At 42.0% G+C, this 144,179-nt stretch overlaps 3 protein-coding genes and 1 pseudogene across 5 annotated transcripts; 2 read left to right on the top strand and 2 right to left on the bottom strand.

Moving 5' to 3' along the window:
• Window positions 1–42,286: 42,286 nt before the first annotated feature.
• Window positions 42,287–75,419, top strand: LOC139375247 (muscarinic acetylcholine receptor M5-like). The gene is made up of 2 exons (XM_071116857.1): window positions 42,287–42,310; window positions 73,743–75,419. Exon 2 carries the CDS (start codon window positions 73,833–73,835, stop codon window positions 75,417–75,419), a length of 1,587 nt encoding a protein of 528 aa, XP_070972958.1. The 5' UTR covers window positions 42,287–42,310; window positions 73,743–73,832.
• Window positions 75,420–75,558: 139 nt separating this feature from the next.
• Window positions 75,559–78,843, bottom strand: LOC139375248 (fibrinogen-like protein 1-like protein). Its single transcript, XM_071116858.1, has 3 exons — window positions 78,687–78,843; window positions 78,355–78,519; window positions 75,559–77,710 (listed from the first exon to the last, which is right to left on the bottom strand). Exons 2-3 carry the CDS (start codon window positions 78,500–78,502, stop codon window positions 77,016–77,018), a joined length of 843 nt encoding a protein of 280 aa, XP_070972959.1. The 5' UTR covers window positions 78,503–78,519; window positions 78,687–78,843; the 3' UTR covers window positions 75,559–77,015.
• Window positions 78,844–80,253: 1,410 nt separating this feature from the next.
• On the bottom strand, window positions 80,254–81,580 carry LOC139374497 (KATNB1-like protein 1; annotated as a pseudogene).
• Window positions 81,581–82,210: 630 nt separating this feature from the next.
• Window positions 82,211–108,242, top strand: LOC139375246 (acid phosphatase 7, tartrate resistant (putative)). 3 transcript variants are annotated; one of them, XM_071116852.1, is made up of 15 exons: window positions 82,211–82,406; window positions 82,831–82,960; window positions 83,727–83,870; window positions 84,772–84,975; window positions 85,106–85,288; window positions 85,474–85,499; window positions 86,598–86,695; window positions 94,314–94,376; window positions 95,270–95,384; window positions 95,587–95,700; window positions 96,403–96,469; window positions 102,752–102,819; window positions 102,912–102,983; window positions 104,652–104,789; window positions 104,955–108,242. In XM_071116852.1, exons 3-15 carry the CDS (start codon window positions 83,759–83,761, stop codon window positions 105,018–105,020), a joined length of 1,326 nt encoding a protein of 441 aa, XP_070972953.1. In that variant the 5' UTR covers window positions 82,211–82,406; window positions 82,831–82,960; window positions 83,727–83,758; the 3' UTR covers window positions 105,021–108,242. The 3 variants fall into 3 exon arrangements, with proteins under 3 accessions (XP_070972953.1, XP_070972955.1, XP_070972954.1); XM_071116853.1 differs by having other exon boundaries at window positions 82,402–82,682; window positions 104,955–105,689; XM_071116854.1 differs by lacking the exon at window positions 82,831–82,960 and having other exon boundaries at window positions 82,271–82,406; window positions 104,955–105,689.
• The last annotated feature ends 35,937 nt before the right edge of the window (window positions 108,243–144,179 follow it).

Raw genomic sequence — 144,179 nt, 5'->3', positions numbered from 1 at the left:
TCTGTCCTGATATCTAGAAGCTCTTTTCGGTCATAAGAGACGGTGGAAGAAACATTATATACAAAATAAGTTACAAAAAATGTGAAAAAACACACAATAGCACAATTGGTTCAATGAATGAAATCCCTTTCACACACCACAAACAAAGAGCCCAATCTTTAATAGGGATGATGGCCTATCAAGCCATCATTACTGGCACAAAGAAGACTGAATTTAGCTCACTCCTTGGTGGTACGATGTGTCTCTTCCTCTGGCTTTATTGACATCAAGAAATTTATTTTGTCAACCTGCTATTTGTGTTTGGTGGGAATTTCCAGATTTGCGATTATGTTAACTTTTGCTAAAATGGACGGCTAATTAGTAGTTAAATGAAGGTTAAAATGCAAAAAAAAAAAATTGGTAAAGATGAGCTTAATTTAATGTCTTAATTACAGCTCAAAGCACATGGAGCAATGAACGAATGAAGAAGGAATGTTTTGCAATCAAAGCATGAACTCATACAGTAATTGTTTGTAAGAGGAAGGGGCTTTTTGTGAACAGAGATTATTAAAATGGTAGTAAGGATAGGAGATATACTCTACACGGTTTACCCTTGTGAAGGTGAGTGACCTGAAACACAGGGGCTTAATATGGAGAGTGTGTTCTATTTGCAGATTGGCACTGCACTGACATTGTAATAAGAGATTAAGCACATCAATTGTTCATCAACTTGCGACCCATGGGTCATTTTTTGGGGACATGAAAGACAGTAAAAACAACAGCAAATCAGTTCTAAGTGTTTTTAATTTAGGAAATATGTTTTAAAGTATTCCCATGCATAATAAACTCAGAAAAAAAAGAAACATCCACTCACTGTCAACTGTTTTTTTCAGCAAACTTAACATGTGTAAACATTTGTATGAACACAAGATTCAACAACAGACATAAACTGAACAAGTTCCACAGACATGTGACTAACAGAAAATGAATAATGTCTCCCTGAACAAAGGGGGGATCAAAATCAAAAGTAACACGTCAGTATCTGGTGTGGCCACCAGCTGCATTAAGTACTGCAGTGCATCTCCTCCTCATGGACTGTACCAGATTTGCCAGTTCTTGCTGTGAGAAACAGTTCTTGCATGGGAAATTAATGAAGATATGTTAAATTATTTGGATTTTTACGAATTATCTTCGAAAGACAAGGTCCTGAAAAAAGGACATTTTTTTGCTGAATTTAAATCAAATCAAATCAAATTTTTATTTGTCACATACACATGGTTAGCAGATGTTAATGCGAGTGTAGCGAAATGCTTGTGCTTCTAGTTCCGACAATGCAGTAATAACAAGTAATCTAACAATTCCAAAACTACTGTCTTGTACACAGTGTAAGGGGATAAAGAATATGTACATAAGGATATATGAATGAGTGATGGTACAGAGCAGCATAGGCAAGATACAGTAGATGGTATCGAGTACAGTATGTACAAATGAGATGAGTATGTAAACAAAGTGGCATAGTTTAAAGTGGCTAGTGATACATGTATTACATAAGGATACAGTCGATGATATAGAGTACAGTATATACGTATGCATATGAGATTAATAATGTTTAGAAAGATACAGTTGAAGTCGGACGTTTACATACACCTTAGCCAAATACATTTAAACTCAGTTTTTCACAATTCCTGACATTTAATCCTAGTAAAAATTCCCTGTTTTAGGTCAGTTAGGATCACCACTTTATTTTAAGAATGTGAAATGTCAGAATAATAGTAGAGAGAATGATTTATTTCAGCTTTTATTTATTTCATCACATTCCCAGTGGGTCAGAAGTTTACATACACTCAATTAGTATTTGGTAGCATTGCCATTAAATTGTTTAACTTGGGTCAAACGTTTCGAGTATCCTTCCACAAGATCCCCACAATAAGTTGGGTGAATTTAGGCATTTTCCTCCTGACAGAGCTGGTGTAACTGAGTCAGGACTCTAAAGGCCTCATTGCTCGCACACGCTTTTTCTGTTCTGGACACAAATTCTCTATGGGACTGAGGTCAGGGCTTTGTGATGGCCACTCCAATACCTTGACTTTGTTGTCCTTAAGCCATTTTGTCACAACTTTGGAAGTATGCTTGGGGTCATTGTCCATTTGGAAGACACATTTGCGACCAAGCATTAACTTCCTGACTGATGTCTTGAGATGTTGCTTCAATATATCCACATAATTTTCCTCCTCATGATGCCATCTATTTTGTGAAGTGTACCAGTCCCTCGTGCAGCAAAGCACCCCCACAACATGATGCTGCAACCCCCGTGCTTCACGGTTGGGATGGTGTTCTTTGGCTTGCAAACCTTTCCCTTTTTCCTCCAAACATAACGATGGTCATTATGGCCTAACAGTTCTATTTTTGTTTCATCAGACCAGAGGACATTTCTCCAAAAAGTACGATCTTTGTGCCCATGTGCATTTGTGCCCATGTGCATTTGCAAACCGTAGTTTTTGGAGCAGTGGCTTCTTCCTTGCTGAGTGGCCTTTTAGGTTATGTCAATATAGGACTCGTTTTACTGTGGATATAGATACTTTTGTACCCGTTTCCTCCAGCATTTTCACATGGTCCTTTGCTGTTGTTCTGAGATTGATTTTGCACCAAAGTACGTTCAACTCTAGGAGACAGAACGCGTCTCCTTCCTGAGCAGCATGACAGCTGCGTGGTCCCATGGTGTTTATACTTGCGTAATATTGTTTGTACAGATGAACGTGGTACCTTCAGGCGAGGTCTTGGCTGATTTCTTTTGATTTTCCCATGATGTCAAGCAAAGAGACACTGATCTTGAAGGTAGGCCTTGAAATACATCCACAGGTAGACCACCAATTGACTCAAATTATGTCAATTAGCCTATCAGAAGCTTCTACAGCCATGACATAATTTTCTGGAATATTCCAAGCTGTTTAAAGGCACAGTCAACTTAGTGTATGTAAACGTCTGACCCCCTGGAATTGTGATACAGTGAATTATAAGTCAAATAATCTATCTGTAAACAATTGTTGGAAAAATGCCTTGTGTCATGCACAAAGTAGATCCTAACCGACTTGCCAAAACTATAGTTTGTTAACAATAAATGTATGAAGTGGTTGAAAAACGAGTTTTAATGACTCCAACCTAAGTGTATGTAAACTTCCGACTTCAACTGTTTGTGATTGCATACAAATGTAAGCAAGGTTTAAAATAATTATATTTTAGTCCTATATCTGTTTGGGCTTCTTGCGGTCAATTTGCAGTCCACAAATTATTTGTAATTATGTTCTTGCCCCCCGACCATCCGCTCACGAAAATATCAGCCCGTGGATGATTCTAGTTGATGATCCCTAGTATTCAGTATTTTTGTGTCCGGATGCTGGTTAGTGTGCGTACGTGCATGGTGTGTGTTTGTGTGTGGCACTGGGCACTCTCTGAGACGACGGAGTCCCCTCTGTCCATTCGTAAAAATAGAGAGCTACAGTAGAATAGAGATACAGACAGAGAGTTGATGCTGCAGTGTGCAAGACAGAAAGGTGATTGAAGAGATCCCAGGATTACACTGTTTTAAATCCAAATGTACCTTCTCTGATCTCTTCTTTCTTTCAGAGTGCATATTTGCTGTGAATTCTCATATGGTCAGTGCGTTCTAAGATGTGATTTAACAGGATTGCGGGCTCATGGTGAGTTCGATCCCAGCATTGTCTTAGAAATTGAAGTAATTATGTAAGTGCTCTGCGCAACTTGGTAAATCCTCACATCCGCTCGGGTCGTGACACTGCTGCCTCAGGGACTAGGCCTTAAGTTGATGTACTGTACAGTATGCCTTATTACATCTGAGACACAGTTCCACAGTGACACATTAAACAGTCGGAATGGTGTCTTCTCTTTCCTGTAGGATGTCAGATCTTTCTTCCTCATTTACATAGAGGGCAGGGGGCAGTAAAGCTGACTAGTGGAGAATAATTCACCCTAACATCATTCTAAGTAGAAGTTAGTGTTATTATGCTTCAACACAGCTCAATGTATCAATGTTGTTTCAACGTAATTTGTCAATGTATTGTGATGTGGATTCTACAGTATATGGAAAATACACTGGATTTGAAAAAAGGAATCACCTGTTGTTTTGAGAGTGAAATTTCAACCACAGGATTATGTCATCATGATAACCAAATTTCAACAGAGACAATGTATAAAAAAATACATGAATTTGAATATGTACCTTTAAAACAATGTTAGATCTTCAACGTTATATCCACTATCAGAAAAGAAAACTATAGGCTGGGGAGTACCTCCTACCCGAGAATCGATCTATCTACAGCTACCCTTTGGTCTCCCCTCTGGGGTTTTCACCTAGCCCTGCTTAGCTATGATATTTGACCAATTTGCTATTATGAAAATAATTGTTGAGAGATCTCCACTTAAAACCTAAATAGACACACTGTTGCTATTGAAGTCATTCCAAAGGGTAGGTTGAACAGAGAATATTAAATGTGTATATACATTATTATTCATATATCACTAGGAAAGTCAGTTAAGAATAAATTATTATTTATAATGACGGCCTACCATAACCCAGACAACGCTGGGCCAATTGTGCGCCGCCCTATCGATCTTCCAATCACGGCTAGTTGTGATACAGCCTGGAATCAAACTGGGGTCTGTAGTGATGCCTCTAACACTGAGATGCAGTGCCTTAGACCGCTGTGCCACTCGGGAGCCCCATATTGTTTCAATTCAACCCAGAATTAAAAAAAATAGAAAATGCAATGATATTTAGTGATGTTGAATTGTGTTGTTGTCAAGGCAACCAAATATCACATTTGAAGGAGATGCATATTCTGCTTGGATAGTTCCATCTGTGCCAATTACTTAAATGCTGACCAGACCGGACAAGTCACGTGCGCGAGCTTTACAAAATAAATGTAGAAATCCATGTTATTCAATTATTGTACCCACACTGCTCCCGCGCGCCAACTAGTGTCTGCGTTGCCAAGAGCTAAAATAGAACTCCTTTCTATTTCTGACGCAGATCGCGCTGCAAGTCCTGCCTCTCCCATCTCCTCATTGGTTTATAGAAGCAGGTACCCACGTGCCATCTCCTCATTGGTTATACCCACGTGGGTGATTGAAAGACAAACTGTTTTGCCGGTCGTTATGTGTGGTGGAAATTTCCTGTATTTACCAAATCATGAGAGCGAACCACACACAAGTCAGAGTTATCATAAAGTCCATCTTTAATTTTATGAGCTCCATCACAACCCTGTGACTCTCAGATCAATTCAGTGTCTATCAATTAATTATCTGAGAGTCCCTTACACATTGCAACTGAGATCCTTTATAGCAAAGACACACATAGCCAGACAGCATTGGCCATAATTTATCGTTCAGCTTTGTCTCCTAAACTATGTTATTTTCTCAAACTCAGAACCATAAAACAAATCCTCATATCAACAGGCATATATCAAATCCACCCCTCCTTGACAAGATCACAGAGACACATTGACTGGCACACAGACATTGTGGAGCCAAGAGATACACGCTTGACCTCTCCCCTCTCTGCAGCCCAAGTAACTTAGTCCTGACAGAGAACAGATGACTGCAACCCGGCCACAGTATTATACAAAAATAAACATTGTGATGAGAAGTAACTTACAAACATATGATGAATATAAAACATCTTACCTGTGTTAGTCTGGCTTTAATTCTAGTTTGTCTACAAATTAGTAATTGATATGTTAGATTCATGTCTCCATCTCAACCAAAAATCTAAGTTGAAGAATAGGACTAAATCAAGTGCAAACTCTATTTAAAGTCCTATGCCTTAACTTAGATTTTTGGTTAAAATAGAGACAACAATCCAACATATCAACCAAACACAATGCAATATTACTTTGAAATACAGTAAATAGCCTAAAGTTAAGGCTATCTCACAAACTAATAGCATTCAACCTTAAAATTAGTAATTGATATGTTTTATAAATCGTATTCCCGTTTGAACTTTGCTGTGCTTTAAATGATTGAAAGCCCACTGATAGAAATTTGATAGAAAATTGTTTTTGCATTGGAATTTGGTGGTTGAAAGCATAGTAATAACTGATAAAACATTAGAAATGTAACTAACTTTTGGATGTCTTTTTTGAGTGGATGACTATATGTTGGAATCTCATTGATCAACGTCTCAATCAAATATTACCCAATTATCCACGTTGAAATGACATGGTGTGCCCAGTGGGAAGGCAGTAACAGAGGAACTTTATTTTTGTGCTTTCAATGCTGCTCTGCAGCTCCCTGCTGAGAGTTTAAGTGTTTGAGCATCAGGAGACAAAAATAATAATCTGTTCAGCACAGGGGACATCTCCTTAGTGAGAGCAGCTTTCAACATCTCCAGCAAATACTCTCTTAGTGAGTTATTCAATAAGCGACATTCAAACAGACTTCAGAAAAAACACCATCATAAGATTCGATCATGGGTGCGCACTTCAAGTTGAGTGTGTGCTTTAAAAAGAAAACACTAATCAATACAACAACCACGTTTCCATCTAGAGTTTTTATGCGAGTAGGCCTAGAGTCCTGCGGTATAAAAATGAATCAATAACAGCTGGAAATATGATGTTTCGGTAAAATCTGATAAACGCTGGCAGATAATTTGCTCGTTCGACATGGTGGGATCTTTTTGCGTCTGTAAAACTATTTATGCAAGAAATGAACCGCTTTTATGTGCAAATATTGATAATCACCATAATATCGAAGTATGTGGTCCTCCCACTATGACTTGGGAAACCATGCAGTTTATTATGCTACAAATAAATGATATATTTCACCAGGTGGTGAAGTGTCCGGTGATGAGCTTGATGCTGCTTTCCAATAAATATCGAGGGTCTTACTCTGGTGACATGACAATCGATGCTTGACTGCCGTTTGACAAATAACAATATTTTTGCTCTCATCCATAATAATTTAACTGTGTCTGAAAGCTGTTAAGTAGAACGCAGGTGCCAAGACCAGAGTAGGGACATTTGCTATTTATTAATACAACAGTTTTTGTGACGCCAGGGGAGCAACTGTCACTGGGGGACAGGGGTGCTATGCCTGCCGGACTCAACCGCAGTCCGGCAATGTTATTTTAGGCGTATGAGATGCAGCTCACTAGCCAGCCATGGTTCCAGCAAGTTTGTGCCCTATAGGCAATATCAAATGTGCAAAAATGACTTAAGAAATATTTACAATTACCAGATATTCTCACAGTCCTAATGATATGTTGTATTACTGGGCTGTATCAGCCAATATGCTAGATGTAGTTTGAAGAGAGCAGAGTAGGAGAGACTTGCACTTTATCTTGAGCTATTTTTATAGCCTACCTTTTAGGAGTGGGAAGATTTTCAGACAGAGAAATATGGGTGATCAATATCTAGGCCTATTTCTAGGCAATGTAGTAAACTATTTAGGAAGTACATTTCCTTGGAAAGATAACTGACCCATGCATCTCCGGCCATGCATATGCTATAGCCTACTCTATTTAATTGAGACCACAGGCGCACCTGAAGAATGATAGCAAGAATGATTACAGCGACACTTGCTATGTTTGGGACCCAAGCTTAGTAAAATATGCAACTATATGTAAATATTGGTACATTTCATTGCCCTTATGCCTAAAACAAATGCAATATAGACAATAACAAATAACAATGAAATTAAATATTAATATAAATATATATACAGGTTTATTTTCCCCCATTAAAAACACTCTTACATATCTGTCTAGGTTGGAACTGTTGCTGTTAAAATACAATAAATAATTTTCATTCTGAACTGGAATAAACTGATGGATCACATCACACAGATGAGTAACAGAACACACACACAGGCTTTTTGATAGTGCAACCCTAAGTAACAGTACATATGAAAAATTCAGGCCTACTGTACATCTTACTGTACAAATTATTGTTAAAAAAAAATCTAGTTTGGAACTGTTGCTGTTTAAAAAACAATACATATTTTTTATTTATAACTATAATAAACTGATTGATCATATCACACAGATGTAGACCAGAAAACACACACAGTCCTAATGAGAGGTTGAAGTTTTCAACAAGCATGTCTATTCTGGGCTCAGTTTTTGAAAGTGCAACACTGAGGTCATACTCAGCAATGAGACCGTTTCTGTACCTGTTTATTTTTTATTTTTTTAAGTATGTCAGAGTTGAGAACCCTGACTTGCATAGGTATGTGGTGCCAGACTGGATCAGAACATTTACTGCTTTCTCAGTCAGGCAGGAGGCCGCTTCCTGTTGCAGATGAGCAACCCAGAACTGTGTGAGTGTTTGCATCAAAAAGCATCTTGCTTCAATCAGTTTATTCCAGTTCAGAATATTAATTATTACTTGTATTTTAACAGCAACAGTTCCAACCTAGACTAGTTTTCAACAATAATTTCTTCAGTAAGATGTACAGTAGGCCTGATCATTTTTCATCTTCATCTGTACTGCTACTAAGGGTTGCACCATTAGTAACTAGCTAGCTTGCTTTGGCTAATGTTAGCTATTAGCTGTGTAATTTACAAGGCCACGGGATTGTTTGAAAGCGAAACTCACATCTACTACTATGAGAGTTAGTCCTCCCTTATTTCTGCTTATCATCGCCTGTTATAAAATTACAACGCCTTGCTAGTTGACTTACTTTTCCACTGTCGAAGCACTTTTTCCTGAAGCATTATGCCCTGTTCTGAAAAAACTCCCTGGGTTTACCATCATGCTGTATTTTTGGTCAGGACCTGTCGTTGTATTAATGTGTTCGTTTTGAGAGACTCATTACTAACGTTAAGCACTTCCCCGCACAAAACACATTGTGGGCGCTCCTCGTTATTTCTCAAAGTGTGTATGAAAAAGAGAGAAACTCATCCCTGTATTTGCGTTTCATGGCAATTGAGCTCAGTCAGAACTTGTGGCTAGCATGAGTCCATTTGATGATGGCGAGTGGGAATGACAAGTCAGTGGCTGACAGGGCATCATCTGCTGCTGAACTGCAGCGCTGCAGCGTGTTTCGCGGAGTGGTCTTCAAGAAAACGGTAGAAAAAAAGATCCGGTGAACCGCGAAGCACACGGGCATCTCCCGCTCGCGCAGCTGCCAAACTGAGCAGAGACTGCTGCTAAGCAGAGAGCACAGATGCACATGTCCAAATCAATTCCAGTAATAAAATAAATAATTATAAATGTACTCAGATACGTCGTGACCCACCAAACCCTCCCCTAACCCGGACGACGCTGGGCCAATTGTGCGCCGCCCTATGGGACGCCCGATCACTGCCGGTTGTGATACACCACAGGATCTAAACTGGGTATGTTGTGACGCCTCTAGTGGCGCAGCCTTAGACCGCCGCGCCACTATTAAACATGTTTATTTTTTCTTACTTTTTGTTCTAAATAGAGATGGCATATTGGCGTGTGTAAAAATGCAGGAAATGAGGTTGACATTCCCACCCGGTACATGAACATTTAAGCAAAAAATGTAATTCTATTAATTATATTACTGATTGTTTTATGCACAAAAAGTTAATTTGGAAAGGTGTTTCCGCTAACACATTGGTGCGGCTGGTTTCCGGGTTAAACTGGCGGGTGTTAAGAAGAGCGTGAGGTAGGTCATGTCATGACTCGAACTTCAACTCTCCCGAACACGTTGGGGAGTTGAAGCGATGAGACAAATCTTAATTGTATATCATGAAATTGGGGAGAATTAATATGATTTTTTTTAAATGTATGTCAGTTTGGTGGAAGCACACTACTGTTGGAAAAAGTTGCATGTTTTCTTAATGCGGATTTTCCTATATTTGCATGAATGTCTGTCACCATTGGATGCAAACCTAGCTAATGTTTTACATTAGCAGTCCTCACTGTACTGAAGTACTCCTACACTAATAGCATTTTACGCTCATATCTGACATAGTCCACTCAAATGGCATTGGCATATCAACACCAGTTATCAGCATAATCACAAAGTCCTTGCGCATGTCTTTTACTTAAGGAAGTGAAAGGTAATCCTCATCAGGGGGATCAAGTTACAAGGTCAGAGTGAAAGGCCTACCAGCAGAGTGAAAGGATGCTGCAGGGGGGAAACACAGTCGCCTACTGTAGAGGTGTGCTAAGGTGAGCCCTGCTGAGCTGTGCTGAACTGAGCATGGCAGGGCGACCCGTACTCCTCCGGTGTTCTATTGCGCTGATAAGGCAGGAGACGACCTCAAGAGAGCCTAAATTAGACCTTGTCCTAAAGCCAAGCACACTGAGTCAGGAGAGGGACAGTGTACCGTTGGAACCTGGCAACATTTTGGAGGTGACTAAATAATATCTTGACCCTTACTTTGGCCTGTCTGAGAGAGGAGAAATCCTGTGATGAGATTCAGCACCACATATTGTAGCAGCATGAGGCCCTCATCCCTGATACCTGGCAGATAAGATGGATAGAGAGGGCAGAGTTCATTACTCTTTGAAGCCAGTCTCAGCAGAGGCTCAGAAATGTAACTGGGTCGTTCGACGAATAGAGTACATTTTGTGTCCCTTTTGATATTTTAAGTTGAAATTGTGCACCGATATTGCAATTGAAAAGCCTGTTATAATAAATTAAGTCCCCTTTAATATAGACCACATGGGAAATTCAATAAATCTGATTTTTAATATGAATAAAGACTTGCTCAAGATTTGCATTTTGACATTCTCCCTCATCATGTTTTTCAGACTTCTAGGAAGATTTCAACCCACTTAACCCCATTATTTCTCTAAGTTTTCACCAGCCCTAGTTATGTTCCTGCTTTGACAAAGTAATTTCTTAAGATTATTATTTATTTCTTGTGATTTTTTATTTATTTATTTCACCTTTATTTAACCAGGTAGGCAAGTTGAGAACAAGTTCTCATTTACAATTGCGACCTGGCCAAGATAAAGCAAAGCAGTTCGACACGTACAACAACACAGAGTTACACATGGAGTAAAACAAACATACAGTCAATAATACAATAGAAGAATAAGTCTATATACAATGTGAGCAAATGAGGTGAGATAAGGGAGGAAAAGGCATAAAAAGGCCATGGTGGCGAAGTAAATACAATATAGCAAGTAAAACACTGGAATGGTAGATTTGCAGTGGAATAATGTGCAAAATAGAAATAGAAATGCAAAGGAGCAAAATAAATAAATACAGTAGGGGAAGAGGTAGTTGTTTGGGCTAAATTATAGATGGGCTATGTAAAGGTGCAGTAATCTGTGAGCTGCTCTGACAGCTGGTGCTTAAAGCTAGTGAGGGAGATAAGAGTTTCCAGTTTCAGAGATTTTTGTAGTTCGTTCCAGTCATTGGCAGCAGAGAACTGGAAGGAGAGGCGGCCAAAGGAGGAACTGGTTTTGAGGGTGACCAGAGAGATATACCTGCTGGAGCACGTGCTACAGGTGGGTGCTGCTATGGTGACCAGCGAGCTAAGATAAGGGGGACTTTACCTAGCAGGGTCTTGTAGATGACCTGGAGCCAGTGGGTTTGGCGATGAGTATGAAGCAAGGGCCAGCCAACGAGAGCGTACAGGTCGCAGTGGTGGGTAGTATATGGGGCTTTGGTGACAAAACGGATGGCACTGTGATCGACTGCATCCAATGTATTGAGTAGGGTATTGGAGGCTATTTTGTAAATGACATCGCCGAAGTCGAGGATCGGTAGGATGGTCAGTTTTACGAGGGTATGTTTGGCAGCATGAGTGAAGGATGCTTTGTTGCGAAATAGGAAGCCAATTCTAGATTTAACTTTGGATTGGAGATGTTTGATGTGAGTCTGAAAGGAGAGTTTACAGTCTAACCACACACCTAGGTATTTGTAGTTGTCCACATATTCTAAGTCAGAACCGTCCAGAGTAGTGATGCTGGATGGGCGGGCAGGTGCAGGCAGCGATCGGTTGAAAAGCATGCATTTAGTTTTACTTGTATTTAAGAGCAGTTGGAGAGTTGTATGGCATTGAAGCTCGTCTGGAGGGTTGTTAACACAGTGTCCAAAGAAGGGCCAGAAGTATACAGAATGGTGTCGTCTGCGTAGAGGTGGATCAGAGATTCACCAGCAGCAAGAGCGACATCATTGATGTATACAGAGAAGATAGTCGGCCAAAGAATTGAACCCTGTGGCACCCCCATAGAGACTGCCAGAGGCCCGGACAACAGGCCCTCCGATTTGACACACTGAACTCTGAACTCTCTCGAGTCTGCCGATGAGGATGTGGTGATTGACAGAGTCGAAAGCCTTGGCCAGGTCAATGAATACGGCTGCACAGTATTGTTTCTTATCGATGGCGGTTAAGATATCGTTTAGGACCTTGAGCGTGGCTGAGGTGCACCCATGACCAGCTCTGAAACCAGATTGCATAGCGGAGAAGGTGTGGTGGGATTCAAAATGGTTGGTAATCTGTTTGTTGACTTGGCTTTCGAAGACCTTAGAAAGGCAGGGTAGGATAGATATCGGTCTGTAGCAGTTTGACTCTAGAGTGACACCCCCTTTGAAGAGGGGGATGACTGCGGCAGCTTTCCAATCTTTGGCAATCTCAGACGTTACGAAAGAGAAGTTGAACAGGCTAGTAATAGGGGCTTTGGTGGGTTGCTGTGGAGGGTGCCGTGCAGTTGACCAGGGTAGGGGTAGCCAGGTGGAAAGCATGGTCAGCCGTCGAGAAATGCTTATTGAAATTTGGGTCCAGAGTTCCCCCCCCCCTTGAAGAGGGAGATGACCGCAGCTGCTTTCCAATCTTTGGGAATCTCAGACGACACGAAAGAGAGGTTGAAAAGGCTAGTAATAGGGGTTGCAACAATTTCGGCAGATAGTTTTCGAAAGAAAGGGTCCAGATTGTCTAGCCCGGCTGATTTGTAGGGGTCCAGATTTTGCAGCTCTTTCAGAACATCAGCTGACTGGAGATGGGAGAAGGAGAAATGGGGAAGGCTTGGGCGAGTTGCTGTGGGGGCTGCAGTGCTGTTGACCGGGGTAGGGGTTGCCAGGTGGAAACATGGCCAGCCGTAGAGAAATGCTTATTGAAATTCTCAATTATAGTGGATTTATCGGTGGTGACCGAGTTTCCTACAGTGGGGAGAACAAGCATTTGATACACTGCCGATTTCCAGAAAATCACATTGTATGATTAAGTAATTAATTAGCATTTTATTGCATGACATAAGTATTTGATCACCTACCAACCTGTAAGAATTCCGGCTCTCACAGACCTGTTAGTTTTTCTTTAAGAAGCCCTCCATGTTCTCCACTCATTACCTGTATTAACAGCACCTGTCCACACAATCAATCAAACAGACTCCAACCTCTCCACAATGGCCAAGACCAGAGAGCTGTGTAAGGACACCAGGGGTAAAATTGTAGACCTGCACAAGGCTGGGATGGGCTACAGGACAATAGGCAAGCAGCTTGGTGAGAAGGCAACAACTGTTGGCACAATTATAAGAAAATGGAAGAAGTGCAAGATGACAGTCAATCACCCTCGGTCTGGGGCTCCATGCAAGATCTCACCTTGTGGGGCATCAATGATCATGAGGAAGGTGAGGGATCAACCCCAAACTACATGGCAGGACCTGGTCAATGACCTGAAGAGAGCTGGGACCGCAGTCTCAAAGAAAACCATTAGTAACACACTACGCCGTCATGGATTAAAATCCTGCAGCGCACGCAAGGTCCCCCTGCTCAAGCCAGTGCATGTCCAGGCCCGTCTGAAGTTTGCCAATGACCATCTGGATGATCCAGAGGAGGAATGGGAGAAGGTCATGTGGTCATGAGACAAAAATAGAGCTTTTTGGTCTAAACTCCACTTGCCGTGTTTGGAGGAAGAAGAAGGATGAGTACAACCCCAAGAACACCCCAAGAACACCATCCCAACCGTGAAGCATGGAGGTGGAAACATCGTTCTTTGGGGATGCTTTTCTGCAAAGGGGACAGGACGACTGCACCGTATTGAGGGGAGGATAGATGGGGCCATGTATCGCGAGATCTTGGCCAACAACCCCCTTCCCACAGTAAGAGCATTGAAGATGGGTCGTGGCTGGGTCTTCCAGCATGACAACAACCCGAAACACACAGCCAGGGCTAAGGAGTGGCTCCGTAAGAAGCATCTCAAGGTCCTGGAGTGGCCTAGCCAGTCTCCAGACCTGAACCCAATAGAAAATCTTTGGAGGGAGCTGAAAGTCCGTATTGCCCAGCGACAGCCCCGAAACCTGAAGGATCTGGAGAAGGTCTGTATGGAGGAGTGGGCCAAAATCCCTGCTGCAGTGTGTGCAAACATGGTCAAGAACTACAGGAAACGTATGATCTCTGTAATTGCAAACAAAGGTTTCTGTACCAAATATTAGGTTCTGCTTTTCTGATGTATCAAATACTTGTGTCATGCAATAAAATGCAAATTCGTTACTTAAAAAACATACAATGTGATTTTCTGGATTTTGTTTTAGATTTCGTCTCTCATAGTTGAAGTGTACCTATGATAAAAATTACAGACATACTTTGTAAGTAGGAAAACCTGCAAAATCGGCAGTGTATCAAATACTTGTTCTCCCCAATGTATCCTCAGTGCAGTGGGCAGCTGGGAGGAGGTGTTCTTATTCTCCATGGACTTTACAGTGTCCCATAACTTTTTTGAGTTTGTGTTGCAGGAAGCAAATTTCTGCTTGAAAAAGCTAGCCTTGGCTTTTCTAACTGCCTGTGTATATTGGTTTCTAATTTCCCTGAAAAGTTGCATATCACGGGGGCTGTTCGATGCTAATACAGAACGCCATAGGATGTTTTTGTGTTGGTTAAGGGCAGTCAGGTCTGGAGAGAACCAAGGGCTATATCTGTTCCTGGTTCTAAATTTCTTGAATGGGGCATGCTTATTTAAGATGGTGAGGAAGGCATTTATAAAAAAAACAGTTATCCTCTACTGACGGGATGAGGTCAATAGCCTTCCAGGATACCCAGGCCAGGTCGATTAGAAAGGCCTGCTCGTGTGTTTCAGGGCGCGTTTGACAGTGATGAGTGGAGGTCGTTTGACCGCTGACCCATTACGGATGCAGGCAATGAGGCAGTGATCGCTGAAAACAGCAGAGGTGTATTTAGAGGACAAGTTGGTTAGGATGATATCTATGAGGGTGCCCGTGTTTACGGCTTTGGGGTGGTACCTGGTAGGTTCATTGATCATTTGTGTGAGATTGAAGGCATCAAGCTTAGATTGTAGGATGGCTGGGGTGTTAAGCATGTCCCACATGCTGTCTTGTACATCACCAGAGGAACAGAGGAGGAGTAGGATAAGGGTACGGCTAAAAGCTTTGAGAATTGGTCGTCTAGGACTTCTGGAACAGAGAGTAAAAGGAGCAGGTTTCTGGGTACGATAAAATAGCTTCAAGGTATAATGTACAGACAAAGGTATGGTAGGATGTGAATAAGGTGGAGGTAAACCTAGGCATTGAGTGATGAGAGAGATATTGTCTCTAGAAACATCATTGAAACCAGGTGATGTCATCGCATGTGTGGGTGGTGGAACTGAAAGGTTGGATAAGGTATAATGAGCAGGGCTAGAGGCTCTACAGTGAAATAAGCCAATAAACACTTACCAGAACAGCAATGGACCAGGCATATTGACATTAAGGAGAGGCATGCTTAGCCGAGTAATCATAAGGGTCCAGTGAGTAGTGAGGTTGGTTGGGGTCACGGCGATTTAGACAGCTAGCCGGGCCATGGGTAGCAAGCTGGCAGAGGATGGAGGTCTGTTTTTAGCCACCTCGTGCGTTTCCGTCGGTAGATTAGTGGGTTTCCGTGTGGTAGATTCATTTACGTGATTCATTTAGTGATTCATTTACGTCTGTCTCTCATTTTAAGGTCAACCCTGTTATGTGAACTGAACTTTCGTTTTAATATGGTGAAGCTGTTCCTTTTCAAAATATATAAAAAACATTGAACTTAATAACAGCCAAGTGTCATAGTTTGTCATAGTGTGGCAGCAGGTAAACTGGTTGTCCTCCTTTTGACAATTTTCTGGTGTTTTGTGGTGGACAGCTGAGTGCGTCTCGCATAACATGTAAACCCTGTTACCCATATATAGATAGGCTAGAAATGTTAAACAATTAATACTAGACCCTCCCTGTTGCACACAACACACTTTCATTCCCCCTGTCACAATGGCTGATTAAAGATAAAAACCTCAACCCTGATATGGTCAACCCTGTTATTTTAATGGCACTGACTAAAGTCATTTTTTTTCCAACCCCTTGAAATGGGATAACATGTACTTTATGAAGTTGAACATATGCTCTTTATGACAGCATGTTAAAATTAAATGAAATTCATTGTTTATTTTTATTATGTTACATTAACCAAAATGTACTCTATTTGTGGAACGACCCAACCAGCATTTTGAATTTCACTGTATTCATCACATTTTTGCTGGTTCAAACATTTGCCTTTTTGCTTTAGTTTTGCATTGCTAAACCTGCTTACACCTCTGGCTTTATGGGAATCTCTTGGATTGCTTTAATCAGAATAATAGCAAGGGAGGTCAGGGATGAGCATGTAATACAATAATTAAGCCCAATTATTAAAGCAAAATCCAGTCAGATGACTTGTCATGAAAACCTGCTCCATCTTACCAGTAATAAAATAACAAGATAACACACCTTAAGTCCACAATAAATAACTAATGGTTCCACCATACTTTAAGAGACAGGTCCTCTCATAACTTAAAGATGAGTTCTAAAAATAAAATAAAAACGTTATCCATTTTGCATATGTTACGTCCTGCAAAAACGTCCTGCAAAAACAAACAAAAATAAATAAATCATTTTTTCCCCAACAATTCATACGATATGTTACGAATTCCAATTCGTACAATATGTTACGAATTTGCAAGTCCTTAAGATCCCGTTCAATCTCTTTAAGGCCATTTAAAAGCTCATTAGTAAAAGTGCAATAACACTCCATAGATTCAGAAGCAGACATTTGTGTGATTAGATTTCAATAAAGCTTTTGTGCTGCACCCAGCTCTGAATAATTATTCTAGTAATCAACAGAGAATATAGATGGTTTGACACCACAGACGTCTCATTAAAGCAAACAGAAAGGGAGCTACTGTAGATAAATATATGTGAGACAATGGAAGAGCTGCTCCTCCTCTCTTTTACAGGCTTCTATTTCATTATTACATTTTCTGTCCTCCCCTGGACTACGGCCAACAGCCTACTGGCCAGGACATGTCCTGAATGATGGTGCCTGTGGTGTGTATTAAATGGGAGCAATCTATATAGCTGTACCCCAGTGGACCCTGTCATTCAGACTACATGGCTTTGGATAGGAGCACCTGCGATGTGACTACATGTGTGAACATATAGCTATGGTGACAGAGGTCACATTGAGAGTGAAGCAACAGTGAAGATCCCAGAACCTGAAACACACACACACGTATGTACGTCAGAACACCATACAACACACGTGATATAGTTACATTTAATTTGTCCTTTCATGCATTTCTGATTATGCTACATCTGATTTATCCATACGCTATCTCGATTCCGGACTGGATCCTGGTCACGGGGTGCCGTTAAACCATAAGATTCCCATGGCTTTGGGCACCAAGGTTGTTAATCGCTGACTGATGATGTAACAGCTCTGAGCAGAACACTATGCAGTGCAGAGAGATGCAGAAAGGATGAGATCCAACACCAAAACCTTTCAGGAAAATGCAGCATGTTTGATTGCAGGAGACTGCAGCATGATGTGAACTAATAAACAGATTTGATGCACTGTCTTTGTCTCTGTTTCTGTCCCTGTCTCTGTTTCTGTCTTTATCTCTGTCTCTGTTTCTGTTTCTGTCTTTATCTCTGTCACTGTCTCTTTTTCTGTCTCTGTCTCTGTTTCTGTCTTTATCTCTGTCACTGTCTCTGTTTCTGTCCCTGTCTTTGTCTCTGTTTCTGTCACTGTCTCTGTTTCTGTCCCTGTCTCTGTTTCTGTCCCTGTCTCTGTTTCTGTCTTTGTCTCTGTTTCTGTCCCTGTCTCTGTCTTTATCTCTGTCACTGTCTTTGTCTCTGTTTCTGTCTTTATCTCTGTCTCTGTTTCTGTCTTTATCTCTGTCACTGTCTTTGTCTCTGTTTCTGTCCCTGTCTCTGTTTCTCTCTTTGTCTGTCACTGTCTTTGTCTCTGTTTCTGTCCCTGTCTCTGTCTTTATCTCTGTCACTGTCTTTGTCTCTGTTTCTGTCTTTATCTCTGTCTCTGTTTCTGTCTTTATCTCTGTCACTGTCTTTGTCTCTGTTTCTGTCCCTGTCTCTGTTTCTCTCTTTATGTATGTCACTGTCTTTGTCTCTGTTTCTGTCTTTATCTCTGTCTCTGTCTCTGTTCCTGTCTTTGTCTCTGTTTCTGTCTTTATCTCTGTCTCTGTTTCTGTTTCTGTCTTTATCTCTTGTCACTGTTTCTGTTTCTGTCTTTATCTCTGTCTCTGTCTCTGTTCCTGTCTTTGTCTCTGTTTCTGTCTTTATCTCTGTCACTGTCTTTGTCTCTGTTTCTGTCTTTATCTCTGTCTCTGTCTCTGTTCCTGTCTTTGTCTCTGTTTCTGTCTTTATCTCTGTCTCTGTTTCTGTTTCTGTCTTTATCTCTTGTCACTGTTTCTGTCACTGTTTCTGTCTCTGTTTCTGTCTTTGTCTCTGTTTCTGTCTCTGTCTTTGACTCTGTTTCTGTCCCTGTCACTGTTTCTGTCACTGTTTCTGTCTCTGTCTCTGTCTCTGTTTCTGTCTCTGTCTTTGACTCTGTTTCTGTTCCTGTCTTTGTCTCTGTTTCTGTCTTTATCTCTGTATCTGTCTCTGTTCCTGTCTTTGTCTCTGTTTCTGTCTTTATCTCTGTCTCTGTTTCTGTCTTTATCTCTTGTCACTGTTTCTGTCACTGTTTCTGTTTCTGTCTTTGTCTCTGTTTCTGTCTCTGTTTCTGTTTCTGTTCCTGTCTTTGTCTCTGTTTCTGTCCCTGTCACTGTCTCTGTTTCTGTCCCTGTCACTGTCTCTGTTTCTGTCACTGTCTCTGTTTCTGTCCCTGTCACTGTCTCTGTCCCTGTCACTGTCTCTGTTTGTCTTTATCTCTGTCACTATCTTTGTCTCTGTTTCTGTCCCTGTTTCTGTCCCTGTCTCTGTTTCTGTCTTTATCTCTGTCTCTGTTTCTGTTTGTCTTTATCTCTGTCACTGTCTCTGTCTCTGTTTCTGTCTTTATCTCTGTCTCTGTCTCTGTTCCTGTCTTTGTTTCTGTTTTTGACTCTGTTTCTGTTCCTGTCTTTGTCTCTGTTTCTGTCTTTATCTCTGTCTCTGTTTCTGTCTTTATCTCTGTATCTGTCTCTGTTCCTGTCTTTGTCTCTGTTTCTGTCTTTATCTCTGTCTCTGTCTCTGTTTCTGTCTTTATCTCTTGTCACTGTTTCTGTCACTGTTTCTGTTTCTGTCTTTGTCTCTGTTTCTGTCTCTGTTTCTGTCCCTGTCACTGTCTCTGTTTCTGTCCCTGTCACTGTTTCTGTCACTGTTTCTGTCTCTGTTTCTGTCCCTGTCACTGTTTCTGTCCCTGTCACTGTCTCTGTTTGTCTTTATCTCTGTCACTATCTTTGTCTCTGTTTCTGTCCCTGTTTCTGTCCCTGTCTCTGTTTCTGTCTTTATCTCTGTCTCTGTTTCTGTTTGTCTTTATCTCTGTCACTGTCTCTGTCTCTGTTTCTGTTTCTGTTTTTATCTCTGTCACGGTTTCTGTTTCTGTCTTTCTCTGTCACTGTCTCTGTTTCTGTTTCTGTCTTTATCTCTGTCACTGTCTCTGTTTCTGTCTGTCTCTGTTTCTGTTTCTATTTCTATCTCTGTTTCTGTCTCTGCTTCTGTCTCTGCTTCTGTCTCTGTTTCTGTCTCTGTTTCTGTCTCTGTCTCTGTTTCTGTCCCTGTTTCTGTCTCTGTTTCTTTCTCTGTCAAGACTAAATCAAATGCTGTGAGCCAGAGCTTGATGATAGACTTAGTGTTTGGCTTTCAGAGGGGAGAAATACACATACGTCACTGTATGTCATAAAGAAAGGAGATGGCTTTACTATGGTTATTGGCTTATTATTATGGTAAATGGCTATATCAACTTGCTGTAAAAAATTCATTTTTAGAAATTGTATGACCAACATTTCGTATAGCCCACATGAAAAGGCCAATACAATAGTTGAGTGCAACAAGAAGGTTCTTTGTCTTTTTGGAAAGGTGACCAGCCAACTCCCTACACAGATTAGTATTTGATAAAAGGACACTGTGTGTGATTGGGCCTGTTTGGGTTTTCAGTAATAACTACTAGTACATCACCGGCGCTGAGCTATCTGCCATCCAGGACCTCTATATCAGGTGGTGTCAGAGGAAGGCCTGACACTCAATATACTATATAATACAAACCATACACAATGCCTCACACACACTACATTGACAATCCCACACAAAACCCACACACATTCGCTACATACACACACACAAACACGACCTCCACTTGTCCTCCTGGGTTTGACCACTCTCTCCCTCTGGTCCTCCTGGGTTTGACTTCCACTCTCTCCCTCTGGTCCTCCTGGGTTTGACTTCCACTCTCTCCCTCTGGTCCTCCTGGGGTTGACCACTCTCTCCATCTGGTCCTCCTGGGTTTGACCACTCTCTCCCTCTGGTCCTCCTGGGTTTGACTTCCACTCTCTCCTTCTGGTCCTCCTGGGTTTGACCTCCACTCTCTCTCCTGTGGTCTGGGACGGGAGCTGCCTCTGGTTTGTGTTCTTTGTACTTCTCATCCTCCGTGTCAGCTTGGGACACACCTTATTAATGGCACACGGGGGCTACAGAACTGACTTATTGACTGGAGGCTTCATTAGCAGGCTCCACTCCTGAGGTGGTCAATTTTAGGCAGAAGTGTCAACGTCAGCTGCCCTCTGAGATGGCACCTCTCCACTGTCTGTCCCACACCCAGTCTAAATCAACCTACATCTCTAGATGTATCTAAATCCATCACAGAAAAATCTGTTTGAGTGTAAATAATGCCAGAACCATTCTGTTTCTATAGACTCAGTGGTGATGTCCATGTTGACTGTGGCCAAGCTATTCCACCAGGCATTTGTTCAGACAGTTGATTAAGAGCTCTTTGGTAAACAGCTGATGACGAGAGGCTATTATAAATGTGGGCACACAGACAGACGGCTGGGTCCTCTCAGCGACGCCCACCTGTGTGAGTTATGCAAGGTTGTTTAATTCTCTAATCACACACCTTCTAAGCACAGTTCAGCCTTGGCCAATTAGCATGTGGCACCCTGGGATACAGACTCTCATCAGTTATTCATTACCACATTATAATCAAAGTTAAACATCCATGTCATAGACTCAAAAAAAGGGCAAGCTACCACCTCAATACATCCACCATACGCTGCGATGGGAGAATCAAATTTCAGTTCAAACAATGCAATTCGGGCAGAGGGGGCTGGTGGGATGAGCTACCGGAGGAGGGGCTAATTGTAATGGCTGGAATGGAGTAAATGGAAGGGTATCAAACAGATATAAACATACAGAAACCACAGGTTTGACTCGTTCCATAAATTCCATTCCAGCCATTACAATGATCCCGTATATCTCCTCACACCAGCCTCCTCTGAATTTGGGTCTACCTTAATTTCAATATTTAGTAAATAGCCAGGCTAAGTAATGCAGTAATCATGACAGCCATTGCGTTAGGAAGTCTCAGCAGCCTGCGTGTGTATTTACTTTGGGTACATTCTGCAACTCTCTTGCTGCTCAGCCTAGCATCCAGTCACTGTGACAAATGCATCATAAAAGCAGGGAGACTGAAAAGTGCTGTCGGCGATGAAGGAGACACACTCCACACCACGTTTGTACAGTTTCAAGTCTGGAACCCTCAAAAGGAGCATCCATACAGTAATTACACACAGAGATAGAGACAAGCCAGATAGCCGGTGAGCCATTCATGTGCAAAGCACCATCCTACTTAGTATGCCTGTCACTGGAACCAGAGCAATATGGCAAGCCTTGTTTGAGGCGAAACGCAACATGTTGTGCACAAATATGTATGTGAGTAAGCACAGAGTTAGAGAAGGGAACAGGGGATACCTAGTCAGTTGTACAACTGAATGCATTCAACTGAAATGTGTCTTCTGCATTTAACCGTTAATTTAATCGGCTGTGAGTGTGTTTGTGTACAGTGTGTGTTTGTGTACAGTGTGTGTGGGTGTAGTGTGTGTGTGTGTGTGTGTGTGTGTGTGTGTGGCAGAGGTAATTTCCTAGAGTTCACAGGAACGTTGTTGCTCGTCTCTAGGTAGAGCATGCATGACAGACTCTTCAATGAGCACCAGGCTCCTAAAATAAACGTCCCCATCATACGGCCCTGGAGACAGCTCTGGTGGTGCTGAGAAGAGGCCCTGCAGCCAGGGAGCCACTGAGGACTCCTTCTGACAGACATCCCACTCAATTAACATTCAGCATGCATCCCAATGCTACAGGCAGCCAATACGTTCAAATAAACATGACTTCAACAACAAGGAGAGGTAGTCCAATTGTAGTGGCACAGCCAACATGCATGTCCAGGCATGTTGGAATCCACAGCTTGGAAATTGGTTTAGAAACTTAAGGTCGAGAATGCAATCAAAAAATTCAGGACAAATTTTGCTTATTCCTGCTAAAATTATTTTATTTTGTAAATGCATTTTGACATCAGTACATTTGACAAATTTGATAAATGGTGTGAAGAAACAACTAAGTTACAACGGGTTGAGGGTTAAGAACAAACATAGCCTGCGCCAACATGCACCATGCAGGGGGAGAGAAGCACATGCACTCTGTCCCTGAACTCATCTGGGCCCTGAGTGGCAGTGCCTAGGATGAGTCTATGCCAGGCTCAGAGAAACAGCCCTCTGACAGGCAGCTGCCTGACTTGGCAACACTCCTGGCTCCTCATAACTTCACATCCCATAATGACTGTGAAAAATGCCCTGTCACCTTTCACGCGCCACATATGGTGTCACAGCTTAGAGGATGTCACTCCCAGGCATCAATGCATCACATGGATTAGGGAATCTAGTGAAAAAAACACAGGAAGGAAGGAAGGGCAAACAGCAGAAATGTTTGTTCTATCTGTTGTGTCTGCAAGTTCAAACCGGTCCTTGTCTGCACCCAGGATTTACTGTTGAACATAAAAAGTATTCTGAGGTATAGAGATTGGGAATTTGGTTTGATATAGTTGATAAAAAATGGGTCTGGTATTTTTTGATAGCACTATTGATGATAAACTGTATCGCAGTTCTATAGTTAGATCCATATCTTTCTCATATTTTCTTATTTCTTAAGTTGCAGGTCTGTTTTTTTGGGGGGGTATTTTATTAGGATCCCCATTAGCTGTTGCAAAAGCAGCAGCTACTCTTCCTGGGGTCCACTGTTGTAGTCTAATGGAGAGAGAGGTGGAAGGCTAGTTTTAGTTGTTAACTGCCTCCACTGTCAGATATTCATTAGTGAAGGTATTTTTGAAGATCTAAACTGTTTCTGACATTTTAGCAGCAAACAAATCTAATGGCTTTTTTACGAGCTTATTTGCTCAACATCCTGCCATTTCGTGCTCATTAATGCATGGCCTTTTAAAGGGCATTTACTAAGATATGGGGATGGAGCTGTAACAAAGCCAGCATATCATTATTCACACTTCACAAAGCCCATCGCAGGTGCTTTCATGTGTACAGAATGTCCTTGTTTTGTAGATATCCAGCTCCTGTATTTGATCACATAGTCAAATGTAATGGAGGTGAACATCAGGTACAATGTGACCTTAACAGGAATGAAACTAGAATAATTAAAGGGAGGCCTTCAACTGTTTCCCATTGTGCCAATTAATGTGCCTCTTTTCTATAATGGCCTTGGCACTGTTCTCTTCCTCAACTCTCTCCCTCCCTCCCACTCCCTATTCCTCCTATCGTCACGTACACACACAAACAAACACACACACATGCATGCACACAGCCACAAACACACACACACACTCACACAAACACGCTCACACACACACACACACACACACTCACACACACGCACACACACGCACGCACACACACACACACGCACACACACACACTCACACAAACCAGCTCACACACACACACACACGCATGCAAACATGCTCACAGTTACACACACCAAACACACACAAACAAACACACACACATGCATGCACACAGCCACAAACACACACGCACACACACACACTCACACAAACACGCTCACACACACTCACACACACACATGCTCACAGTTACACACACCAAACACACACAATTTGAGGAGAGTTTTAACATGATTCAGTGGAGGTTAAACAAATAATAGATGGTATAATGAATGCCATCAGCTCAGACACTACTGCAAAATAGAACAAACAAAAACTCTGATATTTACATATATATGTTCACCCAAATGTTCAAAAAGTCCATTAAAATGGCTGAATAGAACCCTCGGAGCAGGTAATGAATCTCTTTTGAATTCAAAAGAGGAGAAATATAACATTTCAATGATAATGATATTTTGAGTGGCTCCACGCTGTCATGTTCTGTGACTGGTGAGTCACTGAATGAAATGAATATTATGTCACCGTCTGAGCATGAGTGGAAAGACCTTTACTTCAACCGTATAGTTTCAGCAAAATCAAGCCTAGCTTATTGACAGCTCAGGTAAAAACAAACCATAGAACTGCATGGGCCACTGACTCCTGAAGAGAGCACAAGAATATGTTCATAATCAATCATAATCAATTAAACTTTTACTTTAATACGATTTAATCACATTATATAAGAGCATTGCTGATTACACGAAGGGGCAAAGCCCTACATTAACATGGGATACTTGTGGTATTGGATGAGGTATGTGTAGTTAGGTACAGGTCTATCTTTCCCTTGGGAGCCATTAAAGAGGGTGACTTGCAGGCCACCTGTTTCTCAGTGTGGGACTAAGCTGGAGTGAGTTGTATGGAGTGAGGAGAGCTGGGCCCACCGTGTGGCCGTGGCAGCGTCAGGTCCAGAGCCTGGATAATGAATCAGGTTGGATCATTAGGGCACTGAGACGTGCACACAAATAACCAGACTTCAAAAGCCTCAATGGAGCAATGGCTCCACACATTTCCTTCGACCACAATGTAAAAGTCACACATACAAAAGACCCCTGGCGATCTGTAGCCAGGCGGGTCTGAGGTTGAAGAAATAAATAAAACACAGTTTTTCTTCCTCAGTTGTAATGTGGAGCTGTCTCTGAAGTCTAATTCAGTCTTTACCTCTGGAAATCATTTAGCAGCCTCTCATCTTTTTCATAAGAAAGAAAAAGTACACGTTTGTTTGAAGAAGAGAAAAAAAAGCAGCAAAGAAAGCAAGCCACGGAGCCTCCTGGGTGGCGCAGTGGTCTAAGGCACTGCATCGCAGGTAGCTGTGCCACCAGAGATTCTGGGTTCGAGTCCGGGTTCGAGTCCAGGCTCTGTCGCAGCCGGCCGTGACCGGGAGGCCATGGAGCGGGGTGCAATTGCCTCAGCGTCGTCCGGGTTAGGGAGGGTTTGGCCTGCAGGGATATCCTTGTCTCATCGTGCACTAGTGACTCCTGTGGCGGGCCGGGCGCAGTACACGCTGACCAGGTCGCCAGATGTACGGTGTTTCCTCCGACACATTGGTGCTTCTGGGTTTGATGGGCATTGTGTCAAGAAGCAGTTGGGTTGGGTTTCGGATTCGGTTGTTTAGGTTGTGTTTCGGAGGACGCATGGCTCTCGACCTTTGCCTCTCCCGAGTCCGTACGGGAGTTGCAGCGATGAAACAAGACTGTAACTACTACCAATTGTGTCAGGATTTGGCCAGGGTTGTTCCGGTTTTGGTCACTAGATGCCCCCATTATGCTTTTTGACCCTTTTGTTTTCCCTTGTTTCCAGTTATTATTTGCACCTGTGCCTCATTTCCCTTGATTGTATTTAAACTCTTAGTTTTCCTCAGTTCTTTGCTATGTGTTTGAATGTTGGCACCCAGCCCCAGTGATGCTGTGAACATTTGTTGCTCCAGTTGGACTCTTGTGGTACTCTGTTTTTGGTCTTGTTTATTTATTTTTGATTATCTTTTGAGGCTTTTTTTCTGCTTGTGGATTTACCTTTTTGACTTGGAGGATTACCTTTGTTCTCTTGGAATTACTTTTGACGTTGTGGATTTATATTTTTGACTTGGAGGATTACCTTTGTTTTCTTGGAATTACTTTTGACGTTGTGGATTTATATTTTTGCCTGAAGAACTTTCCTTTTACTTTATTAAAACAGCGCCTCAAGTACTGCTGTGTCTGCCTCATCTTCTGGGTTCTGCTGACTATTCGTGGCTCAGTTTGCTAAGTGACTGTTTCTCACACCGGAGACCCGGGTCCTGAAAAATTGGGGAGAAAAAGGGGTAAAAATAAATAAAAAATGAATGCAGGCCACATCCGAATCAGTGATACAGCACTCACACATTCTACAGCACTCACACATTCTACAGCACTCCTACAAGCCCTAAAAGAAAGTTAATAAATAAAGTTAATAAATGTCTGAAACATACCCTATGTCCCCAGTTACTCTGGGGACATAGGGTATGTTTCAGACATTTATTACTCTGGGGACATCGGGTATGTTTCAGACATTTATTACTCTGGGGACATAGGGTATGTTTCAGCCATACATTACTCTGGGGACATAGGGCATGTTTCAGCCATACATTACTCTGGGGACATAGGGCATGTTTCAGCCATACATTACTCTGGGGACATATGTTTCAGCCATACATTACACTGGGGACATAGGGGTTGTAGTGCATGTCTGACATCAATAATGAAATCAGGAGTAGCTATACTGTAGCTTTTCTTCAACACTTCAATTGACACACAGACTTCACCTTAACTTCACCTTGATTCAAACCAATTGTAGGAAAGTTTGACATCCTCGTTTGTTAAATTTAGACATTGTGGAATCCTTTATACCCTCCCCTACAGTCCTTTAGCTTGCCATTGTTGGGTAGAGCTCCAGAGTTTGATGATATGTGAGTGGAGCCGCTGCAGACAAGATGGACTCTGACAGCTCTGCTCCAGCACTGCGGGACCACTGCAAATGTCAGGAGCCAGACTACTGCATGTGGGGAGAGGTACAGGGGAGAAAGAGAGAGGGAGAGGTGTGGTGTGGGCTGTGTGTTTAGTTTAGAATATGTGTGTTGGGGGTTTTCTGAGAGAATATTCCAGGCCTCAGGGTTAAAATAAAGGCAATGCTCGTGGAATGTACAGTGTATAGTACCTTGTCTAACACCTCCCCTAGCCCAACACTTTGAGCTGAGGGAACCATCTTACTGAGGATGGTTTAAGTCAACACAGCCATCAACACGTTATTCCCCGGGGCTCCACTAGGTGAATCGGCAGGCAGAATAGGGGTAATTCTACGTGGACTTGCTCCAACAAATGGTCAAAGCTCTAGAGTCCCAGCCCGTGATGAGAACTGAGAGGTCAGACAGACTCACATTGAGGATGAGCCTGCCTTTCACATCAACGCTCAACGCTCACAGAGCTCAGGCTTTAAAAGCTCTGTGAGGACCCAGACTGGTAGAAAAAAGCAGAGCGATAGAGAGTGAGTCACTACACAAGGCTCTGCTATTCTCTGCTCCTAATGATGACTCATGCCTAACCTTTACCAAGATACTACATCATTGTCTTTAGATTACTTGCAAACTCTTTCATTTCCTCCACACAAAGGTAAGAAATGCTACTTTATGTTGTCAATACTGAACTGATGATACTTCCTCTCACGATCTTGATAACATAATGAGAGGAACATACAGCGGAATATTGCTCCTCCCCAGCGCTGTATGGAATAAAATACTGGGGGGTTGCGTAGTGCCTAAGATCAGCCCTTAGCCGTGGTATATTGGCCATATACCACACCACCTCGGGCCTTATTGCTTAAAAATTCTGGGGCGAAGCAACATTCTGTGTGGGCCTCTCATTCTTTTATCATAGTATGTTATTAGACCAGGACTGGTATGGAATGTGAATATCTCTCTTTTTCTTCCTTTCAAGGTCTTATTCAAAAGACTACAAACAATAAAAAGCAGTGTGGTCCAGTGTGCACCGTGCATAGGCCTACAGATATAGCCAAGTGGCCCCTAGTTCAGTGTAATGTGGCTAACATGCTGACCACACCGGCCAAGTGCTTGCGATCAGACACGATCGTGTTATGCAGGTTAAAATATTAAAACCAACTGTGAACCAACTATATTCATTTTGGCGGCATGTTGAAACACATGAAATATGAATCCGTTATCTTTGATGAATCTCTCCTTGTTTGTCTTTCAAGCATCCACGTGGGTTTGTATCTTCCTGGTATCCAATAAGGAGGGGACTTGCAGTGCACAGAGCATCTCAAAGAAAACCACGTTTTATTTTAGCGCTTGGCAACGCAGATGCTCATTCACGCGTGCAAGCGGTGTGAGTGAAATTATTGAAAAATATGCATGTGTAAATTAATTTTTCAACACTGGCAGGCACAATGTGGCCGGTGTGGTTTGCCTGTAATGGGGCCCAAGGTTGACTGACAGGCCTCCATATGGCTTGGCCTGTGTTGCAGACTTCAGTGACAAGTGTATGCCACAGAGGTCAGGTCACCTTCTTTTTGTCCCGCAGCGCTACAGCAGAGCCATATCAGAGCATCATGACTAATGTTGCCAATGGTACGGCTGCTCCTGTCTTCTCCCTCATGTAAAGAAGCACTTAGAGTTATACTGAGATGAGAAAATACATTATTAATAGCAGGAAGGTTTATGGGGTAAAGGGCACTTGGAGTTTACAGTCTTTAAAACTATGTGCATGTAAATTGCTGTATGTGTGTGTGTATGTGCGCGTGTGTGTGTTTGTGTGTGTGCATGTCTGTGTGTGTCATCATACTTCTGGAGGATTCCTTACTAAACTAGAACATAAAAAGAGCAAGATATTGGGGGATTTTCATAAAATGTAATCCATAGAAAAGTCCAGTGTAGGAAGGATTGTTGAGAAATATTTGATATTTGTATCTTAAAGCATAACTGAGAAATAATGAATTGAAGTTGGAACATTTGTGCCATTTTGGCCTTACCCAGGCCTCCTTTAAGACTCAGTGTTTCATCTGTAGGTACTACAAAGCTAAATAAATGGTCATATGAAGCTTTACTGCTTGCACTGTAATATGATTACTATTTTGATTCCAATATCAATTGTTATTTAGGAATATTTTAAATCTAAAGATAATATTTTTCAATATAGAGGAATCCCCCTTCTATTAAATCTATTTAATTCACGTCAGTTGGACACCAAAAAGGGGCTAATTGCCAAATGGGGGTTCACCCAACAAGGTTCCTGCTTTAATAAAGTAAAGCAAGGGAAGTGTATACTGTACTGGGATAGTAGCAGGTGCTGTATACATAATCATATTTCATCCCTCACGTACTCCCCATCTGGCTTGCTAGTACTCATGTGCAGACAGAGCACATTGCTACTCACCTGCTACTAACATGGAGAGAAGGTCTTTCATTTGAATTCAAACACTTCAAAGTGAGATTTTCTCTGACAGACTGATCTTAATAGATCAGAATCACCTAAATGCTGCTTTGGAAATCCAAGTCTAAGATGTTTCCCAGAGATCTACTATATAATCTGCTAGATTCTATTAATTCCGTTTGAAATTGACTTTATTACTTCATGGTACACTTTCAGCCTCTCTCTTCATCTTTATGGACGTGTGGTGTACCCTGGTCAGAAATGATGTTCTGGTTAGTGCTGAATGAAATACAACAGAGTCAATGTGTGCAGAATCCGCAGCACTCCGAATGTAGCAACGATTGTACCAGAGATTGATTTGAGCTGTTCTGAAGGAGGCTTAGGTGGACATTGATCTCTATGGGTTCATTCCAGAGGAGGCTGGTGGGAGCAGCTATAGGAGGAGGGGCTCATTATAATGGCTGGAATGGAATTAATGGAACGGAGTACTTTTGAAATGTATTGCTACCTCCCCACTCCGACAGGATAGTGTTGACTGAGACATCTGTCTGTTATGTAACTCCTAATGCCCAGCACCTGAACCTGACACGTTTGCCTGACTGGAGCCATCACAATAACCTTTTCCCCATCGCCCTGTGCAGGAGAAAGAGCCTTTGACCCCCAGCTTCACTCCTTTTATACGTGAGCAGTGATGTTGAAAAAAGACTAAGTGAGAAACTCCAGTCATCCGTGAAGATCAGCCATTCAAGTCTCACCTTCCTACAGAGAAGCAGGTTTCTTTCTCAAAGGCAGCTATCACAACCATTGCCTAGTCACACAATGGCCGGAGCACACCGTGTGTAGTAATACGCAAACAACATGTAGTTCTCCCATTCCTTGGAAATATGAATCACTTTGTGTGGAGGCCTCAATGTGGTTCTCCTGTGATTCTTCATGTGGAAATGTGGGTCAGGAAAAGTGTTTGTGGGCATAATGTGAAGATTGGGTCTCGCTGAATTAAAAAGTCAAATGGGTCAGGATGCTTTGGTACGAGAATTGAATGTAGTCTGTTGGAGAGCATTCAAAATGTCACCAGGAAATATTTTGCAATTAATTATTTTGTTTAATTAAATAGCGACCACTTTATGAAAATATTTTATGAATGACAAAACATGTTGTAAAAAGAACACGATCATTATGCATACAGGCTATTTAAAATCCAATATTAAACAATTAAATAAATACACTATTATTAACTAGCTTTTCCACAACCTGTCTGTGAACTACTCTTAAGTTCAAAATGCAAAACAACTCTAACCCACACAACAGGAAACCAGTTCTTCAGAATACCTAATAGTAGGGTAGAGGCATAGTAGAGATGTTAGATATTCTCTAAGTACTAGACATTGAATTATTTAAGATTTTCTCCATGTGATCTTGACCATCACAGACTGTAAAAGAAAGGCGGATAGACAGGATGACAGGTTGAACAGTCAGCCTGGACTACTAGAGAGATGCAGAGAGCTTTTCTGGCTGGTTGGTTTTTAACCAGAGAAAAATGTTTACTGGGCTGAGGGATTTGGACAAGCACATACAGTGCCTTCAGAAAGTATTCGCACCCCTTGACTTTTCCCACATTTTGTTGTGTTAGAGCCTGAATTTAAAATGTGTCACTGGCCTAAACACTATACCACATAATGTCAAAGTAAAATGGTGTTTTTAGAATTGTTTTACACATTAATAAACAATGAAAAGCTGAAATGTCTTGAGTCAATAAATATTCAACCCCTTTGTTATGGCAAGCCTAAATAAGTGAATCTGCTTAACAAGACACATAACAAGTTTCATGGACTCACTCTGTGTGCAATAATAGTGTTTAATTTTGAATGACTAACCCACACATACATTTATCTGTAATTCAGTCAAGCAGGGAATTTCGAACACAGATTCAACCACAAATACCAGGGAGGTTTTCCAATGCCTCGCAAAGAAGGGAACCTATTGGTAGATGGTAGTAAAAATTCTTGAAAGTACTACTTAAGTAGTTGTTTTGGGTATCTGTACTTTACTATTTATATTTTTGACAACTTTCACATTTACAACATTCCTAAAGAATATTATGTATTTTTTACTCCATACATTTTCCCTGACACCCAAAAGTACTTGTTACATTTTGAATGCTTAGCAGGACAGGAAAATGGTCTAATTCACACTTATCAAGGTCATTCCTACCTCCTCTGATCTGGCGGACTCACTAAACACATGCTTCGTTTGGTAATGATGTTTGAGTGTTGAAGCGTGCCACTGGCTATCCGTAAATTAAACAAACAAGAAAACGGTGTCGTCTGGTTTGCTTAATATAAGGAATTTGAAATTATTTATACTTTTACTTTTGATACTTAAGTATATATTTTAAATTACATTTACTTTGATACTTAAGTATATTTAAAAACAAATACTTCCATACTTGTACTCAAGTAGGATTTTACTGGGGGACTTTCACTTTTACTCATTTTCCATTAAGGTATGTTTACTTTTACTCAAGTATGACAATTGGGTACTTTTTCTACCACTGGTAGATGGGTAAAAAAAAGAAAACATTGAATATCCCTTTTAGCATGTTATTAATTTGATTTTGGATGGCGTTCCAATACGTCTAGTCACTTCCTAACTCAACTGCCGGAGAGGAGGATGAGGTCAATTGTGACTTTAAAACAGAGTTTAATGGCTGTGATAAGAGAAAACTGAGGATGAATCAAAAGATTGTAGTTACTCCACAATACTAACCTAAATAACAGAGCGAAAAGAAGGAATCTTGTACAAAACAAAAATACTCCAAAACATGCATCCTGTTTGCAATAAGGAACTAAATTAAACTGCAAAAAATGTGGCAGAGAAATTAAATTTCCTGAATGCAAGCGTTATGTTTGGGGCAAATCCAACACAAAGCATCACTGAGTACCACTCTTCATACTTTCAAGAATGGTGGTGGCTGCATCATGTTATGGGTATGCTTGTCATTGGCAAGGACTAGAGAGTTTTTAGGACACAAAGAAATGAATAGAGCTACATGTAAGCACAGGAAAAATCCTACAGGAAAACCTGGTTCAGTCTGCTTTCCTACAGACACTGAGAGACACATTAATCTTTCAGCAAGACAATAACCTAAAACACAAGGCCAAATATATACTTGTGTTGCTTACCAAGATGACATTGAATGTTCCTGAGTGGCCTAGTTACAAGTTTGACTTAAATCGTTTTGAAAATCAATGGCAAGTCTTGAAAATGGCTGTCTAGCAATGATCAACAACCAATTTGACAGAGCTTTAAAAACATTTTTAAGAATAATGTGCAAATATTGTACAATCCAGGTGTGCAAAGCTCTTAGAGACGTACCCAGAAAGACTCACAGCCATAATTGCTGCCAAAGGGGATTCTAACATGTATTGACTCAGGGGTGTGAATACTTATGTCAATGAGATATTTATGTAATTCATTTTAAATACATTTGCAAAAATGTCTAAAAACATGTTTGTTTGTTTTTTTTTACATTTAATCCATTTTTATTTAAGGCTGTAACACAACAACATGTGGAATATGTCAAGGGGTAAAAATACTTTCTGAAGGCACTGGATCACAGCCTCTTGGGATGAGGCACTAAATCAGAAGAGCACACTGATATCCAGGCAATACAAGCTTTACTGACTAGTCAGGCTCACCAGGGTGTTTCCTACGAAGATATTTCTTACTGACAAATCAGTATAGGTATATATTTTTTAGCAAAGTTAATACAAAAGGGGATAGTTATTTGTGAAACAGAGAATCAGCTGCAGACAGTGGATATGGATATGGATATGCTCACCAAGCGAGAGACAACATGGGTGATAGACAGCTAAATCTGTCCCCACAGCTGGTCATGCAGAAAGAAATGTGACAACAGCCTTGTGACTGTGCAAGTGGAAAATACCCTTCACATCATAGGTGTATATCTGGGAAGAACCATGGTAGTCAGAGATGGACTTTTAACTCAGCAGGTTTGGTGGGGTCATGAACACTAATGTGTCCAGAACTCTATCCTCCTGATTCCTGCTTACAAGCAAAAACTAAAGCAGGAATCACCAGTGACTCGGTCAATAAAGAAGTGGTCGGATGACGCAGATGCTAAGCTACAGGACTCTTTTGCTATCACAGACTGGAACATGTTCCGGGATTCTTCCGATGGCATTGAGGAGTACACCCCATCAGTCACTGGCTTTATCAATAAGTACATAATAAGTACATCCTCACAGTGAATGTACGTACATACCCCAACCAGAAACCATGGATTACAGGCAACATTAGCACTGAGCTAAAGGGTAGAGCTGCCGCTTTCAAGGTGCGGGGACTCTGACCCGGAAGGTTATAAGAAATCTCGCTATGCCCTCCGACGAACCATCAAACAGGCAAAGCGTCAATTCAGGACTAAGATCAAATCGAACTACACTGGCTCCGACGCTCGTCGAATGTGGCAGGGTTTGCAAACTATTACAGACTACAAAGGGAAGCACAGCCAAGAGCTGCCCAGTGACACGAGACATGCATAGCCACTTTAATAACTCTACCTACATGTACATAATTACCTCAATTATCTCGACAATGTGCCCCCTGCACATTGACTCTGTACCAGTACCCCTGTACAGTATATAGCCCCGCTATTGTTATTTACTGCTGCTCTTTAACTATTTGTTATTCTTGTCTCTTACTTTTTGGGGGGTATTTTCTTAAAACTGCATTGTTGGTTAAGGGCTTGTAAGTAAGCATTTCACTGTAAGGTTGTATTCGGCACATGTTGTATTCGGCACATGTTGTATTCGGCACATGTTGTATTTGGCACAGGTGACGGATAACATTTGATTTGATTTGAGAGTTTCCATGAAATACAGAAACATAATGTTGATAAAGATGACCAATAAGGGAGTAGATGTTACCAAAGAGCATATTTGCATCTTTGACGTATTCTATATTTACAGTCTTTTAGCAGGGTCATATTAGACTTTAATGTGGAATTTATCATAGTGATATTTATTCTCATCAAGACTGACTGAAAACAGTATTCCATTTCCCCAGAATGATTTGCCTGCACCGGAGGAGAAAAACATCAGCTCAAGTAAGCGACTTCAGTAAAGACAGAGGCTAGTGGCTTATACCCTGGGTCTGAGTTAAATAATAATTATCCTTAGCGTGATTCTGTGAAAGTTACCTGACATTTGGCATGTGAGTAGAGGTTCTGATGCGGTCAAACATAGCATGCAGATACAGTACAGCAGATTAGGATGATGTCCTCAGGATCTCCTGGCAGGGCATAGCATGTTTAGTAAAAGCCCACAAGCTGATAGTAGACTAATAGGCTAAACAGCTGATACAGCTCATAGTAAGAAGAATAGTGGAATCTGGATAATGCATGTCTGGAATCCACCGTTTAGCCAATCAGAATGCGTGGCTGAACAGAACAAAACACAAAAATACTTATGTAACAGATGTGAAACGGCTAGCTTAGTTAGCGGTACGCGCTAAATAGCGTTTCAATCGGTGACGTCACTTGCTCTGAGACCTTGAAGTAGTAGTTCCCCTTGCTCTGCAAGGGCTGCAGCTTTTGTGGAGCGATGGGTAACGATGCTTCGAGGGTGACTGTTGTTGATGTGTGCAGAGGGTCCCTGGTTCGCCCCCGGGTATGGGCGAGGGGCACTGTCTAAAGTTATACTGTTACACCTAACATCACATCTCAGCATAGTGTTCAATTCCTTTCAAATGTTTAGTGTGTTCTTAAAAACAGCAATATATAGCCTTTTGGTTACTTCTGTTAGGAATTGTTTGTATTGCTGTTTGTTTTTACCTCTCAGTAGGAGCGGAGCTTGGCACTATCTCCTGAGGACTATCTATTAATCCCACCTCAGAGAAACAGATGGAGTGTAGCGGGTGGTCCCTGTATAAGACCAATTACCCAGACACAGACACAGACAGTCCTGGCACACCAGCACTACACATTGGCAGGATAGTGCCATACCGGGAGGGCAAAGCATGAGCAGCCATGATCAATTATTTGCAGTATTCTCACTCTTCTCTCTGTCTCACTCTCTCTCCCGCTCTCTCTCTCTCTCTCTCTCTCTCTCTCTCTCTCTCTCTCTCTCTCTCTCTCTATTCATATAACCATTCATATTTCTCTCTCCATCTCTCTCTCGCCATCTTTCGCTACATCTCTCTCTCTACATATCTCTCTTTCTCTACTCATCTCTCTCTCTCTCTATCTAGGTTCAGACTGAGGTGGTTGTTATAGCGTCACAGAGAATGGGTTAGATTTTTTATTTTTGGGTTGGCTGATAAGGCTCTCTCCATGTCATTGGCCCCCCAGAGCCTTGACACAGTGGCTGCAGATAATAAATCACTCAGACAGTGGGTGGCCAGATAGATACATATTGTTTGTCCAGTCATACCTCAGTGTCTGCTGCAGTAAGAACTCTAACCCCAACACACCTGCATGGAGATGTCTGCATTCCCTGACTCACCAGCGCTCACTGTCTGAAATTACAATCCTGGTGTCAAAGAGGCTGAATTGGTACCCATTATAATGATCATTACAAGATATTAGCTACGCTTGTCGTTGTGGCAACCCATTTCCCAAACTGACCAAACCAAGCATATTTGATGGAGGGCCATTTAAGGGTAAGTATTTTGTCTTCCTGTTCATCATTAAAAACCTATACAAATGATTTTTACAATTAAACTTGTACCACTGCATATTATTTTTTTTTACCTTTATTTAACTAGGCAAGTCAGTTAAGAACAAATTCTTATTTTCAATGACGGCCTAGGAACAGTGGGTTAACTGCCTGTTCAGGGGCAGAACGACAGATGTGTATCTTGTCAGCACAGGGATTTGAACATGCAACTAGTCCAACACTCTAACCACTAGGCTACCCTGCCGCCCCATATGCTGCTAGATAGAAGGTATCAGTCAGGAACTGTAAGAACCACATATATCCTCTTAGAATCTTATCTGATTGGCTGATTGAAGCACGAGGCCCAGTAAGTGGCTCTCCCAGTCATGTAGTACTTACAGTTGAAGTCGGAAGTTTACATACACTTAGGTTGGCGTCATTAAAACTTGTTTTCAACTACTCCACACATTTCTTGTTAACAAACTATAGTTTTGGCAAGTCGGTTAGGACATCAACTTTGTGCATGACACAAGTAATTCTTCCAACAATTGTTTACAGACAGATTATTTCACTTATAATTCAATGTATCACAATTCCAGTGGGTCAGAAGTTTACATACACTAAGTTGACTTGGAAAATTCCAGAATATTATGTCATGGCTTTAGAAGCTTCTGATAGGCTAATTGACATAATTTGAGTCAATTGGAGGTGTACCTGTGGATGTATTTTAAGGCTTACCTTCAAACTCAGTGCCTCTTTGCTTGACATCATGGGAAAATCTAAAGAAATCCGCAAAGACCTCCGCCCCAAAAAAGAGTAGACCTCCACAAGTCTGGTTCATCCTTGGGAGCAATTTCCAAACACCTGAAGGTACCACGTTCACCTGTACACACAATAGTACGCAAGTATTAACACCATGGGACCACGCAGCCATCATATCGCTCAGGAAGGAGTTTTGTTCTGTCTCCTAGAGATGAACATACTTTGGTGTGAAAAGTGCAAATCAATCCCAGAACAACAGCAAAGGACCTTGTGAAGATGCTGGAGGAAACAGGTACAAAAGTATCTATATCCACAGTAAAAGGATTCCTATATTGACATAACCTGAAAGGCCGCTCAGCAAGGAAGAAGCCACTGTTCCAAAACCGCAATAAAAAACCCAGACTACGGTTTGCAACTGCACATGGGGACAAAGATCGTAGTTTTTGGAGAAATGTCCTCTGGTCTGATGAAACAAAAATAGAACTGTTTGGCCATAATGACCATCGATATGTTTGGAGGAAAAAGGGGGAGGCTTGCAAGCCGAAGAACACCATCCCAGCCGTGAAGCACGGGGGTTGCAGCATCATGTTGTGGAGGTGCTTTGCTGCAGGAGGGAGTGCACTTCACAAAATAGATGGCATAGAGGCAGGAAAATTATGTGGATATATTGAAGCAACATCTCAAGACATCAGTCAGGAAGTTAAAGCTTGGTTGCAAATGGGTCTTCCAATTGGACAATGACCCCAAGCATACTTCCAAAGTTGTGGCAAAATGGCTTAAGGACAACAAAGTCAAGGTATTGAAGTGGCCATCACAAAGCCCTGACCTCAATCCTATAGAAAATTTGTGGGCAGAACTGAAAAAGTGTGTGCGAGCAATGAGGCCTACAAACCTGACTCAGTTACACCAGCTCTGTCAGGGGGAATGGGCCCAAATTCACCCAACTTATTGTGGAAGCTTGTGGAAGGCTACCCGAAACATTTGACTCAAGTTAAACAATTTAAAGGCAATGCTACCAAATACTAATTGAGTGTATGTAAACTTCTGACCCACTGGGAATGTGATGAAAGAAATAAAAGCTGAAATAAATTATTCTCTCTACTATTATTCTGACATTTCACATTCTTAAAATAAAGTGGTGATCCTAACTGACCTAAGACAGAGAATTTTTACTCGGATTAATGTCAGAAATTGTGAAAAACTGAGTTTAAATGTATTTGGCTAAAGTGTATGTAAACTTCTGACTTCAACTGTATCTCTGACTCCACACACATGTCAACCTGGGTCTGGTCCAGACAAGGTCACTGACGTATGGCCTGGTGGGGAAGAATGGTATCAGGTGTACATAAAGGAGTGCAAGCCACAACCTCACAATAACAGCTCAATCAGAGTCACCGCTAAGCTAATCTCTACTATCAAGGATTCTTCAAAGTTTCATTGGAAGGAGGAGGACTCACGTGTCACGGTGAAAGCTGGTTGACAAGGTTTGCGTGCAGCCAGTAGTCATTCATGAACAATTCCAATGGTTTAATGAGTCATATGTTGTTTTTTTGGTTTTCAATGCTAGTTTAGATTATTTAAATATGAATGAAACTATAGGATGCTTTCTTAATCAGCCTTGTTCAAATGGTCAAAGAAGAGATATACATCTTTAGCTGTTTTTCAGCCGTTCAATAAAAATATTATAATAAAATGCTATAAAATGATTACATCAGTACATTAAATAAATATTGAATTCAGTAATAGCAAATAAAAAGAGCGCTGAAGGTTTGGTAGGTTGTTTACAACTAGCCCAGTCTCTTAGAAAGTTAAAAGATAAAAGCTAGCTGCTCAGAGGGGAATTTGTAAATCCACAGAAACAAGGAGAGTTATTGATTAATCAATATGTCAGTCGAGGAGCTGTTGCTGAGTGGCACAGAGAGACACAGAGAGGAGGTAGGAAGACAGAGACAAACAGAGAGATGCTCATCTCTCTTCAAAGGCCTGATGTATACTGCCCCAGGCACCCATGAATAGGAGATGTCACTATAGAAGTCGATGTCATCCTGGATAAACAAGTGCATCTTTGATCATTTCATCAAAAATATCCCTCCCTTTTTCATTGGATGTGGGGAGATCATCTTTTTTGACTACCTGCCACCCTTAATATGGTTGAGGAATGTCCCATTCAATCATTTCTTAAGCATATTTTTCCTAAATAGGTATATTATCTGTGTTTCAGCAACCTGAATCTAATCCCTAGATAGAAATAAGGGCTGAACGCTCTGAGGCAGACAAATGTGTTTTGTTACAGCGCCACAAAAAAAAAAACAATACAGAGCCTGATCTTTTGTCAGCATTTGGGTGCAACATTGGGTCAGGAGATAAGCAATTCCCTGTGGACTGTGGACAGATGTGATCCATCTCTGGCTGTATTTCCGTTCTTTGCTCACTGCCAGGCGGATCAGATGGTGACCTGTGGAGAAACAGCTCTGCCCTGGGGGTCTGAAAGGCAGCAGGAGCTTTTGACACATCAGCCGTCATCATCAGAGGTGATGGGAGAGAGCACAGAGATAAAGAGAATTTAGGTATGTCATCAGATGTGATGTGAGAGAGCACAGAGATAAAGAGAATTTAGGTATGTCATCAGATGTGATGTGAGAGAGCACAGAGATACAGAGAACATGGGCCAGTCATGATCATACTACAACTAATTAATCCAGAACTAAAGTGTTGAGTAATTGGTCAGCGGCTCGATTAACTTCTGGGTGCATACATCTTAAGAGAAGGGATTATTAAGAGATGCTAGAATGAGGAGCTCCACCCTCTCTATGCCAGTGATGTGTCCAAATAACCAGTGATGAAAAACCCAAACACCGGAAATACTGCTGCTCATTAGCCCACACATCCCATTCCTTCCTGACAGATTCTACGGTAGGCTACCAGTTATGTTGACGTAGATCTGTCCACGATAGATTATACTACAACTCATCCCCACTAGGTCTAAGGAAAAACACTGGGGTTTTGGCATAATTTATCTGGTGCCATGAAACAGATGTTTTACTGCTCTACTCACAGTAAAAGGTCAGATGTTCTATTTGACTTCCTCCAGCACATGTTTTGGCCATTGAAATCACTGATTTATTGATGTGTTATCCAATGTATTATTGGCAAAGTCATTAATAATGCAGGTCATGTAGATTTGAATAGATTTTTGTGGAAAATACAAACCATTCAGCATTAATAATTTAAAAAAGGCTGAAAATATGCATGTGTGTGAAGGGTGAGGGTAGACTCATGACGATCAAGCCATAAACCAAGAACAAGTCAGCGGTACATCTCAGATAAGCCCAGTCCAGGTGTGCCTCTCTCTTGAACTGGCGCCTGACAGAGGCATTATTGAGGGAGATTTGGGGGACAGATGTGGTGATAGGGTTTAATGAAAAACACCCAGCATGTCATTCCTATATAACTGTTCCATGGCCTCATTCCCATCTCAGACAGAGACATCCCATAATTCATTATGTTTTTGGAGTGATGTGGGGGGTTCCCGGACTGTCATCTATCTCTCTGGGCCAGTGGTAAGCTCATTCTGCCCTCAGGGAGCTGAAAGCCAGTTAGAGCACATCTCCATCCACGGAGTTGTGTGTAACGACCGTCGTCTTGGCTGACCAATATATGTATAATAGGTACAATTCCAGAATAAGCATTTTCTGACCAGGGAACTATACAATGTTATTCCAGATGGAACTAGTAAAACATACAAAGAAAGAATAGTGCTCTATTTGAAAGTCTTTATACAGCACTGACCTTCTGAAGAAACCGTTGTTATAATGATGATTATTATGTTTCTATGTGATGTACTGATATCTTTGTTTCCATCTCTGAATGTGCTTGTCAATATCTCTTTGTGTCATTCCCCTGGTGATTTAATGGGGCCACATGGGAGAGATCAGCACCTATCGTCAGGATTATAAGACATAAGGGGTTTATTCTGATAAAGCCCTGCCACAGCCACAGCCCTAGCCTTTCCCTACTAATAATGCCAACAAATGCTTCTCCACACGGCAGCCGGGACATGGCTAGATGGGATACAGTTCATGCTTTCTATTTTATTTCTGAGATAAGCTGTATCCCATCTAGTTAAAAACCCAGCGGGCGCACAAAGACACAGACAAAGGTCCCATGGAGAAACGCTGTAGCCTCAGCAACATCCTTATCTGGCCAGTCCAGGTCAACGCTGCTTGTAAAAAGGGGAAAAGCAGTGGGATTTATGGAGCGGCACAGAAAGCTACAGTTGGAGTCAGTGATAGGCGCTGCTCACCCAAAGCTGTTTCAATACACAGACACCAATCATGGCTGATAACCTGGGCTGTGTCTCCCTGTTGCTCTTTGGGGAGGAGACAATAGCTGTGCCCTAAGGCTAATTAACGGGCTCACTCTGTATGAGACGGTTCTGCTCTGCTCGTTAGAGCTGTGCTTACTCACAGAAATGCAGATAAACCATCACCCCCCCTCTCCACCTCCCCTCCTGCCCAGTCACACCCCTCCTCTCCCTTCTGCTCTCACCTTCCAAACCTCCCCTCAGATCCACCCCTCTCTCCTCCCTCTCTTCTTGGCTCCGTGGCTGGGCTGCATGCTCACTGTCCCGAAACATGATGAACCAATCAGCCCTATGGGAATTTCTCCTCCCAGCTAGCGTCAGCTACATCTGTGTCTGTCAGGGAGGACAGTAGTATTAGCAGGGATCAAGCATCATCTCTTTTCCTTTCTGCCACAGACACTGACTGAGATCCAACTTCACTGAAAGGGAGTGAGCGTCACCAGCCAGTCTACAGCAGTTCAGGGGAAAGTTCACCCCTCCTCTTTCTCTCTCTCTCTTTCTCTCCTCATCAGAAACCTTCCTCTACTCCTCTAGAGCATTGGTTAATTCACAAATAACAAAGTAAGGATGCCATGCAACTTGTGGATAATCTTCTTCATTGGACTGCTACGTTGACTGATTTTTCTCCAATTTTTCTCTCCGAAAGAGATGTCCTCTCCTCTGTTGTCAACGTCTGAGCGGTGACAACTACAGCCTTCTACTTCCCGACATACAATATTACTCTACACTCTGAGATCTATATATCTGGACTTCTGTAGCATGTTGGGATACTGTCAGTTAGATTTCTCATCCGCTGTGACCTCATCCTCATCCTCTTTCCCAGGGTTGTGATTACACTTTTCAGCCCTGAGATTAACCTTGAGAGTTCAGAGCAAAACAAAGGGATTAAATATTAACTGGGAGAATCTATCTTCACACATCAAGAAGATCCTGCTGTCACACTGAAGGCAACGGGGCTTGAATAGTGAAAGTCAACTGTGAGTATGTGTCTGTGGCTTGCTCTGCTTTAACTAGAGGAACACAAGTGAATCTTCTGGGGGTTTTATATGCACAGAAGTTTGACCTCTATAAAGGCGAGCGGAAACTGCTGCGAGCACGTCTGAGAGGTCTTAGCGTGTATATTTAATGCATCCTTTTACCTTCATGAAAGGAACAGTTAGGTGGTGCTCAAACAGAGAGAAGGAGTTACAGTGGAAAAGGAACAGGCAGTCACGTAGGGTAACTGTATCACATAGCAGCACACACATTTAGGTTTCTACAGTGAATCACTGATGAATTACATACAGACAGCTTTCCTGAGGAGGTAGCAGCTCATGGAAAAGTCATACCTCTATCTCAGGTCACGTTTATGCACACACAAAATGTACAGAAATGTGATGTGAGAGCAAGGTATAGAGACATACCGTCTCTATACCTTGCTCTCACATCACATTTCTGTACATTTACTTAATTTTCCTCCCCATTCATCACGTTTAATCTTCCTCTTCCTCCATCACTATATTCTCCTCTGACAGCAGACTGTGCACTCCACCCCCTGTACATCCCATATATATATATATATATCCCTGACCTCTCTCCCACTATGTATCCTTCTGTTTATTTTCTCAAAATCTTATTCTCCCTTTCCTTATTATCATGTTTTCTTCATCTTCCTCCCTCCTCCAGTCTTGCATCCTTTCACATCCATCTGGCTCTTTGTAGCTTTCTTATTCTTCTCTAATTAACCAACTCTCTCCTTTCCATGTGTCTCTTCTCTTTATCTCTCGTTTTCCCCCGGAGGCAGGGGACAGGTGCAGAAGAATGAGCATGTGCAGACAAAAAGCAAATGAAGAGAATAACACTAAAGCCCTAGAACTTGTTATCTTGTAACTCAACAGAACAATGATAACATTTCATTTGAATTTAGTACACAGTGGAATTGTCTCCAAATGGTCCCAAGAAATCTAGCTACTGTACAACTGACTGTAGGCTGTCTCTCATCCTAAGGTTACACTCCTCCACCACTCAAACCCAATAAATCTTTATTTTACCCATTGAAGGGGCTATGTGACCCTTCCAGCCCTCGATCCCCTGCTCTGCTCTTTGACTGAATGAAAATGACAAAAAAGGATTAAGCAGTGGAGCGTGATTTTAACGAGTCCTTGCAGAGCCCTCAAACTTGGTGGAGCGTTAAAGAAATGTGTTGAGGCACAAGGCTATCAAATATTCAGGGATAGGTTGCCACAAAACAGGAAGGATCTGCCAAGCTTGGAGACATGACAAATGCGACAGTGGTAAAGACCTTGGAGCCTCACATATGGGAACAAAAAGAACCTCAATGTTATTATGAGGCAATTAGGAATCATGTCTGGGGAGAAGTCAAGGATTTCTACAAGACTGTATATCACCAGAACCAGAGTTCACTAGAGTTTCTATAGGGGAGAGTGGGTTAAATTGAGCCAAAGGAGAAAGTTAATCCACCCATGTTTCTAGGAAACCACACACAAAATGGATAATTTCACCAAATATTTAGGAAGAGGTCATCATTTCATTGAGTCTGTGAAGGAAGAAACCACATGGAAAAAGTGGTAAGCCACTGGGCAAAAACTGGTTGAATCAATGATGTTTCCACATTTCAACAAATAAATTCAATGCAATGACGTTGAATCAACGTGGAAAACTGATTGGATTTGCTAAAAGTAATCAACGTAGTGGAATTTCGTATTTTTTTCCTTCCAACTTTTAACCTAAATCCAATGTCATGGTGAAATGTTTTGCTGATTTCATGTTGAATTCACATTAGTTGACAACTCAACCAAATGTAAATCAAAAATAAACATTGATCTGACGTCTGAGCCCAGTGCGAAGCAACATAGGTCACATTAATGTATTGTTTTAGAGGATTCATGATGCTTATATCTAAACCAAAGCAGATCATTTTAAGATTGTTCTATATATCAGTTGGGGTCTCTATAAGCTTGAATATGAGGGTAAGTTGAGCCAATGGTAAGTGCTTTCTTCCCATTTGCAATGCAAGGCATTTTGGCTGGGATATGAGGTAACGACTAGGACAGGCCTAAGTTAAAGGTGTAAAAAAAAAACATACAAAGTGTTTGTTAAGCGTTAAGCCTGTTTTAAAATATGCTTAACCCTTGGCCTACTATTTCTGCAGCCCCTAGGTTATCTAATTAACATAATAAAACATCACCATCAAAAACTGTGTTGTTTAAGCCAGAGATATGTTTTTTCATGGTCTCAATCCACCTCATCCACCGATATCGCCTTTCCGCATTTGCAGTGAAAGGTGGCAGAGCTAGAGCTATGTTTGTCAGACCATGAGACATCCAGAAAATCGGTCTTCTCATGAAAACGTCTCTAGCGTCAGAAAGGTTTGACCTATAAACTATTATGGCCACTCCATTGAGAGATGGGACTCTCACGAATATGATAGTGTTCTCCATTTTGCTCCAGGATGTTCCACAAGACTCATCTGAAGTCTGTACAGCCTCATCTGACAACTTCTGTCTGTAGTGTCTGAATGGTTTGGGCTACACACTAATATGACCCCTCTGTGGAAATGAAGGTGATGAATACAGTACATGTAAAAACAATATATATATTTTCCTGATATTTCATACGTCTCTCAGATGTAGAGTACAGAAACTTCAGAACAAACTTCTTTTAGATTTTTTGGGGGAACTATCTGTTGTTGCATGTAGTGAATCTGTAGTGAATTCAATGCATTTCTATTGGCTAATAGCAATAATGCCAAATTCAATGTTTCATCCCCCCCAAAAATTATAAAAAATGTTGATACCTTTGGAGGTCTTAAAATTCAAAATCGAATAGCTAAATGATCCTTGGTATGACCATTTTAAAACAATTCTACATGTTAGCTTAGAACTTTTTTTGCACAAGCTATGTTTTCAGTCACACTTTATTTTGATAGTCCATCTGTAGATGCTTTACAGACGGTCATACTATCAATAAACTACCTGTTGATAAGAAACTGCTTACTAAGGTTAGGGTTAGGTTTAGAATAACGGGTTAGGGTTAAAGTTAGGGTTGGGGGTAGGGTTAGGTTTAGGATATGGGTTAAGGTTAAGATTAGGGCTAGGACTGGTAGATAGTTGAAATGTTACTGATAGTCTGTAAATAGTCCATCTGTAGATGCTCTACAGACTATCTAAAGTGTTACCGTGTTTTCAAAATTGTAATGTTTACATGAATTTGGATTATTTCCAGGGATACATAGCTTCCTGAAATATATTTAGATATATTTGTTAGAAAGAATACTATATTTCGCTTGATGGAGTGATGCCGAATGTAAAAAGAAGGCCTATCCCACTTTAGATACACACCCTTGAAGGTCTGCTGCCCCCTTCTGGTTTTGATTTGACATGAACGGAAATTGCATTATCTATGAACTTTTTTTCAATATGCTCTTTTTACCTCCAATGCCAGTGAACAGCGATGAGAGCGTCAAATTATGCTCCTTTATTTATGGGTTTTATGGGAAGAAAAAATCACTAATAATGCTGTATCCAACCCATTCTTTTCTAATATTGTCATGTGGCACATATTATATTTACGATATTCTAGTAGTCAGGAGGGGCACAGAAAAGGATTTGAGTAGATTTTTGTTGTATGAGGGTATGTCAAGGAATATTGGTGTCAAGTTCAAACAGAGTGAGCCGGACGCCAGTTCGAGTTCTGGAAGTGATATGAAAGGTGTCGTGAGGAGCTCGGAGCCCGAACCTTGCATTGATGGACATGGTTGTGATAAAGATACGTTTGGTCCAGTGCGAGTGAGATTTTTGAAGAGGGTGATCCATGGGTGGTTTAAGGTTGGGTGGAAAAGATGGTGAGTGCTGTTGAGTCGGTGAAGGTAACCCGTAATCAGAGGGAGCAGGCACTCGGTGCAACGCAATTTGGGGAAAGACTTGTTCCTTAGGGGAGGGATTTCCGGGGCAGCGTTAAGTGTGGAGGTGGAGCAATTTAAGTTGAAGATTCCTGGTGTTTGTGACGCCCGCCCGTTGGTGCGATGCATATCCGGTTGGGAGTGTGGTGAAACAGAGGTGACACAGTCTGTTCTTTTGAGTTTTGATTCGGAGTCTTTACCTGACAAAGTAATGTTGGGATATATGAGTTATGATGTTAGAGCTGTTGTGCTGAATACACTGCGGTGTTATAGGTGTCACGTTTATGGGCATGTCGCAGCAGTGTGTAGGAGGGAGATTCCAAGATGTGGGAAGTGTGCAGGAGGACATGGGACAGAGGAGTGTTGAGTTTCGGAGGTGTCAGGTTCGAGAGAGGCAGGTTGAGGTGGTCAGAGTAGAACAGAAGATGTCGTATGGTGAGGCAATGAAGAAGGTAGAGGAGGGTTGATCAAGAGTGAATAGTAGATCTGTGTCAGATAAGAGGGATAGGCCAATGAGTGATATATGTTTCAGTAAGTTTGGCTTCTTAGCATTCATAGCAATGATTGTAAACTGCACCACAGAGATGGAACATAAGTCACAGAAAATAGATGTTGTGGTGGCAGCTGCAGAGAAGTACTAGGGTGTTTAAGATTGAACCTCAGAAGAGTTACAGGGTGTGAGTGGGGGTGTCCTGTCCTCTCAGGTCGTTGGTCTGGGGTAGGATCAGATTAAGGTTAAATAGTGGAATAGGGTGGTGGGTTTTTAATGTGTGTAGTTAGTTGGCAGGGTGGTTTTTAATATATTTGTATTTCATTTTGACCCTTTTCCCATGTTGTATCACAGTGTAATGAATTTATACTATAGTTCAGTTGGGGTTGGTAATGCAACATATTGGATGCCAACCAACTTCTTATGGCTGTAATCCCGTTAACGGGATCGATATGACAACAGCCAGTGAAAGTGCAGGGCGCCAAATTCAAAACAACAGAAATCTCATAATTAAAATTCCTCAAACATGCATGTATTTTATACCGTTTTAAAGGTAATCTTGTTGTTAATCCCACCACAGTGTCCAATTTCAAATAGGCTTTACAGTGAAAGCACCACAAACGATTATGTTAGGTCACCACCAACTCAAAGAAAAACACAGCCATTTTCCAGCCAAAGAGAGGAGTCACAAAAAGCACAAATAGAGATAAAATGAATCACCAACCTTTGATGATCTTCATAAGATGACACTCATAGCACTTCATGTTACACAATACCTGTTTGTTTTGTTTGATAAAGTTCATATTTATATAAAAAAATCGCAGTATACACTGGCGCGTTACGTTCACTAGTTCCAAAAACATCCGGAGATATTGCAGAGACGCACATCATTTTACAGAAATACTAATTATAAATGTTGATGAAAATACAATTGTTAGACATGGAAATATAGATATACCCCTCCTTAATGCAACCGCTGTGTCAGATTTCAAAAAACTTTACGGAAAAAGCAAACCATGCAATAATCCGACATGTTGGAGTCAACAGAAATCAGAAATAACATTATAAATATTCTCTTACGTTTGATGATCTTCATCAGAATGCACTCCCAGGAATCCTAGTTCCACAATAAATGTTTGATTTGTTAGATAATGTCCATTATTTATGTCCAAGTAGCTACTTTTGTTAGGGCGTTTAGTACACAAATCCAAATGCTTGTGCAGGTCCAGCCGAACGTCGGACGAAAACTTTAAAAAGTTATATTACAGGTCGTAGAAACATTTCAAACTAAGTATAGAATTCATCTTTAGGATGTTTTTATCATAAATCTTCAATAACTTTCCAACCGGAGAATTCCATTGTCTGTAGAAAAGCCATGGAACGCAGGTCACCATCATGTGAAATGCGCATGACCAGGACCTGGCTCTCTGCCAGACCACTGACTCAAAGAGGTCTCATCCGGCCCCACATCACAGTAGAAGCCTCATTCAAGTTTCTAAAGACGGTTGACATCTAGTGGAAGCCTTGGGAAGTGCAACATAACCAATATCCCACTGTGTATTCAATAGGGGCTGGGTTGAAATCGACCAACCTCAGATTTCCCACTTCCTGTTTGGATTTCTTCTCAGGTTTTTGCCTGCCATATGAGTTCTGTTATACTCACAGACATCATTCAAACAATTTTAGAAACTTCAGAGTGTTTTCGATCCAATATGACTAATAATATGCATATATTAGCAACTGGGACTGCGGAGCAGGCCGTTTACTCTGGGCACCTCTGGAAACCTCTGGCCACCTTTCATCCAAGCTACTCAATACTGCCCCTGCAGTCATAAGAAGTTTTAAACTCCAGCAATGAAGAAGAAGAAGCGCGTGCTCCCGAATCCTGCACCTGCTCCCTCTACCGGTCTCCCACAAGTCCCCCTAATGACTTCTACTGCTGCGGTCATTGCACACATTGTTCCAACTCAAGTGACACAAAAGTATTCTACCACCCACACTCATAAAGAATACAAAATAAAATTCTTTATAAATTGTAGTACAAGAATATGGAATATGTGATTGCCAATCATGGCTCTGCCTCTGCCTTGAAATTCTGGGGAATAAGGGTGCAATAATTGTGTGAGGAAATTGTTACAGAGAGGAACTTTGGATCGACTGCTTAGATTGCGTCGAGCCAAATGGTCTGAATGAACAGCTATCTTTTTTGTAAATACATTCTTCTTTGTTTATTTCTATGTCTTTTGTTATTCAAGTGGAATGTATGTGTAGGAATCTTGAATGATGATCATACTCTTGTTTGAATGACCGGTATAGTTGCTACTACTACTGACAGTATTGACAAGTTTGAGTGACATGAAGAGCGGGACACTCCCCTGTAAGGGTATATAGGTGCCTCCCAACCTTTTCCTATTGAAGTCTCTGATGAAGGTAATTCAAGCCGAAACATAAACCTATTGTTTGTTTGTCCCGTCAATAAATCTATCAGATTTACGCAGCAACAGAGCACTCCTTTTTCTTAATTCTCCTGGATAGTCACCAGTAGAAGTATCCTGGGGTAATGGATGATAGTGACCAGTTGAAGTATCCTGGGGTAATGGATGATAGTCACCAGTTGAAGTATCCTGGGGTAATGGATGATAGTCACCAGTATAAGTATCCTGGGGTAATGGATGATAGTCACCAGTTGAAGTATCCTGGGGTAAGGGATGATAGTCACCAATATAAGTATCCTGGGGTAATGGATGATAGTCACCAGTTGAAGTATCCTGGGGTAATGGATGATAGTCACCAGTTGAAGTATCCTGGGGTAAGGAATGTCTTTTGGGATTTTCAAGTCCCTCAGCCGAGCACCTGATTGCCCCTTTTTCGTTTAAGCTGGACTGAAGCGTGTTTGGGCATACCTACCCATGTTTCATACATCAACAATAAGGTCAGTAGATGCAAACTGTGAGTATGTTGTCCACCTGAATTTATTGACAAAGTCTCTAAGTCCTTTCCATGCAGGCCTTGGAAGAGGTAGTGCTGTGTGTGAGAGAGTCATGACACATTGAGGATAATTTATAATAGCCAGGTTCCATCAAATAAGCCCAACAGTCAGACAACAATAAGAATGCAAAGTAGAGACGTAGCAGTAACACAATGTTCCAGTGGTGATAGAAAATATGGATCCTTAGAGGCAGATAGTTATGGGCATGAGTATCATCAGCAGACAGTCAGTATGGTCATGAGTATCATCAGCAGACAGTCAGTATGGTCATGAGTATCATCAGCAGACAGTCAGTATGGTCATGAGTATCATCAGCAGACAGTCAGTATGGTCATGAGTATCATCAGCAGACAGTCAGTATGGTCATGAGTATCTTCATCAGACAGTCAGTATGGTCATGAGTATCATCAGCAGACAGTCTGTATGGTCATGAGTATCATCAGCAGACAGTCAGTATGGTCATGAGTATCATCAGCAGAAAGTCAGTATGGTCATGAGTATCATCAGCAGACAGTCAGTATGGTCATGAGTATCTTCATCAGACAGTCAGTATGGTCATGAGTATCATCAGCAGACAGTCAGTATGGTCATGAGTATCTTCATCAGACAGTCAGTATGGTCATGAGTATCATCAGCAGACAGTCAGTATGGTCATGAGTATCATCAGCAGACAGTCAGTATGGTCATGAGTATCATCAGCAGACAGTCAGTATGGTCATGAGTATCTTCAGCAGACAGTCAGTATGGTCATGAGTATCTTCAGCAGACAGTCAGTATGGTCATGAGTATCTTCAGCAGACAGTCAGTATGGTCAGCAGACAGTCAGTATGGTCATGAGTATCTTCAGCAGACAGTCAGTATGGTCATGAGTATCATCAGCAGACAGTCAGTATGGTCATGAGTATCATCAGCAGACAGTCAGTATGGTCATGAGTATCATCAGCAGACAGTCAGTATGGTCATGAGTATCATCAGCAGACAGTCAGTATGGTCATGAGTATCATCAGCAGACACAGTCATGAGTATCATCAGCAGACAGTCAGAGTATCTTCAGCAGACAGTCAGTATGGTCATGAGTATCTTCAGCAGACAGTCAGTATGGTCATGAGTATCTTCAGCAGACAGTCAGTATGGTCATGAGTATCTTCAGCAGACAGTCAGTATGGTCATGAGTATCTTCATCAGACAGTCAGTATGGTCATGAGTATCTTCAGCAGACAGTCAGTATGGTCATGAGTATCTTCAGCAGACAGTCAGTATGGTCATGAGTATCATCAGCAGAAAGTCAGTATGGTCATGAGTATCATCAGCAGACAGTCAGTATGGTCATGAGTATCATCAGCAGACAGTCAGTATGGTCCTGAGTATCATCAGCAGAAAGTCAGTATGGTCCTGAGTATCATCAGCAGACAGTCAGTATGGTCATGAGTATCATCAGCAGAAAGTCAGTATGGTCATGAGTATCATCAGCAGACAGTCAGTATGGTCCTGAGTATCATCAGCAGAAAGTCAGTATGGTCCTGAGTATCATCAGCAGACAGTCAGTATGGTCATGAGTATCATCAGCAGAAAGTCAGTATGGTCATGAGTATCATCAGCAGACAGTCAGTATGGTCCTGAGTATCATCAGCAGAAAGTCAGTATGGTCATGAGTATCATCAGCAGACAGTCAGTATGGTCATGAGTATCATCAGCAGAAAGTCAGTATGGTCATGAGTATCATCAGCAGACAGTCAGTATGGTCATGAGTATCATCAGCAGACAGTCAGTATGGTCATGAGTATCATCAGCAGACAGTCAGTATGGTCATGAGTATCTTCATCAGACAGTCAGTATGGTCATGAGTATCATCAGCAGACAGTCAGTATGGTCATGAGTATCATCAGCAGACAGTCAGTATGGTCATGAGTATCATCAGCAGACAGTCAGTATGGTCATGAGTATCTTCAGCAGACAGTCAGTATGGTCATGAGTATCTTCAGCAGACAGTCAGTATGGTCATGAGTATCTTCAGCAGACAGTCAGTATGGTCATGAGTATCTTCAGCAGACAGTCAGTATGGTCATGAGTATCATCAGCAGACAGTCAGTATGGTCATGAGTATCATCAGCAGACAGTCAGTATGGTCATGAGTATCATCAGCAGACAGTCAGTATGGTCCTGAGTATCATCAGCAGAAAGTCAGTATGGTCATGAGTATCATCAGCAGACAGTCAGTATGGTCATGAGTATCATCAGCAGACAGTCAGTATGGTCATGAGTATCATCAGCAGAAAGTCAGTATGGTCCTGAGTATCATCAGCAGACAGTCAGTATGGTCATGAGTATCATCAGCAGACAGTCAGTATGGTCATGAGTATCTTCAGCAGACAGTCAGTATGGTCATGAGTATCATCAGCAGACAGTCAGTATGGTCATGAGTATCTTCAGCAGACAGTCAGTATGGTCATGAGTATCATCAGCACACAGTCAGTATGGTCATGAGTATCTTCAGCAGACAGTCAGTATGGTCATGAGTATCTTCATCAGACAGTCAGTATGGTCATGAGTATCTTCAGCAGACAGTCAGTATGGTCATGAGTATCATCAGCAGAAAGTCAGTATGGTCATGAGTATCATCAGCAGACAGTCAGTATGGTCATGAGTATCATCAGCAGACAGTCAGTATGGTCCTGAGTATCATCAGCAGAAAGTCAGTATGGTCCTGAGTATCATCAGCAGACAGTCAGTATGGTCATGAGTATCATCAGCAGAAAGTCAGTATGGTCATGAGTATCATCAGCAGACAGTCAGTATGGTCCTGAGTATCATCAGCAGAAAGTCAGTATGGTCCTGAGTATCATCAGCAGACAGTCAGTATGGTCATGAGTATCATCAGCAGAAAGTCAGTATGGTCATGAGTATCATCAGCAGACAGTCAGTATGGTCCTGAGTATCATCAGCAGAAAGTCAGTATGGTCATGAGTATCATCAGCAGACAGTCAGTATGGTCATGAGTATCATCAGCAGACAGTCAGTATGGTCATGAGTATCATCAGCAGACAGTCAGTATGGTCATGAGTATCTTCAGCAGACAGTCAGTATGGTCATGAGTATCATCAGCAGACAGTCAGTATGGTCATGAGTATCTTCAGCAGACAGTCAGTATGGTCATGAGTATCATCAGCACACAGTCAGTATGGTCATGAGTATCTTCAGCAGACAGTCAGTATGGTCATGAGTATCTTCATCAGACAGTCAGTATGGTCATGAGTATCTTCAGCAGACAGTCAGTATGGTCATGAGTATCATCAGCAGAAAGTCAGTATGGTCATGAGTGTCATCAGCAGACAGTCAGTATGGTCATGAGTATCATCAGCAGACAGTCAGTATGGTCCTGAGTATCATCAGCAGAAAGTCAGTATGGTCCTGAGTATCATCAGCAGACAGTCAGTATGGTCATGAGTATCATCAGCAGAAAGTCAGTATGGTCATGAGTATCATCAGCAGACAGTCAGTATGGTCCTGAGTATCATCAGCAGAAAGTCAGTATGGTCCTGAGTATCATCAGCAGACAGTCAGTATGGTCATGAGTATCTTCAGCAGACAGTCAGTATGGTCATGAGTATCATCAGCAGAAAGTCAGTATGGTCATGAGTATCATCAGCAGACAGTCAGTATGGTCCTGAGTATCATCAGCAGAAAGTCAGTATGGTCCTGAGTATCATCAGCAGACAGTCAGTATGGTCATGAGTATCATCAGCAGAAAGTCAGTATGGTCATGAGTATCATCAGCAGACAGTCAGTATGGTCATGAGTATCATCAGCAGACAGTCAGTATGGTCCTGAGTATCATCAGCAGACAGTCAGTATGGTCATGAGTATCATCAGCAGACAGTCAGTATGGTCATGAGTATCATCAGCAGACAGTCAGTATGGTCATGAGTATCTTCAGCAGACAGTCAGTATGGTCATGAGTATCATCAGCAGACAGTCAGTATGGTCATGAGTATCATCAGCAGACAGTCAGTATGGTCCTGAGTATCATCAGCAGAAAGTCAGTATGGTCCTGAGTATCATCAGCAGACAGTCAGTATGGTCATGAGTATCTTCAGCAGACAGTCAGTATGGTCATGAGTATCATCAGCAGAAAGTCAGTATGGTCATGAGTATCTTCATCAGACAGTCAGTATGGCCATGAGTATCATCAGCAGACAGTCAGTATGGTCATGAGTATCTTCATCAGACAGTCAGTATGGTCATGAGTATCATCAGCAGACAGTCAGTATGGTCATGAGTATCATCAGCAGACAGTCAGTATGGTCATGAGTATCATCAGCAGACAGTCAGTATGGTCATGAGTATCTTCAGCAGACAGTCAGTATGGTCATGAGTATCATCAGCAGACAGTCAGTATGGTCATGAGTATCATCAGCAGACAGTCAGTATGGTCATGAGTATCTTCAGCAGACAGTCAGTATGGTCATGAGTATCTTCAGCAGACAGTCAGTATGGTCATGAGTATCTTCAGCAGACAGTCAGTATGGTCATGAGTATCTTCAGCAGACAGTCAGTATGGTCATGAGTATCATCAGCAGACAGTCAGTATGGTCATGAGTATCATCAGCAGACAGTCAGTATGGTCATGAGTATCATCAGCAGACAGTCAGTATGGTCCTGAGTATCATCAGCAGAAAGTCAGTATGGTCATGAGTATCATCAGCAGACAGTCAGTATGGTCATGAGTATCATCAGCAGACAGTCAGTATGGTCATGAGTATCATCAGCAGAAAGTCAGTATGGTCCTGAGTATCATCAGCAGACAGTCAGTATGGTCATGAGTATCATCAGCAGACAGTCAGTATGGTCATGAGTATCTTCAGCAGACAGTCAGTATGGTCATGAGTATCATCAGCAGACAGTCAGTATGGTCATGAGTATCTTCAGCAGACAGTCAGTATGGTCATGAGTATCATCAGCACACAGTCAGTATGGTCATGAGTATCTTCAGCAGACAGTCAGTATGGTCATGAGTATCTTCATCAGACAGTCAGTATGGTCATGAGTATCTTCAGCAGACAGTCAGTATGGTCATGAGTATCATCAGCAGAAAGTCAGTATGGTCATGAGTATCATCAGCAGACAGTCAGTATGGTCATGAGTATCATCAGCAGACAGTCAGTATGGTCCTGAGTATCATCAGCAGAAAGTCAGTATGGTCCTGAGTATCATCAGCAGACAGTCAGTATGGTCATGAGTATCATCAGCAGAAAGTCAGTATGGTCATGAGTATCATCAGCAGACAGTCAGTATGGTCCTGAGTATCATCAGCAGAAAGTCAGTATGGTCCTGAGTATCATCAGCAGACAGTCAGTATGGTCATGAGTATCATCAGCAGAAAGTCAGTATGGTCATGAGTATCATCAGCAGACAGTCAGTATGGTCCTGAGTATCATCAGCAGAAAGTCAGTATGGTCATGAGTATCATCAGCAGACAGTCAGTATGGTCCTGAGTATCATCAGCAGAAAGTCAGTATGGTCATGAGTATCATCAGCAGACAGTCAGTATGGTCATGAGTATCATCAGCAGACAGTCAGTATGGTCATGAGTATCATCAGCAGACAGTCAGTATGGTCATGAGTATCTTCAGCAGACAGTCAGTATGGTCATGAGTATCATCAGCAGACAGTCAGTATGGTCATGAGTATCTTCAGCAGACAGTCAGTATGGTCATGAGTATCATCAGCACACAGTCAGTATGGTCATGAGTATCTTCAGCAGACAGTCAGTATGGTCATGAGTATCTTCATCAGACAGTCAGTATGGTCATGAGTATCTTCAGCAGACAGTCAGTATGGTCATGAGTATCATCAGCAGAAAGTCAGTATGGTCATGAGTGTCATCAGCAGACAGTCAGTATGGTCATGAGTATCATCAGCAGACAGTCAGTATGGTCCTGAGTATCATCAGCAGAAAGTCAGTATGGTCCTGAGTATCATCAGCAGACAGTCAGTATGGTCATGAGTATCATCAGCAGAAAGTCAGTATGGTCATGAGTATCATCAGCAGACAGTCAGTATGGTCCTGAGTATCATCAGCAGAAAGTCAGTATGGTCCTGAGTATCATCAGCAGACAGTCAGTATGGTCATGAGTATCTTCAGCAGACAGTCAGTATGGTCATGAGTATCATCAGCAGAAAGTCAGTATGGTCATGAGTATCATCAGCAGACAGTCAGTATGGTCCTGAGTATCATCAGCAGAAAGTCAGTATGGTCCTGAGTATCATCAGCAGACAGTCAGTATGGTCATGAGTATCATCAGCAGAAAGTCAGTATGGTCATGAGTATCATCAGCAGACAGTCAGTATGGTCATGAGTATCATCAGCAGACAGTCAGTATGGTCCTGAGTATCATCAGCAGACAGTCAGTATGGTCATGAGTATCATCAGCAGACAGTCAGTATGGTCATGAGTATCATCAGCAGACAGTCAGTATGGTCATGAGTATCTTCAGCAGACAGTCAGTATGGTCATGAGTATCATCAGCAGACAGTCAGTATGGTCATGAGTATCATCAGCAGACAGTCAGTATGGTCCTGAGTATCATCAGCAGAAAGTCAGTATGGTCCTGAGTATCATCAGCAGACAGTCAGTATGGTCATGAGTATCTTCAGCAGACAGTCAGTATGGTCATGAGTATCATCAGCAGAAAGTCAGTATGGTCATGAGTATCTTCATCAGACAGTCAGTATGGTCATGAGTATCATCAGCAGACAGTCAGTATGGTCATGAGTATCTTCATCAGACAGTCAGTATGGTCATGAGTATCATCAGCAGACAGTCAGTATGTTCATGAGTATCATCAGCAGACAGTCAGTATGGTCATGAGTATCATCAGCAGACAGTCAGTATGGTCATGAGTATCTTCAGCAGACAGTCAGTATGGTCATGAGTATCTTCAGCAGACAGTCAGTATGGTCATGAGTATCTTCAGCAGACAGTCAGTATGGTCATGAGTATCATCAGCAGACAGTCAGTATGGTCATGAGTATCTTCATCAGACAGTCAGTATGGTCATGAGTATCATCAGCAGACAGTCAGTATGGTCATGAGTATCATCAGCAGACAGTCAGTATGGTCATGAGTATCATCAGCAGACAGTCAGTATGGTCATGAGTATCTTCAGCAGACAGTCAGTATGGTCATGAGTATCTTCAGCAGACAGTCAGTATGGTCATGAGTATCTTCAGCAGACAGTCAGTATGGTCATGAGTATCTTCAGCAGACAGTCAGTATGGTCATGAGTATCATCAGCAGACAGTCAGTATGGTCATGAGTATCATCAGCAGACAGTCAGTATGGTCATGAGTATCATCAGCAGACAGTCAGTATGGTCATGAGTATCATCAGCAGACAGTCAGTATGGTCCTGAGTATCATCAGCAGAAAGTCAGTATGGTCATGAGTATCATCAGCAGACAGTCAGTATGGTCATGAGTATCATCAGCAGACAGTCAGTATGGTCATGAGTATCATCAGCAGAAAGTCAGTATGGTCCTGAGTATCATCAGCAGACAGTCAGTATGGTCATGAGTATCATCAGCAGACAGTCAGTATGGTCATGAGTATCTTCAGCAGACAGTCAGTATGGTCATGAGTATCATCAGCAGACAGTCAGTATGGTCATGAGTATCTTCAGCAGACAGTCAGTATGGTCATGAGTATCATCAGCACACAGTCAGTATGGTCATGAGTATCTTCAGCAGACAGTCAGTATGGTCATGAGTATCTTCATCAGACAGTCAGTATGGTCATGAGTATCTTCAGCAGACAGTCAGTATGGTCATGAGTATCATCAGCAGAAAGTCAGTATGGTCATGAGTATCATCAGCAGACAGTCAGTATGGTCCTGAGTATCATCAGCAGAAAGTCAGTATGGTCCTGAGTATCATCAGCAGACAGTCAGTATGGTCATGAGTATCATCAGCAGACAGTCAGTATGGTCATGAGTATCATCAGCAGACAGTCAGTATGGTCATGAGTATCATCAGCAGACAGTCAGTATGGTCCTGAGTATCATCAGCAGAAAGTCAGTATGGTCATGAGTATCATCAGCAGACAGTCAGTATGGTCATGAGTATCATCAGCAGACAGTCAGTATGGTCATGAGTATCATCAGCAGAAAGTCAGTATGGTCCTGAGTATCATCAGCAGACAGTCAGTATGGTCATGAGTATCATCAGCAGACAGTCAGTATGGTCATGAGTATCTTCAGCAGACAGTCAGTATGGTCATGAGTATCATCAGCAGACAGTCAGTATGGTCATGAGTATCTTCAGCAGACAGTCAGTATGGTCATGAGTTTCATCAGCACACAGTCAGTATGGTCATGAGTATCTTCAGCAGACAGTCAGTATGGTCATGAGTATCTTCATCAGACAGTCAGTATGGTCATGAGTATCTTCAGCAGACAGTCAGTATGGTCATGAGTATCATCAGCAGAAAGTCAGTATGGTCATGAGTATCATCAGCAGACAGTCAGTATGGTCATGAGTATCATCAGCAGAAAGTCAGTATGGTCATGAGTATCATCAGCAGACAGTCAGTATGGTCCTGAGTATCATCAGCAGAAAGTCAGTATGGTCCTGAGTATCATCAGCAGACAGTCAGTATGGTCATGAGTATCATCAGCAGAAAGTCAGTATGGTCATGAGTATCATCAGCAGACAGTCAGTATGGTCCTGAGTATCATCAGCAGAAAGTCAGTATGATCATGAGTATCATCAGCAGACAGTCAGTATGGTCCTGAGTATCATCAGCAGAAAGTCAGTATGGTCATGAGTATCATCAGCAGACAGTCAGTATGGTCATGAGTATCATCAGCAGACAGTCAGTATGGTCATGAGTATCATCAGCAGACAGTCAGTATGGTCATGAGTATCATCAGCAGACAGTCAGTATGGTCATGAGTATCATCAGCAGACAGTCAGTATGGTCATGAGTATCTTCAGCAGACAGTCAGTATGGTCATGAGTATCATCAGCAGACAGTCAGTATGGTCCTGAGTATCATCAGCAGATTGTCAGTATGGTCATGAGTATCATCAGCAGACAGTCAGTATGGTCATGAGTATCATCAGCAGACAGTCAGTATGGTCATGAGTATCATCAGCAGACAGTCAGTATGGTCATGAGTATCATCAGCAGACAGTCAGTATGGTCATGAGTATCATCAGCAGACAGTCAGTATGGTCATGAGTATCTTCAGCAGACAGTCAGTATGGTCATGAGTATCATCAGCAGACAGTCAGTATGGTCATGAGTATCATCAGCAGACAGTCAGTATGGTCCTGAGTATCATCAGCAGAAAGTCAGTATGGTCCTGAGTATCATCAGCAGACAGTCAGTATGGTCATGAGTATCTTCAGCAGACAGTCAGTATGGTCATGAGTATCATCAGCAGAAAGTCAGTATGGTCATGAGTATCATCAGCAGACAGTCAGTATGGTCCTGAGTATCATCAGCAGAAAGTCAGTATGGTCCTGAGTATCATCAGCAGACAGTCAGTATGGTCATGAGTATCATCAGCAGAAAGTCAGTATGGTCATGAGTATCATCAGCAGACAGTCAGTATGGTCATGAGTATCATCAGCAGACAGTCAGTATGGTCATGAGTATCATCAGCAGACAGTCAGTATGGTCATGAGTATCATCAGCAGACAGTCAGTATGGTCATGAGTATCTTCAGCAGACAGTCAGTATGGTCATGAGTATCATCAGCAGAAAGTCAGTATGGTCATGAGTATCATCAGCAGACAGTCAGTATGGTCATGAGTATCATCAGCAGACAGTCAGTATGGTCATGAGTATCATCAGCAGACAGTCAGTATGGTCATGAGTATCATCAGCAGACAGTCAGTATGGGCATGAGTATCTTCAGCAGACAGTCAGTATGGTCATGAGTATCATCAGCAGACAGTCAGTATGGTCATGAGTATCATCAGCAGACAGTCAGTATGGTCATGAGTATCATCAGCAGACAGTCAGTATGGTCATGAGTATCATCAGCAGACAGTCAGTATGGTCATGAGTATCATCAGCAGACAGTCAGTATAGTCATGAGTATCTTCAGCAGACAGTCAGTATGGTCATGAGTATCATCAGCAGACAGTCAGTATGGTCATGAGTATCTTCAGCAGACAGTCAGTATGGTCATGAGTATCATCAGCAGACAGTCAGTATGGTCATGAGTATCATCAGCAGACAGTCAGTATGGTCATGAGTATCATCAGCAGACAGTCAGTATGGTCATGAGTATCATCAGCAGACAGTCAGTATGGTCATGAGTATCATCAGCAGACAGTCAGTATGGTCATGAGTATCTTCAGCAGACAGTCAGTATGGTCATGAGTATCATCAGCAGACAGTCAGTATGTTCCTGAGTATCATCAGCAGACAGTCAGTATGGTCATGAGTATCATCAGCAGAAAGTCAGTATGGTCCTGAGTATCATCAGCAGAAAGTCAGTATGGTCATGAGTATCATCAGCAGACATTCAGTATGGTCATGAGTATCATCAGCAGAAAGTCAGTATGGTCATGAGTATCTTCAGCAGACAGTCAGTATGGTCCTGAGTATCATCAGCAGAAAGTCAGTATGGTCATGAGTATCATCAGCAGAAAGTCAGTATGGTCCTGAGTATCATCAGCAGACAGTCAGTATGGTCATGAGTATCATCAGCAGACAGTCAGTATGGTCATGAGTATCTTCAGCAGACAGTCAGTATGGTCATGAGTATCTTCAGCAGACAGTCAGTATGGTCATGAGTATCATCAGCAGACAGTCAGTATGGTCATGAGTATCTTCAGCAGAAAGTCAGTATGGTCATGAGTATCTTCAGCAGACAGTCAGTATGGTCATGAGTATCTTCAGCAGAAAGTCAGTATGGTCATGAGTATCATCAGCAGACAGTCAGTATGGTCATGAGTATCATCAGCAGACAGTCAGTATGGTCATGAGTATCTTCAGCAGACAGTCAGTATGGTCATGAGTATCTTCAGCAGAAAGTCAGTATGGTCATGAGTATCTTCAGCAGACAGTCAGTATGGTCATGAGTATCTTCAGCAGACAGTCAGTATGGTCATGAGTATCATCAGCAGACAGTCAGTATGGTCATGAGTATCATCAGCAGACAGTCAGTATGGTCATGAGTATCATCAGCAGAAAGTCAGTATGGTCATGAGTATCTTCAGCAGACAGTCAGTATGGTCATGAGTATCTTCAGCAGACAGTCAGTATGGTCATGAGTATCATCAGCAGACAGTCAGTATGGTCATGAGTATCATCAGCAGACAGTCAGTATGGTCCTGAGTATCATCAGCAGACAGTCAGTATGGTCATGAGTATCATCAGCAGACAGTCAGTATGGTCATGAGTATCTTCAGCAGACAGTCAGTATGGTCCTGAGTATCATCAGCAGACAGTCAGTATGGTCATGAGTATCTTCAGCAGACAGTCAGTATGGTCATGAGTATCTTCAGCAGACAGTCAGTATGGTCATGAGTATCATCAGCAGAAAGTCAGTATGGTCATGAGTATCTTCATCAGACAGTCAGTATGGTCATGAGTATCATCAGCAGACAGTCAGTATGGTCATGAGTATCTTCATCAGACAGTCAGTATGGTCATGAGTATCATCAGCAGACAGTCAGTATGTTCATGAGTATCATCAGCAGACAGTCAGTATGGTCATGAGTATCATCAGCAGACAGTCAGTATGGTCATGAGTATCTTCAGCAGACAGTCAGTATGGTCATGAGTATCTTCAGCAGACAGTCAGTATGGTCATGAGTATCTTCAGCAGACAGTCAGTATGGTCATGAGTATCATCAGCAGACAGTCAGTATGGTCATGAGTATCTTCATCAGACAGTCAGTATGGTCATGAGTATCATCAGCAGACAGTCAGTATGGTCATGAGTATCATCAGCAGACAGTCAGTATGGTCATGAGTATCTTCAGCAGACAGTCAGTATGGTCATGAGTATCTTCAGCAGACAGTCAGTATGGTCATGAGTATCTTCAGCAGACAGTCAGTATGGTCATGAGTATCATCAGCAGACAGTCAGTATGGTCATGAGTATCATCAGCAGACAGTCAGTATGGTCATGAGTATCATCAGCAGACAGTCAGTATGGTCCTGAGTATCATCAGCAGAAAGTCAGTATGGTCATGAGTATCATCAGCAGACAGTCAGTATGGTCATGAGTATCATCAGCACACAGTCAGTATGGTCATGAGTATCTTCAGCAGACAGTCAGTATGGTCATGAGTATCTTCATCAGACAGTCAGTATGGTCATGAGTATCTTCAGCAGACAGTCAGTATGGTCATGAGTATCATCAGCAGAAAGTCAGTATGGTCATGAGTATCATCAGCAGACAGTCAGTATGGTCCTGAGTATCATCAGCAGAAAGTCAGTATGGTCCTGAGTATCATCAGCAGACAGTCAGTATGGTCATGAGTATCATCAGCAGACAGTCAGTATGGTCATGAGTATCATCAGCAGACAGTCAGTATGGTCATGAGTATCATCAGCAGACAGTCAGTATGGTCCTGAGTATCATCAGCAGAAAGTCAGTATGGTCATGAGTATCATCAGCAGACAGTCAGTATGGTCATGAGTATCATCAGCAGACAGTCAGTATGGTCATGAGTATCATCAGCAGAAAGTCAGTATGGTCCTGAGTATCATCAGCAGACAGTCAGTATGGTCATGAGTATCATCAGCAGACAGTCAGTATGGTCATGAGTATCTTCAGCAGACAGTCAGTATGGTCATGAGTATCATCAGCAGACAGTCAGTATGGTCATGAGTATCTTCAGCAGACAGTCAGTATGGTCATGAGTTTCATCAGCACACAGTCAGTATGGTCATGAGTATCTTCAGCAGACAGTCAGTATGGTCATGAGTATCTTCATCAGACAGTCAGTATGGTCATGAGTATCTTCAGCAGACAGTCAGTATGGTCATGAGTATCATCAGCAGAAAGTCAGTATGGTCATGAGTATCATCAGCAGACAGTCAGTATGGTCATGAGTATCATCAGCAGAAAGTCAGTATGGTCATGAGTATCATCAGCAGACAGTCAGTATGGTCCTGAGTATCATCAGCAGAAAGTCAGTATGGTCCTGAGTATCATCAGCAGACAGTCAGTATGGTCATGAGTATCATCAGCAGAAAGTCAGTATGGTCATGAGTATCATCAGCAGACAGTCAGTATGGTCCTGAGTATCATCAGCAGAAAGTCAGTATGATCATGAGTATCATCAGCAGACAGTCAGTATGGTCCTGAGTATCATCAGCAGAAAGTCAGTATGGTCATGAGTATCATCAGCAGACAGTCAGTATGGTCATGAGTATCATCAGCAGACAGTCAGTATGGTCATGAGTATCATCAGCAGACAGTCAGTATGGTCATGAGTATCATCAGCAGACAGTCAGTATGGTCATGAGTATCATCAGCAGACAGTCAGTATGGTCATGAGTATCTTCAGCAGACAGTCAGTATGGTCATGAGTATCATCAGCAGACAGTCAGTATGGTCCTGAGTATCATCAGCAGATTGTCAGTATGGTCATGAGTATCATCAGCAGACAGTCAGTATGGTCATGAGTATCATCAGCAGACAGTCAGTATGGTCATGAGTATCATCAGCAGACAGTCAGTATGGTCATGAGTATCATCAGCAGACAGTCAGTATGGTCATGAGTATCATCAGCAGACAGTCAGTATGGTCATGAGTATCTTCAGCAGACAGTCAGTATGGTCATGAGTATCATCAGCAGACAGTCAGTATGGTCATGAGTATCATCAGCAGACAGTCAGTATGGTCCTGAGTATCATCAGCAGAAAGTCAGTATGGTCCTGAGTATCATCAGCAGACAGTCAGTATGGTCATGAGTATCTTCAGCAGACAGTCAGTATGGTCATGAGTATCATCAGCAGAAAGTCAGTATGGTCATGAGTATCATCAGCAGACAGTCAGTATGGTCCTGAGTATCATCAGCAGAAAGTCAGTATGGTCCTGAGTATCATCAGCAGACAGTCAGTATGGTCATGAGTATCATCAGCAGAAAGTCAGTATGGTCATGAGTATCATCAGCAGACAGTCAGTATGGTCATGAGTATCATCAGCAGACAGTCAGTATGGTCATGAGTATCATCAGCAGACAGTCAGTATGGTCATGAGTATCATCAGCAGACAGTCAGTATGGTCATGAGTATCTTCAGCAGACAGTCAGTATGGTCATGAGTATCATCAGCAGAAAGTCAGTATGGTCATGAGTATCATCAGCAGACAGTCAGTATGGTCATGAGTATCATCAGCAGACAGTCAGTATGGTCATGAGTATCATCAGCAGACAGTCAGTATGGTCATGAGTATCATCAGCAGACAGTCAGTATGGGCATGAGTATCTTCAGCAGACAGTCAGTATGGTCATGAGTATCATCAGCAGACAGTCAGTATGGTCATGAGTATCATCAGCAGACAGTCAGTATGGTCATGAGTATCATCAGCAGACAGTCAGTATGGTCATGAGTATCATCAGCAGACAGTCAGTATGGTCATGAGTATCATCAGCAGACAGTCAGTATAGTCATGAGTATCTTCAGCAGACAGTCAGTATGGTCATGAGTATCATCAGCAGACAGTCAGTATGGTCATGAGTATCTTCAGCAGACAGTCAGTATGGTCATGAGTATCATCAGCAGACAGTCAGTATGGTCATGAGTATCATCAGCAGACAGTCAGTATGGTCATGAGTATCATCAGCAGACAGTCAGTATGGTCATGAGTATCATCAGCAGACAGTCAGTATGGTCATGAGTATCATCAGCAGACAGTCAGTATGGTCATGAGTATCTTCAGCAGACAGTCAGTATGGTCATGAGTATCATCAGCAGACAGTCAGTATGTTCCTGAGTATCATCAGCAGACAGTCAGTATGGTCATGAGTATCATCAGCAGAAAGTCAGTATGGTCCTGAGTATCATCAGCAGAAAGTCAGTATGGTCATGAGTATCATCAGCAGACATTCAGTATGGTCATGAGTATCATCAGCAGAAAGTCAGTATGGTCATGAGTATCTTCAGCAGACAGTCAGTATGGTCCTGAGTATCATCAGCAGAAAGTCAGTATGGTCATGAGTATCATCAGCAGAAAGTCAGTATGGTCCTGAGTATCATCAGCAGACAGTCAGTATGGTCATGAGTATCATCAGCAGACAGTCAGTATGGTCATGAGTATCTTCAGCAGACAGTCAGTATGGTCATGAGTATCTTCAGCAGACAGTCAGTATGGTCATGAGTATCATCAGCAGACAGTCAGTATGGTCATGAGTATCTTCAGCAGAAAGTCAGTATGGTCATGAGTATCTTCAGCAGACAGTCAGTATGGTCATGAGTATCTTCAGCAGAAAGTCAGTATGGTCATGAGTATCATCAGCAGACAGTCAGTATGGTCATGAGTATCATCAGCAGACAGTCAGTATGGTCATGAGTATCTTCAGCAGACAGTCAGTATGGTCATGAGTATCTTCAGCAGAAAGTCAGTATGGTCATGAGTATCTTCAGCAGACAGTCAGTATGGTCATGAGTATCTTCAGCAGACAGTCAGTATGGTCATGAGTATCATCAGCAGACAGTCAGTATGGTCATGAGTATCATCAGCAGACAGTCAGTATGGTCATGAGTATCATCAGCAGAAAGTCAGTATGGTCATGAGTATCTTCAGCAGACAGTCAGTATGGTCATGAGTATCTTCAGCAGACAGTCAGTATGGTCATGAGTATCATCAGCAGACAGTCAGTATGGTCATGAGTATCATCAGCAGACAGTCAGTATGGTCCTGAGTATCATCAGCAGACAGTCAGTATGGTCATGAGTATCATCAGCAGACAGTCAGTATGGTCATGAGTATCATCAGCAGACAGTCAGTATGGTCATGAGTATCATCAGCAGACAGTCAGTATGGTCATGAGTATCATCAGCAGACAGTCAGTATAGTCATGAGTATCTTCAGCAGACAGTCAGTATGGTCATGAGTATCATCAGCAGACAGTCAGTATGGTCATGAGTATCTTCAGCAGACAGTCAGTATGGTCATGAGTATCATCAGCAGACAGTCAGTATGGTCATGAGTATCATCAGCAGACAGTCAGTATGGTCATGAGTATCATCAGCAGACAGTCAGTATGGTCATGAGTATCATCAGCAGACAGTCAGTATGGTCATGAGTATCATCAGCAGACAGTCAGTATGGTCATGAGTATCTTCAGCAGACAGTCAGTATGGTCATGAGTATCATCAGCAGACAGTCAGTATGTTCCTGAGTATCATCAGCAGACAGTCAGTATGGTCATGAGTATCATCAGCAGAAAGTCAGTATGGTCCTGAGTATCATCAGCAGAAAGTCAGTATGGTCATGAGTATCATCAGCAGACATTCAGTATGGTCATGAGTATCATCAGCAGAAAGTCAGTATGGTCATGAGTATCTTCAGCAGACAGTCAGTATGGTCCTGAGTATCATCAGCAGAAAGTCAGTATGGTCATGAGTATCATCAGCAGAAAGTCAGTATGGTCCTGAGTATCATCAGCAGACAGTCAGTATGGTCATGAGTATCATCAGCAGACAGTCAGTATGGTCATGAGTATCTTCAGCAGACAGTCAGTATGGTCATGAGTATCTTCAGCAGACAGTCAGTATGGTCATGAGTATCATCAGCAGACAGTCAGTATGGTCATGAGTATCTTCAGCAGAAAGTCAGTATGGTCATGAGTATCTTCAGCAGACAGTCAGTATGGTCATGAGTATCTTCAGCAGAAAGTCAGTATGGTCATGAGTATCATCAGCAGACAGTCAGTATGGTCATGAGTATCATCAGCAGACAGTCAGTATGGTCATGAGTATCTTCAGCAGACAGTCAGTATGGTCATGAGTATCTTCAGCAGAAAGTCAGTATGGTCATGAGTATCTTCAGCAGACAGTCAGTATGGTCATGAGTATCTTCAGCAGACAGTCAGTATGGTCATGAGTATCATCAGCAGACAGTCAGTATGGTCATGAGTATCATCAGCAGACAGTCAGTATGGTCATGAGTATCATCAGCAGAAAGTCAGTATGGTCATGAGTATCTTCAGCAGACAGTCAGTATGGTCATGAGTATCTTCAGCAGACAGTCAGTATGGTCATGAGTATCATCAGCAGACAGTCAGTATGGTCATGAGTATCATCAGCAGACAGTCAGTATGGTCCTGAGTATCATCAGCAGACAGTCAGTATGGTCATGAGTATCATCAGCAGACAGTCAGTATGGTCATGAGTATCTTCAGCAGACAGTCAGTATGGTCCTGAGTATCATCAGCAGACAGTCAGTATGGTCATGAGTATCTTCAGCAGACAGTCAGTATGGTCATGAGTATCTTCAGCAGACAGTCAGTATGGTCATGAGTATCTTCAGCAGACAGCTATTGTCATATCCTTCAAACTGATCATAAAATGAATGTAATAATAATACTTAGCATCTCTCGTCTGAATGGAAATGCCATTACAAAGTTTGTCATCACAGTTGTAAAACGACACTTAGTGTGCTGAAGGAGAAAATTAGCACCCACTGAAGGTAATTCAATGGTACATTAGGAGATAGATAATGCATAATAGCTTTAAATGATTGGTATGAAACAAATGTGAAAAGATTGATGAAATCCATGTCAAGCAGCTCCAGTTGTATGTACCATCACAGTGTGTAGATGGCTTTAGAGGACTGATTTATCTTAAGCATGAGGTTAATAATCCAGAAAACTGTACCTGATATTTGTTTATTTGCGCATATAATCCTCCTCTACCCACTACACTACCGCTCTCCAGAGCACCACACAGAACAACATACACGTGCACTCTCTCTCCCCCTGTCTCTCCCTCTGTCTCTCTCTCTCACACACACAAACACACCCTCATCCCCATTCACTTTTTTGCACAAACATGAGCAGAGCTGCAGTGCAAGGAAACTTTAAACGTGACTCTGAGGAGTGGTCAGTGCTGGTGCGTGTGGAGACTAGTGGACAGAGAAGCCATGGCAGTGGAAGGCTGATGGCTGACTGCCAATGGACTTGGGTAATGAGTATGAGATCTACTCTGAGCGCTGCCATAGATACCGTTCATTGATACACACCTGACCAATGTAATGAGGTGCAGATAGGAAAATACCTCAAATAAAAAGAGAAGATCCGCACTACAGCATGATTGAAATTTAAGGCAATGTTCTTGCATTGGCGACGACTGCATTCATGGTAATTACTGTATAAGTCGGCTCAATCTAAAATTAACATTTCATTTCAATTTACGCTTCGGATTGAATCTAGCCCTTAGAATCCATCTCACTTTCAGGTTTTATTGTGATTGTAGTTCAGCTAAAACTCATACACACTAATGCAAAGATAAAGAAGGCAGCCAAATCCATAAAAAAGACCCAAATACTGTATACAGTTGAAATATATGTAGTCAGGCCTCCCGAGTTGTGCAGCGGTCTAAGTTCGAGTCCAGGCTCAATTGGCCCAGCGTCATCCGGGTTAGGGGAGGGTTTGGCCGGTAGGGATGTTCTTGTCCAATCTGGCACTAGCGACTCCTGTGGCAGGCCGGACGCAATGCACGCTGACACGGCATGGGTTTGAATCTGGCCCTTTGACTCATGTAGGAAGAATCAACTCAAAGGTTAACAGTTTAGACATTTCATTGCTTATTTAAAACTTCATATTCATCACCCCAACATATGTTAAAATGGCTCGTTTCTATATTTTGCAGTAAGAAATATAGAAGAAGATAAGTGTTTCCAATAATACCCTAAACCAATTAGTAGGCAATTAGTAGACAATTAGTAGGCATCGCCTATTCATAATTGGTAAAATCACATGATGCACGCCGATGATGTCAATGGAAACACATCTCCCTCTTTGTTTTTTTTGCTATAAAACACAGAAAAGTGCAATTTTCACATACTGTATGTTGATGTTAGGGTGGCGCTGGAGATGATTAAATATGAAATTGAAAATATTTTAAATTCCCCTTTAAGGTTAAGGCTATGGTTTGGGGAAGGCTTAGAACAAAATAAATAAAAACAACGCGCATATGTATCATCAGTATTCATAGTATTCTTAGTGTTTGCTAGAGCATTGTGAACTGTCCCCAAGCTTTGAACTGCTGGTGTTAATCTGACCATAATGACTCATGTTTTGTGCCATTTTGTCACCTCCAAATGTCACCTCCTGTTCCGAAATTCTAAAGATGCTAACATCTGCGAAATCCTGATTTGTCCAAAGCACTGGAAGTAATGGTCCTCATTATTTCACGCATCCTGTTGTATTATGACAGATCTACAGTACCATTTATGTTTGCGTAGTCTGTCCACGAGAGACTAGGGGGAAATGGAAGTTGTGTGCTTGCCTTGTTCAACCCCTCTCAAGCTGCTCTTCCTCCTCGATTGCTTACATAATATTTGTGGAATGGAACAATGCTTTTCTTTGGCCCTACTACGTTGAGTCTCATGTGCCGTGTGCTTGTGTGTACCTGAATATAGTATGTGCATGCATTTTTGCCTGAGTGCATGTGTGTATATTTAAGCATGAGAGACAGTCATTGATGAGTCAGAGACTGAACTCGAGAACGCCTTGTCACTCAAGTGTCCATGCATAGTAGTCATAATTAATTAATCCACTTCCTGGCATGGAACTCGCTGACTGAGAGAGTGGCCTGGCCTATGTCTCCAGCTCTTAGAGGAGAACAAGCTTTTTCTGGAGACCCTCAGTCTACTAGACAAGGGCTTACACCTCAAGCACACATATTCCCTTTCGTCAGGCGTGGGAAATGGAGACAGGTGCCAACCAGAAGCACCATTTTTGAGTGAGGCCAGTTAGGCTACTTTGAACTTGATCATTTCTGCAATTTTGCCTTATGATCAAATAAAAGTGTGTTTCCTCCAGAGCAAGCAGTAAATGGCGAATGAGAGGGTTGGAAGGAGAGAGACTGACAGATTGAAGGAGAAATAAAGAGAGGGAGAGAGAGAGAGAGACTGATAAATTGAAGGAGAAATAAAGAGAGGGAAAGAGAGAGACTGATAGATTGAAGGAGAAATAAAGAGAGGGAGAGAGAGAGAGACTGATAGATTGAAGGAGAAATAAAGAAGGAGAGAGAGAGACTGACAGATTGAAGGAGAAATAAAGAGAGGGAGAGAGAGAGTGATAGATTGAAGGAGAAATAAAGAGAGGGAGGGAGAGACTGATAGATTGAAGGAGAAATAAAGAGAGAGAGAGAGAGAGACTGATAGATTGCAGGAGAAATAAAGAGAGGGAGAGAGATAGTGATAGATTGAAGGAGAAATAAAGAGAGAGAGAGAGAGAGAGACTGATAAATTGCAGGAGAAATAAAGAGAGGGAGGGAGAGAGAGTAATAGATTGAAGGAGAAATAAAAAGAGAGAGAGACTGATAGATTGAAGGAGAAATAAAGAGAGGGAGAGATGGAGAGACTGACAGATTGAAGGAGAAATAAAGAGAGGGAGAGAGAGACTGATAGATTGAAGGAGAAATAAAGAGAGGGAGAGACTTATAGATTGAAGGAGAAATAAAGAGAGGGAGAGAGAGAGAGACTGATAGATTTAAGGAGAAATAAAGAGAGGGAGAGAGAGAGACTGACAGATTGAAGGAGAAATAAAGCGAGGGAAAGAGAGAGACTGATAGATTGAAGCAGAAATAAAGCGAGGAAGAGAGAGAGAGAGACTGATAGATTGAAGGATAAATAAAGAGAGGGAGAGAGAGAGAGTGATAGATTGAAGGATAAATAAAGAGAGGGAGAGAGGGAGAGACTGATAGATTGAAGGAGAAATAAAGAGAGGGAAAGAGAGAGACTGATAGATTGAAGGAGAAATAAAGAGAGGGAGAGAGAGAGACTGATAGATTGAAGGAGAAATAAAGAGAGGGAGCGAGAGAGTGATAGATTGAAGGAGAAATAATAAGAGGGAGACAGATTAGTTCATCATCTAAAGGGACAGTACAGAAGAAGAAAATCAGCTGTCAAGTGATACCTGGGCTCTCCAGTGCTGTGATGTTGATTATGTGAGTGATATAAAATGTCACAGTAATAAGCTGAAGGGCGATCCAAGGGCTCGCTGAGCCTCCCTGTAGTGAGTGGAATGTCATTTGTGTGGACCTCAGGCTGCCACAGTGTGGAAACAGAATACCAATGAGTGGAGAAGTTACTCCGAAGCATAGGTCCCGATAGGGTCAAAATACTACTGGTAGATGAACTGACAAAGTATAGATTCATCTTCCAAGGCTGAGAGGATAACATATGAGTTATTCAGGTATCCAGGATCAGAAATGGAGGATGTGATAGTCTATCATAATAGTTATACTGAGACAGCAAAGCTAAAATTGAGACAGCAAGTTAAGCAAGATATCGCACACCATACTGCGTCTTATGTAATGAACTGTCAATGTTTCCATTGTTACAACTTACGGCAGGACTCAAAATGTATTTGAAGAGCATCTGGTGTATGACACAAAGATCTCTCAGTAGACTGATGATGCAGATGTTTTGAGGAAGGGAACGACTAAGCAAGTGTCGACTTTATAGATGATAATGGGAATCCTTCCATTACTGAGTGATCCCATTGATCCTAAGTATCATGGACAAGGTGTACAGTGGATATCCATTTAACAAGGCCCTAAACTCAGCATCTGTGATGCCACATTCATCCCCTCTCAACAAAATGGACATTACCCATGTTGGAGGTTCTCCAGAAACACTGGGTTAGCAATGAGATGACCTGGGACATTGCATACTTAGGCTCATGTTAACACATAGACACAGGTTTCATACATAGGCACAGGTTGGCAATGGCACATGCTAAAAACGCTACCACCCTGATCTCCCATTAGATGTATTTTCATGGTAGTAGACACAGTCAACCTTATACACTGAGTATACAAACACTAAGAACACCTGCTCTTTCCATTACATAGACTGACCAGGTGAATCCAGGTGAAAGCTATGATCCTTCTTCAAACAGTGTAGACAAAGGGGAGGAGACAGGTTAAACAATGATTTTTAAGCCTGGAAACAATTGAGACATGGATTGTGTATGTGTGCCATTCAGAGGGTGAATGGGCGAGACAAAAGATTGAAGTGCCTTTGAACGGACTATGGTAGTAGGTGCCAGGCACACCGGTTTGTGTCAAGAACTGCAACGTTGGTGTTTTTCACACTCTACTGGAAGGTGTTCCTAATTTTTGGTATACTCAGTTTAGATCAAATATGACTCACTAAATGTTGCTCACATCTCTCTTAACAACACCATTTCTTCATCTCAATATTATTAGAGATGTAGTTTTCTTTTCCTCCCTACAGTATTGTCAAGAACAAAATGAAATGAAAGGAGAAACGATTACTGTCAGATGTGACAGAGAAACACAAGAAGAATAAATGATAGCAATCACTCCAATCATTATTTAGTTCCACAGTCTCTAAGGGTGCTGTTCCATTGACATAATGCCTGAGTTCATGATCATTACACTGAATAACCTGCCGGGAAGAAATGGGCAACGCTGAAATGAGCACTTGAAGTTCCTGTCTCCAGGGCTAGATGTAGGCCTCTGTTTTAACCCAATTGGTTAGAATCGAATCCAGGGTTGCATGTTCAATTACCATGGAGGCCATTTGACATATGACACTTCAGAATCTGTAGGTCGCTTTGGAGAAAAAGTGTTAAGTGTAAAGGACAATTCTGGTAGCCTGGTAGCCTGTATTTTGTTGCTAATCTACAATCTACTTAATCACAAACCATAACAGTCTTGACATTGAAATAAAACATCCCAGTCAGCCCATTCAGAAGCGGAGTGGAGAGGCTGAAGCCAGGAAAACAGATAGAAAAATAGAGACCAAGACCTTGGGATTTAGCACTGCCATAGTGATCTGAGGTGGATTCATCTCATAAAGGTGTGTGGAGAAACTGCAAAGGCCCAGGTTTAATTGTGTTTTATCAATCCCGGTCAGTACATATGGCGCACTACGTGTCCCAAGAACTGGGATGCTGCTCTTCTTCAGCTGGGTAAACTCAGCCAGGAGGCAGAGAAAACCCCTGATAAAACCACCGCCTCGCCAGACAATTCAAACAACCTCTGGGACAGAAATGTCATGGTCATCTTTTGTCTGTTTGTTGATTGTTCCATCAGTACAACGCTTAAGCACATTTTATTTAGCTCAACTGATATCAGTGTTCGTCATTCAGAATCAGAAGCAATCACTTCATCGTCACCCTGGTTACAGAGAGCCACTGAGATAATACTGTGACATCTATATCCATTTAATACAGACAAGAAACATGCTTGCTGATATTGATGAGCAACAGACTATTATTAGTTATCTTAATGACCTGGATTTAAAAAGTGTAATTTGGCTAGACTGCCTACAATGACCCATGTGTCAATCTGCTAAGCCTCTTTGTCTGCTCTGTAGTGTAACAAACTGTCTGTGAGAGACCTCAATACAGACACACATATCTTTACATACTAGATGAACACACAAGAACTATAGCAAAAGAGACCTGAGTGCTTATATGACCTAATGGCCCTAAAATGTTCATACAGACTGAACTTTTTTGCAGCAAAAATAGAATCATACACTTTAATATGACACAGCACAAACATGCATACTTTTTAGGTGCTGTTTTCACATTATTTACATTGAGGTCTTAAACTGTCTAGACAAGATGTTTTGCAAGGTGAATGGACCCCATATTTGGCCAGTGTGAGCATTGCTGCCCTACTTACTACTAGACTCACATGGGGATGATTGTTGATTATTACTGCCATCTAGTGACTATTTATGGCACACCCTTTATTTTATATACTGTACATGTAGTTTGACTTTGCATGAAAAGATCACTTGTAAACTGCATTTGTCATTTTATTAACTCACTTTATTTGTTCTTCTTTCTAGGATAGCCTACTCAAGATGGCATACCCAACAGATTACTCTCTCATAGCCATACCACTCATACCACAATAAGGACAACGTTAGAGAAACAACATGGAAGGTGGGGGAATACAGAACTTATCCATAAATGGCAATGCATCAGACATCCACCCTGTCACACACAGTCTATGGGAGGTCATAACCATAGCAACTGTGTCGGCCATCGTGAGCCTGATTACGATAGTGGGGAACGTCCTGGTGATGCTGTCGTTTAAGGTAAACAGCCAGCTGAAGACAGTCAACAACTACTACCTGCTGAGTTTGGCTGTAGCTGACCTCATTATAGGTGTGTTCTCTATGAACCTCTACACCTCCTACATACTGATGGGATACTGGGCACTGGGGAGTGTGGCTTGTGACCTCTGGTTGGCTTTGGACTACGTGGCCAGTAATGCGTCAGTGATGAACCTGCTGGTAATCAGTTTTGACCGGTACTTCTCCATCACCAGACCCCTGACCTACAGAGCCAAGCGCACCCCCAAACGGGCTGGGGTCATGATAGGCATGGCCTGGCTGGTGTCCCTCATCCTGTGGGCCCCTCCCATACTGTGCTGGCAGTATTTTGTGGGGAAAAGGACAGTCCCTGAAAGGCAGTGTCAGATCCAGTTCTTCTCGGAGCCAGTGATAACATTTGGGACAGCCATTGCTGCGTTTTACATCCCAGTGTCAATCATGACCATCCTGTACTGTCGGATCTACAAGGAGACGGAACGTCGCACCAAGGACCTCGCTGAGCTCCAGGGCATCAACAGTTCCACAGACACTGGTGTCACCAAGCCCCAGAAAACCATCATTAGATCCTGCTTCAACTGCAAGCAGCTCAGCTCTGCCTCCCGCGACAGAACCCAGGCCTCCTGGTCCTCCTCCAACAGGAGCAATGCAGCCAAATCAGCAGCAGCCACCAACGACGAGTGGTCCAAGAGTGACCAGCTGACCACCTTCAACAGCTATGCCTCCTCGGAGGACGAGGAGCGGCCCGTGTCCCCGGGGGCCTTTCAGCCCACCTGCCGGAACCAGGAGTGTAGGCAGAGCACGGGTGCAGCGGGCTGTGATAAAGAACAGCTCAGCAGTTATGAGGAGAACAACTTCTTCCACACGCCACCAAAGACCAACTCCCAGAAGAGCAAGAAGTGTGTGTCCTACAAGTTTAAACCAGTTCCCAAAGACACTAGCAGCGGTGCCCAGCAAAGCAAGAATGGGGACACTAACATGGCCCCATCATCTTTCTCTTCAGCTGACTCTATGAGTGCCCCACCCTCCACCTCCTCCTCCAAGCCAATAGACACCACTCTGAAGATCCAGCTGACCAAGAGGAAGAGGATGGTGCTGATTAAGGAGAGGAAGGCTGCCCAGACTCTCAGTGCTATCCTGCTGGCCTTTATCCTGACGTGGACACCATACAACATCATGGTGCTCATCTCCACCTTCTGCTCTGACTGTATCCCTGTGTCTCTCTGGCACCTGGGCTACTGGCTGTGCTATGTCAACAGTACAGTCAACCCAATGTGCTACGCGCTCTGCAACAAGACCTTCCAGAAGACCTTCCGCATGCTGCTGCTCTGTCAGTGGAAGAAGAAGAGAGTGGAAGAGAAACTTTACTGGTACGGGCAAAACCCTGTAGTGAGCAGCAAGCTAACATGAGCCATTCACACCTTCCTTTCAGAGGAATGAGTATGAAGACTATATGACTCGATAGATGTGGAAATATTTCTGTCAGTATTTGAGTTATGTCTACATGTAGGGTGTGTCAAAAGTGCAAAGGTTAGAGACAAGACTCTAGTTTGTCAATGGTATTGTTCTTTAATCAATACCTTGATCACTGCTCACAAGGAATTCAGAAGTGTTTGATAATCTTGCCCCAAATGCTGATACTGTACACCAATACATAATTGAACATGTAAATATTAAAAATAACCCAACATGCACAAAAAAGTTAGAGATATTTCATAGAAAAACATGTTCTGAATGTTTTCTAGGCATTATGTTAGACTACATTGTGTTTATTTTAAGGGCTATCACAGCTCTTGACTTGATTTCAGAGTGAGCTGGATAACAAATGATTGTACACTCTGATCATCAAAGCCTTGTTCACATGTACCATTGACTTTTGTCAGATACTAATAATCAAACATTCAACAGCCAATCTTTCCACCAATACACAAGCACAAACACATATACAGTACAAATGTATTCATCCCTCAATCCAAATGAATCCAGACACCACAGAAACAGAGGGGAAGAGATTTGATTAAAGTAAATGCTGAGTTTGCAATATCAAATTCTATTTAACGATTAGTCTTACTCTCAACTCAGCAGCTTTAATCTGCACATAAACTGTGTAAAACACGTGATTTCATGCAATAGTTTATGGGACACTTCCACATAAAGTATACACCTGACAAATTACTTGTCAGATAAGGATTAGCCTTTAATCAATCATAGTGGGTTCAGTTCAGGCCTAAGCATGGGATCATATCAGGGAGTGATTTAATCTGTCCAGGGTCACTATAAGTCACTCAGTACAGTGACAGCCCTCAACATTTACATCCATACTGAGTGGGAGACCGTAGGCTTTGATTAATGCACTGTTCTGTGTCATGTATTCATTAGAATGTGTTTAACGTCTGTCTGTACTCAGGAGACAGGCTTTTGTTTTGGTCATTCTGTGCTGTATAATTCTCAAGTCCCAATTGCTAGACATTACATTCACAGAATTTCAATTGACCAGAACCATCAAAAAACGTTAAAATCTAGTTATTTAATCAAATGTGTCATCATAAAATCTACTGTAAAATTACTGGATTGAATCATATTTTGATCCAGTATATCTTGTTTTTTTGTGCCAACAACCAACACATTCGTTTGGTGATATTAGGTGAGTAAATAAATACAGCAAAAGTGGTTTTACATGTGTAATAAGCTACAATATAATGGCCACAAAATGTGGTCTGTGATCATTTAGACATACAGTTCTGGGGGAAAGGTAGAGGGGGAGATTTAAGTGTATGAAGTCCCCAAAATGACTATAGCTTTTTTTTTATTACTTAAAAAAAATGCGTGACAAATCAGTTGATACTGAACTGTTTTCTTTACAGCATTTTGTGATCATATGTCTCTATGTGTTTCTCAATTAAATGTGTTGAACTATTGTCTCTATTACGTAAACAATGTTTTGAGAACCACTGCGTTAGAATAACCACAGATGGCATGGATCAACCTAATCTCCAGACAACAGACTCACAGTTCATCCTTCTTACAGTCGCCAGTGTGGACCACCTTTACTGTGTCTGAGGGCTTTACCATCATCCAGGCGTATTTACACAGGTGCTCTTTGTTGCAGTCCTTCTGCCAGTAGATCACGTTCCTGCGGTTGAGGTTGGCCCCAGCACAGGCGTCGTACCACCAGCCCCCTCCCGCCACACCCTGGAACTCCAGCTTAGCACAGTTTTGGAAGTAGTTGTCATTGTCTCGGTCCTTGGTGGTAAACCTCTGGTTGTCATGCAGGTAGTTCTCTGTGTCCTGGGTGAGAGCGTCTAAGGCAGAGCCCTGGAACAGACCAAGACGCAGCCTGAACCCAGACCGCTCGTCCTCCACCATGAAAGGGTCATACTCGCCAATCTTGGCGACGGCATCTTTGTCCACCAACTTGACCCCCAGCTTGTAGCGTCCTGGCCCTCGGGTGAGATGGTGGAGGTGTTCGTTCCCCAGCCAGTGGTCACCATTCAGCACCCCGAAACCCTGCTTGTATTCGACCCAGGTGCGGTCGAAGTCCACGCTGCTGTTAACCGTGATGTGCTGCACTACGGTCCAACCACCATCTTGCATGGCACAGTAGGCCAGGATGGGGTAGTCAGCTGGCTGAATCAAGTACACTCCATCTCTGGCCTGACCCCCTGAACCCATCAACATCTCATAGCAATCCCTGGGGTACTCTGAAGGGTGAAATAGCAACAAACTGAATTAACACCCACAATACGCAAATTGCACAAAGAGTTGACGAGTAACATGAGATCAAGCTGAGTAAATCAAAGCAGATAATCTGGATTTATTTTTCTAATCATTGTGTACACCTATTCAAGGTATTGTATGATGACGGACCACGATGATTAACCTGCCACTCCCTGTCTTATCATCAATGGGCTAATCTTCATGACTGTTGGCAGTTTCATAATCCATGGGATTTCACCGTGTCCATGACAAGCGTAGTCAAACCTTGATGCTCTAACGTAGCATCTCTGCTGTTTAGTCTGACAAAAGTGTGTCACTACAATACACTACTGTTCTCAGCAGCAGGTAAGAAATGTGAAAGAAGTTTATAGGAACACAGTTGTCAAGTATGAAGTATAGAAGGGTCAGTAAGTAATTCGGTCTAGGCTTTTGCATTTGAACTACCTCCAGAATTACAGAGACTCAAAACAAAAGGGTTTGTCTATCAGCAAAGATAGCCCAAATTAAATCCCACTGAAACGACACATGACAACTACAGAAACAGCCATAAGTCCTACTGTAGAATCCATTTCTACATTATGTTGGTAATTACATTCCATTAATAATAATACAGTATTGTAATCCCTACCTTTCATTCCCTGGTTGAGGACCATCTTGTGCTCTTCAGAGGTCAGGAGATGGGTGTTCTCAGCTACCAGGTGTTTAGTGTGTACTCCCATCAGACTGATCACCAGTGCCGCTGCTACTGCCACTGTCCATGTCCCAAAACTCTGCATCTTCTAACGGGAAGTTCCTTCAGGGTAAACAGACATGTGGATTCAATTGACCATACATACAGAGTGGTAATGCAATTTCTCTGACAATTTCATACTTGGACAAAAATCTGTCATTTTTGAATACAATGTATAGAACAGGTACTTTAAGAACCTTACTGAAATGTTGTAAAGAATGAACACTTACCTTCACTGTTACTGTTCCACTGTGTATGTGTTTGTGTGCTGCGCTCTGTGACCATAAACCGTTATACACACATTGTACTTTGATAGCACTATATGGGGGGGGGAGAACAAACAAGGCCACCCAGGCTGCCAACCAGTCCACTGAGGTGCAGTCCCTTCCACACAGCCTCTACAGGCCAGTCACGACTGGACTTCAGCCTCAGCTTCACGTCACAATAGGAAACACCATGGGTTAAAGCAACCTTCAACGTATCTGTGTCAAGTGGGATGGTTGCCTAATATCTCACCTTCTGAACACTTCCTCCACTGCTGGGAAGAAGCGATTGTAACCTTTGTCTTGGTGTTGCAATGTCAGTTTGTTTTAGCTGATCAAGTAGAACAACAAACAAGACAACTTTTAAAACTGGCATCCCCTAAATCTGTTCCCCCATCCTCACAAATACTGTATCACCATGTCCCTGTTATGCAAAGAGGTATTTTACAGCTATTTGTTTTAATATACAAAGATAGTCATAAACAAAGCGCCATAAATGATAAGGCCTAAACAACTTATCTTCATGATGATTCAAACAGTGAATGTAAACTATGTCTGGAGGACCTGTGCACTAACACAACACATACTGTAGATGTACCTCATGAATAGGGCCAGGAATATTTTCTAACCATGTGACCTGACCAAGAAAAACTCCAGGCATTATTTATACTCTGGGTCCTTGTTATGGGCTCTAACTAGGGCTTGGAATATTTCAATAGCCTGACTAAACAAAAATGAAACCTTCAGCAGTGGAAGTTGCTATTAACCGGAGCGCCAAGTCTAGGTCCAAGAGGCTTCTAAACAGCTTCTACCCCCAAGCCATAAGACTCCTGAACATCTAGTCAAATGGCTACCCAGACTATTCAATTTTTAGCTCAATATCAAATCACTTATGGGTAACAACTAAGTACTTTTACTGTGATTGTTGTCAATTAAAATGGTCAAAAAGAAACAAAAATAGCTTCTTAGCAAAGAGACATTACTTTCATCAAGAACTTTGCTAGGACTTTCTGTGAGTGGTTGGAGTGGAAATTAGCTGCCATTGGCAGAGATGTTTGGAACCCTCTTTCTCATTGGTCTATTAACTAATTTACCGCATGGTGATAGTACCATGTGAGACCAAAACCCCATCCCACTAAAACAGTCAGAAATGTCAGTCTTTTCAAACAGCTCTTACACTAAAAGGGCATTATTATCATTTCCACAATTTCACATTATTATTCCAACCTCATAGCATGGAAATATACAGTATATAAAACACAGGGAAATCCTGTTTGACTGCACTGTGCCATTAAAAAGAATTAGGCACAATCATTGTCTGGAGTGTCTCTCTGAGACAGATAGACACTCTTTAGCAGCCCTCAAATGAACCAGGTTATGTTTTTCCAAGCATAAAACTTCAAGTAGTGCAGTTCATTGAGTCACAAGTCCATTTGGTTCTTGTGCGTTGTTTCACAATGGGAATTTGGAAACAAAGTCATCAGGACTTGAGTTTGACATCATTGCAAGCATGGCAACTGAAACAGGTAAGAGTCTATAGCCTGAAAAATAGGAACGAACGTCACATACATCACAAACACTATTTGTACTTATGTTCAAATGATCATGTATTTTAAATAGTGTTGCAAAGGGAGGGTATATTACTAGGAACTGTTTTGGCATCAAACTGGAGGCAGTTTGGAAAAAAGTAAATGATGGAAGAGTTGTAGAGTTGATTGAAAAATGTAATTGTTGATTAGATGCTTTTTGTTCATTAATTAGGCTATTTTCTCTTGAACTATGTATGGTCTATCTACTAAACTCATGAAGAATATGGACACAGACATAATAAATTAATTCTGTATATGAATACATTTTTTAAAAGTTATTCAAGTATAAATTACCAAATTTACGATAAGATTGCCATATATTTTCTGTTAAAACCTACCCATCCATAGATTGAGCGTTAGTACCTCGACTTGTTGAGAGCTCTGGCCACCAATGTTTCAACACTGATTGTACCCATCGTTAACCAACTACCAGGTAGCTGCAAGACAACATGGGATCAGTTTGGTTGGATTATCAAGAATTTGTAATGGATAGTGGTGTGTCATTAACAGTGGTACTCACTCTTCATATGGACTAGTGAGAACCTTTTTCACTAGAGGGAAAAGGTCAACACAACAGCCAATGGAAACACTGGATGACTCTGACTCATCATCAAGACTATCGGGGAAAGATTAGATAAATAATACATAAATGGCATTAAACGTAAATTGTAATCATTGTTTTTTACCAGGAAAAAAACATTAGAAATTTACCTTTTTGTTATTACTTACAAGTGTCTGATCCTGTAGGACAAAAGAGCTATGCTATTATAGAATCAAAACTTTGGACCAATAAAACCTCTGATATTTCAATCTTGACAAGTTCTACTGTACCTTAAAAAATATGTAAGCAGTTCTCCAACATTTCTTCGTCACAGGGTCAAGGCTAGATTTAGTCTCAGATTTCTTCCAAAGAGCAGCTTTGTATTGTGGAAAACAGAAGACCGGAGGTGGAATACATTCAAATATTTGTGACACCAAGCATATCACGATGATGAGACAATCAACCCTTCAGGCAAACAGACTACTGATATTTCACACCTCTGTGAAGTAGTCATTGTCTTTTGAACCAGCCTCGTCAGTCTTGTTAGTATGATGGACAGGCCATTTCGTTCTCCTTGTTGGCCACATCATAAGTCCTCCCTGTGGATCGCTGCTTCCTCCGAATGATAGTGAGATGGTGGGTCTTCCACTTACAGTACACGACACAACTCCCTTCAGTCTTCCAGGGTTGTTCCTTGAACGACCTGCCAGACGTCTATGAAACAAAGACATGGTTGAATACTCAGACGTACTAGATTCAATCATCAGTTATATGAAGCGATGAAAAAAGGTATGAGGGTTGTTCCAGTTCAAGATTTAATTAAAGTGGCAATCAGCAGTTAACAATAACAAAGCCATCTCCCAGCCTCTGTATCAGTAGAAAAGCTGAAGGATGGGGCTGGAGAAATGTAATCACTCTCAAATTCATAGGCAGAGCTATGGATCCATCTATGATATCAGAATTGCAGTTTTAACCATGTGTGGAGGCTATATAGTGTTTGTTTACATTTACTTTGTTTACAAACACCGGAGTAATACAATATTATATTTGGTTCTGTTGGTGTACAACAGTTGAACTATGCTCATGAGGCAAAAAGTACACATTCTTTTCAATCAATGTACATCAAAACTCCTCACACACACACAAAGCACTGTAAATGGCTCTGGGAATACCCACAGTGAGAGAGAAAGTACAGCTGTCTGTACAATAACGGATTGAAGGGCTGACGGCCGAGTGGGAACCTGAATCACACCACATTGAACATACACATACATTTAAAGCTAAATTATTCCTAGGTTTGTCTGTGGCCCTACATACACTATATAGGGAAAGCAGCAGTGTAATCATTACTCCAAACTGTTATCTATTAGACAGGTTCAGCAAACAGGGAGGGAACTACCTGAATCTGTCCAACATAAACGCACATTTTCGTTGCAAAACGGAACATTTTGCAACTATTTGAAGTAAGGATTTCACACAAACTGGGTAAACTGGTTTTACCCACAATTCTTTGCGGGCACATTGTTGTTATTTTGAATAATGACGTAGCCAGAAAAGGTGAGGGCAACTTTGTCTGTCTAGCTAATGTATTTTTGCCACGTTTGGTTATTTTGCGCATTTCAATGTATAGGAAGCTACTGTACACTTGCAATTACCACGATACATATCTGTTTTACAGTTATCATCCAGTGAATCCAGCATTGCAGTTAGCATTGGCTGCTGTCTCCTAGTTGCGTTAGCTGTTAACAGCAGCAGCACAGCTGACAAAGAGCTCGAGGCAGCAGTATAATGTCGAAGGATAGCTACAGACGATGAGCACATATAACGTGGCTTGTACTAACACTTCCTCGATCTAACCTACTCTACTAGTTAGCTACCTTGCTAATGCTGCAATCACCTAACGTTACCTGTCAGTGTTGATGTACTTTTTAAGAAGTCATATATTCCGATATAATGAGGCTGGTTTTACTATCTTTTTCAGCTTGGTTTCTTAACCCAAACGAAGCCCCGGTTCCTTTCCTGAACTGTGACCAGAGACTTTGTTGGGGATTCATTAACCTCGTCCCCATTCTCAAATTGGCTGGTGGACGTTATTGGGATTCAGTAATGCGGTAAATGTACAATAGGCATACTGGATTATTGTTGTCGACCCCCTAGTGTCCAATGTGCTCAGTGCATTCGATTTCAAAATAGAAATCTTAATTGCTTTAAATACAGAATGAATAATCTATTTTCGATAACTTTTAGGTTTATCTTGTTCTCATAGTAGATTGGATCTTTCACTGCTTCTCTCTAACATACTGTTTTAAAGAGAATCATAGTTGACGTTTTTAATAACATGTTAATGCTTGTATAATTTTATGGGGGAGGCAATCATAAAGTGATACAGTTCTCATCAGTTAGAAAGCCAATGCAAGAATAGATGATGATGACTTGTCCTTTAAATGAGCACACATCAACAATTGCAAACAACATCAACTGCTTTTATTGACTCATCATGCCTTGCCACACTGCATTTGCTGACTTCACAGGTTTGGCTGCTGTTTCATCAGTTTGGTCAACTGATTCTGATTTCCTCATCAGAGACACACTGACTGACTGGCTGACTGTGCAGTACACTAGCACAACTGTAGAAGAACATGTATCTGGCACAGTTTTCTGTAGCCTAATTGAGACTATTTGTATTCTGAAAGGCTGGGTTTCATTTAAGGGAAGCAGAGTCTATTGAGTTTAACTAGCCTACATGTTTTTTATGACATCATGTGACTTTGTATGAGAGGGCAACAAAAGTCATGGGACTGCAGACACAGCAGTATATTAGTATATTACTGGTATCCACTTCCTACTGTGTGAATTGCACCTCTCCTTTCCCCTCAGGACTGTGCAGAAGTAGACCAGACAGAGCAAAGATGGTGTCTGTTGTTGTTGCTGTGTTCGTTGCGTTGAGCTTGGCACCCCTGCTAGTGCTTAGTGTTCCTCCCATTGGGACCCAGCCTGAGCAGGTGCACATTTCCTATGCAGGTAGGTCTTTGATCTGTTTCCATTCATCTTTAATATAAAAATCTATATATATGTCCAGGCTTTAACCTGGGGGGCGGTGTATGAATGTGGTACCTGGGGGGCGGTGTATGAATGTGGTACCTGGGGGGCGGTGTATGAATGTGGTACCTGGGGGGCGGTGTATGAATGTGGTACCTGGGGGGCGGTGTATGAATGTGGTACCTGGGGGGCGGTGTATGAATTTGGTACCTGTGGGGCGGTGTATGAATGTGGTACCTGGGGGGGCGGTGTATGAATGTGGTACCTGGGGGGGCGGTGTATGAATGTGGTGTATGAATTCAGATTTTTTTGTGTCCCACACACAAAGTTGCTAATTCCCGGTCTAAAGGCTTGATTCCGTCGACATACTCGAGTCATGGTTCATTCAGATCAAATTATCAAGAGAGCGGAGAGTGAAGGGCAGAGCCTGTTGCGCACCGCACATCACCCACCTTGAATCTGAGCAGAAGCTATTTAACCATAAACGTAATTGTTTAAAACCTGGACGTTTTATGCCATTGTATGGTTGTCTTACCTTGTTTCAAAGTAGCCTAACCAAAATATGACCATAGAAATGTTGAGAAAATGATTTTATAAACACTTAATATGCCATTGAAACCAGCATTTCTCTCAAGTTCTGTTGGTTTTCAAATCAATTTTATTTTATTGTCCAGCAAGAGAGAACAAGTGACTTGAGCTTTTGACCAAGTGGTAAACAAAATATAATGTCAAGCTCTGTGAGCTATTGAACAATCAGCCTTTTGAGCTAGTTTCTCCCAGCTTACGTAAGTGGATCAGTAAGTATCCAGGGCTGTAACTCTTTCCAGGTGGGCAAGGTGAGCAGCCTGATCTGGCTGGATAACTATGGGGCTTTTCTCCCTAGGGTTCGCTGGCTCTATGGAGATCACCTGGACCACATTCAATGAGACGGAGGAGAGCACCGTGGAGTACGGCCTGTGGGGCGGACGGCTGTTTGAGCTGACAGCCAAGGGCAAAGCTACTCTGTTTGTGGATGGAGGATCAGAGGGGAGGAAGATGTACATCCACAGGGTCACTCTCACTGATCTGAGACCTGCCTCTGCTTATGGTAGGTTTCCATGGTAATAGAACTAGCATGATGTATTTAGGATATGTCTGTTGCCTGTCACATTCAGTCTGTGGCCTGTCATCATCATAGTATTTATAGGGGAGTGATTTCTTCCCTGTGTTGACTGCAGTGTACCACTGTGGCAGTGAGGCTGGCTGGAGTGATGTATTCTCCTTTACTGCTCTGAATGAGAGCACTAGCTGGAGTCCCAGGTTTGCTGTCTATGGGGACATGGGCAATGAGAACCCTCAGTCTCTGGCCAGACTACAAAAGGAGACCCAGGTCGGGATGTATGATGTCATCCTACACGTTGGTAAGTGGTTAAACTCCCAACTGATTGTCTTAAGTGAATAACCTTATCAATGTTTACAATTGTTGATCCTAACTACATAATAACTTGAATCACAGTGGTATAACATTGTGTTTTACTTTGGGTGTAACATGGAGCACACTTTGGAGAGGTGATGCATGACCAATATGTGGTTTTGTGTTTTCTAGGGGACTTTGCATATGACATGCATGAGGTAAAATATCTACATATTTTTGTTTCCTGCACACACACACACACACACGTTACAACGTCCATCACTGATCAGCTGGTAGAATGATACACATACCAATTATGTTAAGGACTTTTTCATTAGATTTTCATGAAGTTAAGCTATGGGCATAAGGGGCACACTCAAAGTTTATGGTACCCTCAGGGTAAGATATGAAAGTGGATTATGTCAGCATGAGGCTAGACCTCTTAAGACCATCTGGGTGTCTGGCTAGATCCATGATGACAGATGAGATAGAGCTACTCTAACCCTGCTCAGTCTTATCCCTAGCGTCCCATTACTATTCATCAGCAGATCATGCCTGGGCCATGGTTAAGACACGCTGCTGTAATGACCTGCATAGCTGTGAAATGCCTTAATCCTGTGCTGAAAGACTGGAATTAGGTGCATAACACTGAAGTAACCAATGAAGTACAACAGCAGGGCTCTTTTCAGCCGAGACAACTAGCTAATGTAGACAAGAGGCCATGTTTTCCCCAAACCTAACTGGCCAGTCTCACAGTGCCCTTCATAAATACTATGACATCTATTAATCACCAATGGCATACATCAGCTGCTGCTGTTTCCCTAAAATTAAATAGCAATGTTGGTTATGTTGTTCCTTTCATACTTTTCTCAAATATGGAGAAAAATGCTGGACATTATGAGCAGACAACCATAAAAATTAATCGCCGCAATTCATGCTGAGTTTGAGCTGGAATGTCGAACTCTGTTCCGCGGCTTCCTTGATATTATAAATAGAAATTCTTTCTGAAAGCTCATTAAGGGCAATGGCAACTGAAAATCAGAAGATTACCATGCCATCCACCACAGTGTGTTCATAAGCTCAATTGCCACCATTAGAATAGTTGTGAAATCAATGGTTCTAGTTTCATTGGGGTTTTGTTTGGTATGCAAATGGAACATTCCTGAAGCTGTCTGGAAAATTGATTTACAGCACTTTGGCTTTAGATCGTTTAATGTGCTTTTTACTTGTATCCTGTCAGCCTTATTATATCAGGTTTAATTACCACTGAAATGGTTTGTTATGCTGTGGTAAATGACTGAATCTAATTGTTTCAGGACAACGGCAGGATTGGAGATGAGTTCATGCGCCAGATCCAGTCCATAGCTGCCTACGTGCCCTATATGACCTGTCCTGGGAACCACGAGGCTGAATAGTGAGTAGGACCTTATCATGACCCCCTTTACTTATTTACTTAGTCCTCTCTCTCTCTCTCTCTCTTGCTCTCTGCTTGTCTGTCATGAGTAGAACCTTATGATCCCCTTTAATTATTTACTTCTCTCTGTTTCTCTCTCTCTTTCACACCCACGCACATGCACACACACACATATGCACCAGTCATTTAGTGTTAAACTGATGATTAAAACTGACAGTGTTATGAACAGTTTCTAATCTTCATAAACAGTGAGTCAACATGGCAGCAGTCAGCTTATTTTCTGCTCACCATTAGCCAATGTTTTCTGCTCCTGGTACATATTTTGGTGCATTCTGTACAGGTCACATCTAATCAATGCTATTATTAAAGGGTTTGGGAAAAATACTCGGTACATGCTGTATTTCATATTGGTGAGACAGACTGCCAGACCTCCCCAGACTTGATATCCATAATGTGCTACTGTACTGTGAGGCAAGGGTAGAAGCTCCGAAAAACAACATTTTGGTCAGAGTGGAGCAACCATAGCTTTGTCACTATAGAAAACACTTTGGTCAACTCCGCTGTGCCATTGGAACAGATGGGAACTATTTCTTCTTCTAAGGTCTGGAGGTGTTTCAAGAACCACCGATAACTAAACAAGTAAACCTTGTCCAAAATAAACACTGACTGAGACATCAGTTTCCTATCTTGCATCTAGGCCAACAGAAACTACTGACAGAAACTCACTGAAATGTTGTTTTTGTTTATTTACTACACAATGACTCTCAGACAAAGTCTACTGGTCTGTAATGTTATTTCTGTGCAGCTCAGAAAAAACAGGCTACTGTATATTATTGGCCAAGTTTAGTTTAAATACTCCACTCTCATCATGCTCAGTACAACCCTGTCCTTGATGGACAACCTTGTTTCCCCCTGGTTATTGGGGTGAATAAGGGGGAATACTTGGTCTATGCTATCAGCTCAGTGAGAGGGCTGCACTAAAAGGCCAGGGATTTACAGGCTCAGCCATTTAGTGTCATATCCTGTACCGTGTGTGCGTGTCTGTTTCAAATACAATTGTAGTTGTCACGTGCTTCGTAAACAACAGGTGTAGACTAACAGTGAAATGCTTACTTACAGGCCCTTCCCAACAATGCAGAGATAAAGATAATACAGTACCAGTCAAAAGTGTGGACACACCTACTCATTACAGGGTTTTTCTTCATTGTAGAATAATAGTGAAGACATCAAAACTATGAATTAACACATTGAATCATGTCGTGACCAAAAGTGTTAAACAAATCTAAATATATTTTATATTTGAGATTCTTCAATGTAGCCACCCTTTGCCTTGATGAGAGCTTTGCACACTCTTGGCATTGTCTCAACCAGCTTCATGAGGTAGTCACCTGGAATGCATTTCAATTAACAGGTGTGTCTTGTTAAATAGTGGAATTTCTTTCCTTAAAGAATTTGAGTCAATCAGTTGTGTTGTGACAAGATAGGGGTGGTATACAGAAGATAGCCCTATTTAGTAAAATAGCAAGTTCATATTAGTGCAAGAACAGCTAAAATAAGCAAAGATAAATGACTGTCCATCATTACTTGAAGATATGAAGGTCAGTCAATTTGGAAAGTTGAAAGTTTCTTCAAGTGCAGTCGCAAGAACCATCAAGCGCTATGATAAAACTGGCTCTCATGAGGACCGCCACAGGAAAGGAAGACCCAGAGTTACCTCTGCTGCAGAGGATAAGTTCATTAGAGTTACCAGTGCAAATAAATGCTTCACAGAGTTCATGTAACAGACACATCTCAGCATCAATTGTTCAGAGGAGACTGCGTGAATCAGGCCTTCATGATCGAATTGCTGCAAAGAAACCACTACTAAAGGACACCAATAATAAGAAGAGACTTGCTTAGGCCAAGAAGCATGAGTAATGGACATTAGACCAGTGGATATCTGTTCTTTGGTCTGATGAGTTCAAATTTGAGGTTTTTGGTTCCAACCGCTGTGTTTTTGTGAGACGCCGAGTAGGTGAACGGATGATCTCTGAATGTGTGGTTCAAACCATGAAGCATGGAGGAGGAGGGGTGCTTTTCTGGTGACACTGTAATTTATTTAGAATTATAGGCACAATTAACCAGCATGGCTACCACAGCATTCTGCAGCGATACGCCATCCCATCTGGTTTGCGCTTAGTGGGACTATCATTTGTTTTTCAACAGGACAATGACCCAACACACCTCCAGGCTTTGTAAGGGCTATTTGGCCAAGAATAAGAGTGATGGAGTGCTGCATCAGATGACCTGGCCTCCACAATCACCCGACCTCAACCCAATTGAGATGGTTTGGGATAAGTTGGACCACAGAGTGAAGGAAAAGCAGCCAACAAGTGCTCAGCATATATGGGAACTCCTTCAAGACGGTTGGAAAAGCATTCCAGGTGAAGCTGGTTGAGAGAATGCCAAGACTGTGTGAAGCTGTCCCTCAAGGCAAAGGGTGGCTACTTTGAAGAATCTCAAATATAAAATATACTTTGATTTGTTTAACACTTTTTTGGTTACCACATCATTCCGTATGTGTTATGTCATAGTTATGATGTCTTTACTATTATTCTACAATGTAGAAAATAGAAAACTAAAGAAAAACCCTTGAATGAGAAGGTGTGTCCAAACTTTTGACTGGTACTGTATATATGTATGTACTGTGTCCGTGTGACATGATGAATAAATACACAGTGAATAGCGAATAACAATGACGAGTAAAAATAACATGGCTATATACAGGAAGTACCCGTACAGAGTCGATGTGCAGACAATGTGCTTTCAGGTGTGAGTGTGTTAGCATGAGGAAGTGATTGAATGTTAAACATCTACATTAATCATGCATCATAATGATTATGCTTCTTGTATCCCCAGGCCAGGCCTGGTCTCCTCTTCCCTGGTGGAATGTGCCTAGTCTGCCTACTGCCTGGCCTAATTTAAGGAGCTGCTAACAGTAGCCTGTTTTTCTTGGCCTTGTCACCTGACATCAGAACCTGATATCAAAAAGCAGTACCCTCCAACCTTGGATAACATAGCCTAAAGCCTACCGTCCCCCTCAATCAGATACACTGTTTTATTCAGTGGTGCTTGTCAGAACCAATCAAATGATTTATTATTTAGATATTGAAAGTGCGTGGGCTACGGAGAGAAACAAAATGGTGCAGTTTCAGGCCATGTTGAGGAAAGTGATGCTGGCGATGGGGGTGTGTGCTAGTGGGTTTGGACAGTGTGTGATGTAGATGATGTTTGTATGTGTATGTTTTATTGTTTAGATAAAAAGTATATCATATTTAAGAACCAAGATTTTCAGCAGTTGCTTCTGCTTTTTGTTTATATTTTCTTACCCCAGTAAAAGCAGGGGTGAAAGTAAATGTCATTTATTCCCTGTACGGGATCTACTAAGCACGTGCACACATTTGTTTTTATGGGCCTAATCATAGAATTTCATATAGAATCTCTTTGGGCCTAGTAGTAAAGATTTGTCATTTAACTTAACAAAAATGTATTGCCTTTTTAATGTGGCATAAACACAACCATTCAGGGTGTTTTCATCTGATTGTCAAATAATCAAAGGCTCATGTAGGGTACCTGCGCACGTTCTCACACTCACAAATTAATTCCAGCTATTTGCACCTGCTATTTGATGAATGTAAAGTACATTTTAATGATTATCATTATGCCTACACTGACATTTCTCCTGGAACCACACAGCGTTGGAGTGTTCACTGTATACCACCCGTTTTCAAGGGATTTTGCTCATTTTTCATGCAGCTGACATCAATATAAATGTTTTAAAAGCCTACAGTTTTCTTTACATTTTAATTATTGTAATAGGCTCAGATTTTATCGGTACACCCAATATTTATTTTGCCAGGACTCCGTACGGGACCGTACTGGTTTACTTTCACCCCTGATAAAAGCAATTGAGCCGGGCTGACCACGAGTCCTCAGCATTCCAGCTGCATGAGGCCAGCATGTCCACATTAGATGCTAAGGCCCCAGTCAAGAGCGCCTTTGTTCCCCCGCACAATCTATAGTTCAATGGCCCATCTGAGGCAATAGGAAGTGACTGTTGCCATTTCAAACAATGAGCCATGACGTGAATTGATGTTCAGACAGCAATTGTTCCTTTTAAGTTTTCAAAAAGCCACGATTAGGTTGGCATCTTGTAGCTCAGACTCATCAGTGAAATGAAAGGGCTGATCTGATTTGTTAGTATGTGTGGTTTCTAAACAGTTTACTTGCAGGGGAAAGTACTGTTGATTAGGATTATGAACCAGTCCATCCACGTTGCATTTGACAAGGTTTAAGCTGGATCACTTCCCTTCAAATTTGTATCATGATATTATTTTAGGGGAAAATAAATCACACAAGGGAAACAGCCTTTCGAGTTACAAACAATGACTGATTGTATTTGTCACATGCGCCGAATACAACAGAATGCTTACTTACAAGCCCTTAACCAACGATGCGGTTAAGAAAATCCCTAAAAAAGTAAGAGATAATAATAATAATAACAAATAATTAAAGAGCAGCAGTAAATAACGATAGCGGGGCTATATACAGGGGGTACCGGTACAGAGTCAATGTGCGGGGGGGCACCGGTGTCGAGGTAATTATGTACATGTAGGTAGAGCTATTAAAGTGACTGCATAGATAATAACAGAGTAGAAGCAGTGTAGAAGAGGGTGGGGGCAATGCGGGGACACAATGTAAATGAATGACACAAATAAGCATTTTCAATTGAGCTGATCAGTTTTTCCACTGCGTAGAGGAGGAAAAAAAACTTCTGAGCGGCTGTGTTAGGAAGTTGTAATGATTCCCCTTTAGACATGCACATATATCGTTCAGTATACCAAAACAAGTCCATATATTATTGGACCAAATAGAAGTGCTTTTATTACCCCTGTTCTATTTTCATTGTCCAGGGTCTCTTAAAATGTATATTGTTTTATGTATGAGGTAAGAGGTGTCCGCCCATAAGGAGACCTTGCGTCTCGTGTCCATCCAACAAACAGTCAGCTGCTTCCCTGCCTAGCCACCACAAGATGGGGGAATTAACCCATGACTGTGCTCCAGACTAAGTAGCTTTGACTCAGACGTGCTGCTGCTCACAGCGTCTCCCAGTTGTGCATACGGCGGGACACACTGTGGCTTCCTTTCTCAACCACCCAGAATGGTTTGGGATTAAGTATGTTACAGCATGAAAAGGATTATGTCAGAATCTCTGTTGCAAATGGTGGACTGGTCAATTGTAACAGACCGTTCAATTATTGAGTTATTATCGTACCTTTGAATTTGACCATGTAATCTTGACCCCAAGGTCGACTTATCCCATTAACTAGAGATTCTCTATGATCCTAATCTTTCCTTTAAATCTCTGACCAGAACTGTCTCTGGTTACCTAACTTTGCAATAACCCTGTCATCTGACCTCCAGCATCCATACTCACTCAGGTGGGCCGCTCTGTCCCTGTCTGCCTCTTACATAAGCCAGGAGAGCTATCAGACTCCCCCATCACTTCACCACATACCTTACTGGGTCGTTCCACCAATTCGGTGCCTTTTGAGAAGTGTAAGTTGGTTTAAAAAAAACTTTGGATTTCACCTAATTTTAACGTCCTGTCAAAGAGCATAAATTCAACTTAATAAAACACATGTTTTCCCATCTCAAGAGGTTAAATAAAAAAAGGACTATAGTAAGTGCCTATTAAGTGACAAATAAAGTAGCATGGTTGACCGTAACAGGGTTGACGATTTCATCTTAAATCAGCCATAAATCCCCATGTGTGCAACCAGGGATGGGCATTTTAATGCAAGTTTCACACAAAAAAATGAAATTGTTAAAACCTTTCTAGCCTGTTTATGGGTAACAGGGTTAATGTGTTATGCTTGACCCACTCAGTTTTCCACCACAAATCACCAGTAAATTGCCAAAAAAGTAATATGCTTTTACACTGTGATTTGACTACATATTCAATGTTTATTTTTATTCAAACGAGAGTTCAGTTCACGTGAAAGGGTTGACCTTAAAATGAGGGACAGATGTAAATGAATCACTAATCACAAGAAAGAAATAATCATCTTCAGAAATGACTTTGTCAAAGCATCAAAGTAGCAAGGGCTTTACATTGGTGAAAATAGGGAGAAATGCTTGGGTTAAGTGGGTTAAAATCTTCCTAGAAGTTAGTGTTGACGGAGGGAAATAAAAGACACTTTAGCAAGTCTTTATTCATTTAAAAAAAAAAAATCTAATTTATTTTATTCTCCATGCAGTCTATATTAAAGGGCACTTTATTTAATATACTTTAACGGGCTTTTAAAATTAAATATTGGTGCACAATTTCTACTTAAAATATCAAAGGGATGCAAAAGACAGTCATTTTGTGGAATGACTCTACTACTTTAACTGGAAGGAAGATTGGCTCCCAGTTTTATTGGTGAAATTCAAATCTGTAAACCCCTAAAGACAGCTAGCTCTTGGCTTGGCCTGCCGTCGTTAGTGAACGTCTTCCTAGAAAGGCATTTCCTTTCTGCATGCCGCTTGTTAACACAGGTTTGGCCAATTGAAATATTTAGGAAATGGCACGTGTTTGGGTGGGTGGATAGCACGCCTGCGACTGGTGCTCTCCAAGGCACAAGTCTCGGTTTGGGTCTCATTAGGGGAACCGGTTCGGTCTGTGTGTGTCCGGATCTAGTGGTTCTGGCACTATAATATTGATAAATGACCAGCGGTAGAGGTGGTGGCGTTGTAGGAAATACTGTCTGGTCGTATCCTATCCTGTCTCTAGAGGTGACCACTTACAGACCTTGGCTGTAGCAGTGGACTAGTGTAATAAATGGCTGTATTCCATGCAGGTTTAAAGCAGATGCTTTACTTCTGTAGTCAAAGTTGGCTAGATAGGTCATCTCCATGAGGAATGTGACTCAAAGCTATTGTGAGTGTGGGAGAGGTAACGACCACGATTGGCTAGCAACTACAAAAAATGGCAGTGTCATTGTGTAATGAATCTTTCTGTAGTATGTATTCTGAATAGCTGTCTAAGATTAGCCTTGTTTATGTCACAAAGTGCAAAGTAACAGGTTCAAAGATCTGGGTTGATCAGGTGGTGTGAAAGACCAGACAATGGGGTTGTTTGATTCCAGTTTAACTTTGTCAATGCATAGTTTTACAAAAAATACACTTTAGGTTTCCAATATACATCAAGTTCAATTTATTTAAGTTCAGATTCAAGTCATTTAGCCAAATAAATTATCCACTTTTTGTTCAAACCAATGCAAAGTAATAATTTCAGTCAATTACACAAACCTAATAAACAGAAAGCGACCCAGTCCCAAGGCAGGTGTCCTGTGGGCGGCTGCCTGGAAGCAAAATAATAGTTTTTTTAATGGGAAAACAATCAACCAATGCCAGCTTGGTGAAAATGACAACCAATTCGTCACACCTGTGACATTTACGACTACTGACAAGGGAACCACATGATGATAGAACTAAGGTTTCTGGCACTAAATATCTCACCTGAGGTATTTAAGGCACCTAGATGGAACACTAAAGTCCATGCATCTCATTAGCCGAACCCGTTCTGTTTTCACAGCAACTTTTCCAACTACAGGAACCGCTTCAGCATGCCAGGACAGACTGAGAGTCTATGGTACAGGTAAGGGAGCATCTACCACACACACACTTACCCTCTACTGTATAGAAGTAGTCATTGATGAAAGTAAACTCACCCCCAAATGATTTGGCCAAAGAGAGGGGAGCTCTATCTAGCATCCCCTTTGCAACACTTTGGTTCAGTCTGAGTGAAGGGGCCGGCGGCACAAAGGAGCCATACATCCGATCTGTGGCAGGCTCATAACACACATGCCATTCTCTGAGGCAGTAAGATAATACCTCCTAGACCACAGACCTGCCCCTCTCTCCCCTGGCTCAAGCTAAAGAAGGGATGAGGCCCCTTCTTTCCAGCATCTGCACAGCCTGCAGGACTGGGGTGATGCCTGAGGAGACAGACATGTACATGAGGGACACAAATGTTGCTAAGGATCCGCAAAAGACTATGACTACGCCGACCCGCAAGCCACTGCGGCCCCCCTTGATGAGCTCAGATTCTTTGTCCCCCACCCCGATTAAAGTTGCCCATCCCTGCACTAAATCTTGTCCAATTTAGCTGTGAGCTAGCCACATACAGAATGTCTCTCTCCTGGTCCCCCACTCTGCCAGGCACCGTGCAATCATAGGGCTCTCACAGTCACTACCCACATCCCTTCCATTGGAAAACAAGATAGCTAGTAATGTTTGAGAGATTGTACCGTAAAATAGCAGTGATGACACAGCACTATTTTCTTTGTTTGTGCAATGTATCAAAATGTAAAATGCATGCCATGTAGCCTATTACATAATGCAAGTTAGTTACATTTTCATCTTTCACACGCTCCTTTGCTAATGTTCCTTTGGGGAAAGTCTCACTATAGACTAAGTATGTGTCCCTCTCAGTAGTTTGTTTACTTTGGATGGTCAAGGCTTTTGATCGTTTGTATGCTCTGTCCACAGCTGGAATGTAGGATCAGCCCATATCATTTCTCTCTCCACTGAGATCTACTTCTTTCTTGATTATGGTGTGGACCTCATCTTCAAGCAGTACGAGTGGCTTAAAAAGGACCTTGAGGTAAAGTACTTAATTTACAGTCCCAGTATTAGTGAAGCCATTTGTCGCATCTCTGGACAACTGAACCTGGCAGTGACAGTAATGCCCTTTTTAGTAGTATTTCTTGAGTAATAAACTTTGCTGTCCTAAACAGTACAAACACACACATGTGCGTGCACACACACAGCGATGTGACTCATTCTCTTGTCTGATCCTCTCTCAGGAGGCCAACAAGCCAGAGAACCGAGCAGAGCGCCCCTGGATCATCACTATGGGACACAGACCCATGTACTGCTCTAACAACGACAAAGACGACTGCACCCAGTTTGAGAGTTATGTATGTACGGCACAAAACACCTCACTGATTAGAGGGGGGGGGTCAATTACATGGATGGATGATTATACCCTCTGTATTAGTTGTGATATTTAATAGTGTTCTTGGATGTAAGAATTAATTCATGTACAATTTGCTTTCAGCAAGTGAACTTCCACAGCAACTAGTGTTAATATGCACAGGGGTTTTAGTCTCTGACCAAATCTGAGCAACTAGCTGACTGGCCAAACATCCCCTGTACTGATCATAAGTGAAGTTTTACAAGCAGAAGTAACTCCCTGCTCCCCATCAGTGCAACTATTTACTCATTACATGTTGATTGCTGTTATTTTCTGACCAGGTAGGTTCTATCACTCTGTTAATATGCTTTATAACACTTGGCCCTGATTTACTTGACATGGCATTGACAGATATGTAAAGAACAGCTAGGCTGTATCCCAGAGAACTATTCTATGTTAAATACAAGCATTTACAGGATTTGTTTTCTGCGCTGTTGCTGGAGACATTAGTTGCCGTGTCTGACTAAAACTGTCAACGTCTGGCTAGTCCACATTAATCCCTGAAGCACAGTTTCCATTCAGACCTGTTGCATTCAGCACTTGGCATGGGTAAGGAGTGACAGCCTGGCATGGACATGAGGGTGATATCTGATGACGTTTCTGATCCTAATCCCAGCATGCTCTGTCTGTCTCTGCTCTGTTTCAGGTCCGCCTGGGACGGAATGACACAAAACCGCCAGCGCCAGGTCTGGAGGATCTATTATATCTATACGGTATGGTCTCCATTTTACACAACAGATACAACAGAACTGTGCTCTAAAGTTGTTACCGTCACAAATCTGTCCTCTCAGACAGACTAACGTCCCAGCACTCGGCTTGAACAGAGTAATCCAACAACTTTTCCTTTATTACAACAGCTGACCATTATCCAAATGTTTTTCAATGTTACATTTCTCTCGCTTGTTGGTTGTGTTTCTTGAGTGAAACCCTTATATTTAGTGCTCTTTGAATAGCAAACGTGAGTAAATAGGTAAAACGTGAGGTATGTTCTATGGGGTTCATTAATTAAAATGGTCATAATGCACCTTTTCATGGCTATATTGCATAATGCAATGAAAAGGCCTGAGGATCCCACGGTTGCTCCTAGTCCTTTGTGTTGCTGTCAATAGTCTTTGTAGATAATCTGGATACCACCCAAGCCTTTCATACCGTTTCTGTACCATGCTGAAGTATACGGTATTACTGAATGTGCACACAAGGGGTGCTATTTAAAAATGTATACAGTACCAGTCAAAAGTTTGGACACCTAAGGGTTTTTATTTATTTATCCTATTTTCTACATTGTAGCATAATAGTGAAGACATCAAAACTATGAAATAACACATATGGAATCATGTAGTAACCAAAAAATGTATTTGAGATTCTTGAAAGTAGCCACCCTTTGCCTTGATGATAGCTTCCCACACTCTTGGTATTCTCTCAACTAGCTTCATGAGGGAGTCACCTGGAATGCATTTAAATTAACAGGTGTGCCTTGTTAAAAGTTCATTTGTGGAATTTCTTTGAGCCAATCAGTTGTTTTGTGACAAGGTAGGTTTGGTATACAGAAGATAGCCATATTTGATAACAGACCAAGAACAGCTCAAATAATCAAAGATAAATGACAGTCCATCATTACTTTAAAACATGGTCAGTCAATCCGGACAATTTCAAGAACTTTGAAAGTTTCTTCAAGTGCAGTTGTAAAAACCATCAATCTATGATAAAACTGTCTCTCATGACGACAGCAACAGGAGAGGAAGACCCAGAGTTACCTCTGCTGCAGAGATAAGTTCATTAGTTAGCTGCACCTCAACTTGCAGCCCAAATAAATGCTTCACAGAGATCAAGTAAGAAACATCTCGACATCAACTGTTCAGTGACTCAGGCCTTCATGTTTGAATTGCTGCAAAGAAACCACTACTAAAGGACACCAATAAGAAGAGACTTGCTTGGGCAAAGAAACACAAGCAATGGAGATTAGACTGGTGGAAATCTGTCCTTTGGAGGTGTATTGGTGTGGGGCTGCTTTGCTGGTGACATTGTTTGTGATTTTAAATAGCATTCAAGGCACACTTAACCAGCATGGCTAGCACAGCGATACGCCATCCCAACTGGTTTGCGCTTAATGGGACTATCATTTGTTTTTAAACCGGACAATGACCCAACACGCCTCCAGGCTGTGTAATGGCTATTTGACCAAGGAGAGATGGAGTGTGCATCAGATGACCTGGCCTCCATAATCACCCAACCTCAACCCAATTTAGATGGTTTGGAATGAGTTGGACCGCAGAGTGAAGGAAAAGCAGCCAACAAGTGCTCAGCATGTGTGGGAACTCCTTCAAGATAGTTGGAAAAGCATTCCAGGTGAATCTGGTTTAGAGAATGCCAGGAGTGTGCAAATCTGTCATCAGGCAAAGGGTGGCTACTTTGAAGAATCTCAAATATAAAATATATTTTGATTTAACATTTTAGTTACTACATGATTCCATATGTGTTATTTCATAGTAGAACAATAGTAAAGTCATCAAAACTATGTAGAAAATAGTAAAACTAAAGAAACCCATGAATGGTGTGTCCAAACTTTTGTCTGGTACTGTGTGTGTGTATTATTAGATAAGTATTCAACCCTGTGAGTCAATGCATGTTAGAATCACCGTTGGCAGTGATTGCTGCTGTGAATTTTTCTGGGCAAGTATCTAAGAGTTTTCCATACCTGGATTGTTCAACATTTGCTTTTTTTTATGCTTCATGCTCTGTCAAATTGGTTGTTGGAAAAATGGCGCCGGAAGAAATGGCAGCAGTTTTACGGGCGGCAACCAATTGTGCTATGATGTGTTTTTTTTCTCATTATTTGTACTTAATTTTGTACACAATGTTTCTGCCACCATATTTTACGGTAAAAAAGAGCTTCTGGATATCAGGACAGCGATCACTCACCTCGGATTAGACAAAGATTTTGTCTTCAACAAGCAGGACGCACAGGACATGCTCCGAACACCTGACAATGCCAACATCCCAGTTATTGGCAAGAGGAAGAGACACAGGTACAGAGGACACAGAGTCGGGGTACCTCGTAAGGATTAGCAGAAGGCGAGTGGGAAAGCTGCCGTTACCGTCAATATTACTCGCCAAAGTACAATCATTGGACAGTAATTAGACGAGGTACGATCACGAATATCCTACCAACGGGTCATCAAAAACGGTAACCTCTTATGTTTTACAGAATCGTGGCTGAATGATGACATGGCTATTCAGCTAGCGGGATATATACTGCACCGGCTAGATATAACAGCACACTCCGATAACACGATGGGAGGGAGGGGGGGGTGTGTCTTTGCATATTTGTAAACAACAGCTGGTGCACAAAATCTAAGGAAGTCTCAGGATTTTGCTCGCCTCAAGTAGAGTATCTTATGATAAACTGCAGACCAGACTATTTGCCAAGAGAGTTCTCATCTATACTTTTAGTGGCTGTTTATTTACCACCACAGACGGATGCTGGTACTAAGACTGCACTCAGTCAGCTGTTTTAAGGAAATAAGCAAACAGGAAACCACTCACCCAGAGGCGGTGCTCCTAGTGGCCGGAGACATTAATGCAGCGAAACTTAAATCAGTTCTACCTAATTTCTATCAGCATGTTAAATATGCAACAAGAGAGGAAAACGTTCTAGATCATCTGTACTCCACACACAGAGACGCGTACAAAGCGCTCCCTGGCCCTCCATTTGGTCAATCTGACCATAATTCTATCCTCCTGATTCCTGCTTACAAGCTCAAATTAAAGCAGGAAGCACCAGTGACTCAGTCTATAAAAAAGTGGTCAGATGAAGCAGATGCTAAACTGCACAGACTGGAACATGTTCCGGGATTCTTCCGATGGCATTGAGGAGTACACCACATCAGTCACTGGCATTTTCAATAAGCGCATCGAGGACGTCGTCCCCACAGTGACTGTACGCACATAATCCAACCAGAATCCATGGTTTACAGGCAACATTCGCACTGAGCTAAAGGGTAGAGCTGTCGCTTTCAAGGTGTGGGACTCTGACACGGAAGCTTTTAAGAAATCTCACTATGCCCTCCAACGAACCATCAAACAGGCAAAACGTCAATACAGGACTAAGATTGAATTGTACTACACCGGCTCCGACGCTTGTCTTATGTGGCAGGGCTTGCAAACCATTACAGATGACAAAGGGAAGCACAGCCGCGAACTGCCCAGTGACACGAGTCTACCAGAAGAGCTAAATTACTTCTGTGCTCGCTTCGAGGCAAGCAACACCGAGGCATACATGAGAGCATCAGCTGTTCCGGACAGCTGTGTTATCACGCTCTCCGTCGTCGACGTGAGTAGACCTTTAAACAGGTCAACATTCACAAGGCTGCGGAGCCAGATGGATTACCAGGATTTGTGCTCCGGGCATGTGCTGACAAACTGGCAGGTGTCACTGACATTTTCAACATGTCCCTGATTGAGTTTGTAATACCAAAATTTTTCAAGCAGACCACCATAGTCCCTGTGCCCAAGAACACTAAGGCAACCTACCTAAATGGCTACAGACCTGTGGCACTCACGTCCGTAGCCATGAAGTGCTTTGGAAGGCTGGTAATTGCTCACATCTACACCATTATCCCAAAAACTATAGACCCACTCCAATTTGCATACCTCCCCAACAGATCCACAGATGATGCAATCTCTATTGCACTCCACACTGCCCTTTCCCACCTGGACAAAAGGAACACCTACGTGAGAATGCTATTCATTGACTACAGCTCAGCGTTCAACACCATAGTACCCTCAAAACTCATCATTAAGCTAAGGATCCTGGGACTGAACACCTCCCTCTGCAACTGGATTCTGGACTTCCTGACGGGCAGCCCCCAGGTGGTGAGGGTAGGTAGCAACACATCTGCCACGCTGATCCTCAACACTGGAGCCCCTCAGGGGTGCGTGCTCTGTCCCCTCCTGTACTTCCTGTTCACCCACGATTGCGTGGCCAGGCACGACTCCAACACCATCATTAAGTTTGCAGACGACACAACAGTGGTAGGCCTGATCACCGACAACGAGACAACCTATCCCTCAACCAAGACTAAGGAGATGATTGTGGACTACAGGAAAAGGAGGACCGAGCACGCCCCCATTTATCATCGAAGGGGTTGTAGTGGAGTAAGTTGAAAGCTTCAAGTTCCTTGGTGTCCACATCACCAACTAACGGTCCAAACACACCAAGACTGTTGTGAAGAGGGCACGTCAAAGCCTATTCCCCCTCAGGAAACTAAAAAGATTTGGCATGGGTTCTGGTATGGCAACTGCTCGGCCTCCGACAGCAAGGCACTACAGAGTGTAGTGCGTACGGCCCAGTACATCACTGGGGCTAAGCTGCCTGCCATCCAGGACCTCTACCCCAGGCAGTGTCAGAGGAAGGTCCTAAAAATTGTCAAAGACCCCAGCCACAGACTGTTCGCTCTACTACCGCATGGCAAGCAGTACCAGAGCGCCAAGTCTAGGACCAAAAGGTTTCTACCTGAACAGGTAATAAAATGGCTACCTGGACTATTTGCATTGTGTACCCCCCCCCCCCAACTCCTCTTTTACGCTGCTGCTTCTCTCTGTTTATCATATATGCATGGTCACTTTAACCGTGCCTGCATGTACATACTCCCTCAATTGGCCCGACTAACCGGTGCCTGTATATTGCAACACTAATGTTATTTTTCACTGTCTTTACTGTTGTTTTTATTTTTTTACTTATCTATTGTTCACCTAATACCTTTTTTTTTTACTTAAAAATGATCTTCACTGTCTTGGTGAGCAACTCCAGTTTAGATTTGGCCTTGTTTTAGGTTATTTTCCTGCTGAAAGGTGAATTAATCTCCCCGTGTCTGGTGGAAACCTGGTTCAGTCTACTTTTCTTGTAGGATTTTTGCCTGGAACAACTCCCCAGTCCTTAACAATTACAAGCATACCCATAACATGATGCAACCACCACTATGCTTGAACATATAGAGTGGTACTCGGTAATGTATTGTATTTGCCCCAAACATAACAGTTTGTATTCAGGACAAAAAGGGAATTGCTTTGCCACATTTTCTTTGCGGTACTACTTTAGTGCCTTGTGACAAGGATGCATGTTTTAATAAAATAATTGATTCTATACAGGTTTCCTTTCACTCTGTCAATTAGGTTAGTTTTGTAGAGTAACTACAATGTTGATCCATCCTCCGTTTTCTCCTATCAAAGCCATTAAAATCTAACTGTTTTAAAGTCACCCTTGACCTCAAGGTGAAATCCCTAAATGGTTTCCTTCCTCTCCGGCAACTGAATTAGGGAGGACTCCTGTATCTTTGTCGTGACTGGGTATATTGATGCACCATCCAAAGTATAATTAATTGCTTCACCTAGCTTAAAGGTATATTCAATGTCTGTTTTTAAAATGTTTATCCATCTACAAGGTTTCCTTTTTTGCGAGGCATTGGAAAACCTCAATGTTCTTTGTGGCTCAATCTGTGTTTGAAATGTACTGCTTGACTGAAGGACCTTACAGATGGGGTACAGAGATGAGGTATTCATGTTATTGCACTCTTTGCAACTTACTGAATGTGACTTAAGTACATTTTTAATCCTGAATTGATTTAGGCTTGCCATAAGATAAGAAAGAGGTTGAATTATTATTGACTCAAGGCTTTTCATTTTACATTTGTGAACCTTTCTAAAAACGTAATTACACTTTGACATTATACAGACTGTGCACCTGCAATTTGATGAGTGGAAAGAGGCATCGGTTACAAAACACCTTAACATAATTCCACTGACATGGGATATTGTTAAAAAATAATAATAATAATAATTAATCTGGATGTAACACAACAAAATGTGGAATGTCAAGGCTGTGGTATTTGTATTTTTTTCAGTATTGAAAATCATGCCATATGTATATTGCCCAGGCTTATACTAGGTAAGTACTGCATCAAAATTGTCATATCAACTAATGCGACGTCTTTTTCCAGGAGTGGACCTGGAGCTGTGGGCCCACGAACACACATATGAGAGGTTGTGGCCTGTCTATGGCTACAAGGTCAGTTCCCATGTGAATAATCACTACATCACACACACTCCATGTCATCAGTGTTTTGTCAGACTGAAGAGCCTTTAATGTTCCTCTTCCAGGTCTTCAATGGGAGCATCGAACAGCCTTATGTAAACCCCAAAGCCCCAGTACATATCATCACAGGCTCTGCTGTAAGTAGACCACTGCTTTGACCACTCATTTTTCAGTCAATGGGTGGTGTGCTGTGGTGTATAAATGCACATGAATAAATGCTCACATGAGTTGGTCATCCCCATATCAGAGTGGTGTCAGGACCGCACCAGAGCCTCAGTCCTGTTCCAAATGTCAGATGCCTGAGAATGAGCTTTAGGGAGGCATGTGGCTCTCCAGAAACAACATGAACCTTTGACTGAAAACAGGACACTATAGACTATCAAAGGACTGTGAAGTAGCATACAGTGCTTAGTGAAAGTCTACACAGCCTTGCAGTTTTAATATTTTGCTACCTAAAATTTCTGTCTGGATTTTTTTCACTGATCTACACAACCTCCACATTTTCCAAGTAAAATACTTTTTCTGAAATAACAAGTCTTAATTGCAAAGGTCTTCACACCCCTTGCTGAGGTACATCTAAATAAGTTTAGGAGAAAATATTTTCATACAAAATCATATTTGTTGAATGAGGTCTATCTGTTTGCAAAAGTAGTGGTTCTCATGATTTTAGTTCTTGTGTCTAAGTTCCCTTGGTTAGTGAATGTCTAACAATTCAACCGCAAAGCCACCAATGAGCTTTAAAAGCATGTCTGGGATACATTTTTAAACAGGAATAGATCAGGGGAGGATAAGAAATGATTCCAATAACTTTTTGGCCTAAATTTAAAACCTTCAGGTTTGGATTAAAAGGATCGGGCCCTTTTTTTCAGTTTTCACCTAAAATGACATACGCAAATCTAACTGCCTGTAGCTCAGGACCTGAAGCAAGGATATGCATATTCTTGATACCATTTGAAAAGAAATAATTTGAAGTTTGTGGAAATGTGAAATTAATGTAGGAGAATATAACACATTAGATCTGGTAAAAGATAGTACAAAGAGGGAAAAAAACAAGCGTTTTTTGTGTACCATCTTTGAAATGCAAGAGACCATAATGTATTATTCCAGCCCCGGTGCCATTTAGATTTTGGCCACTAGATGGCAGCAGTGCATGTGCAAAGTTTTAGACTTATCCAATGAACGATTGCATATCTGTTCATAATGTTGTATCAAGACTGCCCAAATGTGCCTAATTGGTTTATTAACACATTTTCAAATTCATAACTGTGCACTCTTCTCAAACAATAGTATAGTATTCTTTCACGAATAGCTACTGTTAATTGGACAGTGCAGTTAGATTAACAAGAATTTAAGCTTTCTGCCCATATGAGATATGTCTGTCTGGGGAATGTTTTTGTTACTTACTACCTCATGCTAATCATATTAGCCTACGTTAGCTCACACCGATCCCGTAGAGGCTAAATCCAATATAACATATCAGAGTGAAACCCTCTGTGGTGGCAGCATCATGTTATGGGTATGCTTGTCACCAGGAGGGACTGAGTTTGTCATGATCAAAATAAATATGAAAGTAGCAAAGCCCAGGTAAAAAGTTAAAGGAGAACCTTCTAAATATCTAAATCTGCTGGACAATTTGGTTTTACTGTAGAAAATGTTCTTTAGGGGGAAGAAAATGTTATGTAATCCCTTTTTTTCTTTTTCTTTTCTTTTTAACTTCAAGTCAGCAAAATCTATGCTGTGCAAGGGGTGTTTAGACTTTCACTAGGCACTGTAGGATGGCTTGTAGATATCTATGGTCTTTTCAGGGCTGCCGTGAGAATCATGATCCGTTCGTCCCTAATCCGAGGGACTGGAGTGCCTTCCGCAGTACAGATTATGGATACACCCGCATGCAGGTGCACAACACCACCCATCTGTACCTGGAGCAGGTCTCCGATGACCAGGTGAGCAGAGAGGGAAGTCCTCAGTTCTATAACTATGAAGTGAATGATCTTCTCCAATCTCTTACTGATATGTAATACACTTCATGGGGAAAAAAACAAGTAATTGCACTGTTCATTCAGTTTTGTTGGCTCAGTGATAAAGGAGAATGCCTCTTTGTCGTTCAGTATGGTAAGGTGATCGACAGCATCTGGGTGGTGAAGGAAAAACACGGCTTCTCAGCCTGGTTCTGAAGACCCCAAGAAACCCAGCCAATCAAATCAACATCTCTTCTCAGGAAATGCACTTTGAAACCTAATCATGGTGAACTGCACTGTTGACTGCTATCAAACCAATCATAGGAAAATTATTATTTTCCAAATAATGGATATCTTTGCACACAGGCCCATCCGTGGAGGACCATTAGGGATTAGACACATGTTTCAGATTGGGAGGAAAAGCGAATCTTCAGATTTCAAACTGTCTGCTCATATTTATGCTGTCTACTGTTGGTTATTCAAGAATCCAGATGAAATCAGTGAATTAGCTGAGCACATTGGGAGAGGCCCAAACCTGAGGTGACAGTTATTTTATACGGTAGATCACAATCATATCTCTGTACATCTTAGTTTCATTCAAATGGGCACAATGTGGTTAGTTTCCCCTGACAAATGGTTGTAAGGGGCCTACATTTTATAACAGTCTACTCATATTGCTACCTAGATTTGTATGTATCTGTTAAATGTTTAACATAAAAATGTATATTGTTAGTGAGAAAGGAACAAACAAACGGTTGTTTAAAGCACCAATAGAAAAATGCTATGATTCAATGTAAATCGTCTTATTTTACTGTCTTGTTAAGAATGGTACTGTAAAACAAGCCATCAGACTTTTAACTATATCAATAAATCCTGTCTTTCCAAGTGTATGTCAGTTTCTCCAGAAGTAGCAGGCACCTGGCAGGCCACCTCAAACAAATTGGATTCTTTAACTCAACATGCCCTGAGTCCTCACAGGCACACTAAGGGATAGTACCACCAGGCCATATCCTATCTGCTGCACCAAGCACGTTTTCCACTGGCCAAGAACTGGAAATATGTTTAAAAGAACAAGTCTCTCATCATTCCATCAAGATGACTGATCCTTACTTGGCGAATCTAAAACGCTGCAGCCTCAGTTGACTTGTCCAACACAACAACAGTCAGGAGCTGCATGCTGACTGGGATGGTTACTGGCAGCCCACCAGCCCAACTCAATGTGTGTTTGAGCTAACAGACTCCAGCTGTTAAAATGCAGTATACGACAAAATAGGTACTGTACCGTAACCCGTACATAACCATTCTGCCAAGTGAATAAATAAAGTCCCTGTAAATTGAAAAGGTTTTACAACTTGTCACCTGGATCAATGTCCAAATGTTAAAAAAAGGAAGCCGCTAAGATCACAGTATGGGGCTTTAAAAGGTAGCTACACAGGAAGTTGAAGTTACCCATTGCACACATGCAGTGGCTGCTGCGTTACTGGTGGTATTCAGTCACTAATGAAGTCAGTACACGTAGGAGGTTGTTAATTTACTGAGCCCAACAGTAGCTCAGAGAGTTAGAGGTCGTCTGAGGCCTGGGTCATTTAACAGTATGTGCCCATTTCCTAGCCTAGCGCGCATGCCTCCTGTTAATTGCCAGTTTTACTACCTTACATTATCTGTCTTTGGTTGCAACACTCACTACCGAGTTCCATACTGCCTCTGGAAGCACTGTTTGTCGGGAGCTTCATGAAATTGGCTGATAGGGCCGAGCAGCACACAAGCCTAAGATCGCCAAGCGTCGGCTGGAGTGGTGTAAAGCTCGCCGCCATTGGACTCGTGCAGTGGAAACGTGTTCTCTGGATTATTATTATTTTTTTACCTTTATTTAACTAGGCAAGTCAGTTAAGAACAAATTCTTATTTTCAATGACGGCCTAGGAACAGTGGGTTAACTGCCTGTTCAAGGGCAGAACAACAGATTTGTACAATTTTGAACTTGCAACGTTCCGGTTACTAGTCCGAAGCTCTAACCACTAGGCTACCCTGCCGGATTGATGAATCACGCTTCACTATCTGGCAGTTCAATGGACGAATCTGGATTTGTTGGATGCCAGGAGAATGCCTCCTGCCCCAATGCATAAAGTTTGGTGGAGGAGGAATAATGGTCTGGGAATATTTTTCATGGTTCGGGCTAGGCCCCTTAGTTCCAGTGAAGGGAAATCTTAACATTACAGCATACAATGCACATACATTCTAGATGATTCTGTGCTTCTAACTTTGTGCCAAAAGTTTGGGGAAGGGCCTTTCCTGTTTCAACATGACAATGCCCCCTTGCACAAAGCAAAGTTCATACAGAAATGGTTTGTCAAGATCGCTGTGGAATAATTTGACTGGCCTGCACAGAACCCTGACCTCAACCCCATCGAACACCTTTGGGATGAATTGGAACACCGACTGAGAGCCAGGCCTAATCGCCCAACATCAGTGCCTGACCTCACTAATGCTCGTGCCTGAATGGAAGCAAGTCCCCGCAGCATTGTGGAAATCCTTATCAGAAGAGTGGAGGCTGTTATAACAATAGGGGGGTAAAAACTCCATATTAATGAATGTTTGAAGAGCAGGTGTCCACATACTTTTGGTCATGTAGCATATTTCAGTCATAGTAAGTACATTTTACCTCAATAAAGTAGCTATTAGTTTAAGTCAGTGCTAGTAAGAAAAGAAAAGAAGTGTGCATGTTAGTTAACAAAAGGCAAAGGCGTTAAAAAATATATATATTGGGGGGGGGGGTGCTGTGGGATTATTTAAGATACTCTGAAGATAAAAGACCCCTATGCCACTGTGTTCCTGTCCTTTGACCCTTTATCCAGTATATTGCGGAGACCCTGTTGTGTGTGCTGAGGTGCACAGGGTACAATTTGTCGGGTGCAGGAGGACTGGTTGACTTGCTGTAAATGTGTATCTTGAGACATTGTTTGTTTACTATGATTGATGACCACCATTTATAATCCTAGAAAGCTCTGCTGTTTTCCCTCTCAATCATCTAACCGTAATGTATATTACATGAGAGGACAATACATAGATCTCATTTCAGCAGAGAGGGCTGCTTTGTAAGCACAAAGTTCATGCTGTTAATGAGTGTATCACATGGTATTCACGTTTGTCTGTTGTTGACTTCATGTGTTTTTGTAAAAAATGTATCCCTTTCTAGGAAAAAACTAGCAAGGAGAAAATAACATGTCACTTCAGATCGCATGCCTATTTGTGAAATACGATGTGCTTATTAATGTCTATGGCAGAGATAGCAGGTTTGCGGTTAAAAGTCCTTTGTTGACCGAAGTAATTATTTCTGTATCTTGAACAGAGATGTTATTTTCTTGTGTGTCCGGCCATAATTTTGAATTGGTGGAATGTGCACTTTTACTTGGCAAAATAAAAGCAAGCTGGTTTGGCATAACAGAATCTTTGATCAGACACTAAAGACACTTTTAAATCCACCACTCCTAGTCCATATTAGTATAGTGTGTTAGTAAAGTTGCTGTTTGCTTTGCCCTGCAGTGTAAGAAGTCAAGGAGACCTAGTGCCTTTCCTAGATAGGCTGACGGTTCCACGTAGCCTATAGGAAGTAGAGGTTGACCCTGCTCTTTGGCTTGTCTCAAATGAACACAATGGAATTCACCTTGTTAGTCCTAATCAGATTGCATGGCCCTGGGAACTATTAACAGGCCTTGCTCTGGGTTATGATGATATAGCACAGGATGTAGTACCTCCATTGTACCATCCAGGTCATGACCTTCCTGGAGTCTTCAAGGTAACATATCTACTTCCATCATCACTCATTTTACCACTACAAGGTCATTAGTAATGACACATCTATACCCAAATAGTTGTCCTCTGGAGGCTGATGGGTTTAATAGTCTCCAGAGTGATGACCACGTAGAGACCCACGTGAGACTGGAAAGAAAACGTCTCCTTCTATTCAAAACAGCCGTCAAGAATCCCTGGTAGAACACTCTAAACTCTCCTCAGAATGGCACTGCGGTTAGTCCTCACTGTTTATCTATTTCCAAAAGAGTAAAGTAGTCCCTTCAACATCAAATTCCCCCTCGAGAGTCAACGTCTGTGTGGTATTTTTGCTCCACAGGAGATCAAGAGGAGAGCTGCTTGATCCAAGGATAGCCTGCTGCCATCCTCTCTGTGGACTTGGACTTGAACATTTTTAATGAATTCAAGCTCTCAGATGTTCCGTGAAGAAATTTAATCAAATCAGAACACTCAGTGTGCTTCCACAACCACAATGCAAGAGATACAGATGTAGGATCTTAATTTGATCACTCTTTTGTTGCTGAGAATTTTACTCCACAGCAGGAAATGCAAACTTGTAGTATATTCAATGTTTAAAAAGGTTTCTAAAGTTTGTAATTTTGACTTTAAAATGTAAGACTTGATTTGCCCTACAAAGAAGTTATTGTATCAACCCCAACAAAGAATCCACATCATAATTCACATTTCCTGTTGCTGCAGGATTATTTTCCGTTTCTGTAGCAAACTGGCTCAAATTAAGATCCTATATCTGTATGAGAGATATTTTCCCTCTGCCCCTTATAAAGAGCCCAGGCTGGTATGCAGCGCTGCACATCTCCCCACATTCCTGCTGTAGATCTTCTCTTAATAACAATACCACTGATTTACAGGACCCAAGAATGTGGTGTCAACAGGAGGAGCGCAGCACGAAAAGCTAACCTCCATAGTAAATCTGAAACAAATACAACACAGGGCTCAGCGCTGGAAAAACGCAATGGCAGTCCTGTGTTTTTTCGTCTCGCACAACATATGTAAGCAAAGTGTCACATTGTCACATTCCAGCACATGGGCTCAGATTGTCTGGTTGCAACTCACATCATCAGAATGGGGTGTCAGATGGACAGTTTCAAAAGGTGACCTCCTTTGATCGATTGCTGTATACACATGTACTATAAGTAGTTACCACCACCAGAATTAATTGTAGAGGTCCCTGTTTGACTGAAAGATACCTTGAGTGTGTGTACAATTAAGATGGAATCAATGTCAATACACTAATACACCTCATGTTAACTGAAAAGGGACTACCATAGCTTACTGCTGAGCTATTTCATACCAAATGAGACCATGCATATATTAGAATTGACCTTTGTTGTAAACACACATGTTGGCGAGACCGGAACACATAATACACATGTACTGTGTATGATCCTTTGCAGATAGCTAACTGCTAGCTTGCCTGCCCTGGTCTGCTAACTGCTTGCTTGCTAACTCGGTCTGCTAACTGCTAGCTTGCCAGCCCCGGTCTGCTAACTGCTAGCTTGTTTAGCCCCGGCCTACTAACTGTTAGCGTGTTAGCATTGGCCTGCTAACTGTCTGAATCGCCGTGTCCCCAGTCAGCCCAACCACTCACTGGACCCATATGTTCACTTGGCTACGCATGCCTCTCTAATATCAATATGCCTCGTCCATTACTGTCCTGGTTAGTGATTACTGTCTTATTTCACTGTAGAGCCTCTAGCCCTGCTCAATATGCCTTAACCAACCATGTTGTCCCACCTCCTACATATGCGATGACATCACCTGGTTTAATCGTCTCTAGAGACTATATCTCTCTCATCATTACTCAATGCCTAGGTTTACCTCCAATGTACTCGCATCATACCTTACCTTTGTCTGTACACTATGCCTTGAATCTATGCTATCGTGCCCAGAAACCTGCTCCTTTTACTCTCTGTTCCGAACGTGCTAGACGGCCAGTTTGTATAGCATTTAGCCGTACCCTTATCCTACTTCTCCTCGGTTCCCCTGGTAATGTATAGGTTAATCCAGGTCCTGCAGTGCCTAGCTCCACTCCTACTCCCAGGTGCTCTCATTTGTTGACTTCTGTAACCGTAAAAGCCTTGGTTTCATGCATGTTAACATTAGAAACCTACTCCCTCCGTTTTGTCACCAAAGCCCCATACACTACCCACCATTGCGACCTGTACGCTCTCATTTGTTGGCCCTCGCTTCATACTCGTCGCCAAACCCACTGGCTACAGGTCATCTTCAAGTCTCTGCTAGGTAAAGCCCCGCTTTATCTCAGCTCACTGGTCACCATAGCAGCACCCACCCGTAGTACGTGCTCCAGCAGGTATATCTCACTGGTCACCCCCAAAGCCTATTCCTCCTTTCCTTCCAGTTCTCTGCTGCCAATGACTGGAAAGAACTGCAAAAATCAGCTGTCAGAGCAGCTCACAGATCACTGCACCTATACATAGCCTATCTGTAAACAGCCCATCTATCTACCTACATCATCCCCATAATGTTTTTTTTATTTTTATCTTGCTCCTTTGCACCCCAGTATCTCTACTTGGACATTCATCTTCTGCACATCTACCATTCCAGTGCTATATTGTAATTACTTCGCCACCATGGCCTATTTATTGCCTTAACTCCCTTATCTTACCTCATTTGCACTCACTGTATATAGACCTTTTGTTTTCTTTTGTTCTACTGTATTATTGACTATTTTGTTTATTCCATGTGTAACTCTGTGTTGTTGTATGTGTCGAATTGCTATGCTTTATCTTGGCCAGGTCGCAGTTGCAAATGAGAACTTGTTCTCAACTAGCCTACCTGGTTAAATAAAGGTGAAATAAAAATAGACATTTCATGGAGTTTAGACAAAGGCAAGAGCCGGCTTCTCTGAGCTTTGACAATGAAATCTGCAACAATCTGAGAGGCAGTACAGGTGTAATTATTTCCCCTGTTCAGTGATGGATCAGTGAGACATTAGTTTAATTGTTGGACAATCAGATTCAACCCATGCATCAAGAACAATTAGTACAGCCAAATTATAATTTGCTACAGGCAATTTAACACAGTAAGGGGATGGTCCTCTCATTTTGATGTCTCTGACTCCTATTCCCCTTGTTCTCCTCTGATATAGAGACCACAAAGGGCCCAATATTGGCCACAAAGGTCAAACTTTATACTGTTCGAGACCTTATGTTCTGGGCCCTAGGTCTGAACCCGCCCTGTGCAACTGGGTCCTGGACTTCCTGACGGGCTGCGCCCAGGTGGTGAAGGTAGGAAACAACACATCCACTACGCTGATCCTCAACACAGGGGCCCCACAAGGGTGTGTGCTCAGCCCCCTCCTATACTACCAGTTCACCCATGATTGCATGGCCATGCACACCTCAAACTCAACAGTAGTAGGCCTGATTACCAACAATGACGAGACAGCCTAGCATGACGAGACAACCAGCATTGTATTTGGAACAAAACACTCACTAAACCCCAAACCTCAACTAAATCTTGTAATAAATAATGTGGAAATTGTGCAAGTTGAGATGACTAAACTGGTTGGAGTAACCCTATATTGTAAACTGTCATGGTCAAAACATATTGATGCAGGTGTAACTAAGATGAGGAGAAGTCTGTCTATAATAAAGCGATACTCTGCCTTAACAACACTATCAACAAGGCAGGTCCTACAGGCCCTAGTTTTGTCGCACCTTGACTACTGTTCAGTTGTGTGGTCAGATGCCACAAAAAAACAGAACAGGGCAGCACGGCTGGCACTTGAATGTACACAGAGTGGTAATATTAGTAATATGCATGTCAATCTCTCCTGGCTGAAAGTGGAGGAGAGATTGACTTCATCACTACTTTTATTATGAGAGGTATTGACATGTTGAATGCACCGAGCTGTCTGTCTAAACTACTGGCACACAGCTCGGACACCCATGCATACCCCACAAGACATGCCACAAGAGATCTCTTCACAGCCCCATGTCCAGAACAGACTATGGGAGGCACACAGTACTACATAGAGCCATGACTACATGGAACTCTATTCCACATCAAGTAACTGATGCAAGCAGTAAAATTAGATTTAAAAAAACAGATTAAAAAAACACCTTATGGAAAAGCGGAGACTGTGAAGCAACACAAACATTGGCACAGGCACACACACGATAACATCTGCACTATACATACACATGGATTTAGTACTGTAGATATGTGGTAGTGGTGGAGTAGGGGCCTGAGGGCACACAGTGTGTTGTGAAAATTGTGAATGTTATGTAAAGTTTTTAAAATTGTATCAACTGCCTTAATTTTGATGGACCCCAGGAAGAGTAGCTGCTGTTTTGTGGATCCATAGTAAATACAGGGAGGAGGTGAGGGCCCTGGCGGAGTGGAGCCAGGAAAATAACCTCAACGTCAGCAAAACGAAGGAGCTGATCGTGGTCTTCAGGAGACAACAGAGGGAGCACGCCCCCATCCACATCAACGGGACTGCATCAACCACCCAAGCCACGGTCTGCCACCCAAGCCACAACTCTATCATCCAGGAGGCGAGGTTGCTACAGGTGCATCAAAGCTGGGACCAAGAGACTGAAAAAGAGCTTCTATCTCAAGGCCATCAGACCGTTATATATTCATCACTAGTGATGAATATATAACGGTCTGATGGCCTTGAGATAGAAGCTCTTTTTCAGTCTGTGATGCTACCACTCGGTTACTCAACCTTAGAGGCTCTTGCCCTATTTACATAGACATGGTATCACTGGTCACTAATAATGGAACACTAGTCACTTTAATAATGTTTACATACTGTTTTACTAATTTCATATGCCACTCCGACATTGCTCGTCCCAGGGGCGCAACTTTCACTGTGTACGGGGGATACATGTCCCCGCTACATTCTGAAATTGCATTTTTGTCCTCCCCCCAAGTTTTAGCATTGGAATATGAGACAAAACGAGGCAACGGTGTGCTTTAGGACCATGCTGATGCCTCCGAGCGGTCGGGTAGGCTGTTTGGAGTGTTTATCCGACTGGATAAAAAAATATAGAATTATTAGAATTATGCCCCCCCCACTTCTAAAACCAAAGTTGCACCCCTGGCTCATCCTAATATTTATATATTTCTTATTTCAATTATTTTACTTTTAGACTTGTGTGTATTGTTGTGAATTGTTAGATACTACTGCACTGTTGGAGCTAGGAACACAAGCATTTCGCTACACCTGTAACAACATATGCTAAATCTGTGTATGTGACCAATACAATTTAATTTGGAACTACAATCACAGATTAATGAGGTGCAGGTCTGAGAATACACCAAGAGCCGACAGGAAGAGAGCGCTTGTGCCAAGGAGCATGGATTCAATTTATTAACTTTGAGCCTCGACACTAAAAGGCATAGGGGGCTGTGTGACAACAGGGTATACTAGCAAACTGGCTGTTGTTGGCAGGCAGTACTGGGGCATGCCTTTTGGCATAAGAGGTCTCCGTTTGGGTCCATTTAACTCCAAATGATTATTGTTTAACAGCCTTCTCATTTCCAGTAAGAGTAGTCTGTGCCTGATGTTCTTCTCCAACCCAGCGAAATGTACAATCGATGCTGGAGACAGCTCGCCTATTCATTCTACTGCTACTCTTCTCAGTGCTGTGTCAGACACTGTAATATGAACGTCAGTAAGAGAAACAGCATGGCATGGCTGGCACAACTCTAGGTTTGGCACAGCTGACCAGTGCGTTCACAGAAAACTGCCACGGAGAACAATGCCCAGCTTCTTATGCCTTCTCCCTGTCCCGGTTTCTCCATGCCAGGCAGTCTCTCCGTCTCCTGTACCATTGGTTGAGGTAATGTTAGGCTTAAGGCATCAGCGATAACTTTTAATGGGGAAAACCCTTACAAACAGGACAATAAGGCTGTTGATACTTGTCACAGTCAGACTGGGCATTACTGTCGTAGAGTACAGGGCTATGTGGAGGTGAACGGTCAACTGCTGAGGTGTCAAGTATAAAACATCACTTTAACTCCATTTCAGATCTGAGCATTCCCCATCTAAAGGCCCCTGTGAGGTTTACACAGTGATGCAGGGTAACATGAGGAGCCTTGTAAGTCTCCCATTTTAAAACTATCTAGATAGGATTGACCCTATAAACAGTTTTAATGGACGCTATACAATAAAAGAGTTATACATAGAGAAAACATTTAGTGGTTAAAATAAACCACAGGCCCAGTGCTGTTTGGGATTTAGTAGTGAAGCTCTGCTTCCTGCCTGCCTGCATCTGACAGTGTACTCATCTTTTGCTAAATGGGCTAGAAACCGCTTAGTACCATGGGAGTGTTATGACAAGAAACAACATGACACCAGCCTGTTAAGCAGACATTAAAGGGTGTTTCAACACCTTATTCCTCATGGGGGGAATATGACTGGGCCCATTCTCTGGCAGCTTCAGACTCTCAGAGGGATCACTCTCGGCGCACAGCGGCACTGCCATGTCAAGCAGGAGAGCTATTAGCTGCTCTAAGCCCCCACCGTTCCCCCTGAGGTCACATTACACTGTCTGTCATCTCAAACCCATTGACAACTGACCGTGTCTACAGGGCTGCTCTCTTCTGGCTGGGGATTATGGTGATGAGCACTCAGAGTGACACTTACATAGAGAGGGCTGTGTTGGCTCTGTATGCCTGGCAGCTTCTCACAGTTCACAGGGGAGTCTGAGGCCTATAGGCTGGATTGAATTGCCTTCTAAACTTCCATGCCACAGTTGGGGCTTCTAAGGTAATATTCTACTGGAAAAGGGTATATAGTTGTGGTTTTGTGTTTCCCACCGTCTCCCTCTGAGGGACCTCAAATAGCCCTCACCAGCCCGCTCTAACTGCAAAAACACAGATGTGCCACGACTGAAGAAGTATTTGAAAAATATGTTGAGCAACAGCAGGCGTTTTTGTCATTACAGTACCTGATGTCCTTGGCCTTGTGACATAGTAAGGACCAGACACAGACAGGTCTGGTGGTATGCTGCTGTCCGCTCTCTGTCTGTCTAGACCTGTACTGCTGACATTGGATCTGTCTACTGAAACTTCTCAAAACCTTCAAAAATGTATTAATGACAGCTGACAAAAATACCAAATGTTTAGTTATTTCTATTAGTTATTATTTGTCCCAAATAATGTGTGAGTCTTCAGGCTCTATTCAATCCACATTGTGGAAATTCAGCTTTACAGCGTGATTGAAATTTAAAGGCAATGTTCCTGCTTTACAGGAGACTGCATTCACGGTAACACTGCTTATGCCGGCTCAATTGGAAGTTACCTTTAAATTTCTAGCGCGGAATCTGCAATTCTTCAGCTTTAAAGTTTGAAGAGAGCCCTTACAATTAGTTATCTCCAATGAATAAACTATGTAACCATAAATTGTTACACCAATAAACACTCATTATGTAACCATATTCTAGTCTTACAGAATTCATGAAACCCCAGAAAAACGGCTCACCTATTAGGCCCTTCTCGTGATAAGAGGAACAGGTGTTTGTACTTTCTCGCCTGTTTCACCACGAGAGGGAGAGAACCCTACATAATCATAGCTCGGGGTGTTTTTCACAATAAGCACATTTATCTAACGATTAGACGGGTCCTGCTGGGCAGATTGGAGGGGGAATTTTGTGGCTGCCCGTTGCTTATTTAAGCTCAGGTAGAAAGGGGGTCTGTAAGATGGCTCTAAAGGACAGAGCCAAACTTCACTACTTGTTCTACCAGTAAACCAAAACCAACAGGGCACACGCGATGCACGTAGAAGTGTTTTCTCTGTCACCTCAACCTGTGCTTTTTTTCTCTCATATCATCTCAATTCTGTGTGGGAGAGCAGATACCATACAATCAAGAGCTGGGCCTGAAATTACTATAATTATTTGGGGGAATTAATTTGCAAGTTTGACGTATTTGCCCCTCCAAGACTAACAAGCGTTATTGTACATGTGCTGACCACCTGAGTTGGAAGACTACCTGAGCTTCATACAAATGGACAGGAGGAACTCCAGAGCAGTTATTATGAATATACCAATACTGGCTTGATAGACTTCTTTGGCTACGGTAAAGGACAATGGATTGGCTGCTGCTGACCAGGGTAAAAAGAAACAGAACTGAAATACCTGCAGGACCTAACAATATGCAATATCACGCCTCTAATGAATCCAACCAAATACCTTTCTTATCAAATCAATATATTTGTACAGCTTATCAGATATTGATGGCATCCTGATGGCATGCCATGGGAGGGACAGATTGGGATTGTCCTGGCCAGGCCAGATGTGGCCTGAGCTAGAGAGGTTCCACTGGGCTGCCCAGGAGCCCTCTGGGTAAATCTTATTATCAGTCCAACGCAGCTCTCCCCATGCAGGCTTTTCCATGCAGCTCTTTCTCTAAAGAGCCCACGTGTTGATCATTAAGGGAACAGCACCTCTGGAATGTTCTCCAGCTGGCCCGGGACACTTTATCTGATAGAGACTGGATCTGGTCTGGTGCTGTGTTATGATCGCACACAACTGGACCAGGCCGAAGCAGTGCAGAGGGTCAGGGGGACTGCTAGTCAGTTACTGTAACTCCCTCCCTCATGACCTCACATCTGTTGTTCATGCCTTAACCAAACACATTTTCTTATTTCTATGGAGCATTAAAACTATTCGTCACCTAGATTTTTCTTGGATTTCTTGACAACAGGTTGTTAATGTTATGAATAAAAGCGTAAAAGGAATGAAATATTTCCATGCATGACACATCCTCATAAAACAATTATGATCCCAGTTCAAACATAAAAAAGGTGTAGTTGATGGTATTACTTCAGATATTATTGTAATAATAAATAATGGAGATTATTTCATTTGTTTGTGTGCATAAACTTTGTGTCAAAGTTCTTTTGGATTTAACTCCAGCACAAGAAAACAGAACGTTAAACTGCATTAATAAACCCTTCAAATCTGAAGACACAAATCACCTTTCCACTTTACAAAAACAAGTGATTTTTTTTTCAGGTCTTGCACATAATTGTTTCGCCACCCATTCATTATATGTTATGCTGGGGTACGGGATGTTCCCATTTCTTGATTAAAATAGGGAAAGCGAATCCAAAGTTTGGACTGAGGAGTCCTGTGTTGAAGCCTTCATCAATTTCTCTGGCTGAGGTTTATTCAGTCTAGTGAAAAGCATGAGCTGCTATTGAAATAAAGAGAATTGCACACTCTACATATAAGCTTCCAGTAATTTACTGAGTAAACCACAAACGTTTCGGCATCACAGTGCCTTCCATTCGATGTCCCTCATTTGGATATATCCACTGGGTGTACAGTGCCTTGCGAAAGTATTCGGCCCCCTTGAACTTTGCGACCTTTTGCCACATTTAAGGCTTCAAACATAAAGATATAAAACTGTATTTTTTTGTGAAGAATCAACAACAAGTGGGACACAATCATGAAGTGGAATGACATTTATTGGATATTTCAAACTTTTTTAACAAATCAAAAACTGAAAAAGTGCAGCAAACTCTCTCCAGAAGTTCAGTGAGGATCTCTGAATGATCCAATGTTTACCTAAATGACTAATGATGATAAATACAATCCACATGTGTGTAATCAAGTCTCCGTATAAATGCACCTGCACTGTGATAGTCTCAGAGGTCCGTTAAAAGCGCAGAGAGCATCATGAAGAACAAGGAACACACCAGGCAGGTTCGAGATACTGTTGTGAAGAAGTTTAAAGCCGGATTTGGATACAAAAAGATTTCCCAAGCTTTAAACATCCCAAGGAGCACTGTGCAAGTGATAATATTGAAATGGAAGGAGTATCAGACCACTGCAAATCTACCAAGACCTGGCCGTCCCTCTAAACTTTCAGCTCATACAAGGAGAAGACTGATCAGAGATGCAGCCAAGAGGCCCATGATCACTCTGGATGAACTGCAGAGATCTACAGCTGAGGTGGGAGACTCTGTCCATAGGACAACAATCAGTCGTATATTGCACAAATCTGGCCTTTATGGAAGAGTGGCAAGAAGAAAGCCATTTCTTAAAGATATCCATAAAAAGTGTTGTTTAAAGTTTGCCACAAGCCACCTGGGAGACACACCAAACATGTGGAAGAAGGTGCTCTGGTCAGATGAAACCAAAATTGAACTTTTTGGCAACAATGCAAAACGTTATGTTTGGCGTAAAAGCAACACAGCTCATCACCCTGAACACACCATCCCCACTGTCAAACATGGTGGTGGCAGCATCATGGTTTGGGCCTGCTTTTCTTCAGCAGGGACAGGGAAGATGGTTAAAATTGATGGGAAGATGGATGGAGCCAAATACAGGACCATTCTGGAAGAAAACCTGATGGAGTCTGCAAAAGACCTGAGACTGGGACGAAGATTTGTCTTCCAACAAGACAATGATCCAAAACATAAAGCAAAATCTAAAATGGAATGGTTCAAAAATAAACATATCCAGGTGTTAGAATGGCCAAGTTAAAGTCCATACCTGAATCCAATCGAGAATCTGTGGAAAGAACTGAAAACTGCTGTTCACAAATGCTCTCCATCCAACCTCACTGAGCTCGAGCTGTTTTGCAAGGAGGAATGGGAAAAAATTTCAGTTTCTCGATGTGCAAAACTGATAGAGACATACCCCAAGCGACTTACAGCTGTAATCGCAGCAAAAGGTGGCGCTACAAAGTATTAACTTAAGGGGGCTGAATAATTTTGCACGCCCAATTTTTCAGTTTTTGATTTGTTAAAAAAGTTTGAAATATCCAATAAATGTCGTTCCACTTCATGATTGTGTCCCACTTGTTGTTGATTCTTCACAAAAAAATACAGTTTTATATCTTTATGTTTGAAGCCTGAAATGTGGCAAAAGGTCGCAAAGTTCAAGGGGGCCGAATACTTTCGCAAGGCACTGTATATGCATGCATGAATAAATTAATATAAAGGGGTGAAACAAAGAATTGAATCAAATCAAATGTTATTCGTCACATATATGTGTTTAGCAGATGTTATTGCGGGTGTAGCGAAATGCTTGTGTTTCTAGCTCCGACAGTGCAGTAATATCTAACAAGTAATATCTAACAAGTAGTATCTAACAATTTCACAACATGTACCCAATACACAAAAATCTGAGTAAAGGAATGTAATTAAGAATATATAAATGTATGGACGAGCAATGTCAGAGCGGCATAGACTAAGATACAGTAGAATAGTATGGAATACAGTATTTACGGTGGGTCAAAAAAGTATTTAGTCAGGCACCAATTGTGCAAGTTCTCCCACTTAAAAAGATGAGAGAGGCCTGTAATTTTCATCATAGGTACACTTCAACTATGACAGACAAAATGAGAAAAAAAATCCAGAAAATCACATTGTAGGATTTTTAATGAATTTATTTGCAAATGATGGTTGTATTACAGACTCGGACAGGGAGAGGTTGAAAATGTCAGTGAAGACACTTGCCAGTTGGTCAGCCCATGCTCGCAGTACACGTCCTGGTAATCCGTCTGGCCCTGTGGCCTTGTGAATGTTGACCTGTTTAAAGGTCTTACTCACATCGGCTGCGAAGAGGATGATCACACAGTCTTTCGGAACAGCTGTTTCAGTGTTTCAGTGAACATGCATGTTTCAGTGTTATTTGCCTCGAAGCGAGCATATAAGTTATTTAGCTCGTCTGGTAGGCTTGTGTCACTGGGCAGCTCTCGGGTGTGCTTCCCTTTGTAGTCTGTAATGGTTTGCAAGCCTTGCCACATCTGGCGAGCATCAGAGCCGGTTTGATACGATTTGATCTTAGTCCTGTATTGACGCTTTGCCTGTTTGATGGTACGTCATAGGGCATAGCGGGATTTCTTATAACCTTCCGGGTTAGAGTCCTGCACCTTGAAAGTGGCAGCTATAACCTTTAGCTCAGTGTGGATGTTGCCTGTGATGCATGGCTTCTGGTTGGGGTATGTACGTACAGTCACTGTGGGGACGATGTCATCGATGCACTTATTGATGAAGCCAGTGACTAATGTGGTGTACTCCTCAATTCCATTGGAGGAATCCCGGAACATATTCCAGTCTGTGCTAGCAAAACAGTCCTGGAGCTTAGCATCTGCTTTATCTGACCACTTTTTTATTAATCAAATAACTTGTTTTCCTGCTTAGTTTTTGCTTGTTAGCAGGAATCAGGAGGATAGAATTATGGTTAGATTTGCCAAATGGAGTGCGAGGGAGAGCTTTGTACACGTATCTGTGTGGAGTAACGGTGGCCCAGAGGTGTTTTCCCCTCTGGTTGCATATTTAACATGCTGATAGAAATTTGGTTAAACGGATTTAAGTTTACCTGCATTATTGTCCCCGGCTACTTGGAGCGCCGCCTCTGTGTGAGCGTTTCCTTGTTTGCTTATGGCGGAATACAGCTCATTCAATGTGATCTTTGTGCCAGCCTCAGTCTGTGGTGGTATGTAAACAGCTACGAACAGATGAATACAGATGAACACTCTCTAGGTAGATAGTGTGGTCTTTTGCTTATCCTGAGATACTCTACCTCAGGCGAGCAATAGATGCCACTGTTTTATCCTGCCAGTACAGCGTATAACTAGACAGCTGTATGTTGATAGTGTCGTCGTTCAGCCACGACTCCGGGAAGCATAAGATATTACAGTTTTACAGATAGTACATGTTACAGATAATGCAGCCTTGTTGATTAAATTTGACCCTGGAAGTAACCAAAGATGTTCACTTGCTCCCCTCGAGCTAATTTGAGGGCCGAGGAGGCAACAATAGTGAATTGGATCTTCACTTAAGATGGCAATCATGCTGCATCCAGTTTCAACGAAGATTCCCCGAGGGAAAGAGGCTAGCTCAGTGGCTGAGGGGATAAAAAGAACATGTTTGGACTGCGGTCCAGGTCACTTGCGGGGCTGATATGAAACACAATTCAATACAAACTGTAGTCACATGTCAAACTCTCGTGGCTGCAAAGTGTCAAATTGAAACAACACGGATGTATTTTTGGGAAAAAAGTATGAAGCTAGCTTGCTAATATATATATATATATATATATACAGTGGGGCAAAAAAGTATTTAGTCAGCCACCAATTGTGCAAGTTCTCCCACTTAAAAAGATGAGAGGCCTGTAATTTTCATCATAGGTACACTTCAACTATGACAGACAAAATGAGAAATAAAAATCCAGAAAATCACATTGTAGGATTTTTTATGAATTTATTTGCTAATTATGGTGGAAAATAAGTATTTGGTCACCTACAAAAAAGCAAGATTTCTGGCTCTCACAGACCTGTAACTTCTTTAAGAGGCTCCTCTGTCCTCCACTCATTACCAGTATTAATGGCACCTGTTTGAATTTGTTATCAGTATAAAAGACACCTGTCCACAACCTCAAACAGTCACACTCCAAACTGTTGCACTACTTTACTGTACAGACAATAACTCTTCCTTAATTGGAAACGGACAGCTCTATTAAAATACTGTTTTTTTCACACAGGTTGTGGCTGGGTTTACAATGGTTTTTCTGTTGCACTACTAGGCTACATACAGTAACTACGCTAGTTTTCATTGGCTATCCTAGTTTTCCTTTGGAAAGTCACTTTGCACAGTGTGTAGCTGAGGTCACTATTTTTCTGTTGTACTTACAGTTAAGACAGTGACTATCCTAGTTTCTCCTGGAAACTCACATTACAGCTCTATTACACTGCTGTTTTCACACAGTGTGTAGCTGGGTTTACGATTGTTTTCTGCTGCACTACTTTACAGGAAACAGTAACTATCTTAGTTTCCCTTGGAAACTCACGTCTCAGCTCTAAAACACTGAGGGTTTCAGTGTGTCGTTGTGTTTACTATAGTTCTGTTGCACTACTTTACAGTACAGACAGTAACTATACTAGTTTCCTTTTGAAACTCACATTACAGCTCTATTTCACTGCTGTTTTTCACAGTGTGTTGCTGGGTTAGTGCTCGATAGATTTTCTGTTACACTACTTTACAGTACATAGAGTAACTATCCTAGCAAGTTTCATTTGGAAACTCACAACTCAGCTCTATTACACTGAAGGGTTCAGGGTATAGCTGGGTTTACTATAATCATGTTATACTACTTTACAGTACAGATAGTATCTATCCTAGCTTCCCTTAGAAACTCACATAACAGCTAGATTACACTGCTTGTCTTATGCAGTGTGTAGCTGGGGTTGTTACACTGCAGGGTATACACTACCCTTCTCTTCTTCCCACAGAGATAAACTACCATTTCCAGTATGGTGTTTCACCTTGGGAAATGCAAAGTGTCCCTGCCCACAGTCAGCGAACCTCTAAGAAGGGTGGCACTCCGCAGTCATTCTGAGGTGCTTGCCGTCGGCATTAGCAGCTTCTCACAGGCCCAAACGCCAAACTGAGAGAGGCGGTAGAGTCCCCATGGGTACCTCATGGGTACTGAATACAGTGATTGAAGGCTACGTCTTTTAGTGTTGTCATCCTGGTTGACTGAATGTTTCCGAAAGAGATGAAAGGACTGCCGACTTACATCCTAACCCCTCATTCTGGCCAAGGGTTCTGTCTGACAGACACATTGACCGGCCATTATAGTTGTCCACATACGCCCCTCTCCATGTAGCAGGTGAACTAGGGGCTTACCCCTGTGTGTTGTGCCCTGCTAGTGCGACGGACACGTACTTTTCACAGACACAGGCAATACAAAATCTTTACCAGTTTTTGTTTACTATGGGGAGAGAGTTCTCAGACACCGTCAATTGTTGGTGATTAGTTCATGTTTGAGGACCCTATCGAAGTGGCTATCTCGCTCCTTCCTGGGGGTGAGCCTGATTAGAGTCCACCGCAGAGCGCTGGTGTGTGCTTATGCCTCTCTGACGGCTTGGGGTGCCACGTTCAGAGGCATGGTGGCCAGCAGCTAGTGGAGCCCCTCATGGAGTGGTCCACACATTTGCTGGTGGTTTGCCTAGCTCTCCAGTAATTCCAGCCATACCTGGTAGGACAGCATTTTCTGGTCAAATGGCTCAGGATCTCTTGCCTTCGGGATCGCTGCGAGCAGCACATATCCCTGGGGTCCTGAACAATGCAGCAGACATGCTCTCGAGAGACGGCCCGCTGGAGGGGTACTAGAGTCTACAACCTCAGGTGGTGCTACAGCTTTGGGACAGGTTTGGGAGAGCACAGGTGGACCTGTTTGCATCGCAGGAGAACATGCATTGCCCCTGCTGGTTCTCGATGTCGGACCCTACAGGCCCTCTGGGTCTGGATACCCTTCACACACGATTGGCTGGCAATCACGCTTGACTCTTTCTCAATATTTCCCCTGATCACAGCTCCACTAGACAGGGTCCTATTGATGGGCCTCCAGCTGCTCTTGATAGCTCCATGTTGGCTGAGACGACCATGGTTCAGCCTTCTGTTTTCCCTCCATTCCTGATCCCATGGCAGCTGACCCTGAGGCCCGACCTGCTCTTTCAGGCTGGCGGGATACTGTGGCATCCAGACTGCACCGCCTCCAGCTTCGGGCTTGGCCTCTGTGAGGCATTAGTGGACCAATCTGGGCCTTCGGGACAATGTAGTGAACGTGTTGCGGAGCACCATGGCTTCTTCCACCAATGCATCATATCAATTGTGGTGGGGTATATACTGTACCTGGTGTGAGAGTCATATGTGCAAACGGTTTAACGGTTTTCAAAGTCACTGAGCAGAATCCACATTGAGAGTGTATTAAGCTGCTATCTCGTTATGTCATGCCGACGGCCAAGAGGGACCCATGGGTCCCATTGCTCTCCAAATGTATGTAGGGAGGTCGACATCTGTGTCCAGCAATAGCCCGCTCGGTGCCAAGCTGGAACCTTGACGTGGTGCTGTCAGTTCTTGCTAAGCCGCCCTTGAGCCCCTAGAGTCGATGTCTTTGAAGCACCTATCCATGAGGGTGGCATTCCTGTTGGCTATTACCTCCAATAAGAGGGTGAGTGAACTTCATGCTTTTTTAGTGAGTATTGAATGTTTTTCCGAATGGGTCCAGACAAGAGAAGTGTCACCCTACTTCTTAACCCCTCACTCTTGCCAAAGGTCCTGTTTGACAGACATGTGAACCGGCTCTTAAATTTTGCCACATATGCCCCTCCCGCAGCTGCGGGTGAGCTGGGTGTTTTTCCCCAAGTGTGCTGTGCCCGGTCAGGGCCTTGGACACTAATTTGCTATGGTGAGAGAGTTCTGGGCCAGAACCTATCGATACAAAGACTCTCACATTGGATTGTGTATACTATTATTACAACATATCAGCTGGGCAGCCGGCCTCTGCCATCTGCTGTTGTGGCACATTCTACTAGAGGAGTATCTACATCGTGGGCCCTGCTCAGAGGAGTTCCCCTCAATGATATTTGCGCCTCGGACAGTTGGGAATTTGTCTAGCACCTTTTCTAGGTACTATCAAATCAATGTTGCACCTGCAAATGATGTCGGGACGGCCGTGCTAGGTGTTGCCTCCGCTTCCCTGAGTGGGGTTGGTGGGTCACAGCAACTATGCCTGCCATGATCTCAATCCTACGGGACTTTGCTCTCTGTCTGGCCTTTAACTGGTATTGGGATACCATATTGGAGTGATCCAATATAGTGCTATGTAACGAAGGTTACGTATGTAACCGCGGTGATGTGATCTATTGGATCACTCCAATCCTCTTTGTCGGTGATCTACGGAGCCTTAAAAAAGGACATAAGGGGAAAGTAGTGCGGCGGAAGCTATTTAAGGGGTCAGCCGCAGGACTACCCGGTACATGGGACTAATCTGAAATCTTTATTCAGAATGTATCCTGCCTCTCGAAGGACACCATATTGTAGTGATCCAATAGCTCACATAACTGTGGTTACATTCGGAAAGTATTGAGATCATTTTACTTTTTCTACATTTTGTTACAGCCTTATTCTAAAATGTAAAAAAAATCAGCAATCTACACACAATACCCCATAATGACAAAGCAAAAACTATTTTTGGGAAATTTTAGCAAATGTATATATATTTTTTAAATGACATTATATTTACACAAGTATTCAGACTCTTTACTTAGTACTTTGTTGAAGCACGTTTGGCAGTGATTACACCCTCGAGCATTCTTCGGTATGATGCTACAAGCTTGGCACACATGTTTTTGGGGAGTTTCTCCCATTTGACTCTGAAGATCCTCTCAAGCTCTGTCAGGTTGGATAGGGAGCGTCGCTGCACAGCTATTTTCAGGTCTCCCTTTCCTGTTTCAACATGACAATGCCCCAATGCACAAAGCAAGGTCCATACAGAAATGGTTTGTCGAGATCAGTGTGGAAGAACTTGACTGGCCTGCACAGAGCCCCTCAACCCCATCAAACACCTTTGGAATGAATTGGAACGCCGGCTGCGATCAAGGCCTAATCGCCCAACATCAGTGCCTGACCCCACAAATGCTCTTGTGGATGAATGGAAGCAAGTCCCCGCAGCAATGTTCCAACATCTAGTGGAAAGCCTTCCCAGAAGAGTGGAGGCTGTAATAGCAGCAAAGGGGGGACCAACTCTATATTAATACCCATGATTTTGGAATGAGACGTTCGATGAGCAGGTGTCCACATACTATTGGTCATGTAGCGTACTAGCTGTTTCACCTTCTTAGGTTTGGAATCCCTCTTGAAAAATGATAGTTGACTCACTACACGCTCTAGATAGTAAACATATGCAATTTGGAGCGTTTATCTATGAAATATGACATTATTTTCACTGAAATATATTAGGTCTCAATTTAATTTACAAATAGTTTGATTTAAATAGTAATTGATCATTTTAACATGACATTTTCTTTTACTTTTAGCTTGCTCAGACAGTTTCACCACTACCACCACCACGTGAGTTTTCTTGTTTTCCCTTACAGCTTAGACTATAGGAAGCACAGGAAACACACACACACACACACACACACCTAGTATTTCACTGTAATTCTTTACCTTATATTTCTAACAGTTTAGCCACCACACCACATTAGAGTTGGTAAGTGCATGAGAAAACAATACATTTACTAATTCATCTTTTTCAGATGTTTTGTCTCATTTGGAGCTACAGTAAAAGGTGAGTAGGTTGTCTTTTACTACTACAATATATAATTTGAACTAATTTGTCGCTGTTTTTCATGTAACACACAAATATTTTGCAGTTATATTCAGAACTTTTTCCCTCTCATCTCTCTCTTGTTCTCCTCAGTTAAGACAGAGCCTGTAAACAAAACTGAGAATGACTACCACAGAAAGCAGCACTAGACAGCCATGCAGGCAAAGGTAACGCCACACACAGTTTCAGTCTCTCATTTCTCCCTTTAAAACAGAGCCTAACGCACATGCATACTCACAAATGCTGTTGGTGTACCAGCCATATTAAAACCAACTATCACCAAGTTTACAATTGCAGACAGACGTTTCCCTTCACACCAAAACTCATAAGCTGTTCATGTGATGTCACCATTACTCTCTGTTACGAAATACAGTGCCTTCGGAAAGTATTCAGACCGCCTTATTCAAAAATGTATTAAATCGTTTTTTTCCCTCATCAGTCTACACACAATACCCCATAATGACAAATCAAAAACAGGTTCATAGAATTGTTTGCTAATTAAAAATAATAATAATATCACATTTACATAAGTATTCAGACCCATTACTCAGTACTTTGTTGAAGCACCTTTGGCAGCGATTATAGCATCGAGTCTACTTGGGTATGATGCTATAAGCTGGAACACTACAAGCTTGGAACACCTGTATTTGGGGAGTTTGTCCAATTCTTCTCTGCAGATCCTCTCAAGCTCTGTCAGGTTGGATGGGGAGCGTTGCTGCACAGCTATTTTCAGGCCTCTCCAGAGATGTTTGATCGGGTTCAAGTCCGGGTCCTGGCTCAGCCACTCAAGGACGTTCAGAGACTTGTCCTGAAGCCACTCCTATGTTGTCTTGGCTGTTTGCTTAGGGTTGCTGTCCTTTTGGAAGGTGAACCTTCACCCCAGTCTGAGGTCCTGAGCACTCTGGAGCAGTTTTTCATCAAGGATCTCCCTGTACTTTTAATCTTTGCCTCGATCCGGACTAGTCTCCCAGTCCCTGCCACTGAAAAACATCCCCTCAGCATAATACTGCCACCACCATGCTTCACCTTATGAATGATGCCAGGTTTCCTCCTTGGCATTCAGACCAAAGAGTTCAATCTTGATTTCATCAGACCAGAGAATCTTGATTCTCATGGTCTGAGAGTCTTTAGGTGCCTTTTGGCAAACTCCAAGCGGGCTGTCATGTGCCTTTTACTGAGGAGTGACTTTCGTCTGGCCACTCTACCATAAATGCCTGCTTGGTGTAGTGCTGCAGAGATGGTTGTCCTTCTGAAAGGTTCTCGCATCTCCACAGAGGAACTCTATAGCTCTGTCAGAGGGACCATCGGGTTCTTGCTCACCTTCCTGACCAAGGCCCTTCACACCAGATTGCTCAGTTTGGCTGGGCGGCCAGCTCTAGGAAGAGTCTTGGTGTCTCCAAACTTCTTCCATTTAAGATTGATGATGGACTTCCTATTCCTGCAGGACATATATTCTGTGTGATTCCTGCAGGATTGTTTTCCTGAAAGACAACCTGCATAATTCCTACAGGATCCTGCAGGAATTGTCCTATAGGAAAGTGGCCCCGAAAATCTTGTGGAATATCCTGCATGACTTCCTATTCCGGCAGGATACATATTCTGCAGGATTCCGGAAGGATTGTTTTCCTGAAGGACTACCTGTATGATTCCTACAGGATTCCTGCATTGACTCCTTTACCGCTGTCACGCTCTGACCATAGTTTGCTTTGTATGTTTATATGTTTTGTTTGGTGAGGGTGTGATCTGAGTGGGCATTCTATGTTGTATGTCTAGTTTGTCTGTTTCTGTGTTTGGCCTGATATGGTTCTCAATCAGAGGCAGGTGTTAGTCATTGTCTCTGATTGGGAACCATATTTAGGTAGCCTGTTTTGTCATTGTGGGTTGTGGGTGATTGTCTATGTGTAGTGTTTGTGTCAGCACGATTATTCATTTCGTATATAGCATCACGGTCGTTGTTCATTTATTGTTTTGTTCAGTTTACTTTGTGTTTTCGTCATCCATTAAAATGATGCATTCACACCACGCTGCGCTTTGGTCCGCTTCTTACGACGATCGTGACAACCTCATCTATAGTCCCAGTCGGTATTCACGTAATAATAAGGAATTCTCCTCGACCACGCCCACAAATTGAGAAAACCCAACATTGTTTCCTATCGACCCTCATTCTAAAAGATGGAACTTTGCAGATAATTTCTTTGTTATACAGAAATAACAAAACATTATGAAAAATGTGCGAATTGACTTGAAACCAGATGGAATGCGCCCCAAATTGCATTGTGGTTTGAAGAGAACACTGTGATTTCACAATGAGGCCAATGGGGACTCTAAAACAGTTACAGAGTTTAAAGGTGAACTATGCAGATATCGTTCTGCCATTACCTTTTTGCTAAAATTCTAATAGTTCGCCTAATTTCAGTTTATGTGACAAAAGAAGCTAGTGCAGTGTAGAGAATCATTGTATCATCTAAACCGCTGTGAAATATATTTTCCATAACCAAAAATATAGTATTTTCAGCTGTTTGAAGCTGGTGAACAAAACCTAAAGTAAAAGATAAAAAAATAAAACTTAAGAACGGGAAGCATAGAAATAGTGCACATAGAACAGCTCTACTGGTTCTTAGACTTGCTTTCAGTAAGAATGAAATATCTATAATACACATTTCTATGTGAATTTGGTCGGGTGGCCGAAAAAGTTACATATTGCAGCTTTAATGGCTGTGATAGGAGGAAACTAAGGATGGGTCAACAGCATAGTAAACTCAGCACAAAAAACAACGTCCCTTTTTCAGGACTCTGTCTTTCACAGATAATTCGTAAAAATCCAAATAACTTCACAGATCTCTGTAAAATTCGTTAAACAAGGGAAAGAACCTTGCTAGCACGATGATACTGTTTAAATACAGTCTTTGTGAAATGCATATTGGCCAAAAACCCAAATATCACATAACAAGTGTTTCCTGCCAGTTTTCCAATTGTTAGATTAGATAGAAAAACAGCACAACTTAATGATATAGCAAGTAGAACTCACCTCATAATAGTAATAATAACTCATTGTAAATTTGAAAAGGGTCAGAGAATTAATCTAAACTCAGCCAAAATAGAAAGAGCCCTTTTTCAGGACCCTGTCTTTCGAAGTTAATTCGTAAAAATCCAAATAACTTCACAGATCTTCATTGTAAAGGCTTTAAACACTGTTTCCCATGCTTGTTCAATGAACCATTAACAATTACTGAACATGCACCTGTGGAACGGTCGCTAAGACACTAATAGCTTACAGACGGTAGACAATTAAGGTCACAATTATGAACACTTAAGACACTAAAGAGGCCTTTCTACTGACTCTGAAAAACACCAAAAGAAAGATGCCCAGGGTCCCTGCTCATCTGAGTGAACGTGCCTTAGGCATGCTGCAAGGTGGTATGAGGACTGCAGATGTGGCCAGGGCAATAAATTGCAATGTCCGTACTGTGAGATGCCTAAGACAGCGCTACAGGGAGACAGGAAGGAAAGCTTATCGTCCTTGCAGTGTAACAACACCTGCACAGGATCGGTACATCTGAACGTCACACCTGCGGGACAGGTACAGGATGGCAACAACAACTGCCCGAGTTACACCAGGAATGCACAATCTCTCCATCAGTGCTCAGACTGTCTGCAATAGGCTGACAGAGGCTGGACTGAGGGCTTGTAGGCCAGTCCTCACCAGACATCCCACAACGTCACCAATGGGCACAAACACACCGTCGCTGGACCAGACAGGACTGGCAAAAAGTGCTCTTCACTGACGAGTCACGGTTTTGTCTCACCAGGGATAATGGTCGGATTCCCGTTTATCGTTGAAGGAATGAGTGTTACACTGAGGCCTGTACTCTAGAGAAGGATCGATTTGGAGGTGGAGCGTCCGTCAAGGTCTGGGGCGGTGTGTCACAGCATCATCAGACTGAGCTTGTTGTCATTGCAGGCAATCTCAACCCTGTGCATTGCAGGGAAGACATCCTCCTCCCTCATGTGGTACCCTTCCTGCAGGCTCATCTGACATGACCCTCCAGCATGACAATGCCACCAGCTGCTCGTTCTGTGCGTGATTTCCTGCAAGACAGCAATGTCCGTGTTCTGCCATGGTCAGCGAAAAGCCCAGATCTCAATCCCATTGAGCACGTCTGGGACCTGTTGGATCGGAGGGTAAGGACTAGGGCCATTCCCCCCAGAAATGTCCCGGAATTTGCAGGTACCTTGGTGGAAGAGTGGGGTAATATCTCACAGTAAGAACTGGAAAATCTGGTGCAGTCCATGAGGAGGAGATGCACTGCAGTACTTAATGCAGCTGGTGGCCACACCAGATACAGACTGTTACTTTTGATTTGACCCCCCTTTGTTCAGGGACACCTCATTCCATTTCTATTAGTCACGTCTGTGGAACTTGTTCAGTTTATGTCTCAGTTGTTGAATCTTGATCTTGTTATGTTCATACAAATATGTACACGTTAAGTTTGCTGAAAATAAATGCACTTAAAACTAAATATGACAGTTTATGACAAATGTTATCATGTGTTCTATAGGTGTTATAAAGGCTTTATTAATTCATACATTAGGAAACCTACAGTAAAGTGTTACAGAGGTTACACTTGTGTAAGTGTATTTGATTTACAGAGCGTAGTGACACTGACACTGACCTTACCCTAGCACTAATCCTAATCCCAGGCCTAAATTGCAGATCTGTCGTCATTGAAGTCCAAAATCTGTCGTCATTGTAAAAAAAATCCCGACCTACGGTTTGCAACATTCAGAGTCTGCAAGAAGAGCCCTGTGGCTTCATGCTATTGGGTGTGGGAGAGTGGGAGGTGTCCATGTAGGCTACACATAGCTATGTGTGTGAAAAACAGGATTATTTGGGAAATCGTTCTTCTTGCAAAGCATGTAAATGTTTTAATCAAACTATTATATAAATCTGACTATCCACAATAATCACATTATTGTCTGCATGTAACTGTACTCAATTATGAAACGCAGGTTTCTGTGATCTGTGCCTGTGTTTGAGTGAGTGCACATGTGGGGGAGGGGGACATTTTCAGAGAGCGAGGGAAAGTGAGTGGGAGATGAGTGGAGTAAAGTTTTGAGTTTCAACTTCATTCATTGGAGTTTTTTTTATTTTTATTTTTAAATCAAACTTGGTTCGTGATTGGGCTACGAGATGTGGTCATGTCTAGATTGGATACATATTTTTTCAAACTTTCAACTTCCACTTTCGATTTCTGCGTTCACAAAACACAAGAGATTTTCTGTTTGCACATTCCACTTTTAGACTTTCATCTGAGTATGGCAGGTAACTAAGCTTACACTTTAAATACATAATTCATGTCATATGTTGCTGAGAACAACTGGGAATCATTGTCTTTCATTTGTGTATAATGTATCATAGCAATGTAAAGGGAGAGAACGCACTCAACTCTCATGAGTGCTTTTTTACATTTTTGTTGTATCGTAGCAAGTAGCATGTTCCACTTGTTTGTGTGAATGTGATAGAGATGTGTGCGCCACTCATATAATATTGGCACTGAAATGAAAGAGCTTAAAAGTTTAAGACTTGTTGTAAAGTACAAGTAAAGTACTAGTAGTAAAAATATTCGGTCACACTTTATTTGGATAGTCCCATATAGATGGTCTACAGATGGTCATACTATCAACAAACTATATGTTGATAAGCAACTGCTTACTAAGATTACGGTTAAGGTTAGAATTAGGGATGGGTTAGGGTTAAGTTTAGGGTTAGGGTAAGGATTAAGGTTAGGGTTAGTGGATAGTTAGTTGAAATGTTGTTGACAGTTATTGAACATCTGCAAATCTACAAACCATCTACTTGGGACTATTAAAATAAATTGTTCCAACAAATTCCTCTAATATGTTTGTTCTACACAATGATTGAGTTCCTGCCCAACTACACTGCAGACAACTCCGATATTACAATGCCTGGATAGGTATTTAACATATCAGCTAACCACATAATTTGATATAGCAATCTGTTGCCGGACTGCACAATTGATGACGTGGCACACAACCATTGGTTTATGGAATGCAATGTAGTTGGGCAGGGAATCAACCACCGTATAGTATCTCAATCTGAACGTGCTGCTGAATGCAGCCCTGATTTTATATTCGTCCAAACTCCTTTACTGTATAATAACCATTCTTTCTTTTTTTCTCTCTCTCTTTCTGGGCAGCCCAACTAAAATTGGCAAGGTGGCAGATAGTGAATGATTTGAATGAGCCTAATATCAAGGCTATATGTGACAATTTACTACAAAAGAATGTGATCAATAAATTTGAGAGGGACTCCATGACACATAGGATGCTAGACAGGGCAGATATGGCACGACAACTTGTGGACACTGTTATCAGCAAAGGTAACAACGCCTCCACATTAATGATAGAAGCACTGCAGCAAGTTGACCAACACCTCTTCAATGAGATCGAGAGAAACCTTGCGCTGGCCAATCACACTGTAGTCCAGGCTGGTGCTCAGGGTGCTCCGGATGCACCACCAAGTAAGGCCAAAGGAAGTTGGAAAAACTGTGAAACTATCCAAAATGGTGTCCTTGTCATCCACAGTAGTGGTTAGCTATACCTATTTCTTTACCCTCATAAGTATCTCTGTAGACATTAACGTGGGCACCACCTTCATTTTATCCAGCCCACTACTTTATTAAGGAAGGCCACACCCAAGAGCCAATGTGTCATTTCTAACACTATTATGACTGGAATTTGAATGCGTTCTACATTTTTCTTCCTACAGATTACAATGATTTGATATGAGAATGACTGAAGAGAAAGACAACAGAAGTCACAATTTTGTGCCTGGACTCCAGACAACCAGATGACAATGGTGTTGTTTCAGAAACTAACTGTATCTTGATAATGTGCTACCGTTGGACTGAAATGTTGGTGGTTTACCCAATAAATTACTGGGAGCTTATATACATAAAGTGTGCGTCTCTCTTTTATATTTATTTTATAGCCTGAGGTTTATTCAGTGACAATAAAATTAGGGCTCGGTAAGACTTTACTGTAGGTGTCCTTATGTATGCATTCATAAAACCTTTATAACATCTATATAATACATTATGACACTTGTCATAAGTTGTCATAAGTAGTTTTAAATAGTTATGTGTAACAACATAAGATGTTAAAAAACTAGTTGTAATGGGTGTTATAGATCAATTTTTACCAAACTGTGGGGTGGGACCCACTTGTTGGTCGCTGCATAGGTCCAGGTGGACCACGAGATCACAGTTTGGTGCATTGCATTAACAACAACAAAAAATATTTTTTATAATAGGCTATGATTTTTGAGAACTTACAATCACCTAAATAAAAGCTACAGTAGATCAAAGGTAAAAGTAAGCCAGTATTGTGGGAGTACACCGTACCGGTAAAACGTGAGCCGATCACAATAATTAACACAAAATGCCAAGAAAACTAAAGGCTATTACACTATTATATATTCTTACCGCATGTAAGCAACATGAAACATTTGCAAATTGACTTGAAACCAGGTGGAATACGCACCAAATTGCATTGTGGTTTTACGAGAACACTTACATTATGCCAAGGCGGAGATGAATGGCCAAGACCTAGACGCACAGCCAAGGCCGAGAAGCGTGCGGGCAGCAGTGGACGCATCAATTTAAGCTACAAGTGTAGGCCTAATGACAATCGTAGTATGTCATTATAATACACATTTTGATGTTTTGTAACAAATGTCTCTTTCCATTCATCAAATTGCTTGGATAATGTCAAAGTGGAATTACGTTTTTAGAAAGGTTTACAAATGAAAAGCTGAAATGTCTTGAGTTAATAAGTATTCAACCCCTTTCTTAAGGCAAGCCTAAATAAGTTCAGTAATAAAAATTTGCTTACCAAGTCACAATACTTTGTATGGACACATTGTGTGCAATAATAGTGTCAAATATTTTTTTTAATGACAACCTCAGCTATGTACCCCTCACATACAATGAATGATCTGTAAGGTCCCTCAGTCGAGCAGTGCATTTCAAAAACAGATTCAACCACAAAGACCAGGGAGGTTTTCCAATGCCTCGCGAAGAAGGAAACCTATTGGTAGATGTATAAAAATTAAAAGCAGACATTGAATATCCCTTTGAGCATGGTTAAGTTATAAATTACACTTTGGATAGTGTGTCAATACACCCAGTCACTACAAAGGTACAGGCGTCCTTCCTAACTCAGTTGCCGGAGAGGAAGGAAACCGCTCAAGGAAGGAAACTGCTCAAAACTTAAGAACGGGAAGCATAGAATAAAGCACATAAAACCTAAATGACAGAGTGATAAGGAAGCCTGTATAGAGCAAGAATATTCCAAAACATGCATTCTGTTTGCAATAAGGCACTAAAGTAAAACTGCTACAAATAAGTAGTTATTAAAGATCAAATCTTAATCAAATCTAATTTGATTAGTCACATGCACTGAATACAACAGTATTCCTTACATCACAACCTTACAGTGAAATGCTTACTTACTAGCCCCTAACCAACAATGCAGTTTTAAAAAATATGGATAAGAATTAGAAATAAAAGTAACATGTAATTAAAGAGCAGCAGTAAAACAATAGTAGCGAGACTATATACAGGGGGGTACCAGTACCGAGTCAATATGCGGGGGCACCGGTTAGTTGAGGTAATATGAAGATGTAGGTACAGTTATTAAAGTGACCCTCTGTAACATTGCGGTCGGAAGCCGAGCAGTTTCCATACCAGGCAGTGATGCAACCAGTCAGGATGCTCTCGATGGTGCAGCTGTAGAACCTTTTGAGGATCTGAGGACCCGTGCCAAGTCTCCTGAAGGGGAATAGGTTTTGTCATGCCCTCTTCATGACTGTCTTGGTGTGCTTGGACCATGTTAGTTTGTTGGTGATGTGGACAACAAGGAACTTGAAGCTCTCAACCTGCTCCACTGCAGCCCCGTCAATGTGAATGGGGGGCGTGCTCAGTCCTCTTTTTTCTGTAGTCCACAACCATCACCTTTGTCTTGATCACGTTGACATATAGCACTAATCCTAACCCCAGGCCTGAGTCCAAACTCTGCCTTCATATTTGTTTCTTTTTCGTTTAGCAGCCATTTGTCTGGAGAGTCTAGAGGCCTGTATGACTGGTAACGTTTCCTCACATTCACATGGACTGTCCTCTCGATTGACATTTCACCTATAGTGACACTGTCCCCACACAACCTAGCTCATTGGAGAAATGCATTCTAAATCCACAACCTCCATGAACTTCTCAATCTAGATATTTAGACGGAAACTCTCTAGACATCTGGCTCAGCTTAATAGAGCTGAGAACACAATAGCCAGTGATGATCACAACATCTCGCTTTAGACATGCTCATTCTGTCGGGAGTAAATAAAACAAGCAGAGCCCATGACAATATGGTCTACGTCTGCACCGCAGAAGCATCCCTGTCAATAAGACAGCAGATTAAATCATTTCAGAGATGGATGCTGTCTTTCCTGTTGGGGTTATCATCAAAAGAATGTCAGAGGTTAAAGTGTTGAAACCATTTACCTATTTTTCCCCTTTTATTCTACAAAGCTGTAATAAAGCTGTTATTCTGTCTACCTGTCTGTCTGGACAAACATGATTCTGCCTCATAAGAGACCTTCATGTGAAAAACATAGCACAGATTTTCTGTGGACTGATGTAGACAGATGAGCAGTTTGACCTCTATCTTTTACTGTAGCAGTGAGAATAAATCATGCAGAACCTACAATTTGTAATGTAAAGGATGAGGCATTGGATATTGACTGGGCAGCTTGCAAGATGTGAGGCTGTTGTAACGGCTTTCTTCGGTAGAAGGAGAGTCGGACCAAATTTGGCGTGGCTATTGAGATTCATGTTTAATGAAAAAACACAAACACTACCAAAACAATAAACGTAACGAAAACCGAAACAGCCTATGCTTGTGTAAACTAACACAGAACAAGAACATCAGGACACTAAGGACAATCACCCACGAAACACCCAAAGAATATGGCTGCCTAAATATGGTTCCCAATCAGAGACAACGATAAACACCTGCCTCTGATTGAGAACCACTTCAGACAGCCATAGACTTAGCTAGAACACCCCACTAAGCTACAATCCCCATACAAACACACCACATACAAAAACCCATGCCACACCCTGGCCTGACCAAATAAATGAAGATAAACACAAAATACTTAGACCAGGGCGTGACAGCTGTGCAGACACTCACTGTGTTTCCCCTTTAAAGAAGCTGCTGGACTCTGGTTATCTCACAATATTACATCAGCAAGCCCACGTCTAAGCATACAGAAACCTTCTGGCTGATACAACCAAGTGGAATAAGCTGTAGTCGGACTTCAGAAAGTGCCAGCAGAATTAAAATAGGCCTCTCTGTCAGTGTCATGTCTCCTCATTTCACACAGTGTTCTCAAAGAAGAACACACAGTGTCTGTGCAAGTGTGCAAGTCTATGCCTTGTCCATTTCCCAATTCTCAAAGACACTTTGTGTGTTCTTCTTCTAGCACAAGTTTCCCTTTTATTATGAATTTTCATTGTGACTGCAAGAGACCACAAATGCACATTGCCAATATTCAACCAGTTCCAGAGGAATTAAGCTCTGGCAGAGGTTTTCACACAGACAAATGTTGACTATAACAGCAATGACAACAACTGCTCGTCTCTGAACGTAACTTGTTTAAAAAGTCCCACATTAGGAAAGACAAAGCATTTGTGCATTTGATATCGCAAAACCATAAGACAGCCCTGACCTGGATAGGACCATTGACGTGGGCGCTGAGGGTGGGTGTGTGGAATATCAGCTCATACAAGACAAAGCATTTGTGCCTTCGATATTGCAAAACCCTAAGACAGCCCTGACCTGGATATAACTATTGACGTGGGCGCTAAGGGCGGGTGTGTGGGTTATCAACTCACACACTTGTCAAGCACACAGATGTGCAGCGGCTCTTCAGTTTTACAGCCATTTGCACAATTGTTTACGGTCCAAACACTAGTCACCCAGCCCAGCACATAGATGATTCACTCCTTTGTGCTCTGTGACTCCAAGCTCCCAGTGCTTACACCCTCTCCTCTCCTCTCCTCTTATGGAGCTCTGATTGCTATCTAAAGCCTTGCCAGCTCGACCTCTGTTCCTCTGTTCCCAGCAGTTAGCTGGTGGGATCATATTCGCCCACAGAGCTTTGTGAACACGCAACCAAATAAGCACACATACAAAAACAACAAAATACAAAAAAGTACAATCCATTCCATCTGATTGTAATAATGGTGCATAGTAATTATATCAAGGTAAGACCTTTCCAGTACATTCACAGGTACCATCTGTTCAAAACAACCTCCGCTATTTTCTTCTTTAGTATTGTATTGTATCATGTGAACCATACCATCGATAAAATCCCACTGTGCATTTGCTCTGCAATGGATCAGCACATGCAGATGGGTGGTTTTGGAATGTGAAGAACTGGTCCGTTCAAGAGCTTTCAGTCTAAATAAAAACATTTGAGCAACCCTCAGTGAGGAGATGTGATCCCTTCAAATTGGTCCCACATCGCCAAATATTTACAAAGTGGCCAAGCCAAAATGAGGTATCAAATAAATCTGTTTCCAGGAGGGTGGGGCTGCTGTTACCGGGGTGTTAAGGAGGAACATATGATGGGACGGAGATGTTTTGGGCAAAGGGTTCCGATTCTCATCTTTTCTCAGACAAGGCGGGAAGAGGAGTGCAGATGTTTAGGCGTGCTCTGCTACCCTGAGGTCTCATATCCCTTTGTCAGGCGGCCCCAGAAGGCATATGAACTGCTATTGATGTCTATATTACGCAATACAAACCTTGCTGGACTGCTCTGACAGTCGATATCTCCAGGGATATCAAAGGCCTGGTCACTCAAGACCATATAGAGTAAGGTTGTGGGTGGCTCAGTTACATACAACAGCAAGAGAGACACTGCATAACACAAGGATGGGGAAAAGTGCCTCAGAATTCCCAATCACATCCTCAGAGGCCTCTCTGGGAGCTTCTCTTCAGAGGAGACTGTGGAAAGGCATCCCTATAGATTCCTTATGAGTTGACGAATGATTTCCATCACTTCTGCACAATATATAATAATATAATATAATATAATGAAAGCAGTCAGTGAAGTCAAATGAGGGGAAAAGTTAGTCTGGCCTTTGCACAGAAACATGGTCTCATACATGCCTAGGAGCCAAATGCTACACTGCCTAGTACAGTATGAGTGAGTCTATCCTGCTGTACCCAGATAACCTCCCTCCAACACTTAATAAGACCACTGTGGACCAGCAGTCCCAAGGTATTGTAGCAAATTGGGAATATTATTAGTGAGTTGCAGCTGTTAGACAATATATTTTTTTGTCAAAGTCTAAATAATAGATCAGCTCCTACTGTGACAAAACAATAGAATTATGAAAGAAATCCTATTTGAGCATTTACAGGAAATCATAAATATTTAGGACGTGACTCAATCATCCAAATTGTAGTCATTATCAACACTGTTAGATAATAATGGATATATTATGTTCTACACTCTTTTCCTTGGTAACTAGTAGCTGTTGGCGCTGATTATGTGAAGTGGTTTGTAGGAGAAGGCGCTTGCCTGGTATCCAGAACTACCAAAAAGTGTTTATAGAAACAAAATACATTTTGGCCTGACTCTGTAAACTTGATAATCAAATAATGATGTGTACCCACAGTGCAATACAGGTTTCTCTGTATAATGTGGTTTCTCTCAATAGTAATCAACACAATTGAGCATGTTGCTGTTGATTCAATACAATCAGTAGTATTTAAACACTCTGAATGGGTTTGCAAAGAAAATGGACAGACTACCTCTTTGGCATCACAAATAAATGATTTGATTCACATGCTGATTATGTGGATAAAAACATACTGCTGTTAGGCCTTACTTTTCTCATTCAAAAATAATACAACTGTGAATAGCAAAATGAAAGCTAAAATTGAGTCAGATATTAACTACTTGTATACCATTTTCAGGGTCTTCAATTTATTCAAGATTGCATCACAGATGCACAACATATTTCTATCAGCATAGACAAACTGTTTGTCTGTGCTTGGTGTTTTATGGTTTGGGTTATGGTTTTTAAGAAAGCCAAGGAGCAAAACAATGGTGACAGGTGATAGCCTAAATATTGACCTTATTCATGCCAATACTGACTTGTGCAAATAGAGCAAGATTCCAAGGAAGATAGGAATAGCATGTCCGTATTGGTAGTGACAAACTCTAGCGGCAATGACCAAAATATGCCGGGAAACAAATAAACGATTCCTGAAACTGAGATGCTTCTTCCAGCCTACGTCAATACATAACCAATAAGAGACAAGTCCCTTTCAATGTGTTCTTGGGCATCAGGTACAGACAGATACAACTATTTTCAACAGGATAGAAAGACAATGGTGGCATTCATGCCACACTCTAAACGTGTGAGGAGAAGGAGGGAGGATAACGAGGAAAAGAAGGAAAGGTTGGCCAAGTCCAATGTATCATTCTCTCTCTCAAAGCATGACAGTTTGTTTTCCGTCACATCAATAACTAGGAGCACCGGCCTAACTATAAACAGGCACTGATATATCTGCACTCTTCTCCAGGCAATGCCTGATTAAAATAGAACTGACAGGGATTCTATTGTGGATCTTCAAATGAGCAGCGGTTTGCGTGATCCCGTACCTTGCACAGGAAGGCAGGAAGGAAGATGAGGTGACCTGACTATGCTCAGTAATGGAATGGGAAAACTAAACACCTTGGTTTAAACATTTGATAATGGAATCCACTCTACAGTGAACAACAGGCATGAAAAAATGGATGAACTCTCAGGGTTTGAGATTCATTTGAGGGTTCTCTGTAAAACTTCAGAATATCAACTTTGCTATGTAAAGGTCCCACCACCAACTAGATTGTGCAACGGTGGCCTGACCAACCACAGTCCCTCATCGTCCCTAATTGAACACTAACAACAGCTGCCTTTAGTTCATTAGAAACCAGTCTCGTTTCAGTCTGGCAAATAGTGTTAATCTCCAATATCATGGAGCGCTATTGAAAAACAAACTGTCACAATCGCAGACAGTGGCGCCGTCCCTCCTCAACACTGGTTTTATTACTCATGCTTAAGACGTCCAAACCCAAGAGGAGGTCTGATTGATATAATATAACTATAATAACTGTTGTGAAGAAACATTCTAAGTGTCATGTGGAAGTCCTAGGAAATGCATTAAAACCTCCTTAAAACAGTGTTTCTGTAAACACCTGTCCTACTGGTAAAGCCCATTTCCTGCTGGGATCAGTGGTGTCTTGAAGAAAACCATGTGATCTATGGGATGAACACCTCCCCCTGGCAACCACAGGAAAATACTGTGATAAATCTGTTTTCAAAGGGGGCAATAAATCACCACTCAAATGAATGTGATGCGTTGTGCTTTTCCAACTGCGTGGATCACCACTTTGGTTTGAACAGAATGCCTCTGAAACTGTTGTGATAAAAAATATATATATATATTTGATTTGCTGTCCTTCCCATATGTAAGACAGGAGTACACGTTTACGTTTTTATTTGTGTGCTAATAAAAATCTATTTAATTTGTTTCGCTAGTGATATTATTTAAATATACATGTACAATGTGTTTGTCTTCCTACTTTCTTCGGTGGACTTGTCCATTTAAGGAAGAGGAGGAAGTGATCACACCGTTAGAGTTTACATGTGTCGGACTTGGCTGTGGCTAAGTCTCCTGTGGAATCCTGGGATATATGAAGGGTGACAGAGTCCAGCTGCTGAGTCAGTGACTCATTTTTACCTCAGAGGCCGGGGAGAAGGAGGGAGAAGGAGAGGGGAACCAACTCTTCCTCAGACAATGAGCAGACACAGCAGCCCAACATGGACACTAGCCCAGTCAACACACATTTTTGAGTACAAAATACATTTGCAATGATCTTTTGGCTTTTAACATCAAATCAAATTCAATTTTTTGCAGATACCGCGAGTGTAATGAAATGCTTGTGTTCCTAGCTCCAACAATACAGACAAATCTAAAAGTAAAGGATGGAATTAAGAAATATATAAATATTAAAATACAGTTGAATACATATGGAGCTGTTGGATTCGGGGGTAAACTTTGAACATTGTTATACTCAGAGTATAGGAACATTAGTTACAAAAGAGACATGAGGGGTGCCATAAAGAAGCTTGGGAGGGGCTGAGTGCAGGGAAAACAACAATTTGTGACAGTACTGATAAGGGGAGAAACTGTTGAAGGCTCATATCACTTAGTTCCCTGCTTAGCAAGAAGGATGCAATGTTTAGAGATAAGGAGGAGACTCCACCCAAAGTGGGGTATGAATACCACCACGGGGGAAGCCATGTCTTTGCCTGAATTACAACTGTAACGACCCCTTGGGAAGAATTAAACTTGGTTAAGCTTCTCTAGTGTCCGTGAGTTATTTACTCTGAAAAATTAGAACCTAACAGAGCATATTGAGATGCAATCAATTCTTTAATTTTAAAATAATTTTGTGGATATAAAGTTCGTCCTAGAAGACTTTATACAGCAAAAATATTTTGGGGAATCATTAGTGTTAGAGAGCTTAAAAGTGTAAGTATACTGTCGTGCTGGAACTGTAATGAACGGTGCAGTGTGTGCCTTACACAAGGGAATATAACAGAAGTTGCTCAACATTAGTCTGCCTGCCTCACTGTGATCTGGTCAACAACACAGGATCACAGGGCTGTATTTTAGTAGCTGTGTGTCCTGGGCTCTTCCTAAACATCAGCAGAAGGCTGTGGATCTGTGTCACCTCAGGGCATGAGATCAAGAGGACTGCTTGGGACAGGAGCTGAACCCTACTGAACCCAAACAAATGCCATGCCTGCTAATCAGATGTCTTTGAATGCATGCAGACTCCCATCATGCCACACACCGTAGGACCCCTTTGTTTTCAAAGGCAAAAATATGTGTATTTTTTTAATAATAGTGTATCTAAGCTTTTGGATAAAGGACTCATTTCACGGCTTTTGTATCTGATTGTGCGTTCCCCTGCCACTTGATTCCTTAAAGGTTTTGGATTTCATCATCTTAATGTATGCAACACGTCAAAGTTCCTCCTGGGAGCTTGTGTCTGAGGAGAGGCCTTTGAAATCATCTCCAACAGATAACTGTCACATGCCTCCCATGAGGCCTGTATGCTGCTGGCATCTCTCTGTGGAATAAGGCTTTCTCGTCAAAAGCAATTGTTCCAAAACATTTACTGTCACTTCTAAATCATCAAATGTAGGCCTGCGTTTAATTGAAATTACAAATGTTGTTTTTCCTATGATGAATATCTGACAATGGACATTCGGGGCCCAATTTAAAAAATATGTCACCACATACAGTACGTATTCAGAGGTATTCATCCTAGGATAAATCATTTACACTGTTGTGTTTCTCACACACTTTTCAACAGTGTAACAATCAGCATTCAGTCACCCCCTCTGTCTCACACACAAAGTCACACACTAACAGACAGTAGATCGGAAGGAGGAGGAGATAGAAAGAGAACGAGAATGGGAGTGAATCATTCTCCAGGTACATACCCTCTCTGCCTGGGGAGTGATATAGGAAGGTTAAAGGAAGTGCAGTGAGGATACAGTAGCCTTGCCCTTATATGGCAGCTCAGCCAGTCTTCTATACTCCTGGTCCTCATCTGAGTGAGGCAGCCAGAGCAGCCTGAGGCCTCAGTACAAAGTAAAGGGGAGACATTAATAGCATAACAAGCTTGGCATGGAGAAATTTGCATGCTAAAGCTCTGGTTCGAACATTGAACACAAGGATTTGGCAGGAGAGGCCACAGGAATGTCTGGTATGGCCAGAGTCATGTTCTCCAGACATGTTGTGATATAGGAACAATCTGTGGACAAACACAAACCACTATTGTTTCCCAAAGGGAGCTATTGTAAGCCCCACGTCACCATTCTAGACAGGGAGAGGCAGACATCAATGAGTTTGATAACTGTTTGACTTTGGTTGTGTTAGGCTCACCATGGTGATGCCAGTCATGATTTCAAATCACTTTAGAAAGTATTTAAATTATTATTCTGTGTACAGAAATGTTAAGGTCAAAAAACGTTCATAGCATTCGACCTCTTATGATATCAAAATTGGAGCTAGACAAATTGTGTTTTTCCATGAAACTCACTACCCTAGGCAGGAAAGTCTGTTTATGTCTTTGATTATCTGCTGAATAATGTTATTGCAATAGACATGAATCAGAGCTTCTTTTAGATATATATGTTATTGCAGAAATTATATTATGTAATAATTATTCAAGTCTTTGCAGTTGACATGGGCACTCCCACTGTCAGCATCACTGCCCATTGAACAGT

The sequence above is a fragment of the Oncorhynchus clarkii genome, chromosome 19 (genome assembly GCF_045791955.1).
Source record: "Oncorhynchus clarkii lewisi isolate Uvic-CL-2024 chromosome 19, UVic_Ocla_1.0, whole genome shotgun sequence".
In the NCBI taxonomy this organism is placed as follows: domain Eukaryota; kingdom Metazoa; phylum Chordata; class Actinopteri; order Salmoniformes; family Salmonidae; genus Oncorhynchus; species Oncorhynchus clarkii.
The sequence above is the reverse complement of the archived record's forward strand: the minus strand, read 5'-3'. Positions and strand labels throughout refer to the sequence as shown.

What these genes read in the sequence shown, in the direction of transcription:
- LOC139375247 (XM_071116857.1), top strand. Translation starts at nt 73,833, where the DNA reads ATGGAAGGTGGGGGAATACAGAACTTATCCATAAATGGCAATGCATCA.
- LOC139375248 (XM_071116858.1), bottom strand. Translation starts at nt 78,502, where the DNA reads ATGCAGAGTTTTGGGACATGGACAGTGGCAGTAGCAGCGGCACTGGTG. An exon ending in CCTCAACCAGGGAATGAAAG is followed by an intron (nt 77,711 to 78,354) that starts GTAGGGATTACA and finishes TTCACCCTTCAG; the next exon opens with AGTACCCCAGGGATTGCTAT.
- LOC139375246 (XM_071116852.1), top strand. Translation starts at nt 83,759, where the DNA reads ATGGTGTCTGTTGTTGTTGCTGTGTTCGTTGCGTTGAGCTTGGCACCC. An exon ending in GGTGCACATTTCCTATGCAG is followed by an intron (nt 83,871 to 84,771) that starts GTAGGTCTTTGA and finishes TTTTCTCCCTAG; the next exon opens with GGTTCGCTGGCTCTATGGAG. An exon ending in GAGACCTGCCTCTGCTTATG is followed by an intron (nt 84,976 to 85,105) that starts GTAGGTTTCCAT and finishes TGTTGACTGCAG; the next exon opens with TGTACCACTGTGGCAGTGAG.